The sequence below is a fragment of the Teleopsis dalmanni genome, chromosome 2 (assembly GCF_002237135.1).
Source record: "Teleopsis dalmanni isolate 2A chromosome 2, ASM223713v2, whole genome shotgun sequence".
NCBI lineage: Eukaryota > Metazoa > Arthropoda > Insecta > Diptera > Diopsidae > Teleopsis > Teleopsis dalmanni.
This window is the reverse complement of record NC_051847.1, coordinates 155,479,870-155,624,048: the sequence shown is the minus strand read 5'-3', so window position 1 is coordinate 155,624,048 and position 144,179 is coordinate 155,479,870. Positions and strand designations below refer to the sequence as shown.

The window sequence follows — 144,179 nt, the reverse complement described above, 5'->3', positions numbered from 1 at the left end:
AGCTTAATTTTATAATTAAAATTATTAATCTAAATATACATAAGTATTTGCAATAATTCTAAAACAGACTAAGCTTCATGATGCTGAACATGAATCTAGGTATATAGGTTTTCCGATTTTGTGACTACCGAAATAACATAAATGTAAAGAAAATACATTTTCGATTGAGATTTTTAACAAATTTTTATTTCACTATATTGTTTGAATCCTACCAATATGCTATGTGGAAGTATTTAAGTAAAAGACAAACACCCCAGTATTGAGATATTTTAAAATACTGTTTTTTTTGGGGTCAATTTTGTATGACTTTTCAGATTTTCAAAGCGTTGGTAATTCGAAATGATCTGCAGAAACATAATTCTTTATACAACTTCACAAATAAACTTCATTGTGGCTAATTCACATCACCGAAATGTGAAATCACATGCCTAAGAAATCTATCACGCACAACAGCCAAAATAGAACTGTTGTTTTGTTTTGAACCTAATATACCTTTACCTTACCTTTTAAGAACCAAGGCCTCCGATGCGTCTCCAACATCCTGTCAAAGACAAATGTCAGCCTCTACCTTCACGTAGTGCCGTCTGTTACAACCAAAGAGGCTCTGGCGACCGAATAAATAGCTCATTAACTGCAACAACATCTGCTATTTGGTGAATATACCAACAACTCGTGATGGGTGTTTCTGAATGCAAGTTCGAAGACATCTACGCAGCACCCCTGCCACCGAACTTGAATATTTGAATGTTTTCTATAGTTTTTATTTTTTTTAACATTTTGATTATGTGTCCCATCCATTTTTCTTGAAGGAGTTCATCTTCATTCTTCCTTTTGAACGAGTTCTCAGGCTTGCATATTTGAATGTCTTCTGTAGTTTTTATTTTTTTAAACATTTTTCTTTAATGTTTTCCCAGCCATTTTTCTTGAAGGAATTCACTTGATCAACTGAGTGATCAAATTAAGGGAGTACTAACCAGACTTGATATACGAGATTATAGAAGGCTAGCACGCAACAGAGTTGCCTAAAAAGACATGCTGTGTGAGGCCGAAACCCAGTAATCAAGTTGTTATGACCAAATAAGTAAGGAAGTAAGTACTAAATTTTTTTTATATTCTATTGCATTTTTTAAATATTAAGTTAGATTCTCCATATTATTTATTTTGTGACTGTTTGATACCGTTATCTACTATTTTTCATTTAAACAACTTTTCCGGAGTTCTTATATCATATTATTCAAGAAGTGACAATCTATCTGCAAGTCTATATTGTCCATACTGTTCAATCTTACAACAACACATTGATAACATCACATATAACATTGATCTACTTTTCATAATGATATATTAATAGCCTCATGCCCTAAATGGATGTTTTACTAACTGTATGATGCATGTATTTGTACGAGATAGGTTTTTGAATTTTGTGGATTTACTTGACTCTATACTGTCTTTCATTAAAGAAATCGAACTTGAAGAAACACTCTAATCCAACTAAGGTGCACAACAGATCTTTTAGGTCGCAGTGTACTATCTCTTATCCTAAAATTAATAATAACAATGTTTTAGTAAACTAGGTCTCTACTTACTTTACGATATATTTATTTACAATTTAATTATATTCATATAACAAATTCTTCAATATCACTGTAATCTCATCTTCAATTATACACGGTTTTCCAAATTATATTATTCCAAATATTTAAATATTAGACACCTATTTAAAATATGACGAATTTATTATCTTTCACAGAAGTTGCGTAAACTGCATATTGTAGATCTATGTTATATGTAGGTCAGAATTTTTATTATCTACGATATTTTATGGTCCTTGCCACTGAATATTTTGCAATAATATGATCCATGCACTTTTACATGTTGGACTTTTGAAATTTCTTTGTAGATTGTATTTCAGTTTATGTTTAGGCTTTTTCTTTGTTTATTTTAAAATATTTATAATTTAATAATATTTTCTTTATGTATGTCTAAATTATTTCTAATGTGGTAGCTTTTTTTGTAAGGTTTTTGGCGCCATCCCGATAGTCCGGGATAGTTTCACAAGAGATTTTAATACAGACAGCTATTTTGAGCTATCAGAAACGTATCAATTTTTGTATTAAGTTTATAAATAAATTTGTTTATAATATTATTTAAATGACCAAATATATATTAACTTTAATTTAAGCAATTTTATCTTTTTGCTCAAGCTTTCCTTGTATCAAAAGGTTGGGGTTTCTCAATAATAATTGAAAAGTTTTTTATATAAGAAAGGCTATTTACTCGAAATGATTTAAAGTAAATGATGACATTCATTATATAAATTCTTCATTATACCGAGTACTGATAAAATTGATTAAAACGTTGTAAGCAATTACAAATATTTTTTTTTTTCGACACGAAAACGCAAAGGCCAAGGTAAACAACCAAAAGAAACTCAAGCTTTAGAAACTCAAGTCATGATTTTGAAATCTTCATCATATTAAAACGTTAAATAGAAAGACCAATAAATTGTTTACACACTTTTCTGCAAAATACAAGCAAAGAAAATGGCTTTAAATAGTTTTCTATTATTTAGCATTCAGTAGCCCAAAAGTCTGGCCTTTGACTCGTCATTCCAACCCAAGCTAAACCGCCGATCTTATCAACACTTTTGTACTATGAAGTATGGAACGTGTGCGCAAGCGCGTTTAACCCATCTAAAGACTGAGAAAAATGTAAATAAATAAAACAAAATACAAAGGCTTAAGTCATCTTAAGAATGGAACTCATTTTTTTCATTGTTGCTACTGCAGTGGCTACTGTTGTTTTTTGTCGTCGCAGCAACAGTTGCATTGCAGCCGTGGATGCCATTGCCGTTGTGGTGATGCTGATGTTGAAGTTGATGTTGATGATGGTATTGTTGTTACTGGCACAACATTGCATGCCATTTTGTGGTGCAACCACTTAACTCATCTTGTCTAAAGTGCAACAATGAAAGCAGTTAAGAAAGGCAAAAAAAAAGCACCGCAAAAAATATTAACCCTTTACTTTGCATGACTTTTGTAAATACTGGCTAAATGTCATTTTGACAACTGTTGAACATGTTTTTATACTTTCTGTTAACACTCAAACGAAAAATTCCTTAAAAGTAATTACTTAATATATTTAAATTTTTAAAATCTTTTTAGGATTTTTTTTGGTTTTGCTACTTATAGCTATACTATTCTTGAGCTGATATAAAAATTCCATAAAGGAGGTATTTCATAAAGAGTTAAAATTTTACTAATAGCGTAATCCTTGTTTGAATGTACTTCAATATTGATTTTAAAAGATCACCAGTAACCTGCGAAATTAATATTATCCACATAACCATTAAAATCAAATAAATCTTTTTCGAAGCAACTATTTAACTTAAATATCTTTGATTAATAAATAAATATAATTATTAAGGAGAGAGCTTTTTCGAATAGCAGTGAATTGCAACAACAAATAACTGCTTCGAGTATTGCCAAATACCCATCATCAGTGGTCTTGGAATTACTTCTTATATTTAATTAATCGTTAACTTTTTGAGACTGCAAGTACCAAGGGTTGAACTTATACCCCGTCATTGACAGTAAATTAAATATAATTATTAAACATTATAATTATTTCATTTAAAATTATTAAAAATTGCTGCTGGAAACGTAATAGATCTTCAGAATACTTATTAAGATGTATCAATTTTTTTTACAAAATAGAGTGTAGGGCAATATATTTACGGAATTTGATAAATTTCAATATTCTTAGTAACATTTTCCCACTAAGCTATATGTCGACACTAAGCTATTTAGATATTAAAGTTTAAAACTACATGTTTTTATGCTGAATAAGTAATCGATTTATATTTAGATATAAGTAAATAAATTGTAATTTATAGCTATAAATTATAATATAAGTAAATTAAATAAATTAAATGTATGTATATGAATTTATAAAACTGTATATTTATTTAAAATATATTGTTAGTATAATCAATATAAAAGGTTTAAAAATTTGTAGCCCGATATCTTAAGAACCAAAGTGTAGTAGAATACCTATAGTATAATAGAAAAATTTACGCGAATGAAAAAATATTTATCAAATCCTTTTCAAATTGCGACATCCAAAATCAAAAGAATATATCCGCAGCTACTTGAATAATCAGAGTAATACTCTACCTAAGAATTGGTTATTGTAATATATTAATACTAGTTAATTTATTCCTGGTTGCTACATTCCACAACCCTACGACTTCTTCGTACTATCATATACTATAGCATAGTATAGCATAGCGCACTTCAATAGACGTTATTATACCTATGTCATATCATATCCCTAGGTAAAGCCAAAAGCAATTTGCTTCCAAATAAAAAATTAAATTCTAATCAATCAACATTTTTTAGTATGTATATTTTAAGCCAACTTCTACTTACTTCAAACATTTTTCTTGAGTGTATTAATAATATTCGTCTTCAAAACTTTGAAGTGTTTTTGAGAGAATTGAAAGCGCGCGTATCTTTAAACGTGGCTTTGTGGTTGAGCTTCTGAAGTTATTATGAAAAAAATTATTATCTTAGCACGTGTTTTTCTTTTAATAAGTAAATATATTTACTTACCACAAAAAAAAAACTCAATTATTATGAATATGAATATTATGAACCATAGCCTCCAGCAAAAAAAAAACAAAAAATTAGTAATTACAACATATTGTGTATGCAAAATGAAAAGTTTTAATAAAATTTTAGTAAAAATGAAAGACATTATTAACAAAATACTTAATTTTTTATTTCTAATATAGTTTTTAATAGATATTGCTTTTGCGATATAAGAAATTATATATCTTTCTATGTTCATAGACAACCAACAGTGCAAATGTCATATACAATATATTTTAATTTGTGTCAAATATTGAATGCACCATGGATAATAATTGAAAATATTAGCAAAGTTTTTATTTTTAGTAATACAATCATTTATTGAAAATACCACTCTTCATAGGTTTTTTCTTATTTAATTAAACTCTTATCAATTGAAAAATAAACCTCTTAACTAATCATTCAAGCATTCAACCCATGTTATATACCCTTAATATGGATGGAATTATACATTTTGTAGTTCCGCAAGTAAACTTAAATTAAACATATTTGTGATTAAATAAAATTAAATTTTAATATACGTATACCTATTTTTCAGATCTTGCCATTAGTTATGAAATTCAACATCCTTTCAGTTATGAAACCTTTCAAAGTAATTTCGATGACTTATTCCACATAATTGCCAATTGTCCGTACTTAAAGGATGTTTATCATCATTTTTGTAATACTGTTGGTAGACAATTTTAATCCCCAAAATGTTAAACTCGTCCAGAAAATTTCTGGATTTCTGAAAATAACAAACTCAAAACAGGGTTTGAGTGTTTTATCTGTGATCTGTTAAGAGTACATACTTTTCGAGTCCATATCTTCAATCTCACTCTAAAAAATAATGGATATGATGCAGCAACAGCAAGCATAATCGATTTATTGTTACACAAATTCGTTATTTTCAAAAACATACATAGGTCAAAACATATATAATCACAATTCCACATCAAATAACACACCATCTGCTGTACATCCGCTGCCAGGGTCCTTCGAAAGTAAATTAGTAATTTTCACTGACCCAAATGCGAAAATTTTGTTTGTTGACATTTTTACTAAGCAATAAATGAAGAAAAAGTGATACGCAACATACCTACAACATAATCACCAAATTAATAGTCAGTTTTCACGAGGCTAACACGTTCTGCGATTGTTAAACGACCTATTGTATAAAATGGTATTTTTAAGGTTGACATATGCCACTAAAACAGCCTTCAATTTAACACCCCGATTTGAATTACCCTATATATAACCAGCAAAAGTGCTAAATAACGGCACCAAAAATGAAAACAATATTGGTTTCGCATGATTTCAGTTACTTTTTTATTTTAACAGAACTCATAGTACAGAACGAATATATACTATTTATATTATGTTTTTTTTTTTATTAAATATTATCTGGTATTATCTGGGTACCAGATACCAGCAGCCAACAGAATAAATAGAGGCAAAAGGGTGATTAAAAAGGGTAAAAAGGCCATTGAAATGTTTCACATGAAACGTATGAAACAAAAACACATAATTTGTATTCGTTCTTTACTATGACTTGTTTTGAAATGAAAAAGAAACTGATATCAAGCGAAACTAATATTGTATTCATTTTTGCTGCTGTTATTTAGCACTTTTGCTAAACATGTTTTCTAAATTTCACAAGTTAATTGATATTTAAAATGGTTACGGTTCAACGGTGAATTACATACTTTTAACAAGTAACATCCTCTGATATAGCACATTTATTTCACATAATTAAAATAATTTACGAATTTACTCTTAGATTGTAAACATTTGTATTTACATGCTTTCAATCGATTGTGAAAAAAGCAATAAAGGATAAATTTTGATAAAAACAAGAAATTTAGTTTTGTGTAGGTTCTAATTTCAAAACCACTCTCTCAAGTTAAACTAGCGAAAACTCTATCCTGCTTCTATCCTGCTTCGTAAGAACATTTGAAAGTACTTCAAAAAAATACAAGTCTACAGTGCCAAATATTACAATTCACTAATAAGAACTAAATGTTGAAGAATTTACTGAATGTCATAAAGACATCATATGGTCGGGACTACCGATAATTTGTCGCCGCCCAATATTTACCTTAAAAACTATCGATAATGGTGTAAAATCTTCTTTGCTAGATGTTCAGGTGTACCCTACGTTTGGATTCTATAAGGTTTATAAGATAAGAAAGAACAGGGTACTAGCTCCCATTTGAGCAGAGCACCGCGACCATGATTGATCCTTTGTGCTACAACAGACCCTAACTGAACAAAAGACATTCCGTCTTTCGAATGAAGGCCAAAATGTCGGTTGTTGAGGACCTCCTAATGTCGGAAGGTGAGAGCAATTCCCGACCCAGTTTATAGGGCGCGTTATAGAACTATCGCTAGTCAAAACGCAAAATGATCTTTTTCTTACATGTACTTCATTTAGCAATCAAATCAAATTAATATATTACTTAATCTTTCTTAAAGGCTTTACTCGTATGTTTTACATACACGAATGAGTATGTATATATAATATAATACGATTTGTTGTTTTTTTTTATGTTACCAAATTTATGATATTTTTTTGAAAAATATTTAGCGCTTTAAGCTCTTTTGAGGATGGATGCTAACATTTTCATTTGGTCTTCCTTTGTCGCATTTATTGTTTATTCGCTGAATGTGCAAAAAACTTAAAAAATTTACGGGAATTCGTTGCGGTTCATCAACTTCATCAACTGCCAACATTGTGTTGCTACTGTTTTACTACTGTTGTTCGGCATCTCATTGTTGTTGCTGCTGCTGTTGTTGTTTGTGTTATTGCTGATTGTTTAGTTGTTTCGTTGTTTCGTTGACGTGATGATGTTTTCAATGTTTTCAGTGTTGGCAGTGTTGGCAATGTTGGCAATGTTATCCGCAGTTGTGAATCGAAAAGCAAGCAACCTAAGACTGACAAATGGAGAGATACTCGAATTATAATTTTATGCTGACAACAAAAGTGTTCTTCACAATGTGTTGGCAACTGTTTTAGTACCTTTCACTGTTTAAACTGCTTTGTCTGTGCTCCTTTTAATAAACTGCACTTTTCAAAAGCACTTTAAGATTAAATAATACAACAACAAAAAATAACCACAAGTGTTTAACGCTCAATCTCAACTCAATAGATTTTACAATAACTATAAATCGATAGTAAAAATATTTTCTGATCAAATCATTATTGAAAATATATTAATATAAATTTTAAATAAAATAAAAATATATGATAAATGGCTTTCTAACACTTTAGTATATACCAGTAGCGAGGCGTCAGCTTTTTGGCAAGGTGTTCACAATTTGATCAAAATAGAATAACAACTATAACGTATTCCCCCTACTCCTGAGTTTTGTCTTTTCACAAGTAAATAGTATACAAGACCAACAAAACAATTTATTTAAATGTTCGCAGCCTGTGATCCACTGGTTTTTATGGTAAATAGCTGTAAGAAAACGGCGACTTACCATATATTACGACATTTTTACATCAAGTACCAAATTCTTCATATCTGGAGTTGGTCCATTCATTTTATGAATTAAAACCTTTTTTTCAGAAGATCGTTTAAAAAAAGATATTCGAATCAAATCTTTAATCACACATTAATCCATTTCTAAATATTATTTTTCACTTCAAATTTCTTAAATTTTTTTCTTTACTATTATCATTTGCTAGTTTAAAATTGCAATAATGACTTTGATTTTGATTTATTTCCAACCTCTACATAAGAGTAAGAAACTCTCATGCATTCATATACTCTTTTACTTAGTATTTACTATGCTCTGTGCAATTTTTTTAATGAACCATTTGCCCATATAAAACGGCAACCGTGACTTTGATTGTATTTGCACGCTTTGTATGAACTTGGGGTTCAATTTAGTCGATTGAACTTCTAGTTAAATGTAAAGCGATTTTTGCTCAGTCATTTCTTTTCTCTTTTGTGTTTACTTTGCATAACATTGAAAACAAACCGCGGGGCTTGTTTTCTCTATTATTTTTAAATTTGTTTGTATGTTTTGTGTTTATTCAATATTGAACATAGTCCCAATGTGAATGTTATTTAATTTGCATGATTTGTAAGCAGCGCGGTGCGGTTTTTATTCTGAACTTTAGTATATTTTAAGAGGAATGTGCTTACTCTTTTATTAATTATAGGTAATGTTGGGTGTAACTGTTTGGAAAAGCTATTATAAAAAATGTTAAGTAGCAAAATAGCGAGATTATTTATCTAATAAAAAAAAAGATCTGAAAAGGAAGCCTTGTTAAGGTGTTCAGTGAACACTCTGAACCATTCGACGCCTCGCCTCTGGTATATACATATATATATATTTATAAAACTCATACATCTCATTATACAAATAAATAATATGGAAAAAATATTGAGTAACAACTTCTCTATAAAATAGAAAAAGAGAATATTGGTCCAGGTTGAATATCTTACGATGATAAGGATACTATGGTAAAACATATATATTATATCTATTCTTTCAACACCTATTTGCAACATTGATTATCAACAGTACCTTCACCAACAACCGGAATTGTGTGCACAAATTAGGTTCTATAAAACGACTTCAATTCAAACTCAGTTTAACTACGTCAGATGTGAATCTTATGATGATCTGCATAACATGACAAGACCATAGATGAATGGTAGTTATACTCCGATTACAACTATAGGTATAAAGTAACTATAAGTCACTTTTTATATGGTACATTCAAATAACACTGCTGATTTAATTCTTGAGTTAAATACACGTATTTTTAGGAACTTTGTACCGTAAGCCCTCTGAATTTCATACTACAATATAATAAGTCACCAGTAAAAGGTAAGTCGCCTTGATTACCTATCCTTCCACATTATCTTTACTTTGTTTGCTTCAAATGATATCCTTAAGCTTGTAGATAATAACTATGCTAATTAATTCATCTCAATTTGATTTGAAGTAGAAAATTGACCATAATAAGGCAATGCAAGTTAAATAAACTCATCACAATCAATCCGAAACTATAATCCAGTATAGATTCAAAATTTCCTAGAATTGTTTTCAGAACGTATACGTTCTTAAGTTCACTTTCTTCTGCCATATAGTCACCTGTTTTAGATATCTGCTTTATCCACACTTCTCACTACAAACTTAGAGTTTCTTACAGAAGAGAGCTAACATATTCATTCACATACCATTATTACTCTCAGTTCAGCAACAATCCGATATTTGTTTGAATAATGCGAACAATGAGCGGCAACTAAAGCTGAAAACTAAAGTTTTCAAAGGAAAAAAGTAAAACATTTATGAGTAAAAACGTAAGAGAGAGAAGAGCTTGAAGATCACTAATACATGTGAGGCTTCTGAAACATCTTCTGCAGGTTGAGCATCCAAATACGCTTATCTATCTCATACTTTGACCATATGGATGATAGTTGGAGAACTGCTCGAGATCGGCGGTATAATGTGTTATTATGGTATCATATATTGTATATTATTATATGGTATATATTCTCGAATCCACTAAATATTTCGGAGGCTGACTTCCACCTTGAGTATCGATACTTTGCATATGATTATTTAAATATAGGATACATTCTAAATTTGATATATGATGTACATTTATTGTTTACTTATATTCTATATTATATTAACACTTTTTTTATATCATTCTGTATTCCAAAAATTAGTGGACTCGAGTAATTTTTTGAATCTTTTCAATATATTCTGCATTTAAAATTTTATAAGTTACTTTCAATGCAGTTTCGATCCACAAATTATATATCACTACTATACTTTATCAATTCAGAAAGAATAAATATTTTTACCATGTACATCTATGTATCAATTTTTATTGAATAATTCAAATATAATATATTATTATATAATATATTATCAAATGTATCAATGTTTGAATAATTTTGAAGCGATCATAAGTATAATTTTTTCAAATTTTCACTAACGACTGACTTACTCTTTGTATTTGTAATGAAAGTTATAGCAATCAACTTTAATATTACTGGTAGTTGACTTTTCCCATAATTTAATTATACGAGATCAACTTTATCAGATTTTACTATGATCTTGTATTAGAAACTCAGCGTGTATCTTCCGTCCTCTTCAGTTCAATATGCTTTCATTCAGTATGACGCCTATAAAGGTGTCTCAATTCAAAGTAATTTTTTCTCTGAATGTTAGTAATATATGGTTTGACGTAATATCGTTTACATGATTTTCTCTTATGGCTTTAGGCCTCATACAGAATCGGTAGTCTGTTGGCTTGTGATGTTTTTCGAACAAATAATTATGTGAGTACATGATTTACTATGTTGTACCTGTCTTCTTGAGACCTAAGTTATGTTTATTAATCTGGACAATTACAGTGCAAAATACTGTTGATACATATATCTTAGATAATCTTTAGTCCAGCACACAATGCAGGGTGAAGTGTGTGGAGTGTGAAATTCGTATCAATATGTGATTTGGGTACAGATATATTGAAAAATCTATAGCTCAACTATAAGTATGTATATCATTGACGTTGTTTCCGAATCAGAAAGCATATTCACATACATTCATTTCACATTCATAGCATAAAGTATGGTAAGCATTATTAGTTGTATAATAATGGTTATAATAATTATTTGAAATTCTAAACCAGCTTTCAGCAAAAAATCGGCTCAACTGTAGACGCAATGTAAAGTGATGTACGAATTCAGTTCAAATAAAATTCTCTATTGCAAATTAAAAATCCAGAAAAAGTATCCAGAAAAAGTAATGTCGCATGGCTAAAGCAGTGGAAACGATTTTATTTTATTTTTATTGAATTTTAGCGCAAGGGAATCGACGTTAAGATTAAGCAGCGTTATTTAATGAAGCGTGCATAAATGCCACATGAGTATGGAAATATATGAAGCGTAGTGCAAATGCTTGAACACCATTCCTCCAGTGAGTTGTCAGTGATTCTAATTCGAAGTACCGCCGCAGTTGTGGTGATAAAATAATTGTTTCAACGATGTAGACGTCGGCCATTCGAACTCGATAATGTCATCGTTAAAACCCATTACCAACACCGCTGACAGCAGTCAAAGCAGCAACACTAAGAACATCAGCAACAACATTGGCCGGAGTTGCTATAGTTAAAACCTTTCTGCCATTTATATTTACGTACTCATATGTATCTACAGATGTATCTATGTGCGCCTTTAAATGCGGTTAACTGCATTGTGGAGTTACAATTTTAACTTTAGCGCTAAAATTTTTACGCCTGCCATATGGCGAGCCTCGGCATTTAAAATTGAAATTGACAAGCGTTTGATGTGCAATTGCAGTTGCGCAAAGCACTTTCCGTCATAAACATATTAAAGTTTTTTCTTACTTACTTATGTTTTTAACTTTCAGATATATGAACTTCGTTATAATATTTAAAGTATTGTTAACTTAAAGATCGTAATCATATCTTAAAATCAATTATAGCAAAAGTTAATTTACTATAATAATATAAATAAGTTAATTTACTAAGTTAATTTAATTAATTTAACTGCAGCATTAAAATATATATAAAGTATCTTTATACTATTTCTCTCTGACGAATACATTTTGTCAAATATTCTATCAAGAAATAATTTGTTACTACTGTTACACTTTTTATAAATAACAAATTTGATTTAATGTTATGTTGAAGCTATTTGACCCAGTGCGCTTGAGCACTTTTACTCTTTATTTACTCGAGGTATCTTCAAAACCCCTCTTTACGAATTCACTGGATTATTGTTTATCATTTCATCAGACTAAGCAATAATTGACCTCAGATCTGCATACTCCCCGAGGAGTCTGTAACCATTCTGAGTTTCGATAACGCGGTGTTAGTAAGTCTGTCAGTTTTCGCAAATAATTTCAGGGCTCTAACCTTTATATATTTTTTGATTGGATCAATCTTGAGGTCCCTGAGGATGTCATTCATCCTATTGTACCATGAAACCTTAAAAAGTCTTCTTAGAGCCTGGCTTTGTGCAATTTCTAGCTGGCGAATAGTAGTGTTTGAAGCTTTGCTAAAAGTTACACATCCATATAGAAGTGACGGACGAATTATTTGGTTATATATCAGCTTCCTGTTCTTAGAATTGATATTTTCATTTTTGAATAGCGGTTGGAGGTAATGAAAAAATTTGGCACAGCTAATTCTTTTCAGTTGAACATGTTTTAACCAAATGAATCGTTTGTCCAACGTGATGCGGAAATATTTAATGCTATCCTCCCAGTTTATTGCCATATCTCCCACTCTCACTCTCGACGGATTCTGTCTCCATGATGTCCCACCCAGTAATTACGGGAGACAATAATAGGAGCTTAGTGTTTGTTAATGGCAATATAGGTTATAAATATTAATTAAAAATTTGTCAAATTGTTTTAGTTTTTTGTCATAATGTTAAATGCAGTCAGGTTCCAAATATGTATTTCAAAACAATCATAATATATTAACTCAATTCACCATATATATCTGACGAGAGAATGGTTTGTGATATTAGGACGACTTCCTCTTTGAAAATATTCGTTAGGTTTATACGCACTTCGAAATTTTACAAATTCTGAGATTTTAATTTTAAATCTGATTTAAAAGAATCTGTCACTACTCTAACACATTTACAATTTCTAACGTCGTCTATTAATATGCATTAATACTATACAAACTTCCTTCATAAGACCAAAGAATAATAAATACGGGTTATATAAAATATATTACCGGTTTTTTGACACATTTTTGAATAAAAATAATGTTTATTGAAAATCAGTTTCAATCCAGGTTATTATTGGATATTATTATAAATGACCTCTTGCCATTTTTCGTTTGGCTTTATAGTTCCATTGTTGTAGCACTTCTATGGTTTCCCGACGAAAAACGTGACCAAGTGAATTTCAGCGCCTTATCGGTCGACCAATTTTTTAACATTAAGAGAATTTTGCAAAGACTGAAAGTATTGGTAATTAAACGCCGCATAGGTCCAGAAATCATGTTCTATCATTTTGTTCAGAGTCATCAAATAAATGTGTGAACGAAGCCTTAAAATACGTTCTATTTTAACATTGATGCAGGAGTAATTTTTCTGACATGTAATTTCTACCAACATTATTCGGTTGTCACCATTGGGCTCTTTTGTGGAGTTACACAAAGCATTGGGTTTTTTCGGGCAATGTTCAAAATCACGATGCTTTAAATATGAACATCCAGCAGGCTCTGACCGAACTCTCAACGTGATCGAACTATGAACCGCTTTATGATAGAAAATTACCTCAAAATGATACTATACTGTTCTGTGGTAATGACAAGGTCCAAATAATATATCGAAAAAGAAATTTTAATAAAAACCCAGTAATAAATGTATTTTATTCACGTTGAGTATTTAGTTTTTTAATTGCAGTTCTATTAGTTTTTTAATTTTGTTTTTTTTTGTTTAGTGCTGATTAAGAAAAAAATCGAAAGAAAACTTAAATATACATTGAAATAAATTACAAGCAACAACTGCTAATGATTTATTTATTGCATTTAATATATGGTATGTGACTCCAGAAATCCAATCAATTTGTATATGAGTATATCTTTTATTTAATGCCACATCGAACTATCAATTTACAATTTCGAATGTCATGTAAATAAAATATCAATAACAGGAAGACAAATTTGTATGCAAACAATTTCAGATAAAAGTAAAACAGCAAAAAGTTTTGGATTTAAGCGCTGCAGTAGAGACGTGGCGTCACTCAATTACCGAACTATTACCAATAAGTTGCCAACAACTCTACGACTCTGCGACTCTGCCAGCGACAATAACAGCACGTACGGCGACTCCAGCGACAACAGTGACCGATATTAATACACATATCGTTATAGTTATAGGTGCATATATCTGTCTATCTGTGTAGTGAAGTAAAAAGTAGTAGAGCGTCTATGCGATATGCAAAGCAGCTAGAAAAATTTAAATAAAATGCAAAATAAAAATTGTGAAAAAATCTAAAAATTAAAATCTAATGAAATATTAGTCTGCAGTTTAATCCATGGTGGCACATAGCCACATAGACACATAGCAACTCTATTGCGCGCTGTTGTTGCTGCCATCGTTTTAACTGTTGCTGGTGTAGCAACGACAATTGCTAGCTAGACTGCAACAGCTACTGTGAAAATTTACAACCTCAAATGTTTTACAAGTAATGATTGCTGAGCGGTAGCCGTTTTGACCGCTTATCAATTTGTATAAATCTTTTGTGGGCAAAAAGGGGGCGCATACTTGTATAAGTGCATTTGTTTTAATAAAAATGGAAACAAAATAACATTCAATTGCAAAAGTACCAGAAACTCGTAGCGCCTGCGGCTAATAGTGTCAATAAAAAAAAATAATAACAATATTTCAACTGAATTTTATTGCTGCGAATGACAAATACTCTAAGATATATAAAAATGGGAGATCGAAAGATTCCGGATTAAATTTGATAACTTCAAGAGAAGGCAAGTTATTTCGATTTGTATGAGAAAAATAACAATTTGACTAAAATAAATATTTTAAATATTTTTCCATACACATTATATGATAATGTAGGCTATGTGCTTGGATAACAAGAAAATTAGTTATAGTTAGTAATACTAGAACTAGAAAAAGATCGATCAAGAAAAGGATTAAGAACACTTTTTATTAGCTTCTTATATCATATACTATATATTAAAAAAGTTTCTCCTTTATTATGTTCAGAAGAATTTATTCACAACTGAAAACTAGAAACGTATCTCTAACTCCTTTTTCCAAAACTAAATTTTATAACGTCAACATTTTTTAAATTCAATTTATTTAATACAATTGCTAAGATACATAAATGTTGACACTATATTATTCCCCCTTTTTTGGAAAACGGAAAAGTACCTTACAGCTATAACGAAAAGTGTATTCCTGACGATCATGATTGTCAGTGTATTGGGCAACAGCTGGAGACTTAACTCCTTACTCATTAACAATTTGCTCATTGAAGGCTGCTTTGAGACGGTCAACTGAGATTTTGACCTTTTTTCCTTTGATTTCAACAACAATATACTTGTCGAAGCGTTTAAGCACAGGGATGGGTCCTTCGTATGGGGCTTGAAGTGATTTGTAAATCTCAAAATTGTTGACGAATAGTTGATCCGAGGAATAAAGATCCTTTTCGATAAACTTACATTCAGTAAGTTATTTAGAAATGTTTCTAACAAACTTTAACTCGAAATATCAGGTCAGATAATATTTAAACCAAATTATAATAGTATTTAGCTTTCGACACTTTACGGCTCTACCTAGATCAGTATATAATATTCATTTTCCTAAAGCAATTGTTATTGTTTTAGGTTCCAGTAATTCTATTTCTTTTTCTATTAAGGTCGGCATTTAAGAGCATTAAATCTTTATTGCATTACAACAATGATTTAAATTTTTATAAAAAACCTGAATTCTTTCTTCAAGTGTTTCTTGTTTTTATCTTTTCCTTTCTTTCTTTTTCTTTCAGCCACTTTCTTTTTTCCTCTCTCTCTCTCTTTCACTCTCTCACAACCACCCCTCTCCCCTCTAACTCTTAGTACACTTGTCTTTCATGTACTCTCTAACTCTAACCCTTTCTTTTTCTCACTCTTGTTTTTAATCTTTTTGTATTATTTTCAATTACCCACTTTCGCTCTTCCTTTTTTTATGTTACTTCTTACTCCGAACTTCATTTTTTTTCAATTGTTTTTTGTTCTTGTCTCTGTCCCTTTTTGTTTTTTTTCTCTCTCTCTCTATCTCCCTCTCTCTCTTAATATCTTTCTATCTGTCTTCATATCTATCTGATTATCACACTCTCTTAATTACTCTCTCTTTCAATCTTATTCTAACTCGTTCATTATTTTTTTCTTATTCGAAACTAAACTATTTTTAAATTTTATTTTGTTACAATCTACGTCTCCCTTTCTTATTTTTCCCTCTCTCTCTCTCCCTGCCTCTCAACGTTTCTCTCTCTCCCTTTCTCTCACGGTTGCCACTTGAAAATTTTTTTCTGTATCAAAATTGGTTTAAAAAGGTACCATTTCTGTAAAAAAAGGTCCAAAATTTTTCTATTGTCTTTTTATAAGAAAATACAATTTATAAAAAATGTACAAAAAATATAAAACAATACAATATCCACAATAAAGTTGGGTCGCCGAAAATGTACCATTTTTTGAACATGAGTACCAGAGTACCAAACGGAAAAAAAAGTACCAATTTTGGTACTAAAGTACCATAAGTGGCAACCGTGCTTTCTCTTCATCTTTCCGTGTGTCTCTCTCTCTTCCTTACTCCTTTTCTCTCTTTTTGACTCTTTCCCCCTAATATCTCCTAATACCCTATAATATCCTTAACTCTTAATATTTCTCTTACTTTCCACTTTCTGTCTTTCAGTATCCCTCTCTCACTTTCTAACTCTCTTTAAATTATTATTCTGCATGAAATCTAAATTATAATAACAAACATGATGCTTAATCCTAAAAATAAGAATACTTGAAACTAGAATAAAACCACAAATCTATAATATCTCTCTCAAAAACCCCAAAATGAAAATACTTAAAACTAAACTAATACTAAAGAAAAAAAAGTCTTATGAAAAGAATTTCTTCTTTTCTTAATTTATTATTAATTAACTTCCCAAAATTTTTAAACACACCCAACGTACTATAATTCACCTCTGTCCATTAACAGAATAAAAATACTACAACACATTAAATACCGAAATTACTTATATGTATATTGCCTTCCTATAGTATATATACTATAGTATGATACTTACCATTAAAATTTTCGTTAGTCTTACGGTAATAGTTTAATAAGATTTTATAATATATTGAGAGAATTATTTAATTTTTATTCCTATTTTCAGATACATAGCTTACAATATATTTTTATGTCCACATAAACAAAAAAAGCAAAACAAAAGCACCAAAACCTACCCAATCAATTCAATATGTCACCGCAAACCGTACCGCAAGAGGCAAAATGAAATAAGTGGAATATTTCTCCTACAAGAATTCAAGGCAGAAATTAAGGCAAATTGATATTTTTGACATTATCAAGATGCTTGTGGTAGGTGTTGCCATATTTTGGTACAAAGTTTTCGCGCTATTTTCACTCTCCGACCGCTTCGTAAGAAAGAATGTGCCCTCAATGCTGCATGGATAAACATCTCAAACCACCGCACCCACTGTCACATTTATTGAAATTTTATTATCATTAGTTTCTTGTGCTTGTTTTCCTATTATTATGGCACATTTTCCGCTATTCTCGCCGCACTCTCAATCTATTTTCTCGCAGAGCTGCAGGTGAAAATATTTTACTAAATCTGCACTTTGGCTACCGCAATCACTGCAAGACATTATAAATGGCTGGCAAGGTTTAGACTTCAGGGTTCAGTAATTGACACCAGAAAGCCAGAAAGCCAAAACTGTATTATTGTTTTGCTTATTTATGCAGAAGCATTTAGATTACAAGGCACTGCACTACTAATGGTCAGTAAAAGATACTTTAATGTATTTTGTGCTTTTGGCACGAGCTACTCTGTAATTACAAATTATTCTGTTAACACCTGCAATTTTAGTTTCTATTAAAATATGGTCAATACTCACTTGGGTTCGAATTTATATAAATAATTCAAATATTTTTCTGTAATCGCTTTGAATTTTGCTTTTTTTTTATAAATTCCCAAAATATATCTGCTTGTATTTATTTCGTTATTGGATTTAATATTCGATACTAAAATATGCATTTTACTCTTTTTAGTACATAAAAAATTCATAATACATTGAATGCATGTATCATCATCAATCATCATCATCATCATCCGTGACTATACAGCCCATGTAGGACCTAAGCCTGTTTAATAACATCCTTCCATTCTTCTTTGTTTTTTGCTTTTTTCTCCAATTTCTTATGTTCATTTCTTCTAAATTCTGCTCCACACTGCCTTTCCATCCTTTTATTGATCGCCCTCTTCTTTTGCTGGTTCCTACTTCGTTTTCCTAAATCTCAAGCGATACAACCCATCTTAATCGCTGCTTTTTCATAAATTTGTTGATTGTATATCCTTCAGCTAGCCGTTCTAGCTCGTGGTTGTATCTTGTAAGATACATCCTGTTTTCTTTCACGGGGCCAACAATTTTTTCTGAGTATTTTCTTTTCAAACACATTATGCATGTATCTTAGACATAATATAGATCTGGTTGGTTGCTCATTTACAGAGGCCAGTCAGCAGATAACCACTTAATTACCGATTATTTACTGTATAAAAAGACAATAACTAAATCCATTCCATCGAGTTTAGACAATTCAATAAATATATCGTCTTTACCGATTAATAGTTAAAATAACTTCCTTAAAAACCTATTTCTTCTGGAGGACAGAGCTGGGCATTCGCAGAGAAAATGCACAATTAATTTCTTTTCACAAGTAATACCATAAGTATTAAAAGTAATGCGAAGTTTCTCTACGTCACCAACTCTCACTCTTGGTGGATGCTGCCTGTGTTTACGAATAATAAACAGAACTTTATTTTTCTCATTGTTAGTTTTTATTTTCTTTTTCTGGAGGAACTCCAGGATTAGAATAACATAATACTGCAGCATGTTGGTTACATTTCTGGCAAATTTATTGGAATAACGTATAACAAGCACGTATCATCTGCGTATAATGATAGCACCGAGGGACTTAGCATTGAGTTGTCAGATATGAAGATGTTGTACAACAAGTGGGACAGCGAAGATCCTTGAGGAACACCAGCTTCTTTCTTTGTACTGACTGAGATGGATGATTCTTACACGGAACAACCTTTCGCGCAGGAAGCTGTCGAGAATTTTGGTCACCCCTACTGGGATACCATAACGAGACATTTTAAATATGAGGCCGTTGATTCTATTCTGCTCAGGGCTGACTGTATCATCTGAGCCGTTCGCACAAAACCAAATTGCTCATCAGGAAGAATAATTAGCGAGTTCACCGAAGTTTTAACTCTGTTTAGAATCACTCTTTCAGCCCATTTATCCAGAGCTGACAGTAAGCTAATGGGGTGCCAGTTCTGCGGAAACTTCGAGTTCTTGCCAGGTTATGGGAAGACTACAACTGTGGCCTGTTTCCAGATCTAAGGATATTCACCTAACCTCAACATACAGTTAATTATATTTGCAATGAGATGAATCGCATCATCCGATAGGTTACCGAAGAACCTGTTGTGAATTTTGTTATACTCTGGTACAGACCTTATCTTTAATCTTGAGATAATTACGGCAATTTTATCAATAAGGGACTATACTGAAGCATGAAATATATTTAAAAAAAATGAATTTTTATTACTTAGGCCGGGTTTTTATCAATCCACCTAGTACTTACTGTATAGTGCAGCATGTTATAGTTTCTGAAGTGACTCTTATTATTTTCTATGTTGAATATTTGACGGGAACACTTAAGACCTTGGTGTGACATAATAGGTATATATTAATTTATTTGAGAAATAAAAGTATAGAAGCTATTCACTATATATCAAAGACTATAACTACTCATAGGAAAATGTTATGCAAATTTTAATCTGTTGAGTCATTTAAAGACTTATTTCAATTTTTATTTAAACGTATGAAATAATTTTGAGAACCCAAATTTCCATAAAACAAATATTTCCTTAATATTTAGTCCATTTTAAAATCATAAAAAAATTATTATCAATTACAATGAAATTGACGTCAAATGGCCGCAAATTAAATCGCATATATCATGAAATATTAGATACCCAAATTAAAATAATTTATTGGCATATTTGCGTATCCCAATTCCAAATTGGCAGAAAAAAAATTTTAATAAAGTCAAAAAGTTATCATATGTCAATCGTCAGTGAATTATGAATTGAATCGAACCTTAAAAACGTTTTTAATGTAAGTCAAGATATACCTTAAAAAATCGTTCCAAATGCTGCATTATTATCACAATTCTGTTGTGAAGTCCCGTGAAGTGTTTGTAAAAGCGGAGCACGTGACGTCAGCACTAAAAATTGAGTCTCAAATAACGTACATGTCGCACTTAGGTAAATAAATGGTTGAGTGCCCCATCACCGGCCGCTTTCTGAATGCCGCTACATGTACGGTGTACACACATTCGCGAAGATACTCGAAGCCATGCCCAGTTCACAAAATATTTCCATGCCAGCTAGCATATGAGGCGAGTAAATAAGATATGCATGACGTCAGCATGCGGCAAAGCGTCAATCGGAAAATCCCAAAGCTGTTTGAAGGGATAACATTTACCGAGCGCAATTTTATGAATGGCCACAGTAATCGCAGGGAGCAACGATAGCAACAGTTTTCACTTAATTCATTGCTTTCTATTTTCAAGGAAACACTTTCACCGTTGCGGTTTACAGCATTGAAATCAAAAATTTGCTTTTTCATGAAGACAAGAAGAGTCAAGGCGCATGTCCCGGTTGGTGACATGGTGATAAATCGATAAATTATGGGGTAATAACGAGTCAAGAGCAAGGTTGAATTGTGTGGTAATGGTCGTGAATGCTTAGCATAGTAGGTATAATAAATGTTAGCTTAGTTAAAGCTTTGATAAGCTTTCCGTTACAATACATGGTCTATACGATAATTTTTACGATTCATATAATAGAATTTATATGAAATTATAATTCTTTAAATTTATTATATATAATATTGGTAAATAAAAAAAATATATAATATAATTTAAGTGTTAATCTACTCTAACTAAAATTTATTTTGCATACTAAACTTCCAAAAGCCTAAAAATGGGTTGTTAAAGGAAAAAGAATGGGTCATTAAAGAAAAAAATAAGATCGCTCCTGGTTAATAGAAAGAGCTCAAGGGAATGAAAATAATGTTCTTATAAGGAAACCAACAAACATCCCAAAAGAAAAAAAAACGCCACTTAGTTCCCTTTTTTAACATGCTTCCATCTATACATTATTATCATTGAACTTAACAAATTTTGATGTTAAGTAACATATAATTCAAGCATAAGTATAATATATAATCTAGAAAACTTTATTTCCACCTAAAGGAATGTATCATCGAAGATTGGGTTAGCAATACAATAATCCCAAAACCAATTAAAAAAAAATTATTTAAAGTTTATATATATACAAATAATTATAAATATGAAAAATATCACGTCCTTTTGCTTCTCGAAAATATAGCTAAGGATTATGCGAATGAATGAGTGAGAATGAAAATTAAAACTATTAATCCAATTTATATAGTCATTATATTGAGTTATTGCATTTTCAATATTATATTTATCTATATTATAGATAATCTATAGATTATAGATATATCTTGGACTTCCTTCTCCTCTACCGCACCTTTGTAGATATACTGATAAAAACAATAACGAAAATTTCTTAAAAGCTCACTATCAATATTATAATAGGCAAAATGGAATGAAATCCTACTTTAAAGTTTATAAATTAGTATCGAAAATACACATTGAAGAATAAAAACGGAGATGGCAGTGCCAATAGTTTTTATTCTGACAGATAATAACTAGTATGTTATATATATGTCTTGATTCTTGATTCTTCTTCTTCTTGAGTTAAATTTCAAATTTATTGCCAACTTCTCTCAGTCACTCTCTATTACTCTATTTGTCTCTATCTCTATTGTCTCTATTAGTCTTTGTCAATCTTAATAATCATTTTTTATGTATTGCAAATATAAATGCCCTGTATTTGTTAACTTAAAGATTAGACCTCAGAGCTTTTAACTGAGCTTTCATTTGCAGTAAAATTTTATTTTTGTCATTCATTCATCAAAAGTACCTAAGAAATTCAAGGCTGTTTCTGACTCACACCTATAGAGTAGCTACCGGCAGAATGCTTTCATTTACGTATTTCGTATTCCGAATTTAAATGGCTGTTTTCTCCGGATGTAATTCTGAAAACGATCAATATTGCTATATTTTGAATGTTTTAATATTAAAGACAAAATTTTAGATATATTTTAGATTTTTGTGTAAATTAATGTAATATTATATCAAGTTATATTTTGTTTTATTTTATTTCAGTTCAAGTTATGTTTTATTATCTGTAAATATATTATATGATTAATTTTTTTTTTAACTTATATTTTAATAAGACAATAAAAGTGTCTTAGTCGATACTGTTTTAAATATTAAAAATGACTACCCCTCCTTCTAAATCACTTTTTCGTATTTCGCTAATAAGCATAATTTTCTTTCCACAAAACTACTCCATATATATTATATATAGCTTATATATCTATAGAAAAATTCAAATCAATAGATTTTGCCTTTTGAAATGTTTTATTATACATAATTTAGCTTTATTCTATATAGAGTTAATATATTTTTTTTGAAATGAATTTTTTATTAGAATATAAAGACCTACAGTCAAACTTTTATATATTGTTGATATTGTCGATATGCAGATGTCTGAGTTGGTGATTCATCTGTGGACAGTTTTAAGTTACACTAAGAATAACTGAATACGGGGCTTTATAATATGATGGATCTGATGTCTTTATATCTGCCTGTGTTTATCAGATTTCACTGTATTTTTAGGTTGCTGAGTGTTGGATTATTGTGATTGTCAATTATATTGAACAGTTTTAGTGTACGATCTTTAATATAATTTTCGACTAAATCGACTCTCAGATCTCTGTGAATATCCGCTCCGCTTACGTACCATGAGGCGTTAACCAGGTTTCTTCAGACGAAGAAAATTGAAGAATTTTAAATGTTGAGTTTGGCGCTTCGCAAAACGCACTAAAAGTTATATCCATCTGGAACACCTCTTAATAAGTACAATATAAGGAACTTAATGTTTTGTTCTCACAGTTCATCTTTAATGAAGGATGGATTGCAAATATAATAGGCAATCCTAACAAAATGAATATAAATAATTGGAAAGTCGTTGCATTGACCGGAAGTATGAATTTGTCTCTATATTTCAAACAGACTACGTTAAAAAAATATATATATAAAAATATATTAGACCACTACTTTTAAAAATATAAATAATTTTAATGAGGCAACTCTTCAGATTTATTTTAATTATAATTGAATTTTGCAGAAGCAGCTTATATACGTATGTGTTATTTAATAAGTCAATACGTAGGTATATGATGAATACGCATTGCTTATTGCATTTTATATTATAACACTTTATTTTCTCGTAATAAATTCACAGATATTCTTTCTACAGGAATTTATAACAAGTCTTTAATAATCATACATTATTCACGAACTTTCAGTGATCCTCTGAGACTGTAAGCAGTGACAGTACCAAACAGGAACTAATGTTCGGTTCTATTTAATTACAAAACACGGAATTGACGTCTCAGATCATCATAGGGCTTAAATATGTATGTATATACAACTTCATTTCAATGACTCCGCTGCAGTAAGAACTAGATAGATGTTGCACGGAGGCATCTCATTGCATCTAACTATTATACTATTCATATGTTAGTATCAATTAAAATTGTAGGTTAAATATGTAGGTTTTAATATGTATAAGTTTTCTGTAAATTAAGTTTCATGTAGTATACGTATTACATTAACTTAATATGATCTTATATAGAATCAACTTCAAACAGGGCAGAAAATGGCAGTTGCTTCAACTAAAGCCTTACCTGCTCAGAACTACGGTATCAGTGCTATGAGACTAGATCTACTGCATAAAGACTTTTTTTGGATTGGTATCGTGTGGAGTAGAAGGAAACTTTACTCCACCTCAAATGTCAGTGTCCATCATTGCTTAAGAGAGATTAAAAAATATTTAGCCAAATTTATAGTTTTATTACATTAGTTCACTTTCACTTAAAGGAGGTAGTCAAGCCTTTTAGCATCGTTCGTACGGTGTCCCCTGCGGTCGTTTTGGGAATCCTTCTAATCTGAGCCTACTTGAGTTCAAACAACAGCTCAAATGGGCTTTAGGCACAAAACCGCCTCTCTAACTTAACTTAATATTTAGACTTGTGGTACTTTAATAACTTATTTACTATAAATAATTGGAGCAGTTATTTTGTCAATTAATAAATAAATAAAATGTCATAATTTTTTATTTATTTAATATTATTCTTAGTATTTATTAATATCTCTATTATGCAAAAAAGCAAACTTTCCTCATCCTCCGATAATAATTCACTGTTTGTTGTTTGTTAAGTTAGTCACGACACTAACTCTAGTGAGTTAGCTTTTCATCCCATAAATATGCAATTAAAATCTATAGACGTTTTTTCAGCCTCCATTCATATACAATTAATTTTTTATAAATATCCAGTATACTGCAATGTATAATATAACGTATAACTACCCGTGAATATAAATATAAACAAACGTATATATTTATAACTACAAGTAAATATAAATATATTTTAAAAAGTGTGTATAATCTCTTTAATTATCGTCTCCTTGTATTAAAAACTGTGCTATGTGTTTATTCAGATAATCGACTTGTTTTCATAATTATCACTTAAAATAAATATAAATAAAATGTAAATATTTGTTTAAATGTTATGCAAATAATGTAGTTACTAAAATAAATATTTTGCTAATATATATTCGCTTAAATGTGAATATATCCATTATGTAAATGATATGGTACAGTCAGTATAAATATAAATATTTTCTTTTCAATTAAATCGAAATCATATGAAAAAGAGTTTTCTCTTAAAGCTTTTTGCTTTAAGTAGCAAAACTTTATTTTCACACATTAAACAGTGGCGCAGAAATGGGGGATTATAAAGGAACTATTGAAATTAAGTGAAATTTCTGTTGGGATTTAACTTTATCACTTAATTTTTATAGTTAATTCAATTGAAAACATGGAAAGAAGATAATAAAACTGATTATAAGTTCATTTATTACTTTTATAATGCATTAAGATTCTATCCAAACAAAAGGTTTCCTATTTGCCTAACGAAAACTAAAATGTGTCTTATTAAGGATTATCGCACTACCAACAACTTAAAGGTTTACTGCACCAGTAATTCTTTGCTCAAAGAAGTATTGAAGATGCCACCAAAATGTGAATTGATCCCTAATTTTCTTTTGTGATTCTAACTCATCACATATTCTTATTTTCTTGATATGAAAGCATAACAAAAACCATTTTATTGGCTGATTTAATATAGTAACATTGGTACTCTGATGAGGGACCAAGTCTAATAGCTCGGTAACCTAAAGGACGTTAAAAAAAATGGGGAATAATATGGGAAACATTTTTTAGCAAAAAATGTTCAACAAGTAACCATATATTACTATACGGAATATAAATAAAAATAAATGTGAAAAAAGAAAATATTGTGAAACTGAAATTTTTTCCTTAACTAACATCTTTAACTTTAACCCATTAAAAGAACCGTGGTGGGTCGGTGGTGAAGAACATTTTCACCACCAACCTGGAGGACCAATGGGAAACTTTGTTCCAGTAAGAGAGAAAGAGAGAGTTTAGATAAAGAGACTTAGTACTTAGAAGTTTGGAAATATCTAAACCAGAAAGCAAGGGCGTGGTGTTGGAGGAATAAATGTAGGTGAAGAGCGTAGGTTAGCTAAAGGCTTTGTGACAAGGCTCACGAAATCACTGGTTTTATGGCTCCCTACATGGATAAGGCATAAAGTCTTCAACTTTGGTTCACGAAAGAGTTAGCAGAGATATTGGTTAAGCGAAATCTGTCACCTGGTTCAGTAACTGAGAAGGACTCTTAGGTAGGCATTAAGCTCGTTAGAGATACGAGTATTAAAAAATATTTAATAAACAAAAAATTTGTATTCAATTTACTGCAGTGAACTGACTTGGAAATATTAAAGTAAATGTTTTTTATATGAAGTTCTTTTATAGATTCTTTATCTTGCTAAATAGTAGAATCTGAACAGTTAATCCAAAGGTAAGAATTTCTTCTCCGATATGGTTAGTAAAAAAGGATTCTGCATGTTTGTTATTGCCATCCTTGAACTTCATTCTACTATTGCTTCTATCATACTCGTAAAATTTTCTTCTCTCTCACAATAGTACCAATAATAATTTATTAATCATTCACATTAGTGGTCATTGTATATTTTTCGTCGATATAATTATGTTTATTTTATTCAATATCTAATTTTTATTAAGTTTTTATATATAAACTTATTTTTATTTTTTTGTATTTAAATATTTTACATATTGCAATATATGACTTAACGATGAAATGCTCTCCATGAAATGTCAACGAATAAATTATTGTCGACTACGCCCCGACTATGAGGGTTCGTTTCTCAGTAATGCGGAAAGATAGAATATACAAAAGTGGCAGCAGAAAGGATATAAATAGCACGAAATTGTTTAGCTTAAAATAGCAGAAGAAAGCAACAGGATTTGTGGCTAAATTGATTGCAGCTAAAAATAGCAGGCAACTTCCATTGGAAAATATATAAAATAAAATAATATAAACAGCATGCAGGATAAAATTTAAATTTATTGACTTCGTTGGCACGCAGTGGGCATTCTTAACCATTTATTTTTATATAAGAATTTATTTATATTTTGTGGTGTTATTTTTATTTCCTGATTATTAGCACATGTGTTTAATTAAATGCAACAACTATACTCTCTCTACATTGCATGCAAAAAACTATAATTTCTCACAATAATTTGAATAAACAAATTACGTGGGATAAAGATATTTTTATGCATTATCAGTAGAAACTATTTAAAAAATATTTTTTTTTTAATTTTTTAGAATTGAAAAATATTAATATGGATATATTATAAATTGTTCATTAATATGCCATCTATCGGAATCTGTTGATAATTTTATTAAATATTTTCCAAGACCACTGACGATGGGTATTTAGCAATACTCGAAACAGCCAAAAATTCAAGTAGTTAAAATAATATAAAATTAATTTTTGTTGTTGTAGTTCACGCCTGTTCGTAAAACCTCTTTATTAAATATTTTAAAAAAAATATTAAATGTACGAAGAATTTATTAGAGTGAATTTTTATGTAGTTCTGTAGTCCACACAAATCCCTTTATGCTATTATCCGGCAAGTATAGTGAACATAACTATAGAGTATAGAAAAGATGTAATTTGCCTGTAATCTGTTGACGTAATATTTCGCTTTAATTGACTGTTTTTTGCACCTCGTACTTCTTTGATTTGCCTTATCATCCATTATCAATTAGTTATCAACACAAAGGCTTCACGTTTTCAGTTCTGCTTTCCATTTGGAATGAATGTAGTATCTGGCAACATATTTTGCTACTGCCGACGACACATAGCCATACTGCCATTAATGTATCTGATAAGTTTATCTTTAGACGCACAAGTCGATGCTTTTGGCATATTTTCTATTTATACGAAATATTTTTCTCTACTATTAACAATGCATAATAATTTTACTCTGCCTTCAGTTGGTGTTTGTTGTTTTCAGTTATGTTTGCAGATTAGTATCTAAGGCTGTGTTCGCCTTTATTTCGACGTTACGTATACGCCGTGTAGTCAACAAATGTGGCAAATGCAAACATATTACAGTTTTGCTGACGTCAGAATGAATGCAAAATAAGTGCTGCTTTTAGTTTTAATTATTATTATTGTTGTTGCTCTTATCACGAAAACGAATGTTGTCATATGAAAATAATTAAAATTGCATATTAGAAAGAGAAGAAGAATTGTCATTCTCGTAATTCATGATTTCAGAAAAATGACTAAAGATCAAAAAGTTATTTTGACGTTTCTCGTTATAAGATCAGTTTTTTTTTTACCGAATGTGACGTGTCCTATGATGAAATGAAAACTAGAAGGGTTCGAATAGTAATGAAGAAACAACAACAAAAATTTCTTTTTATATATTATAATGATTTGATTATTATTATAATTTCATACTATAAAAAAAAAGGAGTTTTAAAAAATAGATCAGTGGTTTTTTTTACCTCAGCGATAGAGCCGGAAAAAAACAACATAGGGGCAAACCGCATTTCCGGTGATTTCACTAAGATGATAGAACACTAACTCCAATTGACATACGAGAATAGAGAAGACGTGTACGCAGCAGAGACACCTGTAGAGAATCGAATTAAGTTAAACCCGAAAGATGTACCAGAATAGAGAAGATGTGCATGCATCAGTGACATCTGGAGAGAATACTGTGTAAACTTAAACCGAAAATATTGTTGTTATTTCCAATTAACTAAGTAGGTGTGATAAAGTAAGTTAATAAAAATATATTACGTATTAAAGCATATAAAACGATTATTATTTATAATAACCATATGCATATTGTAAACAAAAGACAAATATAAATCAAAATAAAAAATTTCGTATCTTAAAATATTTTGAATATTTTTAGGTATGTACGGGATGATCCAATTGAAGCAACCTTTCAGAAACTGTAATTTTTTATGTGAAATTATATTTTTCCAATAATTATAAAATTATAATTAAAATTAAATAAAGCAAAAGTAACAAAGCTCCAGAAAAATATGCGAACATAAAAAGTCAAGTACGGTTTTGGATCAGTTGGTTAAGGTGCGCTGATTCTGAGCTTCACATTTGGCAGGACCCGAGTTCGAATCCTAGTACTTGCAGTCTCAAAAATAATTATTTAAGAATAATTAAATACAAGAATTATTTCCAAAACCACAGATGACGGATATTTGGAATTACTCTAAACAGCCAAAAATTCAATTAATTAAAATAACATAAAAAATAAAATTTTTGTTGTTGTAGTTCACTACTGTTCGAAAAAACCTCTTTATAATTAAAATTAATAATTTATAAAATAGTAATTTTTAAGAAATTATTCACTCAGAAAAATAATTTCGTTGAATTAACCAGATTTTAACTAAATTTCAGGTTAAAGTATTTTTACTCGACGTATCATATTGGTTCACCCATACAACATATTAGTTTTCATGTCTTCTTCAGGTCAATTTTTCGGAGTGTAGAAATTGTTATTATTTTACAAACTTATTTTGAGCTATAGCTGAAATTCTGTTAAACAAGTCATATGCTATACAAATATATGTAAGCGCAATATTCACAGATTCACAAAGAAAGACTTTCTTCACTAAATGGACACTACTCTCTTTTTAGTTCTGACACAAGCCAATATCTCGTACCAAGTTGTGCATCTGCTGATCGTGAGTGTAACTGTGTAGTCGAAGGGAACTTGTAATAGAATTTTCGTCTCAGCCTTTAAAGCTTTGACCGTATTTTCTGGAACAGTATAGATTTATGTTGAAACGTTCACTATCTCTCATTAAAATAATTAATTGTCACTGTTAGATTGTTTAACAAAGCTTTTCGTTAGCTTGCAAGTTGCCATTTGCAACTACCTTAAGGATATATATATCACATGCCCTTAAACTTTTTTATATTTTAGAAGGAATTTAGACAAATTTAGTTATTAATTGATTATAGTGTTATTGAGTATAGTGTCCTTGTAACAGTTGCTATTTTATCAAAATTAAGTTTTCAGATTGTTTCCTTTATTAAATAAATACCCAACTCTTGCACGTTACACGCTCAATCTGCATTCTCTGGTAGATATCACTAAATATTTGTATCTTTGAACGTGTATCCCTGAACGTTTTAATTTTTAGAACGAGTCTAGTCAAATTTTTTTACCATCCCTATATACTGGCTATTGATTACAGCGGTCTTTGAACGGTCGCTTTATTATCAAAATATTATTTTCTATTTTACCTAAACATCTTAATAAAGATAAGATATATGTGTTTAATATATGTTTAATATATATATATATATATAATGCACGTTTGTATTATATCTACTAATTCAATTTACTAGACTTGTTATTTTTCTCCTTTTCATTCTTTTTTGTCTAAAAGTATGCAATACTTTGATATATTCCATATGTTCCATTTTATCTGAATAGATTTCGGCGACGTTAAAACACTTACCAAAATTATTTTTGGCATTAAAACTTACGTAACTAAAGTTTTATATATATACTCAACTTAAATGCAACAGTATGAAAAAATATAGTTTATGTAAAATATTGAGGCAAGGAAATAAGAAGAAAAATCTTGTGGAAATTTAAAAGAGCCGCCGCCCAAAGTATATGACAGCAGCGACAACAACTGCACATATTTACCTTTTAGCATGAAAAAGACATATTTTAATCGATTACTGAGCAACCAAATAAAATGAATATAAAAGTTGAACAACAGGCAGATACATTGCGAAACACACGTCGACACAAACCTATAGATTACCATAAACAACGACCTTGAACGGCAGGAGAAGTGTAAGTCTCAAGGCTGGTCATATGTAAAGACAACAAATTCATTCATAAATCGAAAACCGACTGGGAGCAGCTCTCACAGAACGCTGAGAGACAGGAGCTCACAAAAATTCGAGCAGTTATTCGAAATTTCGAGCAAAAGTTAGGGGTTATTTTCGATTTTCTCAACTATGAGCACAACCCTTAAGAAGTGAAGCTACTGAGTAGTGTGGAAATGCAGAAACATGCGCATGGACTCCGTTATATAAACGCGGTGATATTTTGCCAAACCTACGCGTAGCCAAGGTCGACGTGAATTTCATTCATAAATTCAGAATTTACGCTTATACATAAATTAAACCGCATACCGTATGGAGAGTGGAGAGGGGTGCACTATGCAATAGATGGGTGTGCGTACCGGAAAATATATTTGTTGTTTTTCTCGTTTCGCATGACACAATTTCATTCATAAAAAGGAAATTGCTATTTTATTACAACAATGCAAACGATAAAATGTATTTGTCTAGTTGTATAGATGGAACCATTCCATTGATGAAATATTGGAACTTTTTTGGACGGGGTATGAGAGTCACGTTTCTGGAGAATATTGGTTTTGCGTTAAATATTTGATGAAAAATTAATAATTCAATTAATAATAAATCTTTGCGAAAGCGCAACAATATTCAATTCGTGGTTACTGTAGCATTTTGGTAACTAAATCCTTTCAGCTATTGGTGTCCTACGCCTTCATTTTAATCCAAATCCAATCAGTGTATTTAGTTTTTAAATTTTGGCTCACGTTTCATCGCTGTGCAATGTTATGAAGTTTCACACTTCTGGCACACCAAAAGTACTTCGTGTGAAAACCATGGCAGCACACCCACCTATTCAGGGTCTAATGACAATTTAAACTGTCGGTAAAGCTTTTAAAAGTGAATTAAGTCACTTGAGTGTCTTTTTTACAATTTTAATGGAATAATTATTTTTTATTGTATTTTTACTAAATTTTTTGTCGGTTTCCTGAAATCTCTTTGTGTAGCTAAGATTTTACTTTAAAATCACAACATCGACTTGCAGAGGAAAAGTTTCTTATTATCTGCCGGAAATTTTATGTAGGAGTTTGTTTTCATTTCCGTGAATTTTACTATGAATGAAAAATCTTGAGTCATTTAAATTCCGAGAAAATCTTGAGACATTTATATTTGTAGAAAATAAATTATAAATGCATTTAACATAAAAAAATAAAAATTAAAAAGTAAAATAATATTTTTTAGAAGAAATTTTATTAATTCTGGATATGAATATAACGCAAAATTACTTCACTACTCCACTACTTCACCTACCAAACCTTGTAACGATACTTCTGAGAAAGGCATTTAGTTCAAATAAAGAAGTCATCGATAAAATGGATGATTATTTTGACTAGTGATGTAAACCGGTTTTGAATGGAACCCATTTAAAGTCGAAACTTACGAATTTTCACCTCGGTACGAAGGCGCATTGTCGCACCAGTAGGTGCCACTCCTAAGGCTACCTAATGAAACACGGTTTTTCAGGCTGAAGTTGTAGCGATTGCAGAGGACAGATGTGGTGTTACCATTTTTATTGGCAGCCAAGCAACAATTAACTTGCTTAATCAAAATCAAAATCAAAAATCAAAATTCACACCAGTTAATTGATGTAACTCATAACTGGGTCGTCGGATATACGAACACTGAACTGAATGAAAAAGCAGACAGTTTGGCCCACCATAATGTTTCCATACATGTATTCCTAAGAATATCGGCTTATATTCCACTGAAGATAGTTTAGAGCAATACTTACTTCTACTTTATTTATCTTGCCACTATTAAAAAGAGTGCTAACTTCTCAGTTAACATGGCCTTCAAATAACAAAATCAGATCTTGGAAACTCATTAAAAGGTAACGGGTGAATAGTGCAAAGCTTACAGCAATTCTCTTAGGGTACTGTTGTATAGGAAGCCACGCAATGGAAGTTTTTTATGTTCCTCTGGAAATCATTAAGAAAACTACTTACTTCTACTGTCTCTAATTTGCCAATATTAAATGAAACGTCATGTGGCATTTTCCGGTTAATAAAATAGTTTTTTATGATCATTGGTGCATTGGCAGCCACGAAAAGAAGCTTTGCCTTCTTTTTAACACTTACTGTAGAAGCTGTGAAGACTTGCAGAAAGGAAAAACAATAAAGGCTTTTCACGGATTTTTAGAAAAGTACGAGTACTTTTTCGGCAGCTTGGTAGACTGTACATGGGTAAAAACGGAAGATCCGTGAAATTACCTAAATTTACCAGAATGAATTGTTTTTTCCTCTTTTTGTAACTTAGGGTTTTTTGCGAGGAATGTGGAAAAATCGTTAATTATAGACAGCGGAAAGATATCTACTAATCTGTCACTGCAACCAACCAACCAACCAAAGCAGTACGATAGCTAGAGTCATTTAAACCTAATAATGTTAACAATATTAAATCTTGGCATGGAACCGCTTTAGAAATTCTCAGCCCTCATTTGGACAAAGAACCTACTGTTTTGAACTTTCTTCCACCCTTTACTTCCATCTCATCATTTACAAAATATTTTAATTTCTACCTAAAAATATGCAAAGAAAAACAGAAAATTAATATTTTCTTCAGAGACTTCAGTATGTTTATATTTGCTAGAACGTTTAACACACACTGTTAAAGAAAATGATACGGGAGTAGAGTATATTCAGATTACTGAGAAATATTAGTTTGATTAAATGTAAGATTGCATGCTATAAAATAAATTTTACTCTCAAACATTCTTACAAAAGTTTCCTTTTTTAAAAAACAACCTCATAAAAAAATTTCATCCAAATCGAAGGTGATGAAGTTAATTTATTTTTGAAATCTATTCTACTTTTAAACGAATGACCCATATACGAAACGTTTTGTTAAAGGAATATTAAATTATTAAAGTAGCTATAAATTTGTTTATAAGCATATAAAATAAACTCGAAAACAGAAATAGAATCAAGAACAAAGTAAAAAAATGTTCTGTTCAGATTATTAAAGTAATACAGTGTATTTTTCTTACATTGGGATTAATGTATAAAATGTAAGATATAAATATTGCAATGAATCTGTATAATATCGAGTACTGAAAGAAACATACACCCGTGGAAACTCAATAATTATATATGCTTAAGTATCTGATGAGAAAATACTCATCAGATGTTATATATAAACCCAATTTTTTATAAATAAATTTTTTTTATTTTAATTTATGATATAAGTTATATAGAAAAATTAACTTTCGTTCTCGGAATTCTATTTAAAACCTTTTCATACACTCTCTGTTAAAAAAACGCTTAACTGCACTTAATTACTTCTCTTTTATGGGAAAGCTGAAAAGCTCTAATTGCTTTATAAATTCATCCTTACAAATATAATATTACAGAAATTTAATGCGGCTTGTTTATGTGACCGCCAGAAGTATTTTGCACCACATGCTCATCCGAAAAAATGCACACTCGAATGCACTTACCAACGACTAATAAAATTCCAAACCGAAAGGACAATACCCACACAAACGTACCATTTATGCCCCCGCACGAGTTATCATTAAGACAAATGGCCAATTCGTGGAAAAACGGTAAACAGGCGCACGCCCTCGGATAAACTTTGTTGTCTATTTTCCGAACTGTGAGTACATTGCGCTGCACCATGCACCATGCACCGTACACTAGGACGACGGGATGCACCGAAAACATTTACCACATTTAATGCGTATCATTTTATGAATGTAGGCGTTGACATTTACATGAAGCAATTTTTGGCGCTCATTTCAGGAATTTTGTATTCAATTTAACAATTCTGAAAAAAGGATTGCAATGGATTTGTATGTTGTTAAAATTTAAATGTGAGAAACTCTCAAACGTTTTAGGTGTCCGAAAGTCACATTATATTTTTCGCTAAACTATTAAATCAAAAACCAATAATGTAAGAGGATAAAGTCACAACGAAATGACAATTAATCATAATCAGAAAAAATAATGTAGAAATGATTGATCATCTCTAGATGTGGCCCACATAATGAACAGTTATGGATCAGAAAAGAATTGTTTGAAAAAAATTGAACATTTATAAAATATTTATTTCTTATTTTTGCAAGAGAAGCAACTGCTAACATGAAATTTTTAATTCGAGTATAATTTATAATATCTAAGCTAACTGTCTAGTACGATAAGAACGATAAGCTATAAGGGTTTTTAATGAAATCAACTTCTTAAAAAGTTAAGGACAAAACAAAGTACTTTCTGTCAACAAACAAATTTCCTGAGCGTCTTAGAACCCACAACACTGATCTTGTTTATTTGGAACCAGCGTAAACGCAAAAAGAATGTCAGCTTCTAGATCAAACAAACAGTCACACATTACAAGGCACGTTACTTACGTTTAAGTAGGCAATTGAGAAATAAGGCCCTCTCTCTACAAATAAAATTCACGCTCTACAAGTCCCTCATCATGCCTGTCCTGCTGTATGGTGCAGAAGCTTGGACAAGCTGATGAGAAAGCGTTAGGATCTATCGAGAAAAAATTCTCAGGAAGATCTATGGTGCCTTACGCGTTGGCTACAACTAATCGAATTAAATGTAATAACGACCTGTATGTGAGACAGGCACTGACATATCTGAGCGAAAAATTAAGCGACTTCGCTGGCTAGGTCATGTCCTGCGATTGGAAAAAAATACTTCTCCGACTTAAAAAGATGTTTGATTCGGTACCCGTGGAAGGATCAGGTGACCAACGAGCGGTACTACCAGCTAGCGACAGCAACTCACTAATCGGACTATCTGGCGGAGACTACTGAAAGCGGCCAAGAAATGTAATGTAATGGTCAACTAAATAATTAAGTAAGTAACTCTTACAAGAATTCTACAGTGAATATTCATGAAGAGCAGAATCACTTCAGCTAAGGATCAAAAGAAAACATCGTAGAGCTGTTACTTATGACAAAACACCTACCAGTGCTAATAAAAGTTATGTGCTTGGTTAGCTAAAATATTATAACCTACTTTTAGACTAAAGCAATTAAATTATATCAAGATAAATGATCGTTTATAGAAATTGAAGTTGCATATAAACTAGATCTCTATTGCATAACCTTTTATAATTAAAAAACTAATATCCCTATCATATTACAAGTTACTTTTTCTCTGAAATAATTCACTAGAAGTAATTACGGCTATAAGAAAGTATAGGTGATTATTATCATTAACTCTCTTGTGTCTAACAACATATGTGAAAGAAAGCAATTGAAACCCATACCTTTACCGAAATTCGTCTTAATATATGATTGACTGAAAATCTCTCTATGAATCATCGTGTATTACAAAGCAGTAACACTATTTTCTTTTTTGAGACTAAGGAAGAAAATGTTAGGAAACCCGACTGACTCGGTAAAAACTTTTTCTTTCCCAGGATTAAGTACCGCTATAACAGGGAATTCAGAGAATTACTTTAGATCACGTACATCCCGCGTATGGTGCCGTCAATCTTTGTTTCACGATTTATTTGGTGAAACAAAGATTGAGGTACATCACGATTTATTTGAACCACTGATTACGGGAAAGAACGTGTATTCTGCGTTGTCTAGGTCTGCGTCACTATGAATGCAAATCTGCTGTTATATCTTATATAACATCCGATATAATTAACTATGAAATAACTGTGACCGAAGAATAACGGTTATCAAACAGTTAATAGTTTATCTCGCCAACTTTCTACAGACCTACACAACAAAATCAGGAATGATCATAGCGCTCCACATACCGCTGCTTTTACTATTCCACAATTCTTACATGATTTATTTTTAATAAATATAAAATAATTTTTATATATTTAAAAAAAAAATTATAAGAAATTAAATTTTCTATGTTTTAAAAATAAAAAGATTTTTTATTTATTATTATATAAAGTTTTTTTCGCACCATCTTAATTTTTTGATATATTATAATTAAAAATATACATTTTATTAAAAAAATATATACGTACATATATAAAATATTTTATTTCATTGTGAATTTTAACATAAAATACATCCAAGCACTAAGCTGTTGTTCAACAATATTTTTATTTTATTATCTATATTACCTTTTAATTTATTATTTTGTATAGAAAATCATATTTTATAAGGCAATTTATTTTTAAATATCTACATTTTTGTACTTGAAGTACAATTAACTGCAATTTTTAAATTTTAGTATATTTTATATAATAAAAAAATATATAAATTTTATTTTATTATTTTAAATTAATTTATGTATATAAAAATATAAAAACAAAAAAGTGCACTTTTCATTAAATTTAATCTATAAACAGTATGGAACTCTTATCATTACAAATTATAATAAATATTTTGAAAATATATATACCTATATAAAGTTATATATAAATAGATATGAATATGTATGCAAATGCGATTACAACATTAAATAGATATATTTAATTATATATATATATATATATTATAATATATATATATATATATATGTTATAATATATATATATATATATATTATAATATATATATATATATATTATTAAATATACATATATTAATAAATATATATATTATTAAATATATATATATTATTAAATACACATTATTTAGAACTCATTTAGAATCTTTTAATGAATTTTTTGTACATAATTTAGAGCTATTAATGCCAATGAAAATTAGTTATATATACATCTTTTTATATAATAAATTCCTTTTCTATATTTCACAAGTTATCTTTAATAAGTTAAATAAAAATATTGAATTTAGTAATATATACTTGTCAATATGTACGTATATACATGTGTCATTATATACATTATATATATATTCTTGTATTCTGTTGTTTGTTTATATATGTATTAATTTTATTTTTGTTAATCAAATTTAAAACAAATAAGTGTAGTCATATATTTTATATATTACAACAATTATGAGGAACTATGTCTATATTTACATATCCTTAACAAACCCTTAATATATATTTATGTATAATATATATATATATAATTTAATTTTACTTTTACCACTGTTAGTTCATTTATTTATTATTAGGAAAGTTGTTTATACTTTTTGTGATAAACTGTTATACATGTTAACAAAATTATTTTAACATTTATAGGAATTTTTGTAAAATGTATATATATATATGTACTTTAAATTAACATTTGTCGTTAATATTATAAGTGTGCATACAATATTTATATTTATTTATAATTAATTAATTATTAAGCTATAAATTAATATAAACCTATAATATAAATATATTTATTAATACAATATCGTTAAAGTAACTTAATTTATATAAACAATTAACGAATTTCACACCCTGCCTTTATTTGTATACTAATAAATTATATTATAGTATTTTTATTAGTTCTTAAATATTAGATGTAAAAAATATTAAATTATTAGTAAATTATTAATAATAAACTATTATTAAAAAAATATCTTCAATAAGCTATTAAAAATAAATAACTGTTAATAAGTTATTATTAATAAATTATTATTAATAAATTATAATAAATTATTATTAATAAATTATTATTAATAAATTATTATTAATAAATTATTATTAATAAATTATTATTTATTATTAATAAATTATTATTTATTATTAATAAATTATTATTTATTATTAATAAATTATTATTTATTATTAACAAATTATTATTAGTATTTTATTATTAATAAAATATTATTAGTTAATTATTATTAGTATATTACTATTGAAACTTATTATTAATAAATTATTATTATTATTAAATTATTATTAATAAATTATTTATAATATTAATTATTATTAATAAATTATTTATAATATTAATTATTATTAATAATATTAATTATTATTAATAATATTAATTGTGATTAATAATATAAATTATTAATAAATTATTATTAATAAACTATTATTAATAAATTATTATTAATAATTTATTATTTATTATTATTAAATTATTATTAATAAATTATTATTAATAAGTTATTATTTATTATTATTAAATTATTATTATTTATTATTATTATTAAATTATTATTAATAAATTATTATTATTAAATTATTATTAATAAGTTATTATTATTAAATTTTTATTAATAAATTATTATTAAATTATTATTATTAATATATTATTAATAATAATTGTTATTAATAATAATTATTAGTAATAAATTATTATTTATTATTGTTAAATTATTATTTATTATTATTACAGTTTTATTATTATTAAATTATTATTAATAAATCATTAACAAATTACTATTAAAAAAATTACTTTTAAAAAAGTTACTAATAAAGAAATTACGATTAAAAAAATTATTATTAATATCTTGTTATTAACAAATTATAGTTATTCAATCAATAAAGTAATAAATGTTTCGAATTGTAATTAATAACAATTATAAATAATCAAAAAATGGTAAAGACTACAAAGGCAAATTAAAATGAATTAAATTACTAAATAATAACCGCTGCCGTTGAAATTATGCCAATATAGCATAGAATTTTGCCCATCCCAGACTCAGCTATCAAGCTGGAATAAAATATGAAACCGTCCAGTATTAATAACTCTGAAGTAAAGCAAATTAAAATAATTAAAATATAAGTTTTAAAAATGAAACATTATCACCTAATATTTATGTTAACATTTGTCTACCTCACAATTAATTAGTACCAGCAGTTGCTGCAGCAATGGCAGGTTCTGATTCAGAACGTTTGTGTGTACGCCTCCCCAGGCGACTCTTTTTATATTCCAATAAATTGTTTATATTTTCCAATGAACTGGAATTACTATCCAAAAATAAATCGGGTTCACTACGTGCTAATTCATCGTTAGGAAACGAAACATTGCACGCATTCGTGTTTGGATCGAGCACGTTCTCATTAAGACACACGTCTTCCAAATCTACATCACTGTTGGAGAATATAGCGGTAGCGCCTGTCTCCAACGATTGCGTACTCAGTTCAACATCGTATTGATTTTTGACATAATTAGACGTTTTGTAATTTGGTGTGCTGTGGAAGCCAGAAGAAAACAAGCGTTCGTGTGTATCATCAGATGTATTCGAACGTTTTAAGCCATAAAGCGGATGTTTAGGCGATGTAGCTGCGTCAATACGTGATGTTGTATTATTTGCTGTTTGGGTGACATTAGTAAAACTCGAATTAACGGTCGGATTCGATTGTGCTGAATGCGTTGTTATATGTGGCACATTCATAAAACTACTTGGTTGCGAATTTTTTTCATCCTGGTGTTCCTTCATCAATTTACATGCTTTACCAAGCGCACATATCGTTAAACAGATACGTAAACCCATAATAAACACAAATGAAAATAGGAAGATGACAATTGAAGCCACATTATCGAATGTAACTGCTGTATAGATGGCTTTAACAAGCACCACACCTAGTGGAAACGGAATAAAGCCCATTCGTCTAGCCACCAAATCTGAATGATCTGAAAAAGCGTGCTTCTGGCGTGTTTGTGTCATATCATACGCTAGGCTAGTAGTGTACTCCCTGTATATGTGTTCCGGCAATTCGTTAAAGCGCGTAATGAAGGCATGTTTTAACCAATCGACAAGCACCTCAGTAAAGAACACAGCCACACAGTCTGGTATCATAACGCAGAATTGATTGAAGCTCCACTCAAATTCTTTCATAGTCTGTATAACCACAATGAAGAGCAACACACACAAATGGAAACGTTCACGCACATCACTGCATGTTAACTGGAAAAGATTGTTTTTGTCGAACTTTTTGAAGACGGAGCCTTTAAGTTCTACAAAATTATTTGATATCATAATTGTAAGCAATCCTTTGTTGTTGGAATTCACTGCCACATTTAATGTGGTGGCCTATAAATAAAAGCTTTAGATTTTTAAATCAAATTTCCCTTTCAGCCACTTACCTGGAACATTATTAGAAAACTATGCAGCACCACGTATATAAGTGCAAATATTATATGTGTTATCACACCAAAATGCTCGTGATTCGAATGTTTTGGTTCCGTAGCGGTCCAAAACAATGAATCTATGGTATCCTGCCCAAAAGCTGAGAGTAAGCGATCTCCCACCTCCAGCATATTATAAAATATGTACAATTTGATTATTGATTGAGATTTGATTATGTGATAAACACGATTTGTATCTATGGATATCATCAGCAGCGTGCACAACAGAAAAAGTGTGCACTTTAGTAGATCACAAATCTCAGCGGTGGTTAGAATGCACTGCGTGCGATGCCGCAATCCAAAACATTTCGCTATAGGCCGGAATATCAAACTCCACAATGCCATAGCAAAGCGTATGGGTAGAAATGTGTGAATGTAAAGAAATGAGTCAGCACATTGCATTATTCCATACACTATAAACCTTTCCAAATCTCTTGGTATGCGTATGAAGGAGTAAATTTTCTGTCGCCGTGCAGTGAAACGCTCCTCATCATGCTCCAGCATGTAGCTACGTGTCATTTCCACTTTGAAAAAATCTTTAAATGAAGGCGTCGCTTCTGAAGTGTGCATGTAATGGAAGAAAATTAACAAGTTATATGTGCAACTTGTTTTTCACCAACACCCACTTACCATTCTTATTTTCATCCTTGTTCTTATCTTGACTTTCATTTTGTGTTGTTGCTCCAGTTAATTTGTGAATGTGCGTACGATTTTTTTTATGCTCATCATCGGTTAAATCTTCTACATGAGTTTCTAAACTCTTATCAGCTTGAAAATGTATTTTCCTTTTAACCGCGTCAGTTTTATGCTTCCTTAATAAGGGATTCATAATTATAATTATAAAACAAAAATCCTCTTGATGTTGTTGACAATAGTTTGTTTTGATCGAACTTCTTACTAGAAAAATAAACGAAAATGCATATCGAGTCTCTAAATGCACAGTGGCAGCATTTGTTATTCTCCTTTGATATGCAATGACATATGATTCCCTACTATTAATTATTAGATATCGCCATTGATTTTCAATAAAAATAATAATCCCGTAAAAGAAATTACCAATTTGAAACATTTGTTATACATATCGTTAGTAAAATGTAATCAAACAACAGCTGATTTACATTTCATAAGTAAAATGTAAACAAACAACAGCTGAACTGTAAACAAAGTCACTACGGAAGTAAGTATTTATTAAAATCTTTATTTTTATTAATAAAATATTTAATTGATACATAAAATGCAGTGAAAATAATAAATGAAAATATATCAGATGATTTATTAATAACAACTATGTACCTTAAGCAACAATATATTCACAATATAATATTAACAATTCATTCACAAAATAACATATTAAACAAATTAAATTAATAATTTTATATACGATTAAGTTCATTTTTTCAAACAAAAGGGTTTGTACACAGAAGCATATGTGTTTATGCAATGATCAAAATCGAACACACATGCAACGTATGAATGTGCGGCCAACTTTTCCGTACGCCAGGCGGCTAATATTCGCTGGTGCCACAGCTAAAAGGGATGAGACGAAATATAAAAAAATATACAGAAATGTGTGTTGCAGATTTGACCGCACAACCAAGTGCTTCGGCAAATCAACATGTTTGATTCGTATGGATGCAGTTGATATTTGAATAGAACAGAAAATTGCTCATACAATTCCCACTATATAAATCTCTATAAAGTTGTTTTAAGGCTCTTAAAATTGATTTTAAGATCGCGTAAACACCCTAAATTGAATTTTGCTTAAAAGCACTTTTAGCTTACTAAATGTAGTTTAACATCACTTTTAGTAAGAAATGTCACTTTTAAGCTTTGCGTAAACACCTTAAAAGCAGTTTAAGATTTGAATTATCAGCTGTTAACAGTAAATAGGTACAAATAATTTGAATTTTATTACAAATAACACTAACCAAATAACTAAAAATATGGAGAAAAGGGAAATGAAAAGAAAAAATTGGATGAGAGAGGAGAAAGAATGTTTAATTAAAATATTTGCAGAAAAACAAATAATTAAATTGTTAGACGGCAAAAAATATAGAAAAAGCCTAATTGCATCCCAGAATCTAAATTGTTGTTATGTAAAGTACTTTTTAAATATTAATTGCCTGGCAACTCTGGCCTGTCATTATTCTATATTCCTTTTGTAATTATTATTCATTATTCATTTTTAGTATAGTTAATAAAGCGAAGTAAAGAACATGTTAAAAATACATCGGACCGTGTGTTTCACTTTTGCTAAAAATATATAATAGGTTATGGGCCCAGCACGCTTCCACTGCGAAGTAAAAAGCACGTGCACATAAAAAGTAGATTTAATACGTGTATAAAAATGTCGGGAACGGTGATTCGAGTTGAACCGCTTAACGCGGAAAACTACGATACATGGAAATTACAAATGAAAGCTATTCTCATAAAAAACGATTTATGGTCATATGTCGAAGGTACTGCGTCGTGTCCAACGGGCGAAGCGGCTGCAAAATGGATCAGCTTTGATCAGAAAGCGTGTGCTGATATAATGTTATCAGTAAGTGCATCAGAATTAAGATTAATTGCAGAATGCACAAATTCAAACGAAATGTGGATGAAACTACAAGCCACATATTCATCAAAAGGGCCTGCGCGCAAGGCGACGTTGCTGAAAAAGGCTGCACTTTCGCGCATGAAGGAGGGTGAAAAGGTTAGAGAGCACCTCAACGATTTTTTTGAAGCCGTGGCAAAATTAAAGGAAATTGACGTCACCATCGGGGATGAGCTTCTGGCCATACTGCTCCTATATAGCCTACCCGACTCTTTTAATACTTTCAGGTGCGCGTTAGAAACGCGCGACGAGCTGCCAAAGCCAGACATACTTCTAGTGAAAATATTAGAAGAAGCTGAATCGCAAAGGACAAAAGAAGACAGACATAGTGATGAAAACTCTCTATACATAAATCGAAATAAAAGCCGAAACGCAAAACAAAACAAACGATACAGTGATTCTAAACGAAACAAACAATGTTTTAATTGTGGCAAAATCGGACATTTTGCACGTGAATGTAAAAATAAAGCAAAAGCTGAAAATAACACGCAATTGAAAAATTCGGAAAAATCTGTAAACAATAATTTTAGCTATCATGCTGAAGATGCATTTATTAGCTCAATAAAAGAAAATTATTGGTGCCTAGATAGTGGATGTACTGCCCATTTAAGTGCAAACCGTGAATATTTTACAGACTTTCAAAAATCGAATAAAGTGCTTAACTTAGCAAACGACAACACAACAAATATAAACGGCGTCGGTAAAATGAAAATAACTGTAGACGTATACGGTCGTGATAATAACATTGATCTTAAAGAAGTTCTATATGTCGAGGACTTGCGTACAAGTCTACTTTCTGTATCAAAAATAGTAGACAGCGGATATGAAGTGCATTTTCGCCCTTCAGATGCAATCGTATTGGACAAATATCAGAAGGTTATAACTCGAGCGAAAAGATGTGGAAATCTTTTTATTGTTGAAAATAAAAATCATTTTGCACAAGTTGCTGAAGAAAAATGTGACATTGAAAAGTGGCACCAGAAAATGGGCCACATAAATGAAAACGATCTTAAAAAATTGGCTAGTAATAACCTAGTACACGGATTAAAATTAAATCCTAAACAAAAACTTCCGACTTGCGAAATTTGTATTAGTGAAAAACAAATACAAAAACCATTTCCTAAGAGTAAAGAAACTAGAACAAGTGACTTATTAGAGATCGTGCATAGTGATGTGTGCGGACCAATGAGAACAGCATCAAATTCGGATGCAAAATATTTCGTAACATTTATTGATGACAAATCACGCTATTGTCAAGTATATTTTATAAAACAAAAATCCGATGTATTAAATGTATTTAAGCAATACAAAAGAGCAGTAGAAACATTTACGGGTAAACGAATTAAGGCTTTACAATCAGACAATGGTAGAGAATACGTTAATTCTGAATTTAATTTATTCTTGAGGAAATTTGGTATACAAAGACGCTTAACTGCTCCATATACGCCGGAGCAAAATGGTATTGCTGAACGTAAAAACAGAATTCTAGTTGAAATGGCCCGTTGCATGATGAAACAAGCTGAAGTTCCGCCAAATTTTTGGGCAGAGGCCATAAATACAGCGTGCTATATTCGGAATAGGTGTCCTACAAAAGCATTGAACGGTGTAGTACCGCACAAGTTGTGGACTGGTAAAATGCCAACTATTGTACATTTTCAAGTATTTGGCTCTAAAGCATATGTCCTAAAAAAGGATAAGACTAGAGATAAATTCGATTCTAAGTCAGAACCTTACATGTTTGTTGGATATTCAAACGAAGCGAAAGCCTATCGGCTGTGGTCACCTACAAAACGAAATATAACAATAAGCCGTGATGTCGTGTTCGTAAACAAAAATATCTATCATAATAAATACGAAAACATTTATATTAACAATGAAAACGACTGCCAAACAAATGATTATATCGATATTGCGTTCGAAAATTGTGAAAATCAGAAACTGTCGGTCAATCCGAAAATTGTAGAAAATACAGATACGCGAGAAGAAAACTCCATTCGTAGAAGAGGTCGTCCGAGACTTATTCGCACAAATTCACGCGGTAGGCCTCGAAAAGAATATTACACGTCAAATCGGAATGGTGAAGAATCATCCAACGAAGACGAAAATACAAGTTCAGTAAGAAAAATTGCTGATAAAAACCATTCAGATGATGAACCTGACAACAACGTTTTTGAAGATTGTGAAATGGCGTTTCTCACTACATATCAAACTCCAGTAACGATTTTGGAGGCACTTGAAAGCGATGAAACAAATTCCTGGTCAAAAGCGCTAGAAGACGAAATGGTGGCACAACTAAAGAATAAAACATGGGAAGTGGTCGAAAGACCGAAATCACGAAAAGTTATTGGGAATAGATTCGTGCTTCGAACTAAAGATGACGAAAAACAGAAAGTACGATTAGTAGCGAAGGGTTTTGCACAACGACCAGGTGAAGACTTTCATGATACGTTTTCTCCAGTCGCTCGTTCAACATCTATAAGACTACTTGCGGCACTGGCAGCAAAAATGGATTTGGAGATCCATCAGATGGATGTCATTACAGCATACCTAAATGGAGAGCTCGAAGAGAGTGTCTTCATGGAAATTCCCGATTATCTTATACCATTCCTGAACAAAGTTGTTTCATCAAAACCAGTGGGAAAAACTTCAACAATATTGTGTGGAAAAGTTAAAGAAACAGCGCAGCATTGGTTAAAGGCGATTAAATCAAGTAAGTCACCTGTATGTTTATTAAAGAAAGCTCTTTATGGACTCCGTCAGTCTGGGCTATCATGGTACATGAAATTGACAAAGAAACTACAGAATATGGGTCTAAGTGCAGTACAACAGGATCCTTGTGTATTCACTAAGCGAGAAGGCAACGACATTGTTTTGATGACAATATATGTAGATGATTTACTAATAGCGTCCAATAATAAGTTTCGTATAAAAGAAATAAAGGCTGCACTTGCGAATGATTTCGAAATGAAGGATTTGGGAATAGTAAGTAATTGTCTTGGCATCGAGTTTCATCAAAATTTAAGCAAGCATCAAGTTTTTCTTTCACAAGAGAAGTATGCAAAAAGCATCATTGAAAAGTTCAATATGAAAGACTGTAAACCAGTGAAGACTCCCATAGAATTGAACATTAAGTTAACGAAACCAACAAAAATTGATGAAGGTGTTATGAAGATGTATCCCTATCAAAGCTTGATAGGAGCATTAATGTACTTAGCTGTTACAACTCGACCTGATATTGCGTTTGCTGTAAACTTTCTTAGCCAGTTCAATTCAAATTATAACGTGGAACATTGGAAAGCAGCAAAACGAATTCTAAGATACCTTAAAGGTACAAGCAACTATGGTCTATTGTATGAGAAAGACAATGAAGAATTGTATGGTCTGGTTGACGCTGATTGGGGCGCTGACTTAAACGATAGACGTTCATATTCAGGGTATGCGTTCATTATATCAGGAGCAGCGATATGTTGGGAAGCTCGAAAGCAACGTACAGTAGCGCTTTCAAGCACTGAATCAGAATATATGGCCATATCTGAGGCCACAAAAGAAGCGTTATACCTAAAGGCAATCCTTGATGATGTTGGCATTACAAGTAAGACAATTGAAATCTTTAATGATAATCAAAGCGCTCAAAAATTAACGGAAAGCTTCAGGTATCATCCACGGACAAAGCACATTGATATTCGTTATCACTTTATTCGCAGCAAGGTTAACGACGGCACTGTTAAAATCAAATATATGCCAACAGAAGAAATGCCCGCAGACGTCCTTACCAAAGGACTCACTACAGAAAAGCATGTTAATTGCTTACGGAAATTAGGAATGAAATATTAAAGTCATATTTTATACATAATAAAAGCACTTTAAGAGGGGGTGTTGTTATGTAAAGTACTTTTTAAATATTAATTGCCTGGCAACTCTGGCCTGTCATTATTCTATATTCCTTTTGTAATTATTATTCATTATTCATTTTTAGTATAGTTAATAAAGCGAAGTAAAGAACATGTTAAAAATACATCGGACCGTGTGTTTCACTTTTGCTAAAAATATATAATATAAATTAATTAAACTTGTTTATTTTTTATTCTCTATTTGAAAATCTTAACTTTACCGTAATGATGACTTTATATTTAAAACATTTTAGTTTAGTTTAAGTTAAGTTTATTATTTTCAATTATTTAAATTTGTCATTAAGCTCATTTTGTTATAAATAAAAAAAGTATAAATTAATTAATTTAAAATTTGTTTTTTCTACATTATTTTTTTAATTGCTTCTATGTAGAAGTGAAAATTTTCTCGCCAAGTACGTGCATATATGATCTCGCATAAGATGTCCGGACGACAAATTTTGTCGATTGTACATATGTTCAGGTTGGGAATATTCAACCCTTTAACGAAAGTATTTTCTGCTGGTGCCATTTTATCCTTAAGTAAATCTACAAGCCTGAAAAATATTTGTCGATTCACTCTAAAATCAACAATCCATTGTTCATCGTCATAGAACTACAGAACTTCAACATCCCACCATTCCGAACTTCTCTTCCTTTTGCTAAAAGTTCTTATACGTGGTGGAAGCTAAAAACAAAAATGCATTCTAAATATTTTATGAAAAACTTTATAAAAACACTTACATTCCTTAAAGCCTCATTAGCGAAACTTATTGCCATTTTTTTAAAGAGCTGCAATCGCATTTCTCGTAATTTTGTAAATTTTTTACGAGATGTTTTAAAAATCTGCATTGTTGCTTCATTACTATTTTCTACAATTTTGGTTATAATATTCCTTTTTTGCAATAAAAGCAAAACAATTTGTAGTTTTACTCTATTCATTTTAAAAATGTTTAAAATCAACATTTCTGTTTACTGTTAAACAGCTGATTGATTGACAGCTACCTTAAAAGTGCTTTTAATTTTTGTGCGTAAACGCTCTAAGTACAAATTTTAAAATCAGTTTTAAAACTGATTTTAAGACTCGCGTAAACGTAGTGTATGTCTCATATTACCAACGTAAGCAGACGCGCATTATTTTGTTCATTTTTCTTAAGCATTACTAATGACAAAAATTTGTGAATGCAGTTACTTAAAGGGGAAAGACGAAATATAGTAGAAATGTTCTGCGATTTGAGCTGCAACTATAGCAGCTAAGAGATGCATATTCATTGAGTTTTCATAGACAAAATTTATATATAATATATGACAATAGGGTGTGCACCGCATACCTCCACAGCTTAGAGCAGTCGTCACTGATAAAATGTATATAAATGATTTAAAATATTAGTAATATATTTAATTTTTTTTATATGTTATATTGTTAAGTGAAGTTTATAAAAGTTCTATCAGTTCACTCATTAATATAAACGAACAAGAGCTTTAACGAGACAGTGTGAATGTACTATAAATAAATTATATATAATTAATAATAAAAAATTAATAATTAATTTAATAATTAACTTTAATAATATACTTTGGCAGTTCTTACAAAATATTTACCAAAAGTTCGTTACATATTAATACTATTTATATTTCTAACTATAAAGTTTTATATTACTAATTATTTTGCAAGTTATATCATGAACGTGTGCAAGTTAGGCTAAGTGGATGCTAAACCGAATGGGAGATTTTTTGGGATTTTTTGCACTGCACACATTTAGCCATTTATTAACACGTATCGACACATCACTACATTTTCGGCACAACTTCGATTTTCCCACATTTAGAACGCAACTTAGTCTAACTCGCACACGTCCCATATTTCCACTGCATCTAAAACTACTAATGTTATAGCACATTCAAACTGTCTCATTTACGTAGTTTTGATCATTATAACTACTAATGAGGATAATTTACCATATATAAGTCTTTCTTATAAATGAAATCATTAACAATAAATCAGCTCATTTAAGGCGAAAAATGTTGATGTGACTTTTGAAGATAAATTGTCCACAGGGGAAATTTTCAAAAGCTGAAATATATGTAATATATTTCATATGTGAAATGTGCACAAACAACAGCTAAGGTATAAACAAAGGTAATTAATATATAAAATGTATATATATTAATTATTATGTCAATTATATATATAAATTTTTTTGGGTGATATATTATTAAGTGGGGTTTATAAAGTTCTGTCAGCTTATCATAATATGAAAGTTTCGCCATTAAGGTCATGTGCGAGTTCGAGTAAATTGAGGTAAAATAAATTGAAATTTTCTAGGGATTTTTTGCACTGCACTAATGTAGATATTTCATTATTTATTGCACTTATTTTTTATTTTTGGTTTCAAGTTTTCAAATTTATTTATTTATTAAACATCATAAAATTTTCACAATGGTAACACCTAATTTATCTAATTTAACCTACTCAAAATTCTAGTAAATACTAACATTCACTACCATACCATTTATTATTTCTCTCAATTTACCATCAATTTACTCGAACTCGCACATGGTCTAAAAGAAATCGTTTAATGAGGATTTAATTTTAAGTTTAATTTAAGTTATGCATTTTAAATTAAATGTGTACTAACTTTATTACAAAAATGTTGGATTACTTTAGTAATGTTCGACTGCGCAACAAAGTTTGACATCAAGAATGAATATAGTTTGAATTTAGGTTTACTAATCAAAATCGCCAATATATCAATTCCATTTTCAATTTTATACAAATTTTGCTGTTCTGTTTTTGTTGTTTATATCAAAGCCTATTACAAGCATTGATAATATTTTTTTTTTCGAATATAAGTTAATATTACTTCAGTTATTATAAAACAAGTATGACAATATGCATAATCTAGTTCTTATAGTATGCACAAGAACTGACTAACGAGTCTCGTTATCACAATTTTGACATTCTCCTGCTTCGCCTGTTTATTTACAATATGTTCAATATCAATTTCATAAGTTTTATATACTTTGCATAATAGTCATGAAAAAAAACAAGATTGTAATCAATTATTGGAATTATATAAATAATTCTTAATATATAATATTATTATACAAATTCTTTCAAAGTTTTTTTGTGTTGTTTATTTTGGCGATTGCCGGTCTTTGGACATGCGCATTACAAAAAACAATAAAAACAGCTGATAATAAGAAATAATGACACTTCATTTGACAATTCGATCAGAAAGGCAATTATGAAATTTAGTCAATAGAGAAAATCAGTCTGTGAAAAATTCCGTGCGATGTTTAACGATTTTGGTGACAGTGAAAACAGTTTTTAATATTGGAAATTTAAAAAATCCTATAAATGTTTTGCTTAATAACACAATCGAAAATAAACAAACTATAAGTTAATATTGAGCTATGGGGGAGACTGCTCCCACTCCGCACACACCAGCACCATCGCCTACAGATGAAAATGCTGGTGACACGGTCGCGACAAGAGTTAAAGTGTTGATTGTGGGCGCTGGAATGGCCGGACTTTCTGCTGCAAATCATCTAAAGCAAAATGGTTGCGAGAACTTTCGTATTTTGGAGGCCAGAAATCGCATTGGCGGAAGAATTGTCTCAATACCTATGGGAACGCAAAAAGTGAGTTAACGCTGTGGGGCGGTGTATAGCACAAAAAGCATTATGTAAGCAAGAACTAGGATTAGCTCATAGGCGAAAGACTCTAAAAATTAATTGTTATTATTTTATTTTATTTTATTATTATTTTTATTTTTTCGCTCTATTGTTTTTTTTTCTTTAATACTTTGCAAGTGTTCCGTATTTATATTTGGTATTTTTAATTTTAAGAGTTTTAGTTCCCAGCTGTTGCTGCTCCAATTTCTTTATACTATTTTTATTTTTAAACATGTGAAAAAAGCCTAAACATGTGAAAAATTTAATTAGACTTTTTTATTTATATTTTCACTTAAAAAAGTCTCTTAACATTTCTAAGTTGTAAATAATGACGCATACGCAAAGTCAGCCGATTTTTATTTTTATTTGCGAGCTTTCACATCCGCATTTTTATGCCAAATGTCCTTGCCTGAGGTTTTGTTTATTTGGCCTTTCCTTATTTTGATTTTGTTTTGTGTAAAATGAACAATTTTGGCAAATTGTTGATTATTTTATAATACAATGGTTTTCTATTTATATAATTGTCCATTACTCTGTCCTACTTTATACCATACTTTAAAACTATCTAACATATGTGATATCTCAGTCCATAAATAAACGGGGGAGTTACTATTCCTTCATTATTATTATGACATGTTCCATAAATTACAATCACAATTTAAGAACATATGCTTTCCACCTTCTGTTGTTATAATGCTGCCGAAGTATTCAAACTGTTCGACGTTTTCCACGATTGTATTACTTATTGTGAGCTGGTAGGTGTTAGGTCTGTTGATACGCATGGATTTTGTCTTAGCAATATTAGTGTTAACTGTTGCACACTTAGTTGAGAGATCTGTAATTTGGGCTTGCATATTAGCGTGTCTGTTAGAGATCAAGACCACATCAACGGCATATTCCTTAAGGGTAAGGGATATAACTAAAGGAGTTTTTGATTTTTGTTACCAGGAATCAATATTAACAATTAATTACATATAAAATAAAAATCCTATAAGACAATTTTGTCTAATCAGAGTTCAACAGCTTTCAATATGCAATCTCTTCTTCCACTGTAAAGCACATTACTGAAGAACCCTTTATTAAATATTAATCGCAGCTATCTAAACATAAGTATATTCCAATATTCAATAGAATTTGTAAACTTAAACATATATAGAAAACGAAAAAATTGCTCAATAGTCGTGGTAACGTATAGGATTACCACTTGCACATTTCGTATCATCCGCCGATCTAAAATAATAATAAGAGAATATAAAATTAAAGATTAAATTCTCAATGAATACGACGTGCCTCGTACTTAAAGTATAGTTTTGGATTATATTCTGCTGTTCATATTATATTCATGCAATCTAAAAACTTGCAAGTTTCAACTTACCGTGTTCTTATTATTATTATTAATATTATTATTGAAATGTTCAGAAATAACATATAATATATGAACTTAGTCTAATCACAAGAGATTTTCAATTTCTACCATCGCGAGCTATTGCTCTTAGCTCACTTAATGATTTGCTCCTTTCTTTATTAATACTTATTTTCCATGTTGTTCTCGCCCGACTGCGATTTCTTCTTCCCTGCGAATTCCACTCGAGTGCAGCATGAACAATTTTATTGCTTGGCATGCGTGTTTTTATTATGCTTCCACATAATAATTAAAATAATTGACTACAACTCTGGACTTACTTAGACGTAAGTCGTCCTTGGCCGCGTCGCCTAACTTCCGCTAGCCAGCCCGATTAGTTACTTGCTGTCGCCAGTTGGTAGTACGGAATGCCCTCAAATCGTTGGTCACCTGGTCCTTCCACCGAACAATGGTTTCCGCATCAATGGTACTGAATCAAACACCTTTCTAGCCGGATCACTTTTTTCCATTTGCAGAACATGACCACCTCAGCGAAGCCGCTGAATTTTTATGCGCTTAACTATGTCAATGTGGCGCTATATTTCATCGTTCCATCTAATTTGATACTCATCGCCAACGCGTAAGGGACCATAGATCTTCCGAAATATTTTTCTCTCGAATGCTCCTTCTATCAATTCTGGACTAGGTATCACTATTCATTAGTATATATGCACTAATTTTACGCAACAATTTATAAATGATAATATTTATTAATAGATAAGATTAATTTATATAAAGTGAGTATTTAGTAAGGAACTCGGTAATCAAATAATATGGTAATAGTGTTGTGCCAAAAATAAATGACACTAGAAATGTTTTTTTTACTTGCCATTTGACACTATTACCGAAGTCGTACTCGAGATCGTGAATATCGCTTTCGTTTTATTAGTTTTCAATAACTAGTTTAAAAATCAATAAGATTATTAATCTGTTGTTGTTGTATCCCTCTGGGCATATCCCGAATGAGTGCCTCCGGGACGTAGACCCGGTCGTTCTTGGAACCATTAATCTCATAGTAATTGGTATTAAACTCTGGATTTAAACCTAATTTACTATATACATGTAATATTCCAGAAGTCATATCCATTTCTCTTATAATGTTGTTATTTCGCTATTTTGAAGTCATATGATTCATATATATGATATGATAATTCTTTCTATAAATACTGTAATATATATGGTAAGTTTAATAATTCTAAAATAAAGTAATGTTACATAATTGTATAATAATAATGATAATAACCAGTATAATGTTTTTGCACTTAAATGTTATTTTATAGCAAATTAAGTAATAAAACTCAACTGCTATTTGTTATTAGTATTGACTTCATTATAATTATTAGAAGTTATAATACTGATTTAAACATTTGTTGTTTTAATCTTAGATATAGTTTACTAACTATATAACTTTAGTTTACTAAAGTTACTAGACTGGAAATTTTAAGACTATTAATAAATCAAAATATATTGTTTGGTTTAACACTCTAGACCTCATCCGGTTAAATGAAAACTAAATTAAAGTAGTAAATCTCTTCCTGACAATCGTATATCATGTGATGAGGAAATGTTTCCCTTTGCATTACACAAAAACTGTTATTATCAGTATGCTTTAGACACTGTATCTATATTTTAACAATTGCAGAATTGTGGGCGTTAGTATACTTCATCATAAAATTGGCCTTTCTTATACTTTTATCAAGAATGGTAATATTCACCAGGAAAGTACTAGCATTTGACATCAAAATTGAAAGAAAACTAATAAATACTCAAGAAACCACTAATTAATATAGGTTTCATTCTGTTTAAACAGAGAAGATTGCAAATAGTTTTATTATCAATGAGCAATTGCCTTATGCCTTTCGGACTGATACACAAATCTATTCTATACTTGTACGTACCTACCCAAGCGTTCTGGCAAGTAGATATCTTGCAGTTAAAATATTGATATTTTTTAAAAACAACTATATTATACACTTCGATTAAAAAAATAAAAGATAACAAAATTATAGTTAAACTAACTTCATAAAAAATAGTTAGAACTACTGCACGTAATCCCGCTAGTAAAGAATAACTTGATCATCCAGCAATTACTATAGTATAAACTCCTATTTTATTAATTCTTAAAAAATAGAAATCTTAAATTAAAAGAGCTCGAGTCCCATAAAAGGAATTAAGGAATTTCTGTGAATTGTTTCGTTACCGTTGAATCCTTCGAAATCAAGTATATAGATGAGTGTTACTTTATTCATATTAATCTCTGTAATTATTATAGCTCTGCAATCATTATGCGACTATAAAATAGACTACAGTTCTTGTAATGCCTCTTGAGAAAATAAAGTACATAATATAAAAATATATTACATATTAGATACTGCGAAAGAACTATGAAAAAATAACCCACGTATAAATGTATATATTCTCTTATTTGAAAAACCCAATGCTTTCTGTTAGCACTATTATCTATCAAATCTTATTTGGCATTGAATTTCGTTCAATAAAAAAGATAGTAAAAAGTTACACCCTTTTTACTAAAAATGGTCAGGTTAGTTAAAGTTAAAAAGGCTAGTTGTGGTCCATACATAGAGCTATTGGATCCTAGAAATACCGGTTAGAGTTCAACCTTTACATTGATTTTATAGTAGATATTTTTATGAAATAAAAGGGTGCTTGAAGTTCTATTTCTGAAATAGAGACACCGAACATTTTTTAATGATTTAAAGCGTGTGTTTATAGACCAGAACTTTAAGTGACTTGAACCGAGATCTTGTTGTCATAGTTCTGGTACATATGTATGTATCTCGGTTGCCATTAAAATAAAATAAGTACTGACAAATGCCGTTTTCAAAAAAATATGCATATACTTTATAAGTAGAAATCAAAATATTTAAAAAATTCTGAGTTCATAAGCCTTTAAAAAAATATTTTTATATTAGGTGAAGTATATATGTTATGTGTCATATACACATATAATTATATACTTATAATGGAATCAGCTCTTTCATTCTGTGACGTATTTTGATGCGATAATATAAATTTACTAGTTTGTTGAGCAAATATTGATGCTATATAATAGCAATATAAATATGTTTATGTAAATGTTTTTGAAAAATATTTAATAAATTTAAAGAAAAAAAATGAGACTTATTAAAAGTAATCTATTGTTAGGAAAGTACAAAAAATTGTATAAAAGAAATTATCTTGCAAATCACGTAATTAAGACACCTTGAGAGCGCCAATAATTTCGTCTATATGACGTGAAAGGAAGCAACAAATCAAAAGACCATGATCGCCTCTACACAGTGTATCTGATGTTGTTACGATAAATAACAATACATCAACTTCTCGTATATAATAGCAGTTTTTGCTGTCAAATACTAATTTTAATTATAGCAAATTATAATTTGTGAAAATTACTTTAATATGAAAGAGCATGCATCGCACCCAATTTTAATTTCCATGTTAAATTCGCTGCCACTTAAAAAACAAACCTGATTTTATTCATATAAAAATCCACAAGTGCCGCTGGCGGTTATTGTAGCGAAACGCGGGCTTGGATTTAGATCTCTTGTTTTCGCAAATGTCATTCATAGACATGATCCATTATAAAAAAGTCATTAGTGTAGTGATATGCAGGAACAAGTCTATTCAAGTGAATTCAGATTCAATCTAAATAAACTTGTTTTAATTAATTCTCGATTGTATCGAGAGAGACTACGAAATGCATGTTTATTTAAAATAATTAATAAGAAATTTTAAATAAAATTAAAATCACTGAAATGTGAAAATTGCTGCACTTGATGCTACTTAACTGCCACTTTTGCTTTATTATCATTATGTCAGAGTAAGACTTTTAATCTCATAGGAAATCAATCAAATCAATTAAATTTATTCCTAATGTTAACGCTTTAATTGTCTTGAAAATGCATCTCTGAACAGACAAAAAAAATTTAGAAAAAAAAAATTTCTAACTACATTTACTCATGCGATTTCATTTCCCCTTTCTACCCTTCAATAAAAAATACAGTGTCAGAAAGCGAACTGCATAGAGTAAGAATATCAGCTGTTTAACTTGTCAAATCAGTGTGGCATATGCACATAGCAAACTTATGCATTTGACATTTTCAGTGTTGCAAATGTATGCAAGGAAGTTAAGGAAGGTTAAGGTTAAGGAAGAAGATAAATGCATACCATTTAAAACACTGAACTCTTAAGACTCTTTTTGGGAACAAAAATTATTATCAAAACCAAAATCTTAATATATATAATAATGACTCTACAAAAGAATACTATTAAAATTCAATAATTGAAATATAAAAAAATATAATTAAATTGTTCTACAGCAAATAATAAATATCATTCTAATATTCATTCATTCTAATATAATACAGCAATTGAATTATTTAATGAAATTTCACAACAAATAAACAAAATTTCAAGTTCGAATACACAACTTATATACAACTTTGGTTCAGTGGCCTAATGAGAACACTGACTCTGAACTTCAAATTTGGCAGGGCACGAGTTCAACCCATTGTACTTGCAGTCCCAAAAGAAAATTTACGATTAAATAAATACAAGAAATAATTTCAAGACCACTTCAAGATGATGGGTATTTGGCAGTATCGAAATAGCTGTATAGCAGCCAAGAAATTCAATTAATTAAAATTAGTAAAAATTTTTGCTGTTGTAATTTCATTACTATCCGATAAAAATCTCTATTGAAGACAAAAGTTTACATTAAGCATTTAGTTTCTTTCGTCAAAGAAATCAATTTAATGTCTTAATATATAAACTATTAATCAGATTAAGCTTACTTAATGGCTTCGTAGCGTTTGGTAAAACGTACAGACTATGTTAAACAAATTTTAATATAGCTATCAAAATATAGCTCTAAGAAGACTAGTGAACGCAAAAAAATATGGCATAACCGAGGCTATAAAACTGAGACAATTTTAAAATGCATTAAGAATAACGCCCTCAAGTTCTTCGGTACTATGAACACTCTTCCGAATGCAAAACTATTTAAATTACGCTAAAATATTCGCAAACATTCTTTGGAAGCGTTTACATGGCTACGTTTTTGATGTACAACAGATTTTTTTCACAATATATGGAAATGCTATCTCATTTATGCATCCCGGACGCGCCTATATAATAATTGTCAAACTTTTTTTTTTTATTTATTTATTTTTTTTTCGACAAATAAAAAGCTACAAAGAAAATTATTCTTATTTTATAAATTGTTTATAATTTGTACGTCGTGACACAAAAAGCCTTCTAATCAGAGAAATATGCTAGGCTTATTTTTTCCAATATTACCATATTGTAAAAAAAATTATCAAATAACTCTCGTATATATAAACTGTGCACGATTCGGTGCGAATGTTCTAGAAAAACAAAATGTGAAGTTTTACATTTCTTGCGCTTGCACACATTTGCAACACTGAAAATGTCAAATGCATAAGTTTGCTATGTGCATATGCCACACTGATTTGACAAGTTAAACAGCTGACGTCCTTACTCTACGCAGTTCGCTTTCAGACACTGTATTTTTTATTGAGAAAATGGTTGCAAAAAAATTAGTAAAAAAAAGACTAAAAACACACAAGAAATGGACATATGACGAAATTAACATTATCTTAAATTATATCAAAGAAAATCCGGCACTAGAGGTAAGTTCAGAAAACGTTTGCAAGGTTTTATATAATCGGTTCAGCAAATGGTTGAAAGTACCTGCTGTGTTTTCACTAGAAACTGCAGCTATCATATGCAAATTCAAACAATACATATGTAATATTATTATGTATGTACGAATATCTCTAGGATCCAACTGCGCAAGTTTATTATAAAGATTTAATTGCGAAAACCGGTATAAACACTACATGGGATTTAATACGGTGGAAAGTAAGGCACTTGAAGGCGAAATATAAAAAGGCGAACGATTGGCGAAATACGATTGGAGCTGATTTACTTGAATCGGATGCAGAAGCTACCAGTATTGAAGGTAAACTTTCTTATATCTACCATAAATACGAAAATCTGATTGCAAGTCATTATTTATATAGGAAAAGTTCTACAAATTTGCCCCTTTTACAATCAACTAACTGAAATTTTATGCAAAACATCCGATGAGCAACAGATTACTTCAGTGGTCAACACTGAAAGTAGGTTAGATCCGCTTAAAACTTCTTTGTCCAATGATGGTTGCGTTGAGCAAACCGCTTACTTTATCGAAGTTGTTTGTGATAATGTGAATATCAAAGAGGAAGTTATTGAGTCTCAGAATGCGATTTCAACAGAAGGAGCTCCAATTGACTTAGCAGAGCCAAGTTCTTCCACAACGACGTCAAGAAATAATGATTTACCAAAGAAGACCTTTGTGGACAGGTCTTCGTCGGCTGATCTTGCAGATTTTCAAGCTGAGCGAATGGCAATCTGCAAATTGAAATTGGCTTGGAGAAAGGAAAAACATCAACAACAATTATTGTTAAGTGAAAGAAAAATGAAGTTAAAGGAGCAAAAACTGAGGGCTGACATAGATTTCAAAAAAAGAAAATTGGAATTAAAGGCTTTAAAAATCGAAACAGAAGAAAAATTAAAAATGTTCAAAATCGAAAAAGATGAACGAATTGCGAAATTCGAAATTGAGTTGGCGTATAAATACAAGACAAAATAATTATTGTTAAATACTTTTTCTTTTTAAATACACTCCATTTAATTAAGTATTACTGATTATATTGTTTGCCTATTTATTTCACCATCAACTATTGTTTTAGTCTCCATAGAAACAATAGTAATAGTAACTAAAATAACGTCAGTACCTTTGATCTACTGAACTATAGGATGACATGGAGCTAGAACATGGACTTTGTCGAAATCACTACAGATTGTGTTTATCGGTGCACGACGAGAAGACACCAGAACACTTATTCTGTCATTGTCTAGTCTTAAACAGATCCAAGCTTAAGCTTGGAGGCGCCCCATTCTTTAATTGACTCAGCTTATATTTAACATTGAAATTGTTCAAATATTTGTATTTACATTCGGCTGGTTTTAAATAAACTTACAGTTTATATTATAATTATACAATAGCATAATTATATTATAAGACTGCATTGAATCGGGAATACGGCTATAGTAATAGAAAAGTTTTGAAGGGTAGTCTGACTGATAACTATTTGGAATATTGGCAAATACATATTATCATTCATAGATAAGGTGGTTTTTAAAATAAACGAGATTTTTTTTGTTTTACTATTTACTTTGTACTGTCAATGTACAAGTCATTAAAAACAATACCCTACCCAAGTTATACAAATTGAACTATGAGGCTTTCACACCTCATCCATCTGGCATCCAACTATTGTTGCCTGTATGTAAACCTTCAAAGTATGTTGTTGAAAAAAGATTGGTCTTAAATTATTTCTGAAAGAAATATGGTAGGGACACGGTTCGGATTACTAGGACATGTCCATTTGACAGCCGATTTTATTAAACACAGCTATTTAATTTAAATTTTTCTACTATAAACATAGTGGAAAAATATAATATATATTTATACTATATATATTTTAGTAACTATTTTAAATATAAAATATAGTAAAAATTTAGAGTTAAGATTTACAGTAAGATAATATTGTATGAATAAATAAGCTATATCGGCATATTGCGTGTAGGGAAAAGTTATTAAATCTTCTTGAACTAAAAAGCGTAAAGTGTTATCTACCGTTATGGAATGTCTGTTATGCATGAAGGGAAAGTTTGTGGGGTGCTAATTGAAACTATCAGTGCAATGAAGTATAGTTCTAAATCAACAGGACTTAATTCATTTCAATTCAATAGTGTGGTTATTTGCCGTGAATACTCGTTCTCACTGATGTACGCTCGGCTGCATTACGTATACGTTTTTCATGATACGAAGAAAGTAAATGACGGATGCAATACTGAATATAGGTTGACTGATTGTGGGATGCTTGTTTGTGTGGCACGCAGAGTAATAAATGCTTACAGAGCAGTAGATTATGTTATTTTATAAGAAAGATTTTGGACTGCGCATAATTTTAACTGTCAAAAATTTTCATTTTGCATTACTTACTTACATAGTTGGCTATTACAGACGTGAGTCGTCCTTGGTCGCGACGAATATACTCCGCCAGCCAGCCCGATTAATTGCTTGTTGCTGCCAATTGGTAGTACCGAGCGCCTCCAAATCGTTGGTGATCTGGTTCTGCCACCGAAGATACAGACGTACTCTACCGTATCTTCAATTTGCATTCGCAACTAAAATTACAAACATGACAGCTAAAATTACAAAAAACTCTCGTTTGAATCCAGTATATGAAAGTTCGGTATACGCTGAACGATAACAATAATTTAAAACTCGTAGAGTTATGGATTGATTTGCACAGCTATTTGTTACTTTTTCAAATCTCTCAAATCTATATCTATACATTGTTATTAATAGGTTAGGTTAGGTTCGAAAGAGCGCATGCTGACCGTTGTCAGCACTTCTACTCGGAGGCATATATTGCCCATTGTGATGTCCTCAAAAAATTTTACCGGGAGAGGCGAGTTGATAACCTTTGTAATCCCTGTTAAACCATTTGGTGTTCCAGATGAAGTTGAAGAGATCCGATAAGTTTGCTTGTTATAAATATATTGTAGACTTAATGTTATCACGCTTAAGTCTACTCTACTATTGTAAGAACAAATAAATTTTATAAACTTTTAGTTTATTATTTGATCGATTATTTTTATTATGTGTTTAATTTAAGATAGATTTACGCATTAACTGCATTTTTCTCTATTTGTTTTCAAATCAAAATGTATTAAATACAAAGTACATGAATATCAGCAGTTTATTGTCATCACTGTCATCCATAAATGTAGTAACTTTCACTGTATGTCTGCAGGCCAAGCCGTCTGCTCAACTTTTTTCTCTGTAAGGTATTATGAACGTTTAAGTCATGAAGCATTTTTTTATTTTTATTTATATTTATCAATAACTTCACTAATAAATAATTAATTATCTTATTACCTTTTAAATGCATTAGTAATGCAATGTTATGCCGCTTAGCAGCGATTGCTTTGTAATCTTATCAAGTTACGCTATAAAGAATTAGGTTGGACTAATTTGTGTGCTATATTTTTATAATTAAGTATACTCATAATTCGACCAACGTGATAAAAACCTTATAGTCTTAACGCTTTTTCAGTGGTGGGCACATTATTTAAATGTAAAATATTTATTCTTACTTTTTAAAACTTATTTAGCGTTACCAATTTTTAATGATTATTTTTAGGTTGAACTTGGCGCGAATTGGATACATGGAGTATTGGGAAATCCAATTTTTGAAATGGCAGTGCAATATGGTCTAGTCAGTGTAGTTAATGTGCCCAAGCCTCATCAAGTAGTAGCATCTACAGAAGATGGCCATCAAGTTCCTTTCAGCATATTGCAAGAAATCTATGAGGCTTATGTGTGTTTCCTGCGTCGTTGTGATGAGTATTTTCTATGTCAATATGTACCACCGCCCGATATAAACAGCGTTGGTGAGCACATTAATTACGAAATCGAAATCTTTCTAAATTCTGTGAAAGATCCAAAAGAAAAACGCTTAAGAAAACTAATTTTTAATTGTTTGCTTAAACGTGAAACATGCATTACTGGCTGTAGTAATATGAACGAAGTAGATCTATTAGAACTAGGTGAGTTATAATACATAGAGCATTCATTTTCAAATAAATAACTTAAATATATACATTACAGGTAGTTACACGGAATTACAAGGCGGTAATATTGTACTGCCTGCTGGATATAGTTCAATTTTAAAACCACTTTCAGCACAAATACCTAAAGATGCTATAGTTATGAAATGTCCAGTTAAAAAAATACACTGGAAACGAAAAAAGACTCTTACCGGTTTAGATACGCTCAATGAAAATTCTGAAAATGAGGATTCTGATGATTCGGAAAAAACTGTAACTGAATATCCTACAGCTGGTGCTGCTGCAGCAGGTATTCGTGGTGGTTCAATTGAATCTGATAGCGGCTGTGATTGGTCTAGTGATACAAATGATAGCCCTGTTCGCATAGATTGTGTAGACGGGCGTACATATTATGCTGAACATGTGATATGCACAATACCTTTGGGTGTGCTCAAATGTACACATAAAACGTTATTCGATCCAGAACTACCGCACTATAAACGTGAAGCTATAGAAAACTTAATGTTTGGCACAGTAGATAAAATATTTTTAGAATATGAACGACCATTTCTGAGTGCAGATATTTCTGAAATAATGTTACTCTGGGACGATGAGGATGATTATGAATCAAGTACCACCGATATGCAGCGTACATCAGTTGAATATCTTAGCAAAAATTGGTTTAAGAAAATATACTCATTTGCAAAGATGTCAGATACATTGCTTTTGGGTTGGGTATCTGGACGTGAAGCGGAATTTATGGAAACTTTATCGCATGAAGTGGTTGCTGAAAAGTGTACAGAAATATTAAGAACATTTTTAAAGGATCCATATGTGCCCAAACCAAAACGTTGTGTTTGGTAAGTCTATAGATTAAAAATCAGAATTTCCCCGTTCGACTCGTCGATGAACATTAGCATGACTTTCTCAGTATTACGTTCATAGATTAGGTTCTATACATAAGGAAGAATATATAAATCATGAAAAAAATACTTCTACAAACAGAATAGTATTGAAATTTAACAAAAATAAAAATATAATTAATTAGTTCAATTATTCTACACCTGGTTTATGATTTGGTTCTAATATAAACACAGCAAGTGAAATTGTTAATAAAACTTTCATAGCAAATTAACAAAACTCCGGAAAAATAAGCGAATATAAATGTAAAGTACGATTTTGGGTCAGTTGGTTAGATGGCGCTAACTCTGAGCTTCAAATTTAGCAGGATACGAGCTCGATTCCTGATACTTGCAGTCTCAAAAAATTATTTATGAATAATTAAATAAAATAATTATTTCCAAGACCACTAATGAAGGTATTTGGCAATACTCGAAACAGCTGTATGGTCAGCCAAAACTTCAAGTAATTAAAATAATATAAAATGAATTTTTGTTGTTGTACTTTGCTACTCGTCGGTAAAAAAACCTCTTTTTTATTCAATAACAGAATACTGGAATCAAGTATACTAGTAAAATACTTATATCCAGCAAATTTTAATGCCATGATATTGACAATTAGTTCTCATATTTAATTATATAAACACAGACTTATATATTTCACTGATATGTACATTTAAAATATTTCCTCATGCAAAGTATCCTTTAAAAAAATAAATGCCTCGGAAATTCGAAAGAAATGCGATAGCAATCGATTTTGTATAATTTTTCCGACAACTTTTCTCAGAAAAATATTATCAACTTTAATAGAAAACGTATCGCAAATGCGATATATCACTGTTAAGATATTTCGAAGGTTGTGTCTTGTTAGACGCTAAAAAGGATTCGTAACCATTCTTAAGTTTAATTATGTTTAGGATTTTCTTTTGGACTATCAACAATTCTTTTTCAAATTTTTGTTTTATAATAAATACCTTTTTTAAACTCTTTATATGTATTTTCAGTACAAGTTGGCATAGTCAGCCGTTTACTAGTGGATCGTATACATCCATACCAGTTGGTGCTACACAAGAGGATATTGACAACTTAGCACAACCACTTTACGCGAGTCCACATGCTACAAAAGTAAAAAAAAATATATTATTAATATAAAAAAAAATATTTTAATTGTTTTTTATTGTGTTATCATAGCCTGTTGTAGTGTTCGCTGGTGAGCATACTCATTCCAGTTTTTATTCAACAGTACATGGTGCCTACTTGAGTGGTCGTACCGCTGCTCAATATCTCTTACAAAGTGATGAACCCAATGAAATAACATTGGAATCTGATGGCAGCGATTTGAGCGCTTGGATTCAAGGGATTGCTTTAGATTAAGTATGTAGACAGTAAATAAAAAGTTCTGTGAAGTACTACTAATGTTAGCAAAACATTACTCAAACTAAAGCACAACAGAGAACGCAAATTGCATATTAAAAAAAAAAATTATATAAAACAAAGTCTTATTACTGAATGTGTGACGAGTTTATGGAATTGTGAGATTTGCTTAGATGCACATTATATGATATTTTTTTATGTTGTTTATAAATTTAAATCTATTCTAGATTATAAGTATATAACACAGATTTGCATGTATTATTTCGTTATTAATCACGTTGTTATATTTAAAAAAGTAAATTAATTAAACAATTTTATTTTATTAAATATTCTGTTTTATATTTTATTTATTGATTATAATTTATTTATATAATGTTTATTAATATTTTACGAATTCAACAGTCAAATTCATTGATATTTAACTCATATAAATTAAGTAGCTTTTATTTAAATATTTATTAAATAATAAATTCAGTGATAGCGTTAGATATTTATCAACAGCTTAAGTATTTTATTTCTACTGTAAATAAGTATATAAGCCACTTTTTCTATCTATTCTTCTTCTTTAAACATGTAAAAAATATTTCATTTAAATTTGTTTATAACATTAAGTCATAGTTTAAATAAAAACAACAAATAGACTAGCATAGCGCATTTATTTGTAGGCTTTTATAAATTATTTGTATACAAAATGATAGAAGTAATATGTAACTGTAATTGTGTAAAGTTCAATTGATTTTATTTTCCCAATTAAGACATTTTAACTAACTGTTTTATATGAAATTAATTAAAATAATTATTTTAAATATAAACACTAAGTTGCTGGAAAAATATACTTGAATGTATTTTAAGTTTCTTTTTTTAAAGCATAGAATGACATTAACACCAAACTACACTGCAATAAATATTTTATATAATTAATTAATTAATTATATAATTAATTTATATAATTGATATTATAATAATTAAATTCAAAATAATATAATTAAAATTATGTTATAATTTTTCAATATAAAATAATTAAATTTATATAGTCAATATTTTGAAGCATTTTGTTATTCTTTCTTTGAGCAGGTTATTTTAATAACTGAATTATTAAGTTGTTGACACGGGCCTTAATCAGTATAAATAAATAAACATTTTATAATAAATCACTTTGTTTTTAGACTGACATCTGAATTAATACATATTTTTATTCTATTTAATTATTATTTATTTTTTTAATACCTATTTCACATATTTTTCATTGCAGTAACTCCTTGACTGAATAATTTTTTCTAGTTACTTTTAATTTAAAACTATTAAAATTATCCAAAGTTTTGTTTTTGTTATTTATTTTTACTTATTTTTCTTTTTTTTTAACTACTTAATTTTTTTGTTTTGTTTTTGTTATTTATTTTTACTTATTTTTTTTTTTCAACTATTTTATTTTTTTGTAAAATATTAATTTTTTTTGCTTCAATATTTACGATATAGCTATAATAGATAAATACTTTTTCAGACTTTAAGATTATTAATAACTTAAAATTAAACAATTATAAATTGTTATAAATATTGATATCGACCTCAATTGTTCTATTAATTTTTTTACCAGACATTTTTTCATTATTTTAAAACTTTAATATAATTCTTAAATTATTATAATTTTAACTAGAAGAATATAACATAAAGTTGGCTTATAAATTGTAAAAAAATTCTTTTTATTTTATTTTTTAATGCTCTATTATTTGTTGAAGTAATATTTTCTCAATTTTTGTAATATAAATTTTTCAGTATTCATACTTTTATTTTAAAAGAATAGTGTTTACCAAAAGTATATCTAAAAAAATTTTGCTTTTTGTATTTCATCTATTTGGTTCAAAATTAATAAATTATATATATATCATGCTTATATATTACAAGGATATAATGGTGCTTATGCTACAAGAATAATCATCCATAATTATAGAATTACAGATCCTGAAGTTTTTGTATAGTTCTGATATAATTTAAAAACTAATTAAAAAATTATTGAATATTTTTAATAAATTGATAATATAAATATTTTAAAAATTTTTTTATTTATTTTAATTAAAATTAATTTTAATGTTTAGTTTTTTGTTCATTACAAAAGCCAAATTTATTTTGCCTTATATATAAAAAAAACACTAGATAATTAAAAATTGCATATTTATTTTTTTACATAAAACAACAAAAACTAAATCAAAAAATTAAAAAATAATAAAAGTTTATAAAAAATTGAATTTTCACATTTGAAATACATATTTAATAATTTTAATATAAATAAATATATGTTAAAAAAAAAAACGAAAAATATTGCATATAAACTATAAATAATGAAGTAGATTTTAAAGTTATATTAAGAAATAAAATTTAACAAATTATTTTTAATAGCAAAATCGTTTGTAAAAATTTCAAAATATTTATAATTTTAAATTTAATAATTATAAATTTTAATTTGTTGTTATTGCTTAAGAAAAATGTATGCAAAATTATATTTTTAAACTAAAACTAAATTATTTAAAAAATTTTTAATTTAATTTACTAATTGAAAATCACAAAATTATTATATAATAGATTAATTAAAAAATCATTGAAGTCATGGTATTGTGCAAAAGTTCGTTTTGTTTAATTTTAATTAAGTACAACATAAATAATATAATATTAAAAGTAAAATATATGTTTACGTTATAAATTATATTTAAAAACATCTTAAAGAATATTAATTTTCTTCTTTTAATTAATTAATTTATTACTTTTTTATGATTTATTTGTTATTTTTTTATGAGTTATTTATTATTTTTTTATTAATTTTTATATTAGTTCACGCATTTTACTTATGTAAAAATTAATTTTTTTAAACTTATATTCTATATATAATTATATTTATATATAATAATGTAAATTATAATACATTAAAGATGTAATTGTTTTTGATTTAATATAAAAAATCTCTGTCGTATTGTTACAGTCCGACGGTGACTTAATTTCATCATTTACTGATGATATTGCTAAGTGACCCAAATATGTGAAGTTTTCTTTGTTAATACTCATAAATGTATCTTTCACGATTTATCACTGAAATAATATTTGTGACATTTACTTAAATATATAATTTTTTTTTTAATTTTACACAAACGAACTTTTGCCAAAACAATTTTATTTTTAAAACAAATAGAACTATAAAGCTATAATCAATAAAAAAATTATTTATAAAAATAAAATAAAAAAATATATACTTTGTGTTTTATTTGTTAGAATAGAAAATATATTTCACATTTTCTAGGCACACTATTTTGGCCCCAGATTTTAGAAAATGCAGTTATTTCGAGCAATTTATTTTTTTGTATGCTATAAGCCAATATACCTATTTCTTCAGATAGATATTCAGGTTTAAAATTGTAAACCCTTTGCATATTTTATTCTAACAATACGCAATTTTTACATTAATTACAAAAAGAACCAGAAGAACAACAAATTGATACGCCAGATGGCGCAACTACTTGCTAGAATTTTACATGTAGAAGATCCAAATTCAAAGCCCGATATCTTTAAAACTAAACTATATTGACATATAGCGTAGTGTTAAATGACGTGTTCGAAAAATCGCTTTATAATAATTCTTTTGAAAGTAACTTGGAAATGTTTCATATTCAGGAATTTCATTATTTAAAAACGGTTCTTAGATAAATGTAGATTATTTGTCAATTGAACAAATTATATTTTAATTTAAAATAAATAAAATTTTATATCAGTTTTAATTGGGAAACTATCAAACTTGAAGAAATCTATAATTCGTGAAGTGTAGAAAACCAATGGGGGCGACAACGAAATTTAATCGTTCTTGACGAATGAGTACCAGATGTAGACTCTATAGATTCTCAAGCCATCTGACGTCATTTAAAAAAGATTGTTTTTTATTTTATTTATTTATTACACTGATGTATTCATTTATAATACTTATAGGAATAAACAACTGGTTTCTCCTAATAATAAATATATATGTAATTATTAATTCCTTATAATATATATTTAATTTTAATAATGATAAATAAATAATTTGTAGTTTACTATATTTCGAAATTTCTCTATTTAATAAAAATAATAAATTTTTTTCATTGCAGTATAATTGTATGAAAAACTTTCTTCCAACTCTGTTAATTAATATATTTTATTTATTTTATATTTCATTTCAGATATATATGAGATATATTTTGAATATAAGTTTAGCTGGCGTTTACTGTAATTTAAAGATTTAACCTGCACGTGCTGCGTAGATTTTGCATTGGAAAATAGAAGCTTCTTGATGTTTTGTCTCACCTATATGAGCTTTTAAAAACAAGCACATTAGCGCTACATTTATTTGGGTGGCTTATTAAAATACCTGAAATATTAAAACGTGTGCAGAGAATGGATATGCATTGAGATAAAAATAAATTTTATGAGTAATTTTGAAAAATTGTTAATTGCTTTCTATTTTCTCTATATATTCATTATTTCGCAATGAAATGAAATTAATGGCACATTTTAATTGATTTGATGAGTTCTATTAAATAAGTAAATTAACTAAAATAAATTAATGATAATAATACGTAAAATATATAGTTTATATATATAGTGTAATTGATATTTTACAAACAGTACAGATTTAAATAAAACTAAACTTTATTACTTTCGATTCGTCTGAAATTTTTTTACTTACCAACTGAATTAAGAAATTAACTAATAAACCATTAAATAAGTCTTTTCAAAATCTTTCTGAAAAAATTAGGTGAGTCAATAATAAAAAAATTTTCCAAACTGAGTGTTTATTAAGTTTAATAAAGAGCAGTGTTCGTCAATTTACTCATAGGTAATTACTCCACGCAATCTAAATCAGCGAATCCAGTAAACACTTTTACCGAACTTGTCAGGTTGAAAAACATTCGCTATGTATACCCATCCCAACACTAATAAAGGAATTTATTTATACTTTGAACTTCAAAATATACGTTTTACGTGACTTCAAGCACTCTCTTATGTTGGTAAAGACATTTCTTCATTAATTTATTACTTTGTGATGCATATTTATATATATTAATGAAGTTAGTTAGTTATAGAAGTTAGAAGTTAGTTATATGTTATATATAACAGATCGTTTTGAAGTCCCACATATCTATCAGACACAAATAAGTTAAGATTTGATTCGAGTCTACTTAGTACTGGATTTGAATGAACGTCTCTTGTTGAAAGTAGTGTGAAGGCTTTATTTTTTATAACTGATTAATTTTTTTAATTTGTATGCATTATTGTTTTCTGTATTTCTTATACACTATAGAAATTTTAGATACTCGTATCATCTGTATACAATTTTTTGATAGTTCTGTGAACTTTAAGTAGTAGAACTCGTCTCTGTTTTCAACTTGATTTTAACTATAACAATATTAACAATAAATTAAATAATTTACTTCGAAGCGTAATTATTTATGTAAATTGAAATAAACCTTCAACAAAGGTTTGTTTTTCAATCTGATATTAACAAATTGTGAAATGTATGTTTTTAACTGAGCTCATTTTTATCAATAAAATTTATCAATAGAATACCTTCATATTCGTAATAATTTTTCTTAAATTTTATTTCATTGAAAAATCTCCACTGTCAATTTTTGTTTACTATACATACATATATAAACATATATACGCATTTAATAATTATTAAATAAGATTGTTTTTTTCATAAAATTGATAGCTGTGTTATTAACTATACTCTGTTATTCTAAATTAAAATAAAAATATAATAAAAATAAAAAAATAATTAAAATTTAACTATATTGTTGCTAGAATTGTTAAAAAACATTAATGTATGTTATAATTGATATTATCATATTTAAAACACAATTTTACGTGTGTTTTATAACTCTTAGTATTTAAAAATAAATCTTTAATTTAAAAAAAAAACAGATTTTATTTAATCGCAAATTAGATTAGAATTACAAATTTTAATAAATATTTAATATTAATATAAAAAAAGTAATTTTTAATTTAAGTAATAGAATATTTTATTTAATCGCAAATTAAATTAGAATTAATAATTTAATAATTCGTAATAAATTGCTGGTCCCTTGAAAACACCTCGTTAATTCGTAAATAATGCTGTTCCCTTGCGATTTCGAATTTATTATAATATTTGACTATATTATAATTATTGTTATTCATTGTTATTAATGCTCTTCATTGTATATAAAAATATTATAACAAAGCAACAAATAATTTATTGTAAAATTACATTAAAATTTTCAATATATTTAATTAATTCTTTTTATACAAAATTATTTTGTTTATTTTTATACGTTACTATATTTTGTATTTATTTATTATTGATTATGGAACTTATGTGATATGGCCCCCAAAGGAGAGGAATACCATATCTTGCCCACATTTCATTATATTTGCAAGAAATTTTTTGAAATTTATTTTATTAATATAATAAATTAACTATTAAAATATTCAATATAATTATAAAAGAAACCACAGAACCTAATATGCTGGCCGTAAGGTGTAGCTATTGGAAAAAAGCTCTGCGACTTTACGAAACCGCTTACTCAGCCAAAGACCAAATAAAGCCAAGCAGTCAGTTTGCTTTTGTACGCCGGTCGCTTGTGAACGTTGTGGTGAGGGAGACGCAGAACGTAGAGACACAGCAAAAACAGTGCATAGATTGGAATCATTTGAATTTCACGGATCCACTTATAATTTCTGATCGAATTTATAATTTGTTTTTACAACAACAACAAAACATGTCTTATCACAAGCCAGAAGCTAAAGCCGTGCAGGAATTGAAGGATATTGCGCATCGTCTACGCATACATTCCATAACCTCCACGCAAGCCTCGAAATCTGGGTAAGTGCAAAATAATAAATATAAATTAAATTACAAATATAATTAAAAGCGTGACGAGTGAAATATGAGGCTTATTTTTATATTATTATTGCGTTTATTTTGTTGTGTATTTATTGAGATCCCCTGCCGAGCGGGGAACATATTTTGCACGGTTCTTCTTAAGCCACGTGTTTTTTGCCGCAACAGTGTGAACGGCGATGTTTGTGAAGAACATCGATATTTAATTATAAACAAAAATTTGCTAATACAAACCGCACCTAATTTGTAATTTGTTCTTTTGATAAGAATAATTAAATGCTGCGGCTTATTAATTATTTTTTTTTTAGTTTTTTACGACCTTTTTTGACCTTCATTCATTCTCGCTTTAACACTTGTAATCTTTTTCCTTGCCGCAGTTTTTTTTTTGTTTTTTGTTTGTTACATTTTGTTGTTGTGTTGTTGTACTCTTTTTTTATTTATGCGCGTATATGTTTTTGTTGTTGCTTTTGGTTGTCAATTGCATTTTCGATTAAAAGGGCAAGCAACCAAAAACCGCTACCGATAAAGTCATTCGATTTTTATTTGTTTTTGTTGTTATTTCCAATGCGTTATGCTTTGTTAGTGACGTTGATTCACAATAAAAAAAAACTGCAAAAGTAATCAGTTTTTTTTATTGCATTTGGAGCTTTCAAAGTCATTAGGTTCAATTTATTATATAAGTGTTATGTGAAAATCTTCTGATATAAAACGGAGTATAGTGAATTTCAGTATAGAAGGACAGTGACGCAACACAATAAAAAACATAGAAAAATGGGTTCAAGATTTTTTTTATTGTATGATTTGTTGTTGTTCCCTGACTTTTTATAAATTTTTATTAAGAACAGTAAATTGCCAGATCAATTCATTTGTATCCAACGAAGATACTTGCCATACGTCTAGATTAATGTGATTGCGTCTAGAAAAAAGTTAAGAAATTTTCTTGGTTTACCAACAGACAGGCTTACCAACACTGCGTTATCGAATATCTGAATGGTTACAGGCTCCTTAGAGAGGTATGTAGATCTGAGATCAGTTATTGCTTAGTCTGATGAAGTGATAAACAATAATCGAGTCAAGTCGTAGAGAGGGGTTTTGAAGAAACCTCGCAGTTAATAGAGAGTAAAAGTGCTCAAGTGCACTGACTCAACTAGCCTCAACATAATAATAATAGAGGTCTTGTCTAAGGTCGTGATTTGCACATCCGCTCACTGGCTATAGATATACTCAATTCTCTTTAATAAATATTGTAGGAATCTCATTGTAAAGTTGTGAGTTCTGCAACCGGCACTGGCTTTAACATAGTTTACATGCTTACGCTAAGACTTTCTTCCTTTAGACTCTTGGCTTGTACAACCGACACTGGCTATAACATAGGTACACACTAAGGCTGAGAGACCTCATTAATAAATATTGTGAGAAATGTGAAGATGAAGGAGAGTAAGAACCAATGGATACAATGTTCTAGAGCTGCCAAAAGCAGAGGCGCAGTTCATGGGGAATTATGCCTTCAGCTCTATTATAGAACTATATTATAGAAAATATTTTATAATATTGTTATGCTATTGTTGCATGCAAGATTAGGTTAGATTGGAGAAATAAACGTTTGTACCAAAAGTTATTTGAGCACAAATTATAATCTGTTATAATATCAGATTGGCTTAATAATGTAAAGATCTGGAACGCGTCATTACCAAAAAACAGTGTAGGTCAAATGGCAAAAGCACTAAAACCATCTGTAACTCAATTGCACCAAAAATATTCGTTATTTGCTTAAGTAGAAAATCGTTAATTTTTTGAATGCCTAGAATGAATTACAGGATGATAGGTGCACCTTAATTGCCGACAACATAATTTGACTGAAGGCAGTAATTTTGCAATGAAACATTTTGGTATTATCATATGTTATAAACTGGAGGAGATATAGTCAAAAAGAATGTGTCACAATATATACATTAAAACAGGAAACAAACGTTTTTTGTTACACCGAGTAAAAATATCTAATTTATTTAACACCTAAATAAATTATTTTATAATATATATATGTATATTAAAATTCAGTAGATATCTGTAAGCTTCTTATATACTGAATTTAATAATTATGTGGACCACAGTTAAATTTTATAGCTGTTAGTATTATAGTCACAACCAGGAACGTATGTACATATGTAGGGGAATGGTATCATTTATATTCTATAGCACTTAATACTGCAATCGCAGATAAATAAATATTGTATAAATATTTACATAAATATCTACATACAGAACTTCTACATATCAATTTCATCAAAAGTTCTATTATTCGGGTGAATATTTCTAATTCAATTAATGCATCAGAGTTATATATAATGTCACTTTTATGATGGTGTACAGGGCTTAATAATATTTATAATAAAAACAAGATATTGCACTTAAGTGCAGATATGAATATGCGATAAAAAGATTATAGACAGGCAATAAAAATTCAATTGTAAATAAACAATTTTTTCACTTTAATTTATACACATATACATATCAATTTGATAACAAATTAATTAAAAGAAATACATCATTTACTAATTCTGTATGTAATTCAATTATAGTATGTATATTGAAAATGTTCTCATAGGTATGAATACCATTTTGTAAGAGTCCAATTAACCTTATTATACATATAAGGTTACGTTGACCTTTTATAATAATTAAATTATAATATTGTTAGCTTAATAAATAGTCATTACACAGCACAGAAAGTTTCTAACTTACTGTAGTAATATGAATATTAATAAGAATTTTTAGAATTTATTGCATTTATAGTCTCATTTTATTTAGAATAACGTATATCTAACGTATCTATCGCATATTTGATAATATCTTCGGTATTGTATATATAATAGCCTCTTCATAAAGTACCTTTTTATTCTATTTCTCAAGATGTCGATAGTTTTATAGATATTTATAGCCGGTGATTAATCGCATAAAATTCTTACTATACATGGACAAGCTTAGAAATCCATGCCGTATCGATCAAAAGCCAGAACTAGGGAGCTACTTATGTTGAACAGAAGTGGCATCCGACTTATCACAGGGTTTCTCACTAGTACTGAACCTAGGTATCACTATAGACCATAGCTGCAGACTTTGTTGCGAAGAAGTAGAAGCAGCAGAACACATTTTGTGTCATTGTGATAGTCTCGCCAGACTCAGGTACTTAACCACTGCCTATCCACTTATAACGGAATTAGGCAACATCTGTCCAAAGGACATAATGGCGTTCTTAACTGCTACTCGTCTATGGAACTAAAGTGGGTATGTCACAATAATCCTCAAAGGATGCAGTAATGTAGTGACAATTTCCCAACCCGCTTTCAAATTTGCACGAATATACACGGTCTGAAAATGTTTAACGCAAGCATTGCTCTTAATCTTTATAATATGTATTGTTACTCATTACTAAAAATATCAGTTAATTATAAACTATATTACCATCGTAAACCACAGACTACTGTCACTGTCTGAGCAATATCTGTTCTGTTTAGAGTTCCGACTTAGAGTTCAAAAATTGGACAGAATTTTCCATTGCAACAAATCAATTTTTTTGTTTCCGGTATGTGGAAAACAGATTACAAAACGAATGTATGGGTTGGGATGTAGATCAGTAGTGTTTGAGGTAAGAGTAGGTAAGCATCGAAAGACACAGTGTACCCACTTAAACTACCTTTTAGGAATGAATTGAGAAGATTTCCACACCAATGCAGAAACTTCATTTCAATAATCAGGGGTTAGAGATATGAGCAAGAAAGAGGCTTAATACTTAGCGAACTAGATTTATTTAAGCCAGAAAGCATGGGTGTAGCGCAGGTAGTATGGGACAACAAAGAAATTGGGCGACGACTATTATTTTTATACTAGTATGTGATTAAGCAATAAAACAAAAATAAAAAGAAGAGATTTGAATTTTTCTTTGTGTCTAAAATAGATTAATTGATCTAATTAATTAAATTAATATCAATTGCAAAAAATTCTTTCTCAGCTTTGGCTAAGATTCACTTTCCACCGACCTACAGTCTATTCTTACTTCTCCTTTCACACTACCATCTCCTAATTTCTCACAGGCTATCTACTCGATAGATTTCCGTGGGCTACCGCAACAATAACGAGGAAAACCCCTTCGTTTCACTCACGTATGCGATCAGTGCTCAACTAGGCTCGTATTTATATAAATATTAAAATTATATTTAAGTTTAGTTTTCCAACCTCTTATATACGCGTTTATATATACAATATACTTTTACATATTCATAAATATCGCCAATAATACATATTATAAAAAAAAAGTTCGGTTACTTTTTCATGTTTTTATAATATAAATGAATAATTTATAATTTAAATCAATAATTAATGAATAAATAATTAAGTAGTAATATTAAAAGCTTACATAAACTGAAATGTGTGCAAAAAAAAATTAATATATAACTTTTAGAAATTTTATTTTTGATAATAATTTATTTTTGAACGAAGTCAATGGCCCTATTGGCTGAAAAAGAAATAATAAAAATGTTGGCCCCTCTTCTCGCTACTTAAATATATTTTCTTGAATAAGTCGCCAATGTAGCGGTTTTCAATGCCAAGCATGCGAGTATTGCGTCATTTTGGCGAGCCCCCCGACCGTTGGTGGCTACGTAATCGCAAATAAGACATAAATTAAATCGAAATGGATTGTACGTTCACTTTTATTTGTGCTTTTGATATCGTAATTCGGTGTAGATTGCGTAGAATTCAGATTGTAGGTCGAGGGCAGTGAGGCACTTTCCAGTATTTTCAATTATTTTCATTGATAAATACAAAAACAAATAAATAATATAGTTAATTCTCATTTAACTGAATAAATAATTAAATATATTAAAAAAAAAAAATAAATATTCTATATGATTTTAGACATCCGACGTCATGTTCTTCGATCGCCGAAATAATGTCAGTGTTGTTTTTCAACACATTGCGTCTTAATATGAAATGTCCTCGCGATCCTTCAAGTGATCGTTTTGTACTTTCTAAGGGTCATGCAGCACCAATTTTATATGCAGCCTGGGCTGAAGCTGGACTCTTCCCAGTTGAAGAACTGCAAAATTTGCGTAAAATTGATAGCGATTTGGAGGGACACCCAACACCACGCTTGAATTTCATCGATGTTGGTACTGGTTCTTTAGGTCAAGGTGTAGCTGTTGCTGCTGGTATGGCATATGTTGGAAAGAATTTTGATAAAGCCGATTATAGGTAAATATATTGGAAAATTTTTACGATATGTTATATTTAATTTATCTCACCAATTTTTTTTTTGTACTCTAGAACTTATGTTGTTGTTGGTGATGGTGAATCAGCTGAGGGTTCAATTTGGGAGTCATTGCATTTTGCTGGCCATTATAAACTCGACAATTTATGCGTTATCTTTGATGTCAATCGTTTAGGTCAATCTGAGCCTACCTCTTTGCAACATCAAATGGATGTTTACTGCAAGCGTTTGGATGCTTTTGGGTTTAATCCACTTGTCGTTGATGGACATGATGTTGAGGAGTTGTGCAAAGCTTTTTATGAAGCTGCAAATACTAAAAATAAGCCCACTGCCATTATCGCCAAGACATATAAAGGCAAATTCTTTCCCAATATTGAAGATAAGGACAATTGGCATGGTAAGCCTTTAGGAGATAAAGCAAACGAAGTTATCAAACACTTGGAAGGTTTAATGGTTGACGCTTGTGCGTCTCCTACTATTGGACCTAAAACACCCACTAAACTAAAACAAGTACCACAAGTTGATATTACAAATGTTAAATTGTCATCACCACCAAACTATAAATTGGGTCAAGAAGTTGCCACACGTTTGGCTTACGGAACAGCACTCGCAAAGATAGCCGAAAATAACTGCCGCGTAATCGCACTCGATGGTGATACCAAAAACTCTACTTATTCCGAAAAGATAAAGAAGGATTATCCTGACCGTTACGTTGAATGTTTCATTGCTGAGCAAAACTTGGTTGGCGTAGCTATCGGTGCTGCTTGTCGCGATCGTACCATTGCTTTTGCTTCAACTTTTGCCACATTCTTTACACGCGCTTTTGATCAAATACGTATGGGTGCTATCTCTCAAACAAATGTCAATTTCGTTGGCTCTCATTGCGGTGTTAGTATTGGTGAAGATGGTCCTTCACAAATGGGTTTGGAAGATATTGCTATGTTCCGTACCATTCCCGGCAGTACTGTATTCTATCCTTCCGATGCTGTAAGTTGCGAGCGTGCTGTTGAATTAGCTGCTAATAAAGAAGGAATTTGCTTTATACGTACATCACGCCCCAATACTGCCGTTTTATATAAGAATGATGAACCGTTCGTCATTGGCAAAGGCAAAGTGGTAAAACAATCAAAGAAGGATCAAGTTTTGCTTATTGGCGCTGGTATTACTTTGTATGAATGCTTGAATGCCGCAGCTGAATTGGAAAAGTGTGGTATAAACGCACGCGTTATTGATCCTTTCACCGTTAAGCCTTTGGATGCTTGTTTAATAATTGAACACGGAACCGCATGTGGCGGACGTGTTGTTGTCGTTGAAGATCATTATCAGTACGTAAATTAACACACATTAAATTGAATTTTTTTTTTAAAAATTAAAAAATTATTTTAATTTACAGACAAGGTGGACTTGGTGAAGCTGTGCTTAGCGCACTTGCCGAACAACGCAACTTTGTAGTAAAACACTTATATGTACCAAGTGTGCCTCGCTCTGGTCCTGCAACTGCTCTTATTGAGATGTTTGGTATATCAGCTGGACATGTGGTTAATGCTGCTAATGCTCTACTGGAGTTGTAAAGCAATTATAAAAAATTGCATTTAACATTTAAGAATTTATAACAAGAATATATCGGTTTAGTGTGATGTGGTTTCAATAAATACATATATATAAACAATTTTTTTTTTACAATTACATATATACAAATCAAATTAAATACAATAATCAGTCGAATGATTACCGTTCATTCCACCAATATTGAAATGTTTACTAAAAGACACTTGAATAAATTATTTTGCCTTTTTATATTTTGGTAACAAATTAAATATATTGTGTTCCTTACTTTATCCAATAATGAATATTTTATGATTTTGAATAAAAAATTTAAACAATATTTCCTTAAGTTCTAATTAGTACATACATTGTTAAAAAATATAATTATGTCTCTATATACAGGGTTAAGTCAGAATATCGCAATTTTATGTTGTAGCACGCAGGGTTTTGCTTATAAAATTCCTTTGGGAGTTGAAGAACGGTACTTAGTCGTCATGTTCGACGAGTAGTTCCGGCACATAGCTCCGGCTGTTTTTGCACAACCTGCATAACCGAGCTACCGGCCTTACGCAGCAGGCCGCGTGCCTTCTTCAGTCTCATACATCAAGTCCGATTAGTGCTCCATTAACTTGATCACTCACCTCTACATCTTTTTCGTTGCCCGTTTTTGGAACCATCATAATTTTACCAGACAACCAAGCTGCAATTAAATCTCTGGTAGGTATTACACCTAAGTTTCTATTGTATATCGAAAAAATCGAACTTTTGTTAACGAGTTGATTAGATTTCTTGGCGTTCAACTCATTTGGGTTCCTAGAAATAGAGATACTCTAAAGCAGACGAACTCGCTAAAGCAGGCACGCTGTTCTTTGATTTATACCTTTCGAATACTAGTATGTCTCTTCCAACGGCTAAACTGGCAATTAAACTTAAATATATAAGGTTAACTGGTATATTTTCTTTCTGGAATGACGTAAGACACCAATGGATGAAGCCATTATCAAATACAAACGAAAACTTACAGCCTTTTACAGATGTATTTTCCTCTTCGAGACCACGGTTGTATAGGTCAAAAAAATTCTCAAGAGGCCTCCGCCTAATATTTCTCAGGAAGAGCTACGCCTTCCCTGTACAGCAAGAATTGTCGCAACCCAATTAAGGTCACGATATAGCCATGTGCTATACAGTTTTTTCACACGCACAAAATGCGTGTGCCCGAAACTGCAGCTCTACTCTACCCCCGTATTGTTTCCATTTGTTTTGATGTCCTAATCTAAACACCAAACAATCCCCCTCCCCCTATTTCACACTTCCTTTACCCAACAATATTCTATTCCACGTATTCGTATTTGTAATTATTTTTCAACAATTTAAGGTTAACAGTGAAAGCTTGGGTAGATCACAAGAGTTACCTCGTTCATCATATTAGGCAAGTTTTGTTTCTCGGCAGAATTTTAAACAAGATTTTACAATATTCTTCGAAAATATGACAAATGATTTTTTTATTAAAAATAGTTTAACAGATGAATATACATAAGAAATGAATTTTTTTAGGTAATTTTATTCAACATTAACTTGGATGGATCTTAATATACTTTTCTCTTGCTCATTTAAATGTGGTACAAACATGTTAAAATGCTCACTACTAGAGAAATTCTGTAGGAAACCCGCAAGATATTCCTCCATATTTGCTTGGAATAGTGGATTTTTTGAAAGTTCTTGTGTGAGTAAGTCGTCATCGACATCTTCATCGTCATCATCATTAAAATACAAGTCGGAAATAAAGCGACCTTTGGGTGGTGAAATTAATTGTTTTTCACCACTTGGTGGATCGTCTTCATCTTCAGAATCAGTTTCCAGACAAGCCAATTTGACCTCTCTAAGATGAGCCAACTCATTGATAAGCAATTTAAACATCTTCACTAAAGCAGGTATAGTAACCCATTGCTGCGAGCTAGCAGCCTGTGAACGTGTTTTTACACGTGGTGTTGTATTAAGATTATCAACATGTATTCGTTCCTTGATGGTGATTGAAGTTAATCGATTATCTTGTGTAGTTAAACCATATTCAAATAGTTTACACATCGCCATTGTGGTGACCTAATCAGATAACAACGACAATAACAAAACAGATGAGGTTTTGTATGTGAAATATTACTCACCTTGCGTTCATATGCACCAAAGAACGAGGCTTGTCGAGACAGCCAATTATTAAAAACAAACTGCATAGCTGGCTCGCCGGTTGGACCTGGTACAGTGGACAAAAAATTTAAAACGGCGTCCATTTGTGTCAGGAATAAATGCGCAAATATAACAACTAAGCTCATTACAACCTTTAAGCACTCCACTAATTGCATTTTACTGATAACAGCTTTAAGGAGTAGATCTACATTTTCGCCAAGCATGTTACCCATTTTGGTTATAATAGTTATAACCAAGCGACCTATTTGGCCTGCTGTCATTTCATTGTTCATCGGATTTAATAACATTGTAGTAAGTTGCATAACATAGTTAAGACCTTCACCGTTCTTATAAGTGCAAATTTGCTCCGGCGATAGAAATATATAAGCGCGTAAGCATTCGCCGCCGGACACCATAACAGATTGATCATCAGTGCGTAGTACACAATGTATCATAGCAGGAAAGGCGTTCTCAATTAACATATTGGATAAAGGCGCCGCTGAGTGCTTGACAATGGAGGTCAATATATCCAAAGCTATATCCTGTTTCCCAGCCTTTGCCAGATCACCTTCTAATTGCAGTATGCTAACAAGAGTGGGTATGAACTTTTCTTGTAGGGACTGTTGACATGATGGATTCTGAGATATAGCTTTTATCATTTCCTGTAGTATTTCCAAAATGAAAGGATCTTCAGGATATTTTATGAATACTGCAATAATCAGAGGCACTAATTTGCCTTGAGACGTAGCAGCAAAATCGTTATCAAACTGCAAGTATTATTAAAGAGAATTTCATAAGAGAATTTCAATATTGCAATTGATTTAGTATTTTACTTACATTAATCATCGTAGTAATCGTTTCCAAAAGTAAAGCTAATACAGAGCTTTTGCTACCAGGAATAATGCCTAGGATACCATCAAGGCAACCAATTAATTTCGTTTTTATTAAAGCACGTTTTTCACTTTCGGCTCTCAAGTGAGAATAAATGAAACCATAGACAGCTCTGAAAAGAAATGTTTTTTTTGTTTTTTGAAAGATATATATGTTTGGTGCTATAAGAATGCAACTCACCTGACTGCGCAAATTTTTAATACAATCGATTTATCTGGAGTCAAACTTTGTAAAGTTACATTTAATATCTCTTCCAACATTTGTATATTGTATAAGGGCGACTTCGAGTAAGAGCTTAAAGTCCACAGGGCACGTCCTACCAAATGTGCCGATTCATGATAGTTAAGCATCTCGCGTGCAAATGTTAGGTAATTCAATAAATCAAATTGATCTCCTGAATCCAAAATAACTTCATTGAAGGTATGTACAGCAACCATACAAGCTTCTTGAATTTTCCACCAATGCGAATTACCAGCTGCTTTCTCAGCTTCAGCCACATTCATGTGACGTCTAATAGCTTCTTGAAGAGCAGGTAAAACTTTTGCGCTAAGTTCGTCATTAAGTGTCTGTTGAAGTGGGATAATAAAATAGTTAAAATGGTTATTATATAAAAACGTGTAAGTATAAGTTTAAATACATATGGGCATTTTGAACAATATATATAGATTATTTGCATTAGTGTCTTCGAGTCTAAGAATTATAATTCAGATAATGTTATAGTCCAATATTAAATAATATGGATAAACGTATAACTGGCGCCAGAAAGTTGATAGAAAATATCAAGATTAGTTATATGGTTAGTAAAACATTTTTCTAACTTTTGGAGTAATGGTCATCATTAATTCCTGTATCTCCCATAGGGACCAAAATTTGTATTCAAAATTATTATTCTTGAAAGTGGATTGAGGTATACTGCAGGTACGCAGGGAGAGAATTATATATTTATATATATATATAATGCATATTCATAATTCATATAATATGAATAATATAATTTTTTTAAGTTACTAAAATTGTTTGAAAGCATTCCTCATAAGTAAATTTTTGGCTACGGGCCTACGGCAATATAAAATACTTTGTAAGTTTCTAGAATTGGTCGGAACAACATTGTTATATATCGATTATAAAAATAGACGAACTAAGAATCTTTCACGACCGATTCCTCTACTTTCATTAATTGAATGAGGTCTTCTGCAATCTGGAATTAAGAGATACTGTTAGATTGCACAAAAGTCTTTATTTGTTCTAGGGGTTTATCTTGCAAGATTTTCTTCCGGGATAACATAATAGATCTTATAGGTGTATAGTAACCTCTAGTATATTCGGGCTAGTACAATAACAATAGCACCTACAATATGATATCCGTTGAGAACATTCGAGATCTAATCAAGATTATGATCAAGATTATTTAGTGGTATATTTTCAAATATAATATGGTGCAATGATGAGATAATATTTATTTCATGTTGTGACAGTCATAGAACATATGTAGGTACAATCAGATTTTTCGATTTGGGCCCATATGGAACAGATACAGTACCGTTTCTGAAACAGTAGTTAAAAGAAATTTATATTATATCGGTGTTATACCGCTGCTCAAAGCTGTGAAAGTAGACTTCGTTTTGGAGACACTATTGAAAGTTGTCAGTCATCTTAAAAGATTACTAGTTTTGGTATATAGCCACTGACGCATCAAAGAACCATTTTTATATCTCCCGTAAGAACATTAAAGTGATTAAATTATATTTTATAAATTAAACTAAAAATATTGGAAAAAAATTTTCTTTTTCGATATTTCTATGTTAAAAATAATACACTTGTAAAAATACTAGTTATAGTATTTACTTAATACTTGTTAAGTACTGTTCACCTTTTTCAAAAGATCTATTTGATTTACAACAACAAAAATAATAAACAAATTGAACTTACCACTAGTACATCTTGGCCAGATAACCTTATAGTTAGCTCTACACCAGTTTCATCTTCATCTTCTACAAACTTTTCTGGATCTTCGTCCCAGTCCTCTATTTGTTGTGCAGATACCTTTATAAATTTAAATAAATAATTAACTTTTAGGCCTGAATTCAGCTTACAGATTACTCACCTGTATGTAGACTATAATAATATAGACCAAATCAGTTAGCACACTTTTGATGACTGAACGAAATCTGCCGGCACCAATTATGCATTGAATGAATTCGAATATCTGTATAATCATATTGGAGAAATTAGCCTGCTCATCATCTTCCTCGTTATCAGATGTTGTGAAAGGAGACGGTTCAGTTCGATTGACTATAACCTTGACATAGACTCTTGCAATTTGTGTTAATAGTTGCCATATTATGGGTAGCAATTGATCCATATAAGGCAAAATATATTTTGGCATATCAGTTACCAGAAAAGTCAAAACTGCATATTTGAAGGATAAATAATTTAAAGTTTTAAAAATTAAAAAAAGATTCTGAGTGCTTTACTTACTCTTAACGATTTCAGTTCTCAATAGAAAGTTGGAAGTTTCTCCGCAGTTCATAGAGAGATAATGCAATAGTTTGTCCATAAAATTGGTTAGAATGGAATTCATCATTGATGCCTGTTCTTGTTTATCTAATATATTAATACTAATGGACAAGAACACAGACTTCAGAATGCGTATAGCCGATGTACGCGTTTTAATGCTATAAACCTGTTCCGAGTCAAAAATGCGATACACTTCTGATATAACCACAGGACCTAATTCCTTTATTTGCTTTTCATCATATGAAAACTCCCTTAGTATTTGCATGGCACCATGTATAGAGTTTTCAGTACCACCCAAGCATTTAATAATAATATCAAACAATTCCGTCCATACCTGGGGCCAATCGGTAGCGGAAATTGTCGATATTGTATGCGCCACAGATGAACGTATTTTGGAATTGGGATCATATAGTCCATTCGGTAATATATTACGTATAGAGCGTTTTGAATGTTCAGGCAGAACGCAATTTGTATTCTCAGCGCCACTTTCGTCCAAACTTGGTTCGCTCCAATGATTTTCTACGTATCGCGTTAACATAATTGAAGCGATTTGACGCAGCGGCAGTTCAAGCGCTTGATTCATAATTAATTCAGATAAATATATGCCATAGCCTAATGCAAGTAGATATTAATAAAATTTTTAAGCAATTACTCATTGTTTTGTGTGATACGCACCATCGGTGTATTCCAATTGTTTAATACGAGCTTCAGCACGTTGTAGGGCGGCTGTGTCCGAAGTAAGCAAATTTTGCAATTCTTCGAGAAGTGCCTGCCTTATAGAATCCGCATTTTGAAATGCCAGCGACATTTTGTTTAATTATTTTTTAAAAAAAATTCAAAATTTAAAACCAAATATTTAATGCGTATTAACCAATAGTAACGCGGTTCTGCCTGCCTTAATTTCTTTGAATGTCTGTGTCCATCAACAACTGTTCGCGGCGTGCAATATTTAACCGCGAACTTTTTTCTTGTTTCGAAACAGCTGTTATTCGAGACTCGAAAGCGGAATCAAAGCAAATATCATAATTAGAACTATTTAATAGTAAAATTAAAAATTTAATCAATTGAATGTATATTTGCTTCTTTTCATTCGAAAATTATTTCAAATTTTACAAAAATTTAGCAATTTTATTTTTGTAAAAACGAAAACTAAATACACAAAACAAATGAAATGAAAATATTACAAATCCAATTGAAGTTTGCAGTAGATGGCGCTCTTATAAATTATAACCTTTTTTGACATATAACAATATTTATTAATATATTTTAAAATTTATTAATAAATTTTAATATTTATTAATATATTTTAGTATTTTTAAATATATTTTTAAATTGATTATTTAATTATTTATAAGACAAATTAAATTCTATAATTGTTAATTCTAATGAATAAATATTATGATATTAATATTTGATATTAATATTTTTCAACTATTTTTTAATAGAATAAATAGTATATTTTTAATAACATTTATTTATTTATTTTTTGATGAATAAAATTTCAAGACTCAAATCAATAATGAAACCAATAAAGTAATATACATACATATATTTTCATAAGAATAAAACATAAATGTGATATTTTAATAGTAATATTGTTAATAATATTTTATTATTGTAGTGATTTCGTTAGAAAGGGATCGGGACTCATATGGTTATGTTTGAGCACTTACTTCGCCATCTCCACATATTCTAAGTCCTTTTACTAGTGATTTATATTAGAAATCTTAAAAGACAATCATATGATTGGTCCTTAGTTGATCATTTGTGTAGACAAAGCTGAATTTTTGAATAAAAATGTTCAATCGTGTCTTCAATACTCTTATCTCAACACTTTCTATTGATTTCCGACTATTCTCTAATGTAAAAATTTGTAAAGGAATTAAACTTTCATCAGGACACAACCTTTTAGAAATATAACAAGTGCCAAATCGTGTCTTTCATCCTTTATCCTAAGATCTACTGTCTATTCTTAAAGGTAGAAATCAGCTAAAAGTCATGTTAAAGAGACAATCATATGATTATCACGGCAGTTTTATAGCGTTTTTAGTCATGACCAAAAGGCATGTTATATAGGGAGTGATATAACAAATGTCGATTTCGTACTTTCACTATTTTAATACTTTTTATTAGTGCCTAAATTACAAACGTAATAGTTTTATATAAAAAGGCATAATCACACAAATATATACATATTTGTAAGCACCTAGTAGGCACAAATTCTGACATTGATACTGATTGGTACTGTTACGATCAACGTGACGTGACAAAAAAAGTTTCGTCACTATGACTAACTTTTAAATGAAAGAGAAAATTTTCTCTCATACACAATTTTTAATTTATATTAAAAACAATAATTCTACATTTGACTAGTATGTATGTTGATCCTTTTTTCGAGTCAGCGCAACTGAGCACTTTTACTCTTTGATAGCTGGGGGTACTACAGGGTCTCGACTCATTGACTAATTTATGTATTGCCTATAAGCTTCATGATTATTCAGTGCTTGATGTAAGATCTGCGTACCTCCCCGTGCGGAGAGTGATTACTCTAAGATTGACTAGTGAATTGATCCTATGGTTGAAGAGGTCTGGAGCGCTACGGACAGTGCCATAACCAGTACTTAGTGTATTATTGTGTCGTTATTCTGACTACTAGAGGCACATGATCTAGTCGCGGGCACATACATCACGTAATGATCTGTAAAAACGGATATCAACATAATGACACTACTCCTTATTTAGAGGAAGAGAGTGTCTGTTATTTAAAGACATATTTCTGGTCAAAGTTGCCTTGATATATGTGACATATTTGGTTTATAAGTATTTTTTAATTTTGTAATATTTAGTACTGTACTGTAGCATATGATTAGAGAAAATACAGTTCGTTCCAGATCCAGCGACATCTTAGAGTGATTGGTAGGTGAACAGTATATATTTCATCTACTTACAATCAAAATTTCAGTGAATTTGTGAAGTTGAGAAATATATTAGTTTGTCTAATATGCATTGCAGGACAAAATGGTCGCGTCTTTTTTGAAGCATTGAAGTTATTCAGTGACAGATATGATATGTTACAAAGGCATTAAATAAAATTTATTTCTCTTGATGTTAAATCATTAAATTTTATTATAAAATATATATAAATTATTTTTATAGAAACTGCATACAGTGTCAGTTGATGATTTACACTTAATCACCACCTTCCTTTTTCTCCTTGAGGGCTTCCTAAATATAAAGAAAATAGATAATATAAGCGCCAGTTCTATGAAATATTTGTATTGATGTTTTTAGTTAAGTAATAAATATATCAAATAAAAATAAACTAAATGCTATAATAATTATTTTTAAATCAATAAATAATTATAGCTAGCAATACAATATGAAATAATCTGCTACACTTACAGAATTTACAGAGTCTCTGAAATTCAAGTTGCTCCTATTAACAAAGTTTGGTGGAACTTTAGAATCTCTTACATTGTGTAATAATATAGAATTTTGCCCCTTATGACTTCTTTTTATTTTGAAAAACTTCACTTTTGCTGTATAAACATAATTAAAGACATTGTCATGACTTACTTATTTCCATTGGTTAATACAGTATCCCCACAACCTCAAAACACGAAGTCGGGATATACACTGACTATTCACTGCATTATTAATTCGACTATATAATGTTATATATAACGTTATGTGCTGAAAGCACTATCAGAGTATTCTTTGGGTAGTATTGAAGAAAATCTGTTGGACAATTACAAAGCGGTCTATGCTGCCTTAGTTTAGACTTCATAGTTCTGCAAGACACAATGGCTTAATATCTAAATGTGTAAGCTCAGCCATAAGCATTTCAGTTTGCCATCAAAGCATGCTGTTCGTAGAACATTTTTATGCCGAATTCAACTTCTACTTCTTTTCAAACAACATAATTATGGATATTATAGTGGAACTCACATGTTGATTGCTATCTTCATATCATAAATGCATCGCCTTAAATTATGCTCAAACTCCATGATATTGCTATAGAGTCGGAGAGATCGAGTATAAACGAGGGTAATATGCCTTGCACACAGTAGTTTTTTTTTAAGCTCATGTTTCAATTCAGTGAGTTTATCGAGAAACTGAGGCTCCATAATTATGTAGTGTAAACATAGTTTGGTATTAAAGTATATTAAAAAGAAAGCCTCATAGACTCAATATACTTTAATAATGGTTCGTCTTACCACAATGTATATACTACTTTATACTACTAGGGTTTTTCTAAAAATTGTAAGAAAATATGTTTTTATATAAACTATGTTCTATGTTAATCAGAAATACAGAATTATGGTAAGTAATTAACTAAAGTCATGTTAATATTCAGCAACAATTGCTAAGAGAAATTCTCAAATGTGTTAAGACATAAAGACTTCTGAAAGTTCTTAATATTATACAAGTTTTTTCTATTGAAAATTAAATTAGCAAAAAGACTATGACTAAAGTAAAGGCAGTGAAGGTTCTCAACTGGTAAAGTGAAATATAATACACGTGGCGATGCAAATAGGCGTTAGAAATTTATTTAATATAGAAGAATCAAATTCAAATTTAGAAGATCACGTCGGGGTCATAAAAGGACTTCTCTGTTAACTAACACTAAAACGAATCTTAAACAACGGAAAACAAACTTTATTTAGTTTTTCTCGGTACGAAATTGTAAACGTTCTTTCTCCAAAAAATTAAAAAACTAAAACTCTCTGAATTTAAATTTGACACTTCAGTTTCAATAAATATTCAACGCCTATATTAATACCAAGCGACTACACACAGAGAGCCCCCGTTTATGATTTTTTGGCGCAATTTAGCAATATTGACTTAACATTCCAATCATTCTTCTTCCTGAAACTATTTTGTTATAGTACTTACAAATAACTTAACTATAAAAAATGTATTCTTAATTATATTTACTCTAAAGCGCTCCTCGAACAACGACAGTTCAGACAATAAATCCGTAATAGCGTTGGTCAGTGCTTCCTGTGGCGACGACTCTGATGTTGTTTGTATGCGTAGTACAAATTTATGTTCCAGAGGATGTGGCACTTTGTAACCAGCAAACAAAACATTTGGGTCTTTCAACAATTGACTGCACGAAAAGCACGAGTGTTTATTTTTACTAAATTTATTATTATTAACTGATAATTACTTACTTGCGAATCATGTTGCCCAAAGTGTGGTCTTCCTTATTTATAGTGAATATAGCGGCATTAGGAACCTTTGTGTCCAATTCACGTATGATTCTGTAATAAAATGCAATTATTATTGTTGATAAATTTATTTTATTTTTTACTTCTTCTCGCCATCATATAATAAAAACGATTCAAATGTCGGAGGTGCGTTCATTTAGCTTGTAAATTTATTCAAATGTCATTCATCACTGACAGCGACTTTTTTGCAATGCCAGACATTTAGTAATTGTCAGCTGCGCTTTAGTGATGCCAGCTTTTTGGTAATTGGTACCACTTTTGTGCATTTGTATAATTTTAAACACAAAAGGGTTCTATTCCTCAACTGTATAAACTGAAGTGTACACAAAACTTTGTTTATACTGGAGTCACATGGGAGTTTTGTTTGTAATTATAGCTGTCAAAAATATTCAATTTGCATTGAAAGCAACAACAATTTACAGCTAAAATTACACACAATACAGTCGTGTGAAATCCAGTATTAGCTTACATTTTGATTTTACTATTCCTCAACTATGAATAGTAAGTTTTTCTAGCAGTTTCTGGCAGTAAGTTTTGTAAAAAAAACAGAAGATGTTATGTAAAATTTAATATAAATTTGTTTTATTGTTTTTTTCATATGCTTTAAAAATTAAAAAGGAAAAAAGAAGACAAGGAGTCAAAATTTGTAGTCGAATGTAATAGCCGTATTTTTTTCTTTAATGGGTGTGAAAAAACAGCATTAAGTCTGGTTGAAACATTTGGCATCACTTTTAAAATATGTCATATGCTTCTTTTTGGTGTGTTGTGTACAATTGACAGACCTTTTCTTTTGTAAGCATATCGCTAAAGAACAAATAAAATAAGCACTAATTTCGATGGCAACTCTGGGCAAAATCGAAATTTTATTAGGCTTATATATTCAAAACACGTAATAAAATTTAAAGTTAAAATTTTGATAATGAATTATAATTCTTTTCAAATATTGGTAAGAATATTTTTTTTTACATTATTGTGAATAAAATATGAATTTTCGTGCCTTTTAACAGTAAAATAATAAATAGAAAAGTGACGTATTAGTTACGAATAATGACGATACGTAATACGAAGAATTAACGAAATCATTCGTTGACAGTTAACTGGAAATTTTGTTTGTTCTTCCAAAAATCGTTCACAATAGAGTTTTTAGTCTTGGCAACCATGTGATTTGAGCTGTTTATTAGTTAAGCGAATTTAAAAGATTTCATATGTTATTTTTAAAATAAGCGGTTGTTTTTTCTGATATGCTTACAAAAGTAAAGGTCTAATATGATATATTAAAATTGTAAATGCTAAAAATTAATTAATTTAAATAGAAGAAAACAAAATGAATATTAGAAGGACAATTTTTGTCTTAAATATTTAAATTAATTAATTTATTTATGAATTTGGATATATTAGTAAATGAAATTCTAATTTATTTATTTATGTATTTGGATTTATTAGTAAATGAAATGCTCTAATGATTTTAACGGAAGACTGGAATTTTGCAATATATTTCCAGTGAACATTCACAATAGACTAACTTTTGAAGTTGGCTGCACTAAAACTTAAGAAGCAAAAAAAATTTTGATGGTGAAACCTAACTCTGGGTGTATTCTTTTGTCATGAATGCTCTAATAGAACAAATTTTGGTGCATAAGAATAACTTGGCATCACTGCCAAAACCAGTAAACATATGACAAGTAAGAAAATTTCAAACAAATTTGCGGTTAAATTTTATAAGTTTTTTTTATATAAATATATATATATATATATATAAAATCAATGGCACAAAAAATTTATTGGCAAGGTTCATATAATTTTCAAACTTGTAACATCACTAGTTAATGCTAAATGAGCAGTATTTAGCACTGTTTTAGTTTTCTTGCAATTGGCTTACAACTTTTTGCTTTTATTTTAATAATTGTGTATAAAAAATTATTATTAGATCTAATACTGGATTCACACCATAGTTTTCTTTGTGATTTTAGCTGTCAAAAATATTAAACTGACATCCGATATCAAAAGCAAAAATATCGATTCACACGACAAATCATTGTAATTTGATTGTCAAATTTATCATAATAAAAAATTTCAGATGATCCTAATTTCAAATAACAGTAAAAAAAAGTGAAGGAAGGATTTAAAACATACAAATAAAGTGTAACGTGAGCTACTAAATAGTACAAATAAAGTGTAACGTGAGCTACTAAATAGTACTATTATAATTGGGAGCGAGCGAGTACACAAAGCACCGTATCTGATTGCATATAATATGGAAAATATCAGCGCTGTCACATAAAATCAGGCGGCAGTGAATGAAGTAAGAATGCATCGGAATTGGAGCTGGATGGCGGACGATCCTCACAAACGAACAAAGGACTGTAATTTACGAATATGTGCTTGGAATATCCTGATCTTCTATAGGGAAGGTACCTCTATCCAACTGACGAAAGCCATTAATAAATGTAAGACTGACGTCACCACCAGCCAGGAAATGAGATGGACAGATCTACTACAGCTACCTTACAAATAGGCGTGAATTTGGATGCGATTTTGTGGGAAGCAAGAGACTGTTAAAATCAGTCCAGCGATTTACACCGTTGAGCGGAAAGCTTGTTAAAATCCGTATCAAGGAAAAATTTTTCAATATTACCTTCATCACACCGACGGAAGACTATATACATACATATATACTTAAATCAGAATTTAGACAATTATTTCCTTTTACTTTTTTATTTAAAATTTTTTAAAAGTAATATTATTTTCAGTTCGATAAGGTGTTATTGTTTGGATCAATATGCAATACATTATTATCAACACAAAAAAAAAATCATATGATATATACAGTGATGTTGTGTTGTGTACGTACAGCCATTGTACGTCCAATTATCACGTATGGAGCTGTTGTTTGGTGGACAGCTCTGAGTAAGAGCTATAATATTGGTAAACTCAACAGAATTCAGAGGATGGCATGCGTTAGCGTCATATGAGCCCTGAACGTGATGATACCTACCCTGCTACTTATTGATCTTCACATCAAAAATATAGTTTCTAACAGCGCTATTAGACTGAAAGCAACAGGCGTCTGGTCGGAACGAACATATAGACATAGTCGGATTCTAGATACAGTTTCAAACTGTCTGTAACATCGGATCTATACGGATGACTCGAAAATGAACTGCGGGGCAAGAGCTGCGATCTTCGCGCCATTTGAAAACATAAACAATTCTCTTAGGCCACCTAATGAGTTTTTCAGGTTATTCAGGATGAAATCTTAGCAATTAGAGAAATATGCTGGCAAATTGCAAGTCACGTCAACGACAAATGTAGTGTTACTATTTTTATTGACAGCCAGGCAGCAATTAAAGCCATTCAATTCTTCACCACATAATCAAAGATAGTTAAAGAATGTAGTGAGGTAATGGGCGAGCTAAATTGGTTGCCTAACATCACTCTCATCTAGGTTCCTGGACTTGGTAACGTCGAATTGAATAAGAAAGCTGACAGTTTAACCCACTCTGATACTTTTCTGGATGTGCCAATAAGAGAAGTACTTATCTCTACTTTCTTTAAATTGCCAATAACAGATGGAAAGCACTTAAAACGTGTGCAACTTTCAGGCTAACATGGCCCACCTATAATAAAATTACATCCTCGGAACTCATCAAAAGAGACCGCGTGAATACCGCAAGGCTTACTGTGTTTCTTTCTGGTCATTGGTGAGAAGGAACCTATGCAGGTAAACTTCGCATTCCTTATAATCCTCACTGTAGAAGTTGTGCAAACCCGTTGGAAAAAAAAAACATAATGCACTTTCTCTGTGAATGCCCGGCTTTGGTGTCTAGAAGAAATAGGTTTTTAGGAAGATACTTCTTTGTCAGTTTGTCAGACCGTTCATCGGTGACAAGTGACCTATGAAATTACCTAAATTCGACGGGATGGATTTAGTCTTTAGGTACATGAAAGTTATTACATGATCTACCACTGCAACCAACCAACCATATACGGTGACGAACACAATTATTGGCACAGCAACCATATTGAACTTTAGCACGGTTTCTATTAGTGCTGTTCACTAAAATACTGAAGTTATCAGATTATTCGATTAATCGGATAGCAACAAAGTCTCCGGAGTTGAAAATAAAATTGGATTTTTTGTAAATCTAGAGTTTTCGAATATTCGGATTTGTGATTATTACTCGTTGTGAAATTACTCGGAGACTTCGTGGGTGAAAGTTAAAGGAAAAGCACCAAATGCAAATGAATTTGCATCATACAAATAATCACAAATTAGGGGTGATGGAATTTTCTGATGTTTGTAGGATTTTGTGTGTTTGTTATTTAAATTTCCATTACTAATAAAATAATAAAAATAATATCTTTATATATGCATAAATATTGTTAAAATTTTACATATATTTCCAAATAATTTTACTACGAATAATAATCGGAAATCCGGATATTCGAAGAATCCGGATTTAAAAAAATCAGATTCAAATTAAAATTCAACTCCGAAGACTTCCTTTACTATCCGACTAATCGGATTCTCCAAATACTTCGTAAAACCGAATACCAACAGCACTAATGTTTACCCTATTTTTAAAGCGATTTTTAGTAAATAAAAAATTTTTTATATAAAATGTCTAATTTACAATTAAATTCATTTATTGCATAGTAAAATCTCTCAAATTTAATATTTAAAAATTAAAAAATCAAAAAACAGACTAAATTAGGCTCAACTAAATTATTGGCATCTTTATGAAAAAATAAAAAAAAATTAATATTTAGGACGTGTGCGAGTTCGAGTAAATTGAGGCAAAGTAAATTGAAATTTTGTAGAGATTTTTTGCATTGCACTTATGTAAATATTTATTTATTTATTTATTGCACTTATTTATAATTTTTGGTTAAAAGTTTTCGAGTTTATTTATTTATTTATTAAACATCTTATAAAATTTTCACAATGGTAACACCTAATTTACCTAATTTTTATCTAATTTACACTACTCGAAACTCTGGTAAATGCCAAACTTTGCTGCCGTATGACATAATTTACTATTTCCCTCAATTTACCATCAATTTACTCGAACTCGCACACAACCTTAGTCGCTAAGCTCGTTTGTTTAAAAACAGCTTCCAATTGTCTTGGCGTCAAAGAAACTATTTTTTTGTGTCATTTTTGGTCCAATTATTTGCCACTCTTCAGCAGTGCCATCTTCAGTTCTGTCTTTGTTGTTATAGCGCACTTTTTTAGACGTCTATTCAATTCTTTTCACAACTATTCAATGGGGTTGAGATATGTAGATTGGGGTGCATGAGACAATGTATGTTTTGCATGCAGCGCGAGTTATATACGCACATCATCAACCATCTGCTACAGATCATTGCTGATAAACTCAAGGTTTCGGCTTTTTCTTTGACATTTCTCTTGAGGAAGGCTATTCCTATAACATGTTTTATATCTAATGCTATCAATGAATTCCAATTTACCGACACCTGCATAGGACATGGGCGTCCACATAAACATAATTTTGCACAGATATAGCAGAATTCTTTTTTTCGTTTGGTGGATCGAAATATATTAAATTTTCTTTCATCCTAGAATATTACACCTCGAAGATTTTTACCCCTTCCAAATGTCGATTAGATTGCTTAAGTACTTCTTTGCATAGGCTATAAATGTTTTTGGTGGTTGACCTGCAAAATTAACGGTTTTCATCTAGCAATACGCCTACTGTAATTCATTTCATGCAATATACTCCTGATTGTAATGCGATGAATATCCTTGCCAAACTCTCAGTTAAGTTCAGCTGCGATTTGGGTTGAAGTAATTTTTGAGTTGACCTTTACCTTTCTTATTATTTTGCTGCGTTTACGGCGGCTCAATGCATTAGCTCGGCGTCTGTTCTTAGCATTTTGCAATGATGTCCCCGTCTTAGTATGGTGCATAATTCTCCGATTGACGTAATGGCCCAATATCGACATAAGATTTCGCTTGATTGTGCAAACATAGAATTATTTTCCGCTGAGATTCGGTGGTTTCTTTATCTTTACTGCTTAGTTTGTTCAAAATGGATTTTTTAATATTATAGGCAATCATAACGTTTTCAGATAGAAACTAAACTACCATGTCATTTGGTTTTTTAATTTTAAAAAATTAATTTTAAGAGATAATTCAATAAAATAAAATGAATATATAAGCAAATTAAATATTTTATATAAAAAAATTTTATTAATTAAAAATCGCTTTATTAACGGGGTAAAAACAGTGCTAAAGTTTATTATGCTTGCTGTGCCAATAATTATATTCGTCAGTGTATATATATATATATAATTATATATAATCATTATATATATACATTATATATATATATATATATATATATATATTATATATAATCATTATATATATATATATATATACATTATATATATATATATTATATATATAAAAACTACTGTAAAACGTAAGAAATAAACAAAGCAATGGTAGAATTAAGAACTTAAGAGGTGTTTTGCTTTCTTTATGAGTATCTCTGTATCTCTCCAGAGCTACTGATGTGCTTACGATGTTTACTGATTTATGTGTATCTACAGATGCGATACTGTTGCGATTAAAACATTTGTTTGGAGGATCATCCTATTTCACAAGACTACTTCTGCTGATCTTATGACGTATTGCTTGCTGATTCATCAGTATTTTGAGACCCGCCGCTAGCCCTTTTAGTCTATGAAATTTTTTTGGAGTTCTTTTAAGCTTTATTTTATATTCTTTACTGATTTTATTTTTTAACCAACGCATTGGTTTTAGGCCATTAGCAGAAAATAAAAGGCGGAAAACATTTTAATACTTCTCCTTTTCAAAATCGGGGAAAACCGTTTTTATACGAACAATGCGGTAGCGCTCAGGACAAAAATGGCTTAGGCCCTAAGCAAATATGTTTTTCTAACAACTTCTTTGCATAAAATTTATATGTATAAATGTAGAATTAAAGCTTACCTGGAGCAGTCACAATTGGGTATTTCATTGCAACACTTAACAATTGTATTTATGTTAGCAATCTCTAGAACCGGTGTATTTAATGCTCTCTTTGAAGCCACATCTAAGTTTGCTCTACGTTGAAAAGATTTATTCAAAAACATAACTAAATTTTAACTTCAACTTTAGATTTCAAGATTTCGAGAAACTTCTCCTCGCCAAGGAAAAGCAAATGTCTGATATTTCAAGCTTGTGGTTTTTTGCAATGTTGCATTTTTATGTGTTGCAATGTAGTTATAGGATGCATTACAGAAACTTTAAGATTATAACATGTTTACATTGCGAACTTTGTGGTGAACGTCGACTTTGAGCTCGAAACCAGTTATCGACGCTTGATTCCTCATATAAAAATAAGCTCAATCAAAGTTCGACTTTAATTGAGAGTTGGGTATATTAATTCCTTTTATTTTGTATAAAAATAAAGAAATTTATATCTCCGTTTTTATTATAAAGGTGACAGTTGCGCGATATTTTACACTTTCTTCTTAATATAAAAAAATCTGATTATAGTACATTCACACTGTCTCATTAAGGCACTTGCTCATTTAGTTTAATGAGTGTACGATAAGATTATAATGAGCTCATTTATGCAGCTGATAGAACTTTTATAAACTTTTACAACTTCACTTCATATCATACATATCATACAAAAAAATTAATTATATGATTGATATATTAAATTATTTATATACATTTTATATATCAATTACATACTCAAATAGTAAAAGGCGGATAAAAACAAATATTTTATTAAAGACTTGCTCAATGCTTTTGTTTACAGCTCAGCTGTTGTTTGCTTACATTTCACATACAAAACATATGACACATATTTCAAATTTCGGTAATTTACCTTACTAGAAATTTATTTTTAAGCGGTGCATTTGACATTTTTCACCTTAAATGAGCTGATTTATTGGCAATAAGCTCATTTATATGAAAACTTTTTGTACGGTAAATCATCCTCATTAGTGGGTATAATGAACAAAACCGCCTAAATGAGATAGTGAGACCAGTGAAAACATGGTATTACTTATATATATAACAAAACAAACAGAATCAGTTGCTTTGATAATTTTATTTTTCAGTTTTGGCGAGAAAGAATTAAAACTTGAACTTGAGACGTTTATCGAATATCGAATTATCAATCCTCTGATTACTTCTATAGTTTGATTTTATTTTATGAAAATACACAAAATAGTAAATACTCTCATGCTGAAACTTTTTACCAGGTATCAAGGCGAAGGCAGACGTTAGAATAAACAAGGCTTAGTATTTAGACAACAAATAAATCTAAGCCAAAACTGTGAACAAATGAGAGGAGGAAGGGCCGATGTTCTTGCTAGGTAGTAATTAGTGACTAAGAGTAAATTCTAAATTTTTGTTTACATATGATTTTTGACATATGATTTCAATATTCGTTGGAGTTTCTAATGAAGGTTCATAACAGTTAGTTTATTGCGTTGGTAATATTTGTTTCTTTACTGCCCAAAGTGTGTGGTCAGTTTAACTATACCGCCGAGATAGAAAAAACAGTTTGTTTTGCGTACATTTCGGCCAGTATAGGCAAATTGTTATTTTTTGCCATACTTGAAAGCCACCGAAAAGACCTTATGTTAGGGAAACCAGTTAGGGAAGAACATGACTGTGAAAATGACTATTTTTGCATCCAGTTAATGCCTAACTCTCTTTCTTTTGGTTCTTCAATTTCTTCTATTTTTATATTATATATATACCTATTATATATTAACATATATATCCCGTTTAATTTTTCGTTTATGTTAGTATCAGCTTCAAGCATATGGTTTACTCAACGCAATCCAAAATCTGTTAAGAGATTATATTTTTATTTTCTTCCACGACTGATCTATGTTTACTATTACATCTATTACATCAGCTCTTTGATTATCAAATTAGCACGTACTTGCATTATAAAAGACATAATATTTATAATTTTCTTCACTGTTAAGCGAAACACGGTTAGAAATACGGCTGAGTCGTTAATAGAGTGTACTGTTGTACGAAATGGCTGTTAACCGAGGTATAGGTGTCAGAATGCTAATCGGTACAAACAAGAGGCGCCCGTAATTTTATGAAATGATTTTGATGTGATTCACATCCGAATATGTCAGAGTATTGACCAATTTTATATAATTTAACATATGTAGTATTAAAATTGTATTTGGACTTAATAATTAAATAATGTGCCAATCCGATTTAATAATTACTTGAAATGAAAATAGGTCTATTCCACGAGCTTCTCGTAGTAACTTTGAGTAACACTGTGTATACAGAAGTACTTTCCACCAGCAAATTTTCAAGTAAATGAGAGCATCTGAGAGAATGTAACATCCCTGTCGAAATTTGAAAATGCTATACAGACTTTACTCGCACATTTTATTTCAAGTGAATTTTGTGTCATTGTGTAAATCAGCTATTTTGGTTTGAATTTAAATTTTTATTTTGTTTATTTGCGCGGCACTGGCGTTCGCACCAAACTTTACACAAAGCTGTTCCATGAAATTCTGTGTAAAGAGCGTAATTTGGCACTTTCTTTGTGTTACGCTCTCAGTTTGTATTTTACTTGTGTTGTACTTGAATTTTACAACGAGTAGCTTCTGGAACAGACCTAATGAATAGCCCCTTGTGAAATAATGCGGGTATTACACAGGACGCCGGACTTGTTTGCCGGGCGCTTTTTATGCCAAGTTTCTTGTGTAGTGGCAACATTTGTAGGAATGACAAGTGAAGCGTTGGAAATCAAAAATTTTGTTATTTCGTCAGTCTTGCTCGTTTTTTTTCGTATACAATCGGATTATTGTCGGCTTTTATGCAAATTTCATTCTGTTTTAAGGGATGGAAATCTGTTTCAATTAACACAAATAAAAAGGCGTAGAAAAGGCGATTGAAGTAAGCAATATCTCATGTTACTATTCATATAATACTTATTCATGGAATGAATACAATTGGAATATTTGATCTTCCTATCGGAATATTATCTGATGAGACCATAGAGGCCAATCGTAAGCAAATACGTAAAAGTCCTTTATTTCACAGTAGGAAAATTAATTTTTTGAGTTTTGTGTTTGACACTACAGACTCTCATAATTTTGATGGAAGAAATATCTGAATTATGTTGTTAATATATAAATTTAAGCTTTGCTTATATAATTCTGATAATGAAGTAAGATGGGTAATAAAAATTTGTATAGATTTCACTGAAATTAATCAATATTTATTATTTTGAATGATTAACTTTGTGGGGCATATGTGCGTAAAAATAGGCGAACCATACCCATTATTTATAAATATTTTTGTATTATAAAAACATTTATTTATGCAAAATTTTAATGAAATTGATTTGTGTTTGTTAATTTTGACGAATAACTTTGTGTGGCAGGTGGGTTAAAAAATAGAAAGACAACGTACGTACTTCGGAAATTTCTTATTATCAACAAAATAAGCTTATATATGAAATTTCAGTAGAATAGCATAGCATTTATAAATTTTGGCCGCTGCTTATAAGAACTCGTTTCACTGTGTAACGTCACGCCTAGCCAATAAACATCATGTGTAATACCTGCTTAAAGCATAAACCAAATTAATATAGTTCGATCGAGTGAATCTGTGTATGGCCTGTCAAATGTACTTATATTAATTTTGAAAAAACGTCACAAGTTTTCTTTCTTATTGGTTACTTTTTCAAGAGACGAGTCGGCAGTCGGATCGTTTTTTGAGCTGTTTGTGTTTTTATAATTGAGGTTTGGTTTTAAGGTTGGTATATATATCATTACACAAAATTCGTGATTCGCGATTCGTGACTTCAATTTTGATATATATGCAACTAGTTTTAATTAAATATTTTCAATTAATTCTGGAACTTGCTAAAAGTGTTTTATTAAGGATTTTTCACTTCGTTTTCTACTCGGAAAAACTTTAAAAAGCCTCCATTTTTGCTTGTTTCAAGAAATAAAATTTCTAAGATATCTCCAGAAATTGAATGGTAACTATTAACTATATTATTATTATTATTATTATTTATACACGATAGGTTTTATTTATACACAAAAAATACAAAGGTAAATTTGCCAAGTAAGCGTCACTCAGCGTCCTAATTGATAGTATATAGCAAATGTCAATAATCAAAATTAGTTGATTACGAGATCTCAAATAAATATCTATAATTCGTTCGCTTTGGTACTTTAATCAAAAGTCAAAGCAGTGGTTATAGTAGTTGCTCTGAGTTCATAGCGATTGCCGATAATATAAAAAGAAAAAATTTTATCATGAAATACATTTTTTAGCAAAACAATGTTGCCTTCAAATATACGCGAGTTGTCTGGAGTAACTGATATAAGAGAACCTCCATCACATGATGATGAAGAGGAGCGTCATTTGGCTTGTAGCCGCACGGTATCCAAGGAAGACTTGATGACTGAAAATGAAAATATAAATAAATGTTTGGAAATTCACCAGAAAAATCAAATCAGTCGTGATAATGCATGGTCAATATCAGTTATTCAAACATTTTCTGATTGGCTTGAGCATAACCACAATTTTTTGAATAACTTTAAAGTAAGTATATTTTTGTGCATTAAATTTAGTTTTTGTTGTAAAATATGAACATGATTTATTTTTTAAGGTTGCTTGCCCTTTGCTAGAAGCTTCATCAAAGGTTTACGATTTACGTGTAGAGTCTGTATACAGTGACGTTGTGCGTTTTTCCGCAGGTTTAGCTGCAACTCTACCGGACATAAAGGCTGATCCACATAAACCAAAAAAACGGATTCGGCGTCCAACAAGCACAGTTACCATAAATAAACACACTTTAAACGGTTTATTGGAAACTGTTCCAATGGATGATGCCATATTTGGCAGACTTAGTAAAGTTCATGGGTTAACAAAGACACCAAAAAATTTAATGAACAACTTTTTACTGACAAATGATTTAAATTTACAATTGGATGCAAATTTTGGTTATTGGGCGGCGTCCGATAAAGAAATCGATTATACATTAGAAGTGGAAGATGATGCTGCTCAATCTGATGTTCCTGCAAATATATTTGAGGAAATATTACATATAGACCTTAAAAATGGCGATTTAGTGGAAACTAAAGAAGAAGCAATATATAGTGATTTACATATTAGATCACTATATACTGGTTACACAATAACCAGTAAAATTGAAAAAAAATCTTCACAAAATTTGACACCATCAGAAATAGATGTAAAATTTGATATGGATGCTGAATGTGAGCCAGTATGTCTTGATCCCGAAAAATCTTTGTTAGATATTGATTTTTCTGAACACGATGCCTTAACATTAGGTAAGTTATTTTATTTATATTAATTTCGTAAACTATGTAGAGAACTAATAGACCTTCTGCTCAAAAAGTATTCGGATTTTGTTGTTTCTTAACTACTCCTTAAGTAATAGACCTTTTTCAAACAATTTTTTTTTGTTATGTTGGTACACCCTTTCTGGACATATGGTACAAATTTGAGCGCCATCTGTCAATTAGTTTGCTTACAGCAGTTGTTAATGTGAGACTACCTCAAGAGCATTTAGCGAAAGTGTGTGGAAGATTGGGTTAAGCGTTGGCATATGTGAGAAAACACTGTTTTGAAAGTAGCTAGTAAAATAAAAAATAATATTTTCAATAAAAAAGTATTTTAATTTTGAGTAAAAATGGTGTACAACTGAAAGTTATAAAATTTGATGTACATATCCTTACTGAAGTAACATAGATTGCGAACTAATATATATTAATTGTTTCTGTCCAAAAAGATTGCTCAATGCAGTATTATATAGCCAATGTATAATTTCACTGCCAAATGTGAACAGGAACTGTTATAATCAGTCAGCTAGGACCGTACCATACACAATACCAAAATACATTGCAAAACCGGATTTAGCTTTAGGAGTTCTTAGTATGTTATTTTTGTTAATCAGTGGTCTCTCTATTAATGAAATAAGCTATACCACACGTGTCAAAAAATACAACATTATTATTGTTGTTGTTCTTCAGGTAAAAGATTTGTAAGCTATATCGAAGTAGAGAGATGGTCATCATCCAGGAAATTTAAATTAGTTGCCATTCTGCCACTTGTGTGGTTGATCATATTAGATCATAATGAGTAATACAAACGTGTCAGTGGTTTCTTTATCGCTCGTAATCTCTGGTCTTTATATATTGTTTTTTAAGCGTGTTTAACTTTAACTGAATTAACTGTATTCTCTTCGAATTTTTTATTATACTTTATACCCTATATCTATACCCTAAGAGTATATTGATTCAGCAAGCTAATCAAACTAAAGCGATAAAAGTTTTGTATATTTATATAATATTATATAGCGTCAATACAAATTATTTTAATGGATCGCAACTCTGAAGTTGCACATCTAAGTCAAATAGGCAGATAGTCCAAAGATATCAGAACAACATCCTAAGAACAATTGCTAATGCTTCATGGTATGTCCATAACAGCGACCTTCATCGTGACTTGTATGTTCCGAGAGTTACTGGAATAGTCACGCTTCAGGCAGAAGCACATAAAAAAAGACTTGAAGTTCACTGCAATATAGAAGCTTCTTCAGTCCTTCAAACAGAAGACCTCGTAATTTAAATATTAATCATTATTCTATAATATTATAGATAAGGATTAATATCCACTATTTTAAGTTCCTGATATACCATAAACATATTGCTAATTAGTTTTTATTTATAACTAGATGCAATTGAATAAATAATAAAAAAAAATACAAATTATTTTTATTTAAATAAAAAATAAACAGAGTCAAATATATTAGAAATCGTTACTAATTTTTATATAAATCATCTAGTTAAAGAATACTTAAGCTTCCGCAATTCTAAATAAATGAACATTTTTAATTTATAACTAATTTTTTTTAAATGTTGATATTTTTCAGAGGAAGTAACTGCAATAAATAGATGTCAAGGTTTACGCCGTTCAGTTGAAATTATAAAGGACTTACGCTCTATCGATTCATCCAACTTGGAATATTCCTATTTTCCATTAAATAAAATTTTAGGGTTTTGGGCTGGTCCTTCCCATTGGAAGTTCAAACCACTTTGTCCAAGTCAGTCGAGGAATACTCAAAATGGTGGACTAATAAATCAACGGACACAACGTACACAAGTGGTTAAGGCACGTTCAAAACCCCTTATATTTGGAGTAGACGTAGACGAGAGTTTGTATCTGCCTAATGAGAGGGCCACAAATCAACAACGGCGTAATAATGTATACAAAAAGTGGGATGACCGCAAATTAAAATTACCTACTGACTTACATATTAAAAAAAATACATTAATGCGAAGCTGGCTCGCACCTAAAGGTTATGGCACGCAAAATTCAAAACTGGCTAAAACGATGGCCAACGAATCGGCTGGTAATATTGCGAATTCCGTTAATCACCTTGATGATGATATAGTCTCAGGTGTCGATTCTAAATCGGAGGAATGCAATGATACGATTTTGGAAATTACTACAGATTTGGATGGAGCGCCTCCTCAAGTAAGCGTTGAATTACATAAAATCAGTTTAATAATGAAAATTCATTAACAATAACACTACTTTCACTAAGTTTTAATCTAATTCATGGTAAATATATATTGTTTCTCTGTTAATTTGTAAATATATATATATATATATATAATGAGAACTTTGTTGCGGTGCACCCGTGGTCTTAAAGAGTGTACTGCACGTTTATATTCATTTCAAAAGTTGTCGGTATAACTATTAAAGGAATGGACGGATACATCTTAGAGCGTGGACTCTACTGTACATGATGACGTCATTGTGGTGATGATCTGAGTGGAACGCAAGGGGTGTTGCTTGGAGAACAGTTCACTGTGTTCTTTTATAATTTTTTTGTATAAGAGTCAAAGATTTTTATTTTTGTTTTTAGTTGTTAGTCCCTTGTTCTCCAAACTTTGTTAAAGCTGGCAAACGCATAGTAAGCTTTACGAAGCTGATTGGCAACGTCTATGATCACTTGACGTCCTGAAATGCCGTAGTTGCAAAAAACTGCAAAAAAAAATAATTGCAAAAATAAATTTGAAAAAAAGGAAATTTAAAAAAAAAGTAATTTAAAAATAAAAGAAAAAAAACGGAAAATAAAATAAATTGGAAAATATAAAAGGAGACAAATTGAAGAAACAAAGAAAATAAATGAAAAAAAATAAATGAAATAAAACTAAACGAAGTGAGACATAAAATCATAAAAAGTCTCTTCAAGTTCGGATTCAAGTCTGGGACTTTAGTCATTGACGCTTCCCCCAGTCTACTAGACTGTATTCTTCTAAACTTTGCGTTTTTTTCTTCTTTATATAATAATTACATTGAAAGTTAACATTTTAATATGACGTGTATGGAAGTAAGCTACTTTACATATAATCAGTATCATTAATTTCATATTCATATCAAATTTTTGATTTGTTTTAAAATATATATATATAATTTTTATTTAAACAAAAATGTTATTATATACATAATTTTTTTTTAGGTAACAAAGGTTGTTGTTCCATTTGCCAAACATGACCGTCGCATTGATATGAAGAACTTAAAAGCAAGCTGCAAATCACTGCTGGACTTACAATTTGAAGTGAGTGCAAAAGAAGAAGAAGATGGTATAGCATCATTTAAAAAAATGTATTCTTCGTTGCCTGACGTGGTTTCGGAACCAAATGCATCGTCCTTAACACCTATCACGTCATTTTATTCCCTACTACATGTAGCCAATGAAAACAGTTTCCGATTATCAGAAGTCAAAGATTCTGACGATATTATTATTAGAAAAATAAAAACGGAACCACAAAAGGAAGATGACCTTCCATCAAATTTTTAACTTCAAATTAAGTTAATTATAATTTTAATTATAATTTTTACAATTTCTCAATTTTTTTTAAATAATAAATTAACAAAATTCGGCGAGAAAGCCGGATGCTAATATTTTCTTACTTCATTTAATTATGTAGAAAAGTATTTTTTTTATTTTTATAGGAAAAATGTATAATTTGCCCGATTTGTGTGAATACATGCCTTTAATTAACGATATAATTATGATCATAGACCTGCTGCTATTGTGCAATGAATTATTATTTATTTCGTACGATAATCTATTATAAAATGGTGTTCTCTCTCAATAAATCTAAATTGGAATTATGGAAAATGCGTTGATCTCGTGCAATCTTATGTACCTAAAGTAGTTTTTGTAGTCCGCATTGTGAACCTTCGATTCATCAATGGGTGTGGTAAGTGGCGAGTAGTTAGGTTAAGTCTCAACACAATATTTTGACAAGTTAAATTGTGAAATTGTTTATGCTGAATGTATAAGTATTGCCATAATAACACTATCATAAAATAGTTTAGGTCCAACTACTTGCTTATAAAGTAGTTTCCTTCTCATCCGCAAAGTCACAACCTCGACAAATGTTGTTTTAAGATAGATCCATATTCATAGCATGTCTTCCTATTATACAGTGACCCGTCATCATCGATACCATAGTACTGAGCTGGTTACTCCTTAGTTGAAGCGCCAACTTTTGTATTTTTGTCTAGTTTAGATCAGATCAATCTGGAGATTTAACAAAAAGTTTCATCTGACCTTGTTCTTGCTTGACAATGCTTAGATATATTTGTTTAATAGCCAGTTTAACTGTTGCACTAAATAATACAGCAATATTAAGCATTACTTGCAATAAGGAAGTTAAACAACCTGTGTCTTCTGAGGACTCTTCTGAAATGATCAAACGGTGGCATATTGTGTCTACTATCTTTATTCGTAATATATTTAAAGGGTTCTCACTGTGGTCTCAATGAGAAATCCAAATTTGGAGAAATCTAAACTTGGATTCTCATTGAATAAAAATAAAATGAGAGTAGTTGTTTCTTGGTTCTGTGCATCGACGTCGGCATACAGCCAAATAGTTAATCAGAGGTCAACTACCATTGAATGCTGGAATCCAATCGCTTGCTAAACTTCAACATCTGTTGATAAGTGAAATATTTTTATATACATATTAAAGATTTTTATTTATCATTTATTTATCAATAAAATTGTATAGTCAATCAATTAAATTTAATTAAAGAATATCAAGGAATTTCATTGCATGTATAATTGACAACGTGAGTTTTCTTTTAATTAAAAAACATTTAAAAAAGTTTTTTAATTTAATATTTGTTTTTCAAATGTTGAGCATTAATGTTCAAAATTAATTTACCGAATACCAACTCGAATCATTTGAAGTTTCAATAAATGGGAAATGGGAAATGGGAATTCGTCAGTCCGTTAGAATATATATCAGCCAAACAAGCACATCCATGAATGAATGTCCTTTAATTGCAGATTGATTTGTTTATTCAAAATTGAAAATTGCAAACAAATAAGTTTTATTTGGCATGTTTTGAAGTCTTCCTGATTGAATGTATACACACTAAACTATGTCAAACTAACAAATAAATACTTAAATATTTTGCTGTATCGAAATTATAGCAAAAATTTATAATAGATTGAATATCCATAAATACAACAGAAGAATTTGTTAGAGTATTTTCGGTATCAAATCAGAAATAAATATTTAAATTTGTGTTTTAATTTTTATCTAAATTTATTTCAATAGGGAATTTGTTTATTTCAATAATTCTTTCATTTAGGTCCTTAAATTTATTACTAGAAACATTTGGAATAAATCGATTTATCTAATAGTATTTTGTGTGATGATTTTATATAAAATTATCCTAAAAATATATAGCTATATGATAATATATATATGATAATATATATATGATAAATATATATATAATAAAAAAAAAGATTTTTCAGTTTTTTTTGTTAAGCAATATTTACAAAAATTATAAAACGGAGTTAATACTGATATAAGTTTTTAAACCACGAATTAAATTTTTTACTTTTTAGAATAATAGAAATAATGAAGTTAATAAGGAAGTCATATGATCTCTTTGGCGGGTATTTCATAAAGGGACAGGAAAAATCTTATTATAAAAAAATTCTTACTTCTTATCTGGGCACTTTTACTCTTTGATAGCTGAGGGGTTTCTGCAGAGTCGCACCCATCTCACTGACTAATTTGTGTATTCCTCATAAGCTTCGTGATTATTCAATGACTGATCTAAGATCTGCGTACCGCCCTGTGCGGTTTGTGATTACTCTGAGATTAGATAGTGCTAAGTAGGGCAGCCTGTTGGTTTTCGCATATCGCTTCAAGGCTCTGTTCCTTACGTATTTTTTGACCGGATCTATCCTAAGGTCTCTTAGCATGTCATTCGTGCGGATGTACCATGGCACTTTGAAGAGTCTTCGGAGAGCCTGACTTTGAGCAACTTGCAGCTTCTGGATAGTAGAGTCGGCAGCTTAGCTATACGCTGCACACCCATAAAGTAGTGCTGGTCTAATTATCTGGCTGTAGATCAGCTTTCTGTTATTCTCACTTCTGTTATTCTGTTGTGTCTGAAAAGTGGTTGTGCAATGTGCATTGCAGTGTTTTTGCGGAACTACTTCTTTTGATTTGTGTATGCTTGTGCCAAGTGAACCGCTTATCAAACGTGATTAAGTGAAACTATTCGTTAGTTTTTAATTAACTATATGAGTTAACAATCAATATTATTTGTTATTTACTTTTATTGTTATTGTATTTTCAAAAACGAAGAAGACAATTTTTAAAGAAAAATTTAACTTAAAGATACATTTGAGATGTGTAAGATGTTGTATTCATATTTACCTTATTTCCACTTTTACAATTTTGTTCATTTTCTAGAATAATTCGACTATGGTAAAGATATGTTCCCTTATGAGCTATAGTAGATAAAAGGATTAAAATAGAAATATTTCTATTAAAGTTCAGAAAATCTTTTCGAAGAAGTAATATTCGTTGTACTCTAATTTGCAAATAGTGAATAGTAAGTTTTTTTTTTATTTTATATTTCCACAATTTAGGAAAGTATTTTCATTTTGTTTAAACAAGAACAAGCAATTTAAACAATTTAGAAAAGTTTTGCAATAATTTTATTATATAAAATATAAATGAATTGGTCAGTGGGGACAAAGTATTTCCATTTATTTGTGTTAACTATTTGATTTTATTTTCATATTTTCAAATTTTGAAATTCAGAGATGAAATGAAAATTTAAATAATTCATTCTGTTTAATTTCTTAAATTTTTATTGAATGTAATCTGGAAAATAAACAATAAATAATAACAACTCTCAACAGCAATAAAGTAAAACTTAAGTTAAATAATTTTCAAAATGTGTATCTTATGGTTTGTGTATCTGTATATTTGCTTTAAGAAAATGAATGAATGGATTGCAAAACTAATATTAAAACTGTGAAGAAGGAAAACATCCAAATAAATGTTCATATAAGTATTTAATCACAACTCAAGTAAGAAGACAAATTCGGAAATGGATTCATGTGTGAGACTTAAATGCAAACAATAAAATTTATATATCTCGAAATTAATAATAATGCGTTTACAGATACAAAATACAAAATACAAAATACTCCTATCAACGATACTAAGTAAATATATACAAGCAATTGAATATTGTGGAAATACATACGTTACTTTAGAAATAAATTTGAGGATATTTTGTGAGATGAATTCAAAATTTTAGTTTGGGGACCTATAAATCAATTGAGAGTATGTTTCCTTGCAATGTGTATATGTACCTATATTGCCTTGACACAGAAATCAGCCCTCAAATTATGTTAAAGTTAAATTAAACTTTTAGATATACTGGATACTATTATTTTCATAATACTCTTGATTTTATACATTTTTCTGATAGTTTTGAGTTAATGACTTTGTTATGTCCTTGATAAATCATTTTATATAATCTAAGTGGATTTGCAACAAATATGATAATTCATCGCTATTATCACGTTATGTTACAGTAAAGTTTATTCACCTTAATCTCTATAGTTTGTTTTCGTAAGAGTTCTTATATCTGAGGCTTTTAACCAGTCCAGATCTGTTCACCTCAGTCTCTGGGTAAGACTTTTTTGGTTGTTTTCGTAAGAGTTCTTATATCTGTGGCATTTAACCAATCGTAATCTATTCACCTTAGTCTCTGGATAGGACTTTTTAGTTTGTTTTCGTAAGATTTCTTATATCTGTAGCTTCCACAGACCATAGACCAGTTGTGGTCTATTCACTTTAATCTCTGTGTACGACTCTTTAGTGGTTTTTAAAAAATCATTATCTTTTCTCCTTAATCTCTTTAGTTTGTTTACGTAAGATTTCGTATATCTGTGGCTTCTACAGACCATAGACCGGTTGTGGTCTATTCACTTTAATCTCTATGTGAGACTCTTTAGTTTCTTCTCGTAAGAGTTCTTATATCTGTGGTTCTTAACCAATCGTTATCTTTTCACCTTAATCTCTGGGTAAGACTCTTTAATTTGTTTTCGTAAGAGTTCTTATATCTATGGTTGTTAATCAATTATAATCTATTCACCTTAATCTCTGGGTAACACTTTTTAGTTTGTTTTCGTAAGATTTCTTATATCATTGACTTCCCTAGATCATTGGTGATTGGTTTATTTCAAACATGGTCTATTCACCATGATTGCTCTTTTGTTTTGGCCACAGTTCTCAAATGTATGGCATTTCTGGGTAACAGTTTTCAATTTGTTTTAGCAAGAGTTATATCTGTAGCGTTTATTCTACTATTCGTAAAAACGTTTCAATTAATAATTACGAAATTATTAGTAGCATCTTAATACTTTAAATATTAGTAGTGTAGCTGTTAAACTACTAATTGTTAGCTGTTCAAAAACAGACACTTAAGCATGTGCATTATCTCGATACGATCTTTTGCCGATATTCACATTAAAGCTAAACGCAGACAGCTCAGTATCAAAGCTAAAAAAATGTACTAGTAACGTGGACGAAATTCTCAACTCAGCGTAGAGAACAAAGTAATACTCTACAAGGCCATTCTTAAACTCATCTGGATATATGTAATTTAGCTTTGGGGTACAGCAAGCAATTCTTAAATTAAAATATTACAAAGATTCCAGTCAATCACAATACGAAAATTTAGAGATGCGCCTTGGTATGTGACAAACGATGAACTACACAAAGACTTACAGATTGCTTGGATAAGAAACAAAAGAAAGGTTAAGTGGCAGGTTCGTCAATAGACTTGAAGTTAACTTAAATTTTATTGCTTTGTCTCTGTTAGACAATAATCCAAATACAAGACGACTGCGAAGAAATCATAGTCTAGATCTACCTTATAGAACCTGAGGATATTTTAGAAATTTCGTATTAATATTATATTAAAGATAATAGAAACAAGTATAGGTTAAAAATTGTATTATATATAATTAACTTGTATGTATTATAAGTTACTGATAGGATAGTGATTAGATCTTAAATGTACGCAACAGTTAATTTCACCTGAAGTTAATTAAATTTGATTATTGTCGTAAAATTGAAGATTCAAAATAAAATTGCAAAAAAAAAACAAAATATATTCAAAATTTGTATACAAATTAATTAGTGTTTAATTATCATTTTTAAGTGTTAAACAACCTGAAGAGCTCGGTAAAAATTAGAAAACATATTGATGAGAATATGTATACGTATATGATTATTACTAATGTACTGCAATTATATTTTGTTAAATATTTACGAACAGTGCTGTAGTCGTATCGTTGTAGCAATTAGTCAAATTGATTTGAAGAGGAATTTCACTTCTGTCTTACTAAACAAAGATCATTTAATTTTGCATGTGTAAACAGTTTTAAATATTTGCCTTCTCCACCGCAAACTAACAAAGGGAAATCCTGTAAATTGTAATTGTAATTGCATATTGGATGCATTTGCATCCAAATTCATGCTACTTGATTAGTGAGCCATACATTTTAACATCGCATTGCTCATTGCACACGTAAAGTATGAACATTCGTCTAATTAATATAATTAATTATTTCTAATTGCGTTTGAGGTAACGGAAAGTTTGCTTTCGCATAACACATAACGCATGACGCAGCTCCATCTTCTGCGCTTCAGTTACATTTTCATTTGCTGTTGCTGTTGCTGTTGCGATGGAAGCATCTGTACAGCATTCAAACGGAACGCATCCCAAATCATAACTCAAAGCTTTCCAACATAAACAGTGGCTTCATTTATAAACTTCCAGATACTTCAAATTCTAAGCTGGCAGCTAAAGTCGAGCAGAAATCTACACTTCAATGCGGGCGGGGCAGTGCAAAATTTGACGTATTTGCGTTGCTGCTCAAATGCGAATAAGTACTCAGCAAACACACGGATACGCAGTTATGGTACATACGAAGGAATTGTTAAAATCCCTTTTCGCAAGCAAAATCTAACGGAAACGGATATAAGCAAATAGCCGACGGAAATTATGTTGATTAGGCTTTGAGGTATGCGAAAAGGCTATGGTGTGAATGAGGCGGGAATTTCAATACGTTGCCTGTGTTTTGTTGTGACAACGTATTTGCATTAAGCTTAGTTAGTGAAAGGAAGTGTGATAGCGAAAGTCTGCCCTAATAGCTTTAAGTTAGTTTAGGATTAAATAGTTAAAAATAATTTGATTTAAAAAATACCACATCTGTCCTTGATCATCATGACAACATTGAGGCTTCCGCTCTTCTACAAAGGACTGCTCAATTTCGACGGTTGAAATATGCAACAGTGTGACCCCTTATGATGTGATAGAAAGCTGCACATATATTTATATAGTTATGTAGACATTTATTGTATATATTACTTTATTATTTATTATTATTATGGAATTGTTCTTGATGGACCTACATGAGTTAGAAGGCAGACTTCCATATTTTTGATTTTTCTTAAAGTGAAAAAGTGAAAGCATCAAAGCCCCAATGTTTATATCATACCCTTTTCCATCCATCTGAATTTTATAGTCTCCTATTTCCTGAGAAATTATTTTTTATTTCTATTACTATGCGGTCAGTTTTATGAGTATTAATCAATGGAGATATAGAATATTCTATAGTAAAGTAAGCTGTGTATTATAATTGATTACCTATTATTTAATAAGTCAAGTGAAATATCTTTATTTTAATCATATATATTAGTACTTGAAATTGAAATTAAATTAAATTAAAATAAATTAAATTGAATTAAATTAAATTGTAACTATCAAAAGTCTTTGTCTAGCGTTAACATACGTAAATAAAAACAAAAAAATCCATCTCTAATGAAAAATTTTGGAGGATATATTTATAGAGTTTTTTATTTTTTAATAAATAAAATAAATATTAAATATTTATATAATAATATTAATAATAATAATAAATATCAAATAATAATATTAAATATTACCAGCTAGGTAAGTAGTAAATTCAAATGGTTTTTATTAAGTTAAACGCTAGGCCCCACCCATTTCGGAGAGTAAGTAAATTGGAACTACTGTGTAAGCGACAACTGATGAAAGCAGTAAATAAGTAGTGAATCGTAAGGAATAATGTTCAGAACATATATTTAAGCCAACATGCTAGTGAGAAGTAATGAGAGATAATAAGTAAAGGAAGTGAGACTTAGGGAGCCAATTGTTAGGTAAATATTCATTGTTGCAGGTATTGTATTAGTATAATATTAATATTTAGAATTTCATTTTAAAATTAAATTATATACTTATGTATATAAATATAAATATTGTAAAATCACTTTAATAATTTATCCAAGTGGATCATCCAAGTCGTTATAGACAGTATTGAGCAAAGGTGCTTCAAAGACTAGCGCGTGTTTCATCAAGCAAAGGAAGGAGAAGAGAAAAGGAAGAAGAAGAATAAAAGGAAGAAGAAGAAGAAAAGGAAGAAGAAGAAAAAAACGAAGAAAAAGAATAAAAGGAAAAAGATAAAGAGGAAAAATAAGAGGAAAATAAGAAGAAGAACAAGAAGAATTTTTATGTAAGCTGCTATTGTATTAAGGATGTAACCAATCTTTATCAAATATAATGGTAGAATGTCTAAGCAAATCTTTATGCCATGTCTTCTTTAAAGAGATCAGCAAAAGACATGTTCGAAATTAGCATGTTAGTGGCAACTAATAAAATAATAAATAATTTAATATAGGAATTAACGGCATGAAGTGAAAAGTCACTTATAGACTCCAATCTGTTTCGAAGAAACAAGCAACCATGAAGCTATTTCGAATTAGATATATGTAAGTATTGAGTAATAAATAGTAACTAATAGAATACAAGATTTATGATGGAAATTAGAAATTCGAAAGTTCGGAGAGACAAGCAAACTTAAAACATATTCGAGTTATAGTGTTATCGAATAGTGGGAAAAGTGAATTAACGGTGAGAATTGCAAAGTCAGTTTAGGAGCTAATTTGTTTTAAAGTGGATTATTTTGACCTTTATGTTAGTCGCAAATAATGAACAGTGAATTCACTGTTGCTTGTATTCATTTTGGAGATACAAGTAACCTTAAATCATATTTGAAGTATTATCTTGGTGGTGGTAATGAGTAGTAATTAGTAAAAGTGAGGACTTATATAAACAAAAAGTATATTCGACATGCCAATAAAAAGTTAATAAATACTGAAAACTGAGGATCATTATCATTAGCAAGATTATCAAGACGATTGAAAGGTCAGATATCAGGAGTCGTCTGCTACATAGAGTTCAGCAAGAAGAAAGCACATTGAAATGAGTATGCAATGAGTAGAGTATATTTGAACTACCATATTATTAGCAAAGTAATAAGAAGAAGTTAGTAAGTGCGACGTGAAGTGAACTACCATTGTATAGTGAAACGATGAGGTTTTTTTTAAATGAAGCGAATCAGTTTGGTTATAAGTAATACCAATAATATTAATATAATTTCGAAGGTCGAAGGACCCATCAGTCCAATTCCTTATTCTTAGTTAACTTTAAAATTAATTTTAATGTTAACTCACAAATATATATATATATATATATATATATATATATATATTGTTTTTTAGTTTCTAAATGTCAATTATATGTAGTAAATCAAAAAATTTCCTTACTTTCATATCCTCTAGATTTTACAGTCCAATTAAGTTAGCCTGATTAACAAATACTGCAACTTCTATGACGTTGTTGATGTCTCATGACATCTTTACTCTGTAAAGTGCAGCGTCTACAGCTTGTTATGTTTATGTGTAAACAAAAAGTTTGTTGGTTTTTCATCTTAAATGTTGTTAGCTATTTTCTGTTGTCTGTGACAACCACTTTTACTCTGTTGGTATTGCTATTGCTATTGCTGTTGTTGTTGGTGGTGTTGATGGTGTTTTGTCTAATCATCTTTATGTATGCGCTTGTTAAGTTCTCCGGTATGTGTTAGTTGAACACCTTTCCTGAGGCGATTTTCATACATCTCTCGCATAGAAATTCAACTTTTGTACTCCGGATGGCTTACAAATCCATTGAGCGAAGTTATGTTTGCTTTTTGTATTTGGAAAATCCTTAGCGTAGGGGCACCGAAGGCTTCCTGCTTTGTTCTGCAATTGAAATCAATACAGTGAAGCAATTTATGCCTTCTGTGTATCTTTGATCAGTTTCATCGTTTTTGTCAACATGAAAATTAGAGGCGTTATTCAGCGACTCCGGATTCGTTTTCTTGTTTGCTATTGCGGAGCTTTTGTCTCACATGACATTGTTAGTGATACTGTTTGTTTTGCTTGGAAAAAAGACAGATTTTACTCCAATAACTGAAACGAAACCGCAATGGCTACGTGTAATGCCAATTTGGAGTTATGTAAAATTAAGTAAACATTTGGCAGCAAATAAACTTGGTTGAAATAGCACGACAACTTAGCTTTGTTATTGAGAAAATTCTTTTTCTTGTAAGAATCGTTAATTGAGTTGCCATTTAAAAACTTTAATGAATGAAATTTTCTTTATCTTTAAAGTATGTCTAAAAAAAAGTAAATATATCGATTTTATGTTCTATGCAGTTCTGAAGAACTAAGGCATACAACCAATAAAACCGCAGAATACTAAAAATCAATAACAACTATATAGAATGAAAAAACTACTGACCGATTATACACTTTTTGTTTAACAAGGTGTTAAGCAATCGAAAGGCCAATCAGTGTGAGACTTCAACTCATTAAAATCACCCCGATGTCCGACGAAAAACTCTCTCGGGTACACCGATTCGGTATTTCCTCAAGAGACTGTCCAGAGCACGAAGCTCAAAAGTCAGTTTTTTATCGTCATTTTAATAAACTACATTTTTCAGACTATATATTTGCATTCGTCAATGTTGTATGTTTATCACTGCACCTATTCTTCCAAAAATAAACTGTACAGTGTACACTATCAAACATAGTGTACTGTTTGATATTTTTGTTAAAAAAAACACTACGTAAACCGTACTTAATAGGAATTTAATAAGAATTCCGATATTATTCTAATAAAAATAAGCTAAAACACATTAAAATATTTCAGCGATCACTTAATACTCTTACAGAGTATATTACTTTCGTAAAAACATCACTACAAAAGATCACTATGATCGTGAGGATTAAAATTACAATTTTTTTAAAAACAACAAATGGAACATTAAAAATTTTATATGAGCTTTTTAATAAATATTTGAACATTTCTCTTTTTGAAAGAAAATTCAAGGAGAGAAGTATTTGGGAATATCCTGTAAACATCCTTTAAGCCGAAAATGTTTATCTGTTCATTAGTAGCGAGTAGCGACAAATTCATATATTTCTTAAAATAAAAATCTTTCATTAAATCTCTAAAATCTCAACTTTTGAACTTTAAGCCGGCATTTCCATAGACCCATAGTCTAGACTAGGACAAAAACGGGCTCCGTTGGTAAATTAAAGAAGAGTATTTAGTGTCACACAGTGATATTATTATTACTTTTTATGTTACAAAACAATGAACTTGCTTCAAATTAAACCAAGTACACTGATTTGACAACGTATTTTATTATTTATTTTAAGAAATTATTTCTACCACTCTATATGCCCATATAGTTTACTTCTTGCGATTTCGGGGCTTAAAGCTGTTAATCTTTACATTGACTACTCTAATTGAATACGATTGATTAGTTTCGCGTCATAGGAAAATCGTCATGGTATATCGGACATCGTATAACGCATTATGTACAAATGATTCATGTTTAACTATTCTTCTTAGAGTGGGTTTAAATCGAATATTGAGGAAAAACAATGTTATGAACGAAATATGTGCAAACGTAAGCGAAATTGATTACAAACTGTACAATTCTGTAAAAATTTCACAGTACAGATATATGACGTGGGAACCCTCCATTTTATGAGGGAAAACATGTATTATATGAAGGATATGAAATCGTGTGATATTAAAACGTGTGATATGAAATTGTGTAATATGAAATCGTGTGTTATGAAAACGTGTTATACGAATACAGTGTTATAGGGGGGATTACTGTATCTATATACCATTTATGCCAGAGGGTGCGTTTACTTAATGTTAATGGTTTTCATATAAGCCTGAAGAAAAAGTTTTTTCAAAATAATTGTCTTGACTAAGATCCGTTGATATGCTGATTTCACCATATTCAGTTAATCGGAATAATGCCAAATCAACATATTAAAATTGAGTTTTTGTGAGAGCAGTGAACTGGTATTTTTTCTCATTTAGTTAAATGTCTGCAAATGGCAATCAACTTCATTTAAATGTAATTATTTAGCACCTTCGATGGAAACGTAAAAGACATAAACTATTTACTTTGACTGCAAATTAGTTTAGGAAAATAATCAGAATGGAAGAAAAAGTTTTCCACTTTTCCTCATATTGAGCAATCGTTCAGTCAATGTCCAACGCTTTGTGTTCCTGAGTAAATATTAAACAAAGTTTGTTTGCTGAAATAATGCTGCAGCTGATGATAACTTGACGAATTTCGCTTTGTCTACGGCCAGTGGAGGAAGTGAAGGAAGTGGAGTAGAGCAGTGTATCTCCAGCAAATTGAAATCCAAATAACAACAGCAAACATTTAACTATGCGACGAAGCGAAAAAATAAGAATTAAATTAAATGTCAATCATTCTGCAGAACGCTGCGTTTCTGTTTGACAACATTTAAGGTTAAAGACGCTACTAAGCAAACAATAACTCTTTAAGGCATTTGAACAAAGAAGAAGCAGAACGAATCAAATTGAAATTAAAATTAAATGAAAATATTTATTTAGAAAGAATTCAGGAAAGCAGGTGAAAAATGGGCAAAATAAAAAATCCGCTTAAAAAAAATTATAAAAAAAAATATATATATATATAATTCGAAATATGAACCCGAGACAAGCACTTGGCAATCAAAATTTTTTATTAAAATCTGACATTGGGAAAAAAAATGGGTAAATAATAAAATAAAAAAAATTTATTTCAATGAACGAAGAATTTCACTCTCTCTCTTCTATATTTGCTGAATTATCTTAAATTCTTCGTTTGCTGTCTAATCGATTTTTGACTTTTCATTAACTTTTGACCCAAATTGACTGCAATAAGTTCTGGGCAAGGACACAAATAATTACTTTGAACTGAAAGTAAATAAATGAGAAATCTCGTTTGTTATTTGTGATAGAAACTCATAATAGAAATTCAACTCATTTCGATTGCTGCAATAATTACTTACAACCAAAATGAAACGAAAAATGTTTACTTTATGTTTTGGCAAACATTTATAATGACTATTTAAGACAATAATAATAACCTTTTAAATTACAACATTTAGCAAAACTAAGGATAAAATAAAATAAAAATTAGAAGACAATCGCACAATTGAAATTGCTAGCAACGTAAATTACACTTTTGCCAGTGGTGCTGCAACTACAAAATGTCAACAACAACAACAACAATCACCAACATCAGCAACAACAACAACAGCAGTCATGAGTATTGCAAACAATGGTAATGGTGAATACAAACTTTACTACTGCAATATTCGTACTAATGGCAAAAACAGCTATAGCAACAATCAACAATAAATGTAGTTGCAACAACAAGTCAAGCCGTGATAAAACAACACCAACACCAATACCCACACATACACAACAACAACAACAACAATAATGGCAATGACAACAGCAATAGCAACAATAACCACCACAACAACAACAAAGTCAACAACAACGGTGACGGTAACGACAACAGCAACAGCAACGGCAGCGGCAACAACAACAACAACAACAACAACAACAACAACAACAACAACGACAATATTAGAATTGAAATGAGAATCAAAAACAGAATCACTGGCAGTTGCAATTATAATTTCAATTTCTACATTTTGCAGCAATTGCCACCAAAACAAGCAACATCACATCACATCACATAGTAAAACAACAGCAGCAACAACAACAATAGTTGCTGAAGCAATAACAACATTTGCTTTTCGAAAGTCCCTAGCAATTTTCTGTGCTGTGGTTGGGTGCCAACGTTTCAGGATGTCAACGTTTGTGTTCCGAAGAATGCAATATTTTTGGCGGCAAAGAGTTCGAAATTACGACTATGAGCCATGAGTAGGTGTAGTATCAATTTAGCCGGATGCGGATGTGGTGTTAAAAATACATGTTACACAAATAATGTCAGTTTATCCATTAACATATTTGTTCAAGCTTTATCCGACATTGTTTGGCTTCGAAATTGAGCAAACAATTAAAATTGTACTACTACGAATTTTTTTTTTCGGATACAATTTAGCACCATACCTTAAGGATATATACCTATATTATATATATTCATTATTTACAATGAATATATAAAATAAGAACTGAAAGTGTGGACTGATTATTATAGTGAGTACATACAACGAATACCTATTAAAAACCTAAATTTGTAAAGTGAATTAAAATTCACCATCTGATCTTAAGGAATGCATCTAACAATTATATATAAAAAACTTTAAAGTATACGTAGAGATAATTAGGAATGTTCCTTGTAATCTAAGGAAATTTAAAAAAGATATATAATACCGTTGAGTTTCTTATAAAAGCCAACGAAGTAAGTATAACGAGTGTATACTAAGAATTTGAAGGCGTCGGGTGACCATTGGGAATACTCTTAATATACCGAGGAGACCCATCAAACAGTTCCATGGAGCTTTCAAACATAACGAATATAACAGAAATAAATGTTGGCTGATCATTGGAAATGTTCTTAATATGTATATGCGCTCTAAAATAGATCCATTGAGGTTTAGAACACATTAACTTTGGAATATCCTTAATTCGAGGAATAAAATCTTTAAATGATATAAAAATTATTTTATTTTTTAAATTATTTTGCTTTTTTATTGAGTATTTTAAAAATCAACATAGAATTAACAATAAGTTATCGCTAATTGTAGTATTAGATGAAAGAAAATAGATAATAAATTGTCCTTAGCCAAAGCTTTATCTAATTATATATCCATGTCGGGTGTTATTCTTCAATTATCATCCTCATTATCATTAATTTCGGTATCTCCCATTGGAGCATAGGGCGTCAATAAAGCACTTCAATCTGGTTCTTGTTTTCGCCAAAATCTTCAGCTCGTTTCACGTTTTTCCGTACTCCTCGATTTCTTTTTGAAATGTTCTTTTCTATGTGTTTTTCGAAAGATTTTCGATTGAGCTCTTTACAGTTTTTCAATGTTTGATGGAGAAGCACAGCTTCAGAGTTCAACTCCATAGGTCCATATGAGTTTGTATTGTAAAGTTGCACTTTATTAGTGAGATTAAGTTTAGAGTTTTCGTTAACTAGCCAGTTTAGTTATTGACTTTCAAATGGGTTACTTTTGCTTCTATGTGTTTTTTCCACGTAATCCTTCGGTCGTGGTGTATTCCTAAGTATTTTGTGTCATTGCATTGGGGTATTACTTTTCCATTAACACGAGGGTCCGTGCAGATATCTCATCGTAGATTGAAGGTTAAACGTGTACTTTCCGTTTCGTTGACTTTTATTCTCCAGAGATCGAGACATTTTTTTAATTTTCTGAGGTGTCTTGAACTGATTTTGTGGCTTTGATTGGGAAGTCGCTAAGACTACAGATGACAGTATTGTCCGCAAATGTTGTTGTTATTGTATAGTTACTGGTTGGCATATTTGTTATAAAAATCAGATAACGTAAGGGGTCCAGTACACTACATTGAGATACAGCGGCCATAATGGGAAATGCATCGGAGACAAAAGCTTTTTTTTAAATTCAAATTAGAGAGGTAGTTTTTGGTAGGTAAGTATTGTTTGTATTCATAGACCGCCTTAGTAGCTACTAGATAATGAAAATGTTAAGTCTTTGGATAAAGGAACTGATGCACTTCATTCCTTAGTCATTAATAACATTACATTATCTATTATTTTATGAACGGTTAACCAAGTGAAGTTATTTATGACCAGGGTTTAGTTCAGCTAAGGCAATGTCATAGTTAACTATAGGGTAGTGTTTCGGGTGATTCATATTTATTATTTAAATTTTATATTCTCTGACAAAATCCTTTTTGTGAGTATACCCTTTCGTAGGTGTAATTTCGATATAAATGAATGAGAATATAAATGTAGCATTATTAGTTTTCATGATTTTATAAATTCAAATATATTTTTTTAAATAGAAACTTTTGCCATTTCTTTAGATTTAAATAAACAGACATTTTACTCTTTGTAATAAAAACATTAAAGAAAAACATTTTTTTAAGATAAAAGAAAAATTCCAGATTCAATTGTGCGTTTTGTATCTTTAGCAAGTTGTTGTGTACATATTTTAAGCATGGGATTATGTTTGTTTCGTAATTTTTACTCTCCAACCGATAGGCGATACTTTATACAACTGATAGTATTCCAACTACTGATTCACTTAAGGCTTACATCGTAAATGCACCATCGACTGTTACGGTTACCTTCCATATTCTGGGACTGAAATGCTGAACTTCACTGCTCGTTTCAGTGCAGCTGGAAGTATGTTGCCAAACGTTTATTGTTCGCAAAGCTCGTACTTCGATTGTTTTATTTTGTTATCCTTTTTTATGCAATTTACAATGTGCAACGCGTAATGTCTTTAAGCTTGTTTAGTTGGAGTGCCAATGCAGAAATGTAGAAATGTAGAAGCCGCCAGCATCCACAAGGACTTAACGTGGCATCTTGTGCTTTTGAAAACAATTTTGTAACATTTCAATTGGCTTTTGTGCAATTTATAATTTTCATTCCATTATATTTTTCTTTTTGTATTAAAAAATATTATTGCATAGGTTTACTATGTGAATATAGCTATTTAAATTTTTGAATTTATTTAAAATTATAAGAAGTTTACATATTCAACCAGACATCCATTATCATATAAGCTTCACACTGAGAAAACAAGTCAGCCAATGTTGTAGATCTCATATCAGCTTTTCAGATCCATATCTTTAAGCAAACAATATCATGTAGTATGCTGTGCGATCATATGGCTATACAATGATCATGTATGATCATGTCGTTGTGCGATTTTTGTCACATCTTCGTAATTTACAATATAATATCATATAGTAACTTTTATTGTATGGTTAGTCTTTCCACAGTTAGTTGTGGATTTTCGCTATGAGTCCTCATATGCCTCAATTTTGTTTGTTGATTTATAAACCAAGTTTTACTAAAGGTGGTTTTTTGAAGTGTGAGACTTCAACCCACTTAAAGTGTATCTTAAAAATGGATTGAGAAGATCTCAGTCATTAGACTCTGAAAGATTTTTGGCTGCAATTATTTTCTAGTAAACGAGTGCTGAAACATAACAAGCTTAGTATTTCAATTTCCAAATGTATTTAAGCTGAAGTTCAAATTGGTTTTTAAACTACTGAGTTTTTATACAGTCACCCAATGGGCAAATGAAGTGAACCCTAAGGATGGCTGGTATAACTTAACCTATATATTAAATAATATATGATTCTGAAAACCGTCATGATTTTTGTAGTAGGTCTTTAGTATTTTAACATATTCATCGAATGTTAAATGTCAAACCATAAATTAAATATATGTTGTCTTGGAGGATAGTTTTGTTTAACATTTCTTAATGAAATGTTCCAAGGTTTTAGAATCTCTTATATACAAATATAGTCGTGATAAAAAATTTCTTATATATGATTTTTATTCAATTTGTTAAAATACAATTCAGCTCTAGTACGATGCACCAGTCTAGTCCAGTTTCTTATAGTTAACTTTAAAATAAATTTTAGTGTTGATTCACAATTGAGTAAATAAATAAATTCAGCTCTAGATTTTTATTGCAAGACATCTAGTATTTTAAAAGTGAAAAAAGTTAGACATATCTAATTTATTATTTTTAATTTTTTAAAATGTTTAAAAAATATATATATATGATAAAGTCGCATAAGTAGTAATAAATTACTTAAGTAGAATTGGATTATATATTGTGAAATATTTATAAATCGTTTTGTGGAGGAAAATCCATATGCTACCTGATTCCACAAATCTTTAATGTATTGAACGCGTGATAACAATGTACGAGTAAACACATTTCAATGGCTATTTTGGAAATCATTAGCATCTGTGGTATTTTCACAATATAATGTAATAACTTCTCAATCATGTCGATGTGGCGCTTTCCTTTCCTCGGTATTTCCTTGAAACTTTTACTGTGCAATCTGCCCACAAAAAACAAAACGAGATATTTAAATTCAGTTCACTTGTTCTAAAATTGGCATATAAAAATCAAACCCTTACCTAAAATTTAATGGCATAGCAATAGAAGAAGTATCAACCCCATATCAACATATCAACCATCAAACTCACTGGACCATGTGGTACCACAGGCGCAACTGACAATAAAGTAATAAAGTCACGTTCTTTATATCGACATGGGAAAACATTTGTAAGCCTTTCCCTACAGTTGCCATATAAACAATCTTTCTTCTATTTTGACTAAATATAGTATGTGCTCTGCTATGTGGGTATGTTTGCTTAAGGTGGGTAGGACTTTTAGATTTTGGCACAATATTAGTCCGTCTGTCTGTCTATATGTCTGTATGTCAGTGTCTGTCAGTGACTCTAAAATTTTATGTTTTCTGGTATTTAAGGGATTTTATGATTTATTGATTGCATGTTACACATCTCAATTTGCTTGTATTGTTTAATACACAAAAACAAACCTTAAGCACAAAAGCACACAATAAAATCGTAAAGATTGTCATACAAAATGTTAACAATATTTAGTTTTTCTTGTTTTTTTCATCGCCACAGGACAATAAATTTTGCTTTTCATCCTGTGAAAAATTACTTAAGAATTTTGTTTTCAATGACTGGAAAAATAAATTCGAAATCAGTAATTGTTTCGGATTTTTGGGAAATTCTTCTTTATTTGTTGTTGCTGTTCATTTAGGTCCTCCGAGAATTTTTATCATAATTATAAATAAAAACAAATTCCTAAATTCTAAAAATATAAGTAAATATTTTTAATTTTGATTGTTAATTGGCAATAAATGTTTTATTTGCAACCATGGAGAAGGAAGCTTATTTTTAATTGAATATTGAATTTTTAATAATTGCCTATTGTTTGGGAATGTAATGAAGTGTTCATGAAAATTATTTAAAAATATATGTTTCTTAATAATAAATGCAAAATAAATAAATCACAAAAGAACTTAAGTATGCAGGAGTGACTTTGCAAAACGTCTTCATTCTACAAATAAGTTGCTCTGAACAGAGATCTTCTTATAAATATTTCTTCTAATGACATCGTGATGACGGAAACTAAGAAAGTAAGTTGTCACTAATAAGATTTTTGCTAAATAAAAATAAATATTTCAAAGAATTAAAAATAAATCTAACAAATTATTATTTTACGTTTCACAAACGAAATAATTATAAATATTAAAAAAAATATTTATTAAAAACTTAAAAACAGTGTACTAATCAAAAAAAAAATAGATAAGTTTATGATATGTTTACAACTATGGTAAATAATATCATAATATTTTTTAGTGTTTATTTAAAAAAATTATAAAAACAATTAAAAATTTCACAAAAGAACATATTATAAATATTTTATTATTTTTATTTTTAATAATTCTATTTCAATACAAAATTAAAGTCTATTACTATACAAAATAATAGTACTAAAATTTAACAATAAAAAAAAACAAAAATAAATAAAAATAAAATTATTAATTCCATTATTGTACAGCTGGTTTAGGATTTCATTCTAATACAACAATTCAAGTGAATTCGTTAATGAACTTTCACAGGAAATGAACAAAAATCCGAATGCGAACATACAAGTCTGACTCTGACTAACAAATTTGGCAGGGCACGAGTTCAACTCGTAGTACTTGCAGTCTTAATAAAATTATTTACGAATAATTAAACACAAGAAATAATTCCAAGATCACTGGTGCTAGACTGACCTTTAGCAGTATATGAAACAGCTGTATGGTCAAACAAATTGTTTTTCACTTTGTTGTACACCTTCTTGTGGACTTTTATATGAATCTTTTTGTGCATCTTTTTGTGCACTTTCCTGTGCACCTTTTTGTGCACTTTCTTGTGTATTTCTTACTGCAGTTTCCTGTGTACCTTTTTGTGCACCTTTTTGTGCACTTTCTTGTGTATCTTTTAATGCAGTTTCCTATGCACCTTTTCGTGCACCTTTTGTGTACTTTTTGTGTGTTTTGTGTACCTTTTAGTGCACATGTATTACCTCTCTTTCTGTTTTATGGTAGAAACTCTAAGTTTCAATCTTCATAAGAAGTAATTATTTTAAATGAAAATTATTTTCTTTTCAGTGCATAATTTACTACTCCAAATAAAAGCTAGAAGTTTTGTTTGAATAGAAATGTTTTAAAAAAAGATTTATCTCAATACTGAGAAGAAAAAAAAATCTGTTATCAATTAAATTAAAAGTTATTTTTGATTTTGGTTTCAATTGATTTACTTAAACTTTTTACTTCGAACTTTTTCTGTAGAAAAATTTAGCGAACATTTTCAATAGAAACAAAAAATAAAAACAAAAATAAAAGCTGAGACTGAGACTGAAATACAAAATAACGTAGTAAAGTTGAAAAGTTGTGAAGTTGAGAAATAAATAAAAATTGTAAAAGATGTTGATGTAATACAACAAACAATATTGCAGCAAACTTTTGATTGCCAATAAGGATTTACAGGTGATAATGCAACATAATCTCCACAGACAACCGACAACCGACAACCAGAGAAAGAAGTGCAAAAGCTAAATCAGCACCAGATGCTGTACACGTCCAATCGGATTTTTACTTTTATGTCTTGAGCACTTTTTGTTGCCGCATAAACTGGGAAACTTTTTAAACAACAGCGAATTGAATGGCTTCGATGTGGCAGTTAAGTCTGTGCAACTGCCAAAGTATCTGGAGGTTTAGTATGCCAATGTGTAGCCGTTTTTATGAATGCGAACAACTTCAGCTGCGCTCATTGTATTAACACCTATAACTTCAGTTGCAATCCTCTTACCAGGCACGCCACAAATGTTTAAACAAAGTTTTGCTTTCTTTCGTTGCAAGTCATTATTATTATTTCTCTCCTGATCATAATGAGCATTAACAGCCCCTCGCATGAACACTAGCTGCAGTATGCATGCCAGCGTAGCTGTACTGAAAGCAGCACTACAAAAATAACGTGCACTGTACAACAATATTTCAGCTGCTTTGCATAAGCACAGTTGGGACGGCAGGGGAAACTGAAAACCTGAAAACTTGTAAAAGCTATGGTGCAATTTTGCATTATAAACACAGCACAAGTCCACTAATATTGGTTTGTAGCAGCGCAGCAGTAGCAACACGAAAAATAGCAAAAGTTTGAAAGCAGCGCTGCACACTTCATCAAGCACTTTACTTCAACAGTTAGCAGCGGCGTTTGAACAGCAGAAAGCAGCACAAAAATTTCGCAAACCACTGCTGCCATTTTTCATTACAAGCATCAACAACCAGTAGCCAACCCCACGAATTTGTTGGGTTTGCTGCCGCACCAAGCAGCGCTAACAGAAGCAGCAAAAGTTTGAGAAGCTGCGCTGCCATTTTTCATGCCCATTCGCGCATTTATTTTTATCTGATTAAAGTGTTAACGTTGAACTTTCCGAGAGTGTGTGGGTGCGTGCATGTGTGCGTGAATGGGTTAGTTGCTTTGTGGCGCACTTTACCTTTTTGCTTTGGGCAAACGGCAGCGGGGCGTTGCTGCCGCCGTTTGCTGTTTTTATTATTGAATTTATTTAGTTTTGCACAAAGTTGTGTGCAGATTGCAGCTGTGCTATGTGCTGTGTGCCGCTGCTTGCCATTCCTTGCTTGTCTATTATTAGTTGCATACAAATATCGCATAATATAAACACTTTTTGTATCTGCACACCGCCTAGCGACGTAGAGGCACGCAATGCAAGACATCGTATCTCTGGACTATGTTCCCGCTAAGCGGCAAAAGTTAAAGGACTGTAGCGCAGCACCACCGCACATAGTTTCACCAAAGTCCTGGAAATTCAGCGTAAATACATCGCAATAAAGTGGAAAAAAACATTTGCGAAATACTTGCATTTTTCTTATATTTCTTCCGCTTGGATTCGAGCACAAAAGTTTCCAAGTTTTTTTTTTTGTTGTTTTTTTTTTTGGATTTCATTCATTTTTCTTAGTTTACTTCTATTTATGTATTTTTATTTATCGTATAAATAAATATTTCTTTTACTTGGAAATTTAATTTTCAGGTGAATAACTTTAGAAAATTAAATTTTGTGTGTGAGCGGAAAACTAAGCAAATTAGTATATATTCGTACATCGTATATTTTCTTGCATTTCATAAATTCTAACTTACTCGTATTAAAAGTTGTGAGCAAAGTTATCATAAAGAGACAAAATAATAAACAATTTTCATAAACAAAATATAACTATTGATATATTATGTTACAACAATAGTTGTATGTAGCCAATCTGACGTGCAGCAGAAAACAACGAGTCTCTAAACAAAATCTCTAATTTTTACGCCAAACAACAACACTACTCTCTTATTATGACATACTAGTTATAAAATGTCTAATTATTTAAGTAGGTGGGTTGGAGTTATTGTCAGTGGAACGCTGTAGTACCACAGAATAAACAACACTGAAAGCACGGCTATAATATTAGGGAAGGATAAACCAACCTGTCAATTATAAAAATCAATTATAAAAATAAACAGAGCAGCACGACAACTCTGTTAGGTCAATGAGAAAAACGATCCCTTATTTAAGAGACTGTAAACAAAAAAAATATATGTAAGTATTAAATGGTCTATTATAAACCCTTACTGGAAATCTTAACTTATATTCCAAACGCTGTTCCATTAACGAACCAGTTATATAGTGTCTAATTATTTAGAAGGAAGGTTGGATTGGCGACCTTAAGCTCAAATAATGGTGTATGTAAAGTTGTAGTTTCACAGGATTAGCATTTGTATGCACATGCACATATTAGCTGTCAGTGTACGAGCACGACTCTTCTAGGATAAAATAGGTAAGGATAAATCAACCTAACAATTCAAAAAAATTCTATAAATCAATCAGAACGACAACTCTGTTAGGTAAATGAGAAAAGGGGTCGCTTATTTAAGAGTCTGCAAGAAAAAATATATTAAAGTCAGAAGCGGTCTATTATGAACCTTCACTGAAAATTTTAATCCATATTCCATCTGCCAAAAGCTGTCTGTTAACAAAAATTCAAAATTAAAATAATTATTAGATTAAACATAATTAAGTTTCATAAATTTGAAAATTATGGCAAAAAAATTATTGAGTTTTATGTAAATATATAAGATTTGTTAATTGTGAAAACATAATGATTGACAGATCGCAACAGTGATGCCAATTTGTCAGCAAGAGACTTTTTGTTTTTTGTTGCACTTCGGAGCGGTCGAATACACCTAATATAAATTCATAAATAAAGACGTAGTGACGGTAAAGTAAGTAATACAAGTAGATATAGAGATTTATAAAATAAAGATATATAAAACATAGATATATAAAATAAACAGACCTAGACTTCAATTTGCGTGGACCTGTAGCTATCCATAGCCAAATGGAATTTTCCTCGTTGAGAACCGAATCCTATTTCTGATCCACAATATTTTCAGTAACTCACAATTAAACAACAATTCGAAGCATTGCTATAACAAATGCAGTAAAAAAATTGCATACTGCATACATTATTAATAAAATTGATTTGCAAAACCCTTACTTTAGAATCTATTTTTGTTCTTATTTAATTTTAGTTATATTCGTATTATTATTAAATTCACCAAATCAAGGATATATCGACTTTTGACAGAAATGTACGTTCCTCAGATATCGAGCTTACTACTGGTGACTATTCTTTTGAAGCTGCCAAGGATTTCATAAGTCAAAATTCAAATTAACAAATCGTTTCTCAAATTAAAAAAAGTTTTTCTTATTTAGAATAAAAGATGAATAAAAGCTTCCTAGGTGAGGATATTACAATATCTATAGCAACCAATTTAGGCCTGCTGACCAAGTATGTCTGCATATTCCATCTTATACTTAATTGTATTGAATAGGAAGATCTTATGTAAGTGCTGTGTTAAGATCCTTCAGATATTCCAAATGTATTTCTAAGGCACTTTGTCTTTTCGTTTGGAAATTGCTTGCGATATTACCGTGAATACAGGTAGGAGCAAAGTTACTTATGAGAATCGTGATACAACAGCCACTTGTAATATGAACTCATTTACGTATCACATGAGGATTACATCTCATCCTGTTTGTAGATTCATATATAACTGAAAATAAATCTGGAGCTCTTCGTTTGAAGACACAATAATATAGTGAGATTCATATTATGAGTTTGAATCGCATAATTCTTGCTATTATGGTTTTCAGACGTAGACGTAGGATCCATGAGATTTAGCTAATGTCATTAAGTTTCGCCTTGACAGTATTGCTTCGGGAGGTTTGTCTTGTTGTATGAACCAAAGTTAAGAAAAATCTTAATTGAATCACATAAATTCTTAAGAGGGATTGAAAATTTATTAATATAACACATTGTCTTGGATAAGTTTCAGTTTTATTCATCAATATATTTTTTTTTACTAACACACTATTCAATTATGGAAACTTTAAAAATAAACCAGCTTTTCGGTGATCATTTCATTATTCAAACCAAATTTATTTTTGGAAGCATCCTTTTGAGATTAGCGAATAGTCGCTTGATCTGACAGATGTGTAGAATATGTGAAGCAGATGAGGTGACTCATCTTAGTAAAACATCACTGCTTTTTCATCATTTGGGTGGATTCTTAGTCGATTTTATTCCTTAAATTTAATAGTAATGCTATTGGCTGTTGATTGCATTTCGGTATTTTCTGTGGCCAAGGTGTCAAGACCGTCGATGAATATTATACCACATGCATATTCCGGAATGTAGATACCATCAAGTTTTCAGGCGATGACTGCATATTTTGTATTTAAGGTTGGCTATAGTTGATTGCTGCGTACTTAGTTCTTTACCGAACTAGCTTGACATAAAGGAGTCTTTATAAATGCGTTTATACATTTCAAAAAAATAACTTAAAATTAATTATTCATTAATGCTTTCACTGACAATAAATAAGCACAACACTCTCTTTGTTAACCGCTTTTTCTAGTTCATATAAAATAGATGTAGACCCTCATGTTCTTTTGATATCTTGGAACATCATGATTTTAATGTCTTGTTTTGCTATATTTTTACGCAATTTCATTAATTTTTTTTTTATATTCAAAAGGATTTGAATAATATTTTATGCACATATTTATGCAATTTCTTTTTAAATTTTTTTTTAATTCAAACGAATTTGAATAGGTTTTCCATGCTTTTTGAAATCATTTTAATTTTTTTTTTTTTGCATTCAAAATAATTTGAATAATTTTCTTTCATTTTTTTAAGGGAACTTTATATTTTGATTTAACATCAAAATATCTTATATCTATAATTTAATTATAGACTTCTTAAAGAATTTTATCCCAGACTAATTTTTGATATTTTTAGCACCTAAAATTTCCTTAAGCAAATTTCTGCGTGCTCTAATTGACATTCTGTTACGTCGAAGTTTTACTTCTGCTGAACCCATTTGCTGAACCCATTTTTGGTTTGAAGAGCTATCAGAGATTGCTGCAAAGTTTTCTGGCGGGGTTTTAAATTCTTGTGGCTGCAGTTGCACATGTGCAGTAGGAGCCCGTTCGCTCAACATCATTAGAGCAATTGCTGCGTCATATTCATCTTTAGTGTATTTTTGAAAACCACCTGAGGAAAAAAGTAATTTAATTAGTTTTTAATATTTAAAAAAAATAGTAATAATAAATAACTAATTTATATTTTATAATATAACAATAAAAATTAGTATTTGCGACTTACTTGGACAGTTACTATAATCTTCGATGTTTTCCTTTTCGTCTTCGATGCTCCATGTCTGTGAATTATTGGCAAAATTGCTGGAGTTCACAGCACCTTCGGTCTCTTCCATGATTTCTAATACATTTTGATTCTCATCCATTTTGCAGTATAAACTTTACTCTATCTCTAATATGTGATACGATGGAAAGCGAAATCTGTAGTGATGATATGCTCCTGTGCATAGCGATTTTTATAGTGCAAAATCAGCTCGAATTTGATATATGTTTTTTTACCTAAAATCTCACTTATGCGCTATATTCATTTTTCGGAAAGACTTTTAATCCTCTTAAATATAAACCTTAATATGCGAAAAATTTCGCGATTACCTGATTAAAGATTTCTGTACAAACATAAAAGGATAGAAAATCCAAGTCTATTAAATGTATTGCATTCAAAATTCAAATTTGATTTGTCCTTTTATTTGAAACGTTGTCCTTTTAAAGAATTAGTTCATAATTTCATTTTCGTATATTTTTTCAGGAATTTAAAAAGTGGTACTAATATGTTTAAATTCCTTGGTTTAACCTTAATTCACCTAAATTAATACGAATATCTATCTCGAATATTTTAAACTCATTACGTAAAAGAATTATGTGTTTATGATCACATAACAAACTACCTGTTCTCGACAGGAAAAAAGGATACGGAGAATAAGTAGTGCGTCTTCAAACAATTAAAGTTCATTTTAATAATGTAGCAAAATATGATATTTTAATCCAATAAACTAAAATGACACTACCTAATCTGGAACGGCTATTCAGAAAAGGGATAAGTAGGGTATCTAAAGTGTGCCTATCTTTTTTGTTTTAAATTATAAAATTCAATGCACAACAACATTACACAATAAATAAAGGATATTTAGGACAAAAATTTGGTTTCTCTCTAGATTACATGTATTACTAATATAACATATGAAAAATATTTTATTTTAATTAAAACAATGTACACAAAAATATATCATTATATATATGATATGATATATACCTATATAAAATATGAATAAATATATCATTTTAATTATAACAATGTAAACAAATAATTTAAAGAAAGTTTATTTTATTAAGTTTTCTATTAAACATTTAAAAATAACTATAATTAATTAATTGAACTATCCTATAGCTGGTTTTTGATTTCATTCTAATACAACACTTTAAGCGAATTTGAACTTTCATATAAAATTAACAAAACTCCACGCTCGAACATACAAGTCAAGTACGGCTCTGGTTCAGTTGGTTAATTAACGCTAACTCTAAGTTTCAAAAAATTATTTACGAGTTATGAAATATAATAGATAATTCCAAGACCACTGCTGATGGGTATTTGGCACTATTCGAAACAGCTGTTTGGTCAGCCAAAAATACAATTAATTAAAAATAAATACAAATTTTTGTTGTTCGAATTTAATACTGTTTGAAATCTCTCTATTTTGTAGTAATAAAACTCAAATATGTGACTGTATTTAGTTATGAAAAAACTAAGTTTTAGTAATAAATTTGTAAGCGTGTATAATTATCATAGATTACATAGTGAAATAATTTGTAATTTATCTTCTATGTATGTTGATCCTTTCTTCGAGTCAGCGCAACTGGGCACTTTTACTCTTTGATAACTGGGGGTACTACAGGGTCCCACCCATCTCATTGACTAATTTATGTATTCCCTATAAGCTTCATGATTATTCAGTGATTGATCGAAGATCTGCGTACCTCCCCGTGCGGAGAGTGATTACTCTAAGATTAGATAGTGCTAAGTAGGATAGCCTATCAGTTTTCGCATATAACTTCAGAGCTCTGTTCCTTATGTATTTTTTGATCGGATCTATTCTAAGGTCTCTTAGCATGTCGTTTGTGCGGGTGTACGAAGGCACTTTGAAGAGTCTTCGGAGAGCCTGACATTGAGCAACTTCTTCTATGTAATTGTTGAAACATTTTAAGTAAACAAATAAAGGTAAAGTTCTCTCTGAGTTTTAAATTTGAATAATATAGACAATAATGGGCAAAAAACTTAGCTGGGAGATCTTATGCTATAATCTAGAGATCTATTATTTAAACTTATTTTTCAACAATATAAAAATAATTTAAAATTTTGAATTTTATATATTTGAGTTTTATTTCTTCGATAAATTGTAGTATTCAAACTCCATCGTTGCTTCTTACATTGTGACCGAAAAGTTTCCGGTCATAAATAAATAAAACGCAAAATTCTTAATCTTCATCAATATTTATTTTATCTCCTTCAAAATATGCTCCATTAGAAGCGATACACAAATGCCAACGTTTCTTCCAATCATCAAAACATTTTTTATAGGCGCTTTCCGGTATGGCTTTGAGTTCCCTCTGCGAATTCTGTTTTACGTCTTCTATGGATTCAAAACGCGTTCCTCTGAGTGGTAATTTGAGGTTGGGAAACAGGAAAAAGTCACACGGTGCAAGATCAGGTGAATACGGTGGCTGTTCGATGGTATTTATTGAATGTTTGGCCTTAAAATCGTTGATAATGTTGAACAAATTGAGGTGAATCGGAACAAGCCGGGCGTTGACACGTCGCATACACAAATTGTCCACCAAAATCAAACGAGCCATCTCACGACCGATGCCTAGCTCTCGTGCTATCTCTCTAACACTCACATGAGGATTTTTGAACACGATTTCCTTTGCCTTTTCAATGTTTTCGTCGGTGGTAGAGGTCGAAGGTCGTCCAGAACGCGGCATGTCTTCGACGGTCGTACGACAGTCCTGAAAGGCTTTGTACCACTCATAAACTTGAGTTTTCGATAAAACTGATTCCCCATAAGCCTTTTGTAGCATTCGCAACGATTCTGCACACGAAATTTCGTTCGAAAAACAAAATTTGATGCAAACTCTTTGTTCAATATTTTTTTCCATTGTTTTTTTCGCAACGCACTACTGAGGTGAACTGGTTTCAACAGCTGCCGTAAACGAACTGTCCGACAGATCGCGCTCATTTTTGGCATAGTAATTAAGGACAGTGCTGCCAAACTACATAAACTTAAAATATCGAAAAATATACAGCGCGCGAATTTTAAATGAGAACCTCCGAAAACCTTTCGGTCACAATGTATTTCTTCATCCCATATAAGATATCCAGCAATTTTAGGAATTTTATTCGTCAGTGCTAGGCAGCGCAGTTGTTTTAACAGTGATTTTTTAAATATTGCTTATAATGAATTTTAACATAATTAGTTATAAACTAGTGCTAACATTATCTTTATCTTTTGTATACATTAGTTCTTAAAGGACAAATATAGGACCTAAGGTATTTTTCTTTAGAGAAATATGAGTTGAAATAAAAAGAAAATAAATCTATGATATGGCATAGTAAATTATGTATACACATATATTTTATTTTTTAAACTTGAAGCTTCTTCACTCTCATTTTTATACAATATTTTGTCTATCCAAATTTAAAGAATAATAGGCTTATTTGTAATAAAACGTTTTTCGTTTCATGGTGTTGATGAGGCGGCACTGTTTAAATGACGTATACTAAAGAAAACTGACATTAAAGGTTTTATATATTTAGTTCAAGGCTTGTTATTTGAGACTATGGATCACATATTAACTTCTAGATGTGTTAAACTTTTGAAAACTTATTATAAAATGATTTGATTATATCAACCAACAAAATTGTTGCATCTAGAGCAATGAATCCAGTAATCCAGGATTTACAGTAATCTAGTAATTGCTGAAAAACCATTATATACCTAGCATGCTTTACATGATTATCGATTTTAATATGTTGGTTTAAAAGGCTGTGAAGGTTCATTAATAAATACTTGCTATATAATAATTGAATAATGGTTAGCCAAAAACTCAATTAATTGAAATAATAAAAACTTTTTGTTGTTGTTGTTCACGACTGTTCGAAACGTGTCTATTAAAAATAGCTTCTATAAAGTAAAATAATATAAGGATATGTAGGTTAATATCAAAATTACTGGAGAAGTATCCTAAAATCAATAATAATAATAATAATATTTGACAATAGTCAGTCGATGTTTTAGGTTTAAAGGCTATTTTTCTTGAAATGGTTAGTACAAACGTGCGTAAAATGCGTACTCATCAGTATCGAACGGAATTACCAGGGAAAAAACATTGCAATACTGACAGACAGCCAAGCGGCGATCAAGGCACTGTACTCGCATCAGGTGACCTCAAGACTGGTGTTAGACTGCCTTGATAAGCTAAATCTGCTTGGCAAAACAAATCAAGTGTCGATTCTTTGGGTACCGGGACATACTGGAGTACGCGGAAACGGACATGCGGATAAACTAGCCAGGAAAGGAGCAGCCACATCGATAATGGGACCGGAACCTTTTTGTGGACTAGGAAATAGCACGCTACTTTCTCTCATAAAAATAAAGGAGAACCAGAATAAAAAGGATTACTGGGATAATATACCAGAATTAAAACAATCCAAATCACTTATTGGTACCTATAACAATAAGAAATACCAGGATTGTATGAACCTATCAAAACATAGAATCATCACAGGAATCCTAACAGGGCACTGTAGACTAAAAGACCACTGGGTATACTTACGGATGCAAACTGTAGATTCTGTGAAAAGAATGAAGAGTCTGTCACGCATGTGCTGTTAGAATGCCCTGCGCTAATGCACATACGAACTAGGCTCCTAGGAATGTATATTCTTACGGAAGAGGCAATAAAACTCTGTAAAGTAGGTTCTATACTATTTTTTATTGACGCAACAGGGCTTAAAGATCTACTCTAAGCCCAGAAGGGGGCACAATAAACCCGACGGTCGTAGTGCTATATCCCCTAACAATAATAATAATAATAGTACAAACGTATAATATATATTTTTTTAAAAATTCTTTGTTTTGGATATATTATTTTATTTTTAATTTATTGTATATTTTTTGCTTTTATTTTATTTTATTAGTTTTATATTATTGTATTTTATTTAATTTCATTTTACTTTATATTATATTATTTTAATTTATTCCATTTTATTTTTTAAAATTTTATAGGACTATAAGCAGCTACTTACAAAAAAATTTAAAATGTTTGAAATTTTTTATATATTAAATTAATATATTATATATATTATTTTATTTTATTTCACTTTTTTATTTGTTTATTTAATTTAATTTTGTTTTATTTTATTTTATTTCATTTTATTTTCTTTTATTTTATTGTTTTTTTATAAAATTTTATTACATTATAAGCAAAAACTTACAAAATGTATAACAATTTTTGAAAAATTGTGGATATATACTTGAATATTTTATATTATTTTATTTTATTTATTTTTGTTATATTTTATTTATTTTTGTTGTTTTATATTATTCTATTTTTTTTCATTTTATTTTGTTTATTTTAATTTAATTTAATAAAGAGATTTTTTCGAACAGTAGTGAACTACAACAACAAAAATTTTTATTTTTTATATTATTTTAATTAATTGAATTTTTGGCTGACCATACAGTTGTTTCGAGTATTGCCAAATACCCATTATCAATGGTCTTGGAAATAATTCTTGTATTTAAATAAATAATTATTTTTGAGACTGCAAGTACCAGGAATCGATTTCGGGTCCTGCCATATGTGAAGCTCAGAATCAGCGCACCTTACCCAACTGATCCAAAACCGTACTTGACTTTTTATGTTCGCATATATTTCTGGAGTTTTGTTGCTTTTTACTATGAAAGTTTTTTTTTTATTAACAATTTTACTTGGTGTGTGTATATTAGAACGAAATCATTAACTAGCTGTAGAATAATTGAATTAATTAATTAATTATATTTTTTTAATTTAAATTGTTAAATTTCAATACTATTCTGTTAATTTAATTTTATTTTATTCTATACAATTTTATTAGATTATAAGCAAATACTTACAAAAAATTTTACAAAGAAATAGACTATTTTTCGAAAATTGTATGCCAAATATAATTTGTGAAAAAACCGAAAATAGTAAAGTTGAAGTACAAAAACAAAAGTATTTTGTATTTCTCATATAACAAGCAGAAAAAAAAAGTAAATATATAAATAAATGAGAGTAAACTTAATATGAACTATCGTAGTTCAGCAACGCTAAGTAATAAATTCTGAAAATTAAGCGCAAAGAAATGGTACACCGACCAGATAGTGTATACCCTACACTATCTGCTCTTAAGCAGTTAACCAGTGTGCAACAATAACGTAAATAATAGATTCAACAAGATGATGATAAAATAAAATTTTTCGTAATTACAATACGCGACTTATTTTTGCTCTCTCGTAACTCAATTTAATTTATGTGAAAAGCGTGCTGTTGGTAGCAGCACAAAGCAGTAATTCTATATGGAATATTACAGTATCTACAGTAACTACAGTTGAGTAAAGTACAGAATATGCAACAAACCTACAGCAACCATATCAGCATTAAGCGAACACAAATGGGGAAGCAGCACAATGCGCTCGCATAGATACAATTACCAGTGAAAGATACGCGCTGGAACATAAATACAACGTACAAATTGTTCAAGGGCGAGTTTTAATTATTCCTCATTGTTTTGATGGCGTTCGTATGGCATTTCAGCATGGACGAGCAACTGAAGTCAAACCAAGCCAGCCAAAAAGCTAGAAGGCGACTTTATTATTGTTGTTCTCCACGAATGACTGACTTCCTCTGGTGGTCGCTATTCATTATCACGTAAAGTCTGCTGATTACAACGTGTAAGGCAATGTTAAATCATATGCGGAGCTACAATTAGAAGTCGCATTTAGTATGACCAAAACTGATTATAGCAGTAGTTTCCAATTATATATATGGTACGCTAAAGATACCATACCACATCAAACTAAATAGTATGGATACTATATCTGAGCATTAAAAAAGTTCGTTGCTACTTTGTTGACTTATAGTATGAATGTATGAATTATCATAATAGTCAAGGTTATGGACCGGTCCTAAGCGAACCTGTTTAATATCAGATCGTTCAACTTTTTAGTGTACTTTAATCTTACTATTGTGGCTTTGCAAGTTCTTAATTGAACCACTGGTGCGGAAGCTAGATCAACCAGTTTTTGAATCTAACTAATAGTTTAGGGCATTGTTTTTCAATATAGGTCATACGTCCCAATTTGATTGTAAAGGATTAATTTATAATCAACGATGTAAATGGATATGGTTAGCTCAGGAATAACGGTTATTAGTCAGACTCGCAGTTTAGGAACATTACAAAGTATTACCAGAGCAACAGCAAAAGATAAAAGATAAAGTTCATCTTTTGTCATTTGAATGGGGACATGTGAGGTTAGGTTGGAGCCTTATGTCCAAATCCCACTCAAACTCAAATAATAACCCGTTGTAGTATCACAGATTTAGAATTTGTACATGAATTTTTACGAGCAACGCGGAAAGACACGACTCTCCTATTAATTGCCGTGATGTTATGCCAACTTTGCGGGGACCCACGCAAAACACTGGATCATGAAGATTTTAGATCTTCTTCTAGCTAAAGATGGACACTGACACATGTGGTGGAGACCAGTTTACTCCTTATACGCAAAAACACAACTTTAACAAAAATCATTGTAAGGTGTAGCATATTTTCCCATTACGCAGTGAACCGTCAGCACCGACACTGCAGTATCGAGCAGGTTATGCCTTAGTTGAAGTTGAAGTAAACTGGTGCGTTTTTATTTAGTTTAGACCAGGTCAATATGGAAATCTGACAAGAGGGTTCATCTGCCCGATTTTGCTTGGGGAATGCTTAGATATTTTTGTATGATTGCCAGTTTAACTGTTGCAAATGGGATACCAATATTTGAGAAATGAAGTTCAGAAAACAGAGTGCTTGCTCGTCTGATGTCCGAGTGCCCGAGATGTCCCTGTATTCAGGAAACCAAGTTAGTTAGAAACTGGTATGTCTAGCTAGTTGATTAAAGGATACCCGGCATTCTCGAATTGCTGTAGTAGTGGTAATAAAAGTGGCAGTAGTGCCCGGAAATAAAAATAAATATCTTTATTTATTACTTTCCCGAATAGTCCTTATATACGTAAGAGGATTTCTTTTAAAATTGTTTTTTGTGTGGAATACATTGCAAAATATTTGGAAATACTGACTTTATGTATCGAATCATTGTACAAAATCACTTCAGAAACACATAAATATGAGAGTCCTCATAATAGTTTTTCTTTTTTTTTACGGCAAGGATGAGTGTAATACCTACGCACTGAGCAATATCCGGCGCTTCAGAAAGTGAGTGCCTGACTGTCCACATAATAATAGAATCGACAAAATCTCACTTAATCTAATAAAACTTATAGCTAGATAATGTTTTAGATTGTAAGAATTATTTATAGTTCTGTCGATCTTATCAATTTGATTGTTTCTCAATAATGTATAAAAGAATATAAAGTATTGATCTTTTATAAATCTTATAAAGTAAGTTTCTTTATAATAATCTATAGATAATACATAATAGATTATAATGAAGATATTAAAATTAAAGATTTCATTTGTAGTGATCTATCAGATCATGAATGCTGTCCACTATTTGAAACATTTTCAATATTATTCTTAGTCAAATAGTATAAAAATTTGTGTGTAAAAATGTTGGTATCCTTTCTGAAATGAATGCTCCTTTGTTGGAACGTAACGTGTTGTTTTTGCCACGAACGCAGCTGGTTTTTATTTGATTGCCGGGCATACACAAAAGAAATGTTGCCAATGCTAACGGCAACATTTCTCATTGTTTGTTGTTTTAGCCCAGTTTTAGTGGTACTACAGTTGCTGCTCAGTTGCTGTTCAGTTGCTGCTCGGTTGCTTGTTGCTTTTGAAAATTTCAAGTTACACGTCTCAGCTTCTTGGTTATTATGTTGAATGAGTACTGTTGGTGGCTCAAATGGCATTGGTGGGGCTTAGTCCTGTCGTTGGTGGTGTGTATTCCTATGCTCCGTTTGTAGCTCATAACTTGCGTTTTGTGTGTTTACATTTAAATTGAGCATTGTTCCGTAAGTACAATTATTATCATTTTTTCTTGTTTTTTGTTTTTGCAAAAAGAGTTTTAATAATGAAATGATAAAAACCGCAACCGCACTTAGTCAAAAATATTTTTATTTTGTATGTTTTTATTAAATTATTAAATAATTTTTCTTAAATGATGAATACTGATGTTTTTTATAATAGTGAATATTCATTTACTCACTCATTTTTGTATTAAATTCTGGTTACATAAAATGTTTTAAGTAATTTGAATATAATTTTGATACTAATAATTTAAGACCAAGTAAAGGAGCCATTGTAACATTAAATGCTGCATACTTTGCGGAGCTGAAGTACATTAAAAAAATTAAAATTCTTTTTCTTATTACAATAAACTTTGGAATTACCAAATCTTAAGTTTTTCAATAGAATTAAATAATATTTTTGTATGTGTACATAAAAAACTAGAAAAAGTATTTAAAATCTGCAGAAACAATAGAAATATGAGTTTTGAATATTACCTTTTTTATTATCCTTTATCCTGGTATTGCATGTTTATATATAAGCTACAGGCATTTCTGTTTTGAGAAACTAGCGACATGCTGTAATTTCATTATTTTTTTTTTATATTTTTCCGCTAACTTTTCTTCACCCATTGAAATCTTATATTAGGCTATACCGGCGATCATATGGATTCACGTAGGTCTATTGGCATAAAAGGTATACTATATGCTCTTTTTTATATTTTTGCTATATTTTAAAGAATATAAATTAAAAATTACCTACAATGACACCAGCTATAACGATTAGCTGGATATAATGATAGTTTCAAAGCCAAATTTGCTTTGCCGTATACGATCACAAAATTTGCAACCTTTTATAGCGACATTAATATAAAAACATGTCGGGTATTGTGACCAAATTTTAATAAATTTTTTAAACATTTAAAGATAACTATTATTTAAAACAAATCATCGACGACTGTAAAGACGCAGTAGGACGCAGCCGACGGGGCACCTCAGCTGAATGCACATCGTGTTCAGTCTTATACATCAATTGCGGTTAGTGCTCCACCGGAAGCACGGTCTACCTCTATGAATTCTTTCAACAGCCTTCATTTATTTCTAAATATCTTTTTTGCTGAATCATCGTCGTTCATTCTAACGACAAGATCAAGCTAGGCAAGCCGCAAAATGTTAATTCGATGAATTATAAAGTTTTTACAGACTCATACGTGATTCATTCATAATTTATTTGAATGCGATAGTCATCGCCAATTCATAGAGGAACAAAGATCATATGAAGAACTCTCAAAATCTCGTCTTGCTGCTTCATTTTCCTCTGATAGCGTATACAGAACACTTATGTGCTTTACAGAAGCACAGCTAGGTCGAGCTACGTATAGAACGTAATTTTTGCCGGTCGAGAGAGAACACTATAACCTCATTGCCTACTCAACTCATAATAGCACCTATTGACAACGGCTTTAGAGATCAACGGTTTGATCTCTAGGCTGACACCGTTGTTGTTTGTTCCGGCGTTGCCAAAATAGATGAAGTTCTTCACAGCTTCGAAAGTATACTAGCTAGTAACTAACTCGATGTCCGAGTGGATGAGATTTTTATCAGTTGCTGGCATATACTTTATTTTTGGAATCTTAGCAGCTTCCAAATGTAGCCACCAAACAAAATTTGTGGATTACTTTTCCCAGTAGGGAAATAATATGTAAATGAGACATCCCACAACAGCATACTGTTATAAACGGAACTACAATTTTCTATAATTTATTTTATATTAACGACTATCGCTTATAATGATCGCACTAACTCGGTTTCTTCAACGCCGATTTAACTGTTTTTGACTGTATTTATTGCAAACTATAAGATTTGTGATAATTTTTTTTTGGTAAGGAAGTGAAATGCTTTATGTACCGTCAGACTGACCGTCGTTGGAATGGTGTGCCCGACTCCCTAACATTATATATAGTATGAGGACTAAAACACCCCTCTTTGGTGAGACTTATTCTTCCTCGGAACCACTTTCGCATTACTGCCTGTGATAATTCATTTATATTTCGTTTTATGATAATAATCCAGGATATGAGATTTTTTATTCATCTCTGTTTGCAATTATTCAAGAATTACTTAATTATTAAATATGATGGTTTTTGATATTAAACGTCATATAAACATTCTTCGATACCTAAGATTTCTGAACAAACATTTAAATCCATAGAAGCAAATTTTAGAAGGATTTTTAAAAGGAGTTTAAATTTTAGAAGTACGAATCAAATAATTACCATCAATTAAGTTTTAATCTTCTGATAAGTGATTGTTTAGCTTCAATATCATCATTCGAAACCATTTAAAATCACGGCATCCAATAAATTCTTTAAGTCTTTTGTCTAATTTGATATATTTATTGAGAAGAATATCTCTCTATATACATGAAGCAAGTGAATTTAAGGCTTCCCATCGATTAAATGCAGTTTTAATTCAATTTTATTTTCGTTTTCCATTTTCACTACAAACCAAATCCAATAATTTATGTGTTCTTTCCATAATCAAAAACATTTGTGAAGCTTTCAACATTTCAATGCAGAAAGGACATAAAAAATGGTAATTGTCACGCGCTGAGTTGCACAATTTTTCCCCACTTTATTTATTTGACTGGCTGCCCTCCTACTACAGAGGATGCAAAAGGACGCCACAGGATGCAAACGGAAGTGTCAAATATTTGGAAATCAACATAGAATTAAAGTGCAGCAACTTACAAAACCCACTGAAGACTTATGCAAAATCCGCAAAGAGCATCAACGCAGTAAGGCACTTTATGACCATTAATGCAAGTGGAAAAGTGTGAAAATAATCCAAAACGAATGTAGAATTCAGTTTTCGATTCCTCCAACTCTTGCTGGAGTTAGGCTAGCATTAGTTGTTAGTACAAAGTTCGGTGGTAAATTCGGTTATGTGGCAAAGGCCCACTCACAATTGGATCATAAAAATCTACTCAATTTTGCAACTAACTCATGCAGGATGTAAGGGTTTCATCCGAAAAAAAAATATCTAAAAAAAAATATTATGGAATCCAGTGTTAGTATGTCTCTATTTTTTTTCTTTTATGTTATATAAAATTTTTGGTCTGCTCGATGCAAAAATAAACATTCAGAGCCTAACGTTATCTTATGTTTGTATGACAGACGGAGAAATGTTCGGATTTGGCTATTGCAATATTGCCGGATGTTAAAAAAGTTGCATTTTTTTTTAGTTTAAATTCAAGCATACGAAATTTACGTTCAATAGTTAAACTTCTGAACTTGGTGACGAATTGATGTGAATTGTAAAAAAAGAAATTAGAAAAACAATATGAAATACGTTATTGGATTTTGGTGAGCTTTTATGGATGTACAGCTCGGGTATTGTTGATAAAAGCGATATAGTCCTTTTACAATTTCCAAAGATATTTGTGCAATTTTTAATAGCAATTAAGTTTGGTAAAATGTTTTGGCTTGACGAATTGGAAGAGTTTTGATAATAAATGAAACTACATACACTTAAAAAGATACTATAAAAAAGTTACTGCATTGTATATATGCATTGTTTCATTGTAACATAGTTTCTCAAAAGATTACGTTTACTAGATTCAATAAATTTTTAACGTTTCAGTTGATAGACATATTTTCTTTTATACAAAAATTAAAACTTCATACAATTTTAATTGACTTCAACGAAGAGAAGTCAAATACAACAACAAAAATTATATATTATTTTTTAATTAATTTAAATTTTGGCTGACCATACAGCTATATCGAGTATTACCAAATACTCATTAGCAGCGATCTCGGATTTATTTCTTCTATTTAATTATCCGTAAATAATTGTTGAGACTACAAGTACCAAGTTAGAACATATATGTTAAATCAAGTATGAGTATGGATCAGCTGGCTAACGAATTTCGTCTCTGAACTTTAAATTTGATAAGATAACCCTTGGTACTTGAAATCTAAATAGATAATGCTAGATTAGATTCGATTATGCAGACCAAAAAGGCCACGCATAGACCATTAATGTCCATTGCGATACCAGATCAGAGTCTCATTTTAGCGATTGTATGCATCACTTAGGATGCCCGTTTCATTAGCAAAATTTATCAGGATTCCAACAGAAACTTCAGGTATGTGCTTCAGTGCTGTAAAACTGACAGCCCCCAAGATAATGCTAAGTATAAATAAATGTTTGTTTTTTAAAAAATAAGAGTTTATTTATTTACATACTCCCTTCAAATATGATTCCAATGCTTTTCTAACTCATTGATGCTATTTTTGTAGTACTTGTTATCAAAATAGTCGTCAGTTTCGAGAATCATATTCTCATAAAAGCCAAATTTTATACTCTGAAACATCATTTTCATATCTGCAAAGAGTCTATAATCACTAAGGCCATATCTGGACAGTAAAGATGGTACTTGAAGACTGATGCATTACATATCAATACTTTTGTAATTTCTTGATGCTATTTCATAAGAATAGTTAATGCTTAGGCTTTAAAATAGGTCTTCCTTTTAGGAATAACTTTTAAGTTTTCGAAGAATTTTTTCTCTGGAGCGTCTTTTGATGTCTGCAAATAGCAAATAGCCTATAGTGTACAGATTACGGTGTAAAGAAAAATGCTTCGAAGCATAATTTAGTCAATTTAATATTTATTGCCATCTGCTTGCGACTTGTTGTTTTTGATCTGAAGTAACAAAAGCATTACCCACTTTGAAAGCAACTTACCCATGCTCCAATATTTATCTAAAATTTTGAAGACACTATCTTC

General features: G+C 30.3%; 7 protein-coding genes across 9 annotated transcripts; 4 read left to right on the top strand and 3 right to left on the bottom strand.

The window, feature by feature from the left end:
* Positions 1 to 39,370: 39,370 nt before the first annotated feature.
* LOC119683081 (protein TAPT1 homolog) lies at positions 39,371 to 42,019 on the bottom strand. Of its 2 annotated transcripts, none has more exons than XM_038096687.1 (4): positions 41,528 to 42,019; positions 40,856 to 41,454; positions 39,575 to 40,802; positions 39,371 to 39,515 (listed from the first exon to the last, which is right to left on the bottom strand). In XM_038096687.1, exons 1-3 carry the CDS (start codon positions 41,964 to 41,966, stop codon positions 39,609 to 39,611), a joined length of 2,232 nt encoding a protein of 743 aa, XP_037952615.1. In that variant the 5' UTR covers positions 41,967 to 42,019; the 3' UTR covers positions 39,371 to 39,515; positions 39,575 to 39,608. The 2 variants fall into 2 exon arrangements, with proteins under 2 accessions (XP_037952615.1, XP_037952616.1); XM_038096688.1 differs by having other exon boundaries at positions 39,602 to 40,802.
* An 8,482-nt stretch (positions 42,020 to 50,501) lies between these two features.
* LOC119683079 (peroxisomal N(1)-acetyl-spermine/spermidine oxidase-like) lies at positions 50,502 to 64,689 on the top strand. Its single transcript, XM_038096684.1, has 5 exons — positions 50,502 to 51,025; positions 61,763 to 62,168; positions 62,230 to 63,028; positions 64,072 to 64,192; positions 64,259 to 64,689. Exons 1-5 carry the CDS (start codon positions 50,798 to 50,800, stop codon positions 64,439 to 64,441), a joined length of 1,737 nt encoding a protein of 578 aa, XP_037952612.1. The 5' UTR covers positions 50,502 to 50,797; the 3' UTR covers positions 64,442 to 64,689.
* LOC119683080 lies at positions 57,717 to 59,159 on the top strand. Its single transcript, XM_038096685.1, has 3 exons — positions 57,717 to 58,132; positions 58,284 to 58,464; positions 58,526 to 59,159. Exons 1-3 carry the CDS (start codon positions 58,025 to 58,027, stop codon positions 59,134 to 59,136), a joined length of 900 nt encoding a protein of 299 aa, XP_037952613.1. The 5' UTR covers positions 57,717 to 58,024; the 3' UTR covers positions 59,137 to 59,159.
* Positions 64,690 to 70,922: 6,233 nt separating the features above from the next.
* LOC119683077 (transketolase-like protein 2) lies at positions 70,923 to 78,274 on the top strand. The gene is made up of 4 exons (XM_038096683.1): positions 70,923 to 71,321; positions 76,254 to 76,589; positions 76,662 to 77,930; positions 77,999 to 78,274. Exons 1-4 carry the CDS (start codon positions 70,963 to 70,965, stop codon positions 78,174 to 78,176), a joined length of 2,142 nt encoding a protein of 713 aa, XP_037952611.1. The 5' UTR covers positions 70,923 to 70,962; the 3' UTR covers positions 78,177 to 78,274.
* A 1,381-nt stretch (positions 78,275 to 79,655) lies between these two features.
* On the bottom strand, positions 79,656 to 84,854 carry LOC119683076 (importin-9). Its single transcript, XM_038096682.1, has 8 exons — positions 84,415 to 84,854; positions 83,701 to 84,351; positions 83,327 to 83,631; positions 83,152 to 83,265; positions 81,403 to 81,788; positions 81,169 to 81,334; positions 80,313 to 81,098; positions 79,656 to 80,250 (listed from the first exon to the last, which is right to left on the bottom strand). The coding sequence occupies exons 1-8, from the start codon at positions 84,545 to 84,547 to the stop codon at positions 79,711 to 79,713; spliced, it is 3,081 nt and encodes a 1,026-aa protein (XP_037952610.1). The 5' UTR covers positions 84,548 to 84,854; the 3' UTR covers positions 79,656 to 79,710.
* Positions 84,855 to 86,841: 1,987 nt separating this feature from the next.
* LOC119683075 (DNA-directed RNA polymerase II subunit RPB11) lies at positions 86,842 to 96,222 on the bottom strand. Of its 2 annotated transcripts, none has more exons than XM_038096680.1 (4): positions 95,956 to 96,222; positions 88,917 to 89,006; positions 88,678 to 88,852; positions 86,842 to 86,964 (listed from the first exon to the last, which is right to left on the bottom strand). In XM_038096680.1, the coding sequence occupies exons 1-4, from the start codon at positions 96,096 to 96,098 to the stop codon at positions 86,929 to 86,931; spliced, it is 444 nt and encodes a 147-aa protein (XP_037952608.1). In that variant the 5' UTR covers positions 96,099 to 96,222; the 3' UTR covers positions 86,842 to 86,928. The 2 variants fall into 2 exon arrangements, with proteins under 2 accessions (XP_037952608.1, XP_037952609.1); XM_038096681.1 differs by lacking the exon at positions 95,956 to 96,222 and adding an exon at positions 89,057 to 89,154.
* Positions 96,223 to 99,671: 3,449 nt separating this feature from the next.
* LOC119675997 (condensin complex subunit 2-like) lies at positions 99,672 to 104,860 on the top strand. The gene is made up of 5 exons (XM_038087219.1): positions 99,672 to 99,994; positions 100,296 to 100,566; positions 100,634 to 101,318; positions 102,923 to 103,527; positions 104,519 to 104,860. The coding sequence occupies exons 2-5, from the start codon at positions 100,303 to 100,305 to the stop codon at positions 104,858 to 104,860; spliced, it is 1,896 nt and encodes a 631-aa protein (XP_037943147.1). The 5' UTR covers positions 99,672 to 99,994; positions 100,296 to 100,302.
* Positions 104,861 to 144,179: the final 39,319 nt, after the last annotated feature.

Excerpts from the sequence above, each read along its gene's own strand:
- LOC119683081 (XM_038096687.1), bottom strand. The coding sequence starts at position 41,966 with ATGTTTCAAATTGGTAATTTCTTTTACGGGATTATTATTTTTATTGAA. Across the intron at positions 41,455-41,527 it reads CAAGGATGAAAATAAGAATG|AAGCGACGCCTTCATTTAAA; the intron begins GTAAGTGGGTGT and ends TGCACACTTCAG. Across the intron at positions 40,803-40,855 it reads GTTTTCTAATAATGTTCCAG|GCCACCACATTAAATGTGGC; the intron begins GTAAGTGGCTGA and ends TTTTATTTATAG.
- LOC119683079 (XM_038096684.1), top strand. The coding sequence starts at position 50,798 with ATGGGGGAGACTGCTCCCACTCCGCACACACCAGCACCATCGCCTACA. Across the intron at positions 51,026-61,762 it reads TACCTATGGGAACGCAAAAA|GTTGAACTTGGCGCGAATTG; the intron begins GTGAGTTAACGC and ends GATTATTTTTAG. Across the intron at positions 64,193-64,258 it reads CGAGTCCACATGCTACAAAA|CCTGTTGTAGTGTTCGCTGG; the intron begins GTAAAAAAAAAT and ends GTGTTATCATAG.
- LOC119683080 (XM_038096685.1), top strand. The coding sequence starts at position 58,025 with ATGGTTGCAAAAAAATTAGTAAAAAAAAGACTAAAAACACACAAGAAA. Across the intron at positions 58,133-58,283 it reads AAGAAAATCCGGCACTAGAG|GATCCAACTGCGCAAGTTTA; the intron begins GTAAGTTCAGAA and ends GAATATCTCTAG. Across the intron at positions 58,465-58,525 it reads AGAAGCTACCAGTATTGAAG|GAAAAGTTCTACAAATTTGC; the intron begins GTAAACTTTCTT and ends TTATTTATATAG.
- LOC119683077 (XM_038096683.1), top strand. The coding sequence starts at position 70,963 with ATGCTGGCCGTAAGGTGTAGCTATTGGAAAAAAGCTCTGCGACTTTAC. Across the intron at positions 71,322-76,253 it reads ACGCAAGCCTCGAAATCTGG|ACATCCGACGTCATGTTCTT; the intron begins GTAAGTGCAAAA and ends ATATGATTTTAG. Across the intron at positions 76,590-76,661 it reads TTTGATAAAGCCGATTATAG|AACTTATGTTGTTGTTGGTG; the intron begins GTAAATATATTG and ends TTTGTACTCTAG.
- LOC119683076 (XM_038096682.1), bottom strand. The coding sequence starts at position 84,547 with ATGTCGCTGGCATTTCAAAATGCGGATTCTATAAGGCAGGCACTTCTC. Across the intron at positions 81,789-83,151 it reads CTGGCCAAGATGTACTAGTG|ACACTTAATGACGAACTTAG; the intron begins GTAAGTTCAATT and ends CCACTTCAACAG. Across the intron at positions 81,335-81,402 it reads TTAAAAATTTGCGCAGTCAG|AGCTGTCTATGGTTTCATTT; the intron begins GTGAGTTGCATT and ends ATTTCTTTTCAG.
- LOC119683075 (XM_038096680.1), bottom strand. The coding sequence starts at position 96,098 with ATGTTTTTGAATAAATCTTTTCAACGTAGAGCAAACTTAGATGTGGCT. Across the intron at positions 89,007-95,955 it reads CCCAATTGTGACTGCTCCAG|AATCATACGTGAATTGGACA; the intron begins GTAAGCTTTAAT and ends ATTTTATTACAG. Across the intron at positions 86,965-88,677 it reads TGTTCGAGGAGCGCTTTAGA|GAAGCCCTCAAGGAGAAAAA; the intron begins GTAAATATAATT and ends CTTTATATTTAG.
- LOC119675997 (XM_038087219.1), top strand. The coding sequence starts at position 100,303 with ATGTTGCCTTCAAATATACGCGAGTTGTCTGGAGTAACTGATATAAGA. Across the intron at positions 101,319-102,922 it reads ACACGATGCCTTAACATTAG|AGGAAGTAACTGCAATAAAT; the intron begins GTAAGTTATTTT and ends GATATTTTTCAG. Across the intron at positions 103,528-104,518 it reads TGGATGGAGCGCCTCCTCAA|GTAACAAAGGTTGTTGTTCC; the intron begins GTAAGCGTTGAA and ends ATTTTTTTTTAG.